Source organism: Micromys minutus (genome assembly GCF_963924665.1).
Source record: "Micromys minutus genome assembly, chromosome: 1".
In the NCBI taxonomy this organism is placed as follows: domain Eukaryota; kingdom Metazoa; phylum Chordata; class Mammalia; order Rodentia; family Muridae; genus Micromys; species Micromys minutus.
The window spans coordinates 27340448-27483235 of NC_137969.1; the positions used below are offsets into that span (position 1 = coordinate 27340448).

Here is a 142788-nt window from a genome sequence, read left to right on the forward strand (position 1 = left end):
CTGTCTGTGGATGTACCCAACCATCAAGAAGACCCTGAACACTACCGCCCTTACAGTCCTACCCATAGAGCTCCCAGGAGCAAGAAATAAGGGATATTCCACCCGTCACTGTTCCTTTACTCGGAGTAAGTGGCTGTTACTGGAGCCCTTAGATCCTTAAAGGGAAGTAAATGGGATCTTAGAGACCACTACACAGTGGAGATGGGTCATTATCCAAAGCAAGTTAACAGCAGAGGCTGGGGGTTCCTCTCTTGCCTCTTTCAAAATTTCAAAATGCACAATTGGGGGGGGGGGAGAGCTGAAAATGTCAGCTTACCCCTCCTTTTCCTGGGCCCAGTTTTCAGACCCCTTGTCACATACCCTTGTCATATTTTCACCATTGCCACATTTGTTTTCTGCCTCGATACCTCAGCCCAACATGACTGATCACCCTGACTGGCCCGCCATAGTGGGGGCTCAGCAGGAAAGGGGATGCTTCCTATCTAGAGCAGGCTGAGGCATCTCCATGTTAGGCTGGGATTTCACCTGTCAGTGCCCACCTGAGGCCCCGCAAGTGAAGCTGGTGGGTTGGAGATAACCTGAGATGGCAGATGGGCAGAGATTGCACAAATGAGGGTCTAATTGACAATCAATTGTGATTAGGAGCTAAAGGACGTCCTTATAGCCCTAGACAGTCTGGTTGAGGCTGAAAGAGGACTGTTGTTTAGAGGCCCAGGAGAGGAGGAGGGGCATCAGGCAGCCTCTGTTTTGGTTGTTCCTCTGGGGTAGGATGGGAACAGAGGACAAAGCTGTCTCAGTCTCTCAGTAAGCTAGGTCAACACAGTACTGTCCCAGACCAAAAGAAGTGTCCCCATGCAGCTCTGGAGGACGCTCAGGACCACCTTACCCCTTGGAGTTGGCTGTGAGCTTGGCTTTCATTACTCTGCCTGCTACAGCTTTTGTCAGAATACAAGGGGCAAGAAGAGATGGGCAGGAAGGGCAGGGGAAGTAATCCAGGCACCTACAAACTTCTGCACAGTCAAGGTACCTTCTCTGCATCCCACCCACCTCTGACCAGTTCCTTGCCCATTGACCAGCAGAGCATTTGTCAGTGCCAAGTGTGAGTTTGGATGGAAAAAGAAGAAGAAAGAAAGAGCCAAAAGCCAACATCAGCTGCATGTTTTTCTGTAACGTGTTACGTGATCTTACTTCCTATTCCATCACTACATTGTATTCTTTGCTGTATCCTGGCGGCGATCTATGCTCACGGTCTAGGAGGTGCCACCTGCTTGCATTCTCTCGTCCTGAGGAAAGCTGCACAGAGAGGGCCTCACAGGACATTGTGTTTCCTCACAGGCAGGTGTCTAGTGTGTGTGTGATGGCTGAGGGTGCAGCCAGGCCAGCTCCCAGTAAGGTGTGGGAGCTGTGGCTGTTGTTAAATGTTTGCCAACATTCACCTCTCTGATGACTTGTGATGGTCACAAATGTTAGTATATTTGTGTGTGTGTGTGTGTGTGTGGCGGGGTGTGTGCTTATAGGGATGTCACAGAGTCTCTACTACTCAGAGCCAGCTCCGAGGTCTGCACGTGAGGCCTGCGCTCCTTTCCTTCCCTCCCCTCCCCCAAAGAAGCTCCCTTCTGCACCCAGTGGCTCTGCTTCCCAGGCAAGACTGGGACCTGGCCGCAGGCCTATGTGCAGTCCTCACCAAAGGACTTAAAAGAGACAGGAAGTGGAAGGAGAAGCAGAAGGGGGAGGGGTGATGGGATGCAGTGCACTGCCCTTAGGGGCCACCTCCTGACTGGGTATGGGTACTCATGAATGAATTCCTGCTTGTGTGTTGGCCACTTCTGAATGAGTGTGAGTGTGTGTGTGTGAAAGAGAATGGGGTGTGTACATCTATATTCAAACTCAGCTGGCAAGAGGGAGGGAGCAAAGACCAAGGTGGGGGCAGGAAGAAGATAATTACCTTACTGTGATGAGAGATTACCCACCCTCCTTCCCCAGAGGTGATTTATAATTTAAAGATAAAGAATAATCAAGTCCTGGCAAGGAAGGACACAGTGTTGTGGGTCTGATTAGAATCTGAGGATGGACCAGCAAGCGGTGAGGGTGGGAGGGGGGAGGAAAGAAACTGAGGGGAGGAGAGCCCTACCCCCCTCCTCCTGCCTCCCGTCCCAGCCTCCCAGAGGCTCAGCATGTCCGAGCTTGGCCCAAATTACAGGCGATCGGTCCCCCATTATTTCTCCTAACTTTTAATTTCTGCTTCCGAAGGATCATTGCCCGCGGTAATTGCAAAGGACCGTCCTTGTGCAGAGCAGGCTCTCGGGACCGCAGTGGGAGGAGGAGTGCATACCCGCTGGAGCACACGTCGGCGCACACTCACTCTGGGCACGCTAGCTCCACCGCCGAGCCCCACCTGGGTCCTTCAGAGGCGGGTCAGCTCATTGGCCTGAGCGAGAGGAGGAGGGAAACTCGGAAGCAGAGCATGGGCTACCTGACCCTCACCCTCCGAAGTTCGACCTTACGAGGTCACGGAGACTGTCCTGTAAATACCCAGACTGTGGACAAGACGGTGCACAAATACTCAGGCCTCTGAATTGCTAGGGGTGGGGAGGAGGATAGTTTCCGTATTATTTCTGGAAGAAACACAGATTTTCCCATTACACGAAGGGCATTGATCTTTACGTAGACCACCTGCTATTTGTGCGATTTTTCGGTCACCCTTTTGGGGGGCGGGGACCAGGACGGGCCGTCTAGCCCTGCTCATTTCGATTCCACTTCTAATGAGCGTCACTCGCGGCCGCCAGCCCCGCCTCTTGCGGGGATTTCGTGTGGTTCCTAATTTGATCCAGCCGAGGGGGCGGGAGTCAGAGCTGGTGAGGATGGAGGGACAGAGATCCTGACCAGATTGCTCCAGACGCAGAAAAACAGCAACCGAGGGCAGCGGAAACCGAAACCCTGGGAACACGCCCCACAAGGGGCTGAAGACCCTGCAGAGACTCAGAACCTGCAAGAACCCCCACTCTCCCTTTCCTGTCCCAGCGGCGCAAGGCGCGGGAGCCCCGGGTGCCACAGTAACCCAGAACCCCGCGTTGCACGGCAGCAGCAGAGACCTGCTCTAATGGTACCCTGAGCTGGGATGTCCAGGCCAACTCGGGGCTCGCAGGTTCACACATCCTGGGGCCTCCGCAGCCCTCCACCGCCAACTGATCCCGCAATTATTTAAAAGCCCGGCTGTCTCCTCCCCCTTCGCCGAGGAGGCGGGCACGCGGTTTCCAGCCCCGCGGAGGTGCAGCGGCACGGTGCTGAGCACCACAGCTTCCAGTGGATTGGGCTCTGGTTCCGGGCAGGGCATCTGTCTGTCCGTCTCTGCGGCTCAGTCCGTGAGTCCCGCACCGGGCCCGCCTACTCCGCTTGGGACCGTTCGCAGCCAATTAGGCGTGAGCGCTAACGAGGGTAGCGGAACCCCGCGGCCGCCTGCGGGCGCACGTGTGTGCGGCGTGTGGGCGCGTGGGCGCCTCCGGCGGGGCCGCCATAAATGCTCCGGCCGGGCGCGGCGGACGCCTGAAGCGGTGGCGGACGCAACGCCAGGCAGCACTAGCCAAGCGGGACGCAGCGCCGAGAACAGCTGGACTGAGGCTGGTTTTGCGGGGTGCAGGGATGAGATCCCAGTAGGTAGCGGGGCCCGAGCCGCCTGAGCGGCCCGAGGCCGGCATGAGTACCAGCGGCCCGGCGGCACCTGGGGACGTCCCCGCGCTGCCACCGCCACTGCCCGGGCCCGGCTCGGGGCCCGCACCACCGGCTCCTGCGGCGACAGCTCGGGACGCTATGGACGGACGAGCTGAGCTGCCCATCTTTCCCCGGGCTGGAGTCCCACCGCTTGCGGCCAGCGACACTGTGCCCGCGGTGCCGGAGGGGGCTGGTGCAGCCCGGCCCGCCGCGCCCCCGCGCCCCACCTCCTTCTCCGTGCTGGACATCCTAGATCCCAACAAGTTCAACAGTAGGAGACGGCGGTGCGTGCTACTGGGCCCTGTGGTGCCCGCTACATGTGCCCCATGCGCCCCGGCTGCGTGCGTCCCGGTCCCCGCTGCCTCCGGACGTTCGCCGCGCGCAGAGCTAGAACGCCGAGCCCTTTCCGCCGCCACGGGAGTCGCAGCGGCCGCGGGAGCTGAGGCTACAAGTGAGTATAAGGGGTGGGCGCTAGGGGCGAGGACACCGGCTGCTCCGGAATGTTTATGCTCCCGGAACCCCGCGGCGAGCTGGGCCTGACCGGGCGCCGCCAGGCTCTGTGGAAAGTTCGCAGAGCGCGGGGTCCGCCTCGAGCATCCGTGGCCTCCTCCCGACCCGGACTCCAGGGCCCTCACTGCTGCACGTTTCTGGAAAGGTTCTGCTGGACCAAATTTGGGGCTTTGGGGTTGCGACAACGGTCCAAGATTCGCCTAGTCAATCTCTGGTGTTGGAGGGTAGTTGGTGCTGGAGGCAAAGGGACATGCGGCTGGCTTGGTGACTTACCCACCCCCACCGTGGCCTCCTCGGCCCTCCCCCTTTGGACAAATCAGACTAATTGTGACAAAACGCTGGTTATCTCTGGAAAAACAATTAAATCCCTTCGATTACAGTTAAAGGGAAATGTGCTTAGCGGCGGAAAGCGGCCGGTAATGGGGCGGCCCGCGCCCCTTTTGCGGTCGATATCCCATTACGGCGCATGCATATCTCTTTCAAGCACCTTGCAAACTCCCCCCGAACATCTAAATTATAGGGTCAAAATTCGGATAATTACTCGATTAAAACCTATTACACTTATTAGGGGCCGCTATTGATCGCGAATTGCATTCGACCAGCTCCTGATTGCTTTTTGTGCCCCTCCCCCGTCCTCCCTCTAACTTCCTGGCCCCTGCGCCTCTCACGGACCAAAACGCTCAGGGAGAACTGGACTGGGGCCGCCAGCTCTACCCGCACTGTTTCATTGACCTTCCGTTCCTAGAGAGAGGAGGAGCAGGCCCCGCAGGCTGCAGCTGTACCCCTCTATGTCTGCCAAGGGGTTGGTCTACCAGGAACCCGCGGCTGGCCGCTGGAGCTGCGTAGGGAGGGAGCGAGCGCTGCACAGAGGAGAGAGCAGCCAGGCAGGGCTGGGACGTGGATGACTGGCTACGGGTCGCCTGAGGGAGTAGTTGCCCTGCTAAGACCCGGGAGTTGAGGGCAGGACACCCGCAGTCTTCATGCGACCTGGGTCATTTGAGCTGGGGTATTTGTGAGTTGCGGTTGTATGCTCCAATATGTCGGTGCCAACTCGACCTAAGAGCTGAACACCGGCACTGGGTTGGAAAGAGTGGAGGCCTCCTCTGGCATTTAAAGACCACCTGTGGGTGAAGGGCATGAACGGGTCCTCGGATTCCTGCGTAGGAGAACGACAGCCTTGCAGTTTTCAGAGACAAAGATGCTGCGAGACTGGTGTTCATACTGCCTCTCAGGGTCCTGCTTAGAGGTTCACAGAGCGCTTTCCCTGGCCTCCAAACTCGACCAGCTCAGGGGAAGCTTGGAGCCCTGCGTAGGTAGTGTCGCCCGAGAGCTGGTTAATGGGCCCCAGAAGCTAGCAGGGAAGCCAGTACTTTAAGGAGCCTAGTTTTCAGGGCCTGAAGCCCGAGGCAGGGACGGCTCCAAGACGACTGATTTTGGTCTTCTGAAGTGGCCTCCCCAACAGCCGGCCGACCCCACCCCAGGCCTCTTAGCCCCTCCAGCTATTAACTGTGCGGTAATTGGCTGGCCCCGCGCCCGCTGTAATTGGAAGGTAATATACGCCAAAATAAATTAAATGGACTTTAACTAGTTTGTACATTACACAAAATGAGTTTAATTAAGTTTGTATCTGCCCCGTGAATCGATCAGAGCTCTTTCTCCGCTGTACACTCTGAGGGCCGCCCGCACACTGCAGCCCTAAAGGCAGAGGAAAGGACTGCGGATGGGGCAGCAAAAGCAGCTGGAAACAGAGAGGGTCCTTCTGAAGGAAGGCAGAGAGGAAATGCAAGCAACCAAGGAGGAACTGTGGCAGGGACGGAGGGAGGGCAAGAAACGCAACGATTAAAAGAGAATCTCTCCCGCGGGGCGCGGGCAGGGCGGCTGGGGGCGGGCCTGACCATCTCTTCTCTTCCTCTTCGCCGCCCGCAGGTACTGGGGACTCTTACAGGGCAGACGAGGCCGAGGCCAACGGCTACAGCAGCGGCAGTGGTCGCAGCCAGACCGCGGACAGCGAGGATGAAGCGCCCGAGGACGAGGACGAGATCGAAGCGCCCGAAGTGCAGGAGGCTCAGGGCACCGAGGAGCCTCGGGGAGGAAGCGGCGGTCTCGGGGCCCGCGGGTCGGGTTGCCCCGGAGCAGCCGAGGTCGAGGCTTCCCCCGTGGACGAGGCTGCAGCCCCAGGGCCCCGCGGGAACTCGCCCGGAGCCCCGGGCCCGCCTGCAACTGCAGCGGGAGCGGGGAGCGCGGGGAGCACCCCGCAGGGCGCCGCGGTGGCCACCAAGCCCAAGCGGAAGCGCACGGGCTCCGACTCGAAGTCCGGGAAGCCGCGGCGGGCGCGCACCGCCTTCACTTACGAGCAGCTCGTGGCGCTGGAGAACAAGTTTAAGGCCACTCGCTACCTGTCGGTGTGCGAGCGCCTCAACCTGGCGCTGTCGCTGAGCCTCACCGAGACGCAGGTGAAGATCTGGTTCCAGAACCGCCGAACCAAGTGGAAGAAGCAAAACCCAGGCGCTGACACCAGCGCGCCGACCGGCGGCGGCGGGGGCCCCGGCCCGGGAGCGGGGCCCGGCGCGGGGCTGCCCGGCGGCCTCAGTCCTCTCAGCCCCTCGCCGCCCATGGGCGCGCCGCTCGCCTTGCACGGCCCGGCCGGATACCCAGCGCACAGTCCCGGAGGGCTGGTGTGCGCCGCGCAGCTGCCCTTCCTGTCCAGCCCGGCGGTGCTCTCGCCCTTCGTGCTGGGCTCGCAGACGTACGGTGCGCCCGCCTTCTACGCGCCCCACCTCTGAACCTCGGTGCCAGGACCCCGGTGGGGACCGCACCACGCGGTCTGGCGGCCAAAGGACCTAAGGCGAGCGCGGCCGTCTCTTTTCTAAGGTTTCTGTCGTTGGTCCTGTATATAGCGGGTTCCTACAGAAGAGAAATTTATAAACGAGTGTGCGCAGGGGCCAAACGGGAGGCTCCCGTGGCCTGCTCCAAGCACTTTGCAGAACTCTTAATAAACCACAGGAAGCCACGCGGGGCGTTTTCCTGAAGGCTCTGGCGCCGCAGGATGCCGATCCCGCCTTCCTGTCCGCTTGGGTTCTTACCCACCTGTGTGTCTCCATGAGCAGGGACTTAAGAGCTGTTAGGTCTAGTTTCCTGTCAATGTTAGTGTCTCATGGTCACTCTAGTAGCTTGCACTCAGACACCTTTCTCTCTTGGGGATCGCCCTGGGAGCTGGTCCAGCATGGGTCCGAGTCCCCTTCCCACTTTCTCCGAAGTGAGGCCCTTTTCCCTCTTCTTGCAGCCTGGCACTGCTGAACTCCAAATGGAGCTCTCCCACGAACTGCCCCACTCCCACTCCCAAGCAGGCTACTTGTGGGTAGGAAAAACATCCCACTTCTCAGAGGAGGAACTACCACCTGCCAGATAGTCTAAAACCAGAATGGAAGGCCAATGACCTTTTTTGGTGCATCACTATTCTGCAACAATTGTGTGTGTGTGTGTGTGTGTGTGTGTGTGTGTGTGTGTGTGTGTGTGTGTGTGTATAGTCCCTATGCGATGAACATAAGGAGCCCAGGAATGGCCCGAAGCTGTGTCTACACACACTCCAAAGCAGACACGGAACCACCTATGACTAACCGGAGACACGTGGAAGCCTGTTCCAGCTTGTGGAGATTTTGCACACCCAGTAGGGGTGGAGACTGGAGAAGGAAAAGGGGTTGGCATGGCAACGGCAAGGCAACTGTTCTCAGGCCTGTTCCGGGGTTCCTGACTCCCCTTGGAAAGAACGTTGTGCTCCACTATGGGGCTTGGCTCCTCTTGTTTCTTGCGCTCAGTGAGCTCTTGGAGGGGACTTGACTCTAGGCAGCTTGGAGAGTCAGGTTGAGAATGAACTGCAGTGTCTGGCACTGGGCAGAGTGCTCAGAACTGCCCTCATCACCACAAGCCAAAGGGCAAGTAAGCTCCCAGCACATCTTCAGGTGAGGGGGATGAGGGGGGAGGAAGCCAACCTACCCTTGAAGACATCCCTGAGACCGGAACCCCTAGCCTCTCACCAGCAGAGATCTGGTGCCTGATTCCAGCCAACCCGCTTTTCACTTCCAGATTTTCTGGGCCTAGAGTTTCCTGTGCTGACCTGATATTTTCCAGCCCCTAGATGGGCGGCAGGTCCAGCCTTCTCTTTGGCTTGTGCAATGCTCCTATTCCTGTGGTCAGGGAGTAAGAGTCCTGCGGCAAGTGTGATACATTTAATTGTGAGAGGTGATGGGCTGGAGGATGTTTCTAGCCTTGCTGCCGAGGGCTGGGCCTCTAAGACATAGGTCACCAACAGGGAAACCCTGAAAGGCTCCAGAAAATTCCAGAAGACTCTTGGGATCAAATCACTAGAGGCTTGACCTGTGCAGGGGCTGCCCAGCTAGAAGTCACACCCTCCCTAAATAGGAGAGGACATTCCGTAGTCCTGCCCCATCTCACCAACCTCCGAAACGCATGGAGGTCTTCTCTCCCAGGCCAGCACAGGCAACCCTGGCCCATACAGCAAGATACTATGGAGCGTGAGTGGGGGTGGGGGGTCAGCCTCATTGCAAGCCTTCTCCATGTCTGTGCTGGAGGGACCCTGTGCATGAGAGGGGAGCAGCTGCCAGCTGACCCTGCAGAAAGACCCAAGGCTCCCTTCCCATCCTGTTTCCTTATGCTAGACTTGCTGAGCTGATACAATCCAGATTTCTCCTGGGAAGATGACAAGGAAGAGCAGGTAGCTGTGCTTCCCGGGAGCCTAGCTACTCTGGCGTGTGGCAATAGATTTTGGCTGTACAGGACTCTTCCACATCCAAATGGGGGTCAGCTCATTTGCTGAGGCTCCATCCCAAATACAGCTGCCTATACTCATGGACCCTTCGACAACCACACCAGGCTTTAGAACTGAGCAGGGAGTGTGGGTCCGGGGCTGTGAGGCTGGGAAGCAGTGAGCCCACTGCACACAGCACCTCCCTTCGATCTGACTTCACGGCCACCTGCCATGACACAGAGCAGTGGCTACTTCCCGACATTCCCTGGGTCCCTGTAGTTTTTCTTGCCGGACTCTGTGTATACAGCCCCTTGCCTGTGATAGAATTTTGTGTCACATTTCTAGAGAGATGCAATACACACATCTACTCACTGCAGATAGAAAACCCATGACAAAGTACAGGTACCACCAAAGTCCTACTGGTGAGCCAGTGAAGGAGAGGAGTGTGTGTGTGTGTGTGTGTGTGTGTGTGTGTGTGTGTAGACAATGTTTCTCTGTGTAGGCGTGGCTATCCTGAAACTCACTATATAGACCAGGTTGGCCTTGAACTCAGAGATCCAACTGCCTCTGCCTCATGAGTGCGGGGACTAAAGGCACCATCACCTGGTAAGCCCGTGAGTTTTACTGGGATAGCTTACAGGAGTGTGAGTGGAGTTATTTGCCAGAGCAGAAATGACTCAGAGGCAGCTGTACCACCCCAGCATGGGTGGCTGCTCTCAAAACCTGGGAAGCTGGAACACACAGCGCAGGCAGCTCTACAGACTGAAGACTGTCTTTTCCAGGGGCCTCAGTTGACCCAAACCTCTCTCAGGAAGCTTAGCGGGTTTAGGCTTCTTCCAGGCAGCTCAACTTATTTGTAGCTTGGCTTATCTGAGGCTGGCTCTCAGCTTTTATTGTTTACTCTAGTGGGGAGGGGCTTAGTGACTAAGGTCCCTTATAGGAACTTCCTGAAGCTCTTTTGTGTTGTTTATCTTCCTGTTTAAATAGCTTCCTGAAGAATGGAATGTTTCAGTCTCTGAGGAAACTTACACAGCACCGAACTGTGGCCGTGTCTGTGACAGAGAGACTAGGCCTAGAGAGTAAGGGTGTTCTGGCTGCAGGGTTTAAGGAGGAACCTGCTAGGCATGCTTAGTTCTGGCCTCCCAGCTGGCTTCCTCCACAGGTGACATCTGGTGAGTTTTGGGGTGTAGGTTCTACTGTTTCTGAGGAGTGCTACAACTCTGCTTTGACCAGTTCTGTGCAGGCAAACCAGGTTGTCTAGCTTTTACCTTGGGCCTTGGGTGCCCCATTAGACTGGAGGCCCCTGATCTTTGGTCTTGCTTGCCTTGAACACACCCCTTTGGCGTCAATGGTTGAGAAGCCGCCCTGACCCCAGGACACGGAGTCCTCCCACTTCTAGGACTTAGGACCAGCTCAGTCTTGGGCAGTTCTTCTACCCAGAATGTGCCTATATAATTTCTTTTTGGGTTAGACTTGGTCTTACAGTATAGCCCAGGGTGTTCTCAAACTCGAAACAATATTCCTACTTCAGCCATGAAAGTGCTAGAATATAAGTGTGCCCTGTAACACCAAGCCCCTGTCTTCAACATGAGGTAGTTTCTGGTGACAGAAGATGAGCCTGAAGGAAAAAGCCAAACAAGACGGGTACCATAGAATAGGGAGGGGTCTTCCCCCACACCTGAGCCTCTTCCCCAACCTCCTGCTGAGCCCAGATCTCTCTCTCTCTCTCTCTCTCTCTTACACACACACACACACACACACACACACACACACACACACTGCCAGGCACCATTATCCCTGCCCGTGCTCCATGTGGCCATGGATTAAGATTGTATGTTACCATGAGAAAACTCAAGTCAGAGAATTTGAAAAGAGACTGTTCCTCAGGAGAGATCTCTGGCCAGTGGCAGCCCTGAGCAGACAGAGCCCTCTGCAGCTCACACAGCCACCACAGCCTCACTGGAGTAGCAAACAGCACGTACTTAGCACTCAAGAGGCAGAAGCAGACGTATTGCTGTGAGTTCAAGTCCAGCCTAGTCGAGAGAGAGAGAGAGAGAGAGAGAGAGAGAGAGAGAGAGAGAGAGAGAGAGAGAGAGAGAGAGAGGAGCTGTCTGGAGTGGGAGGAGGGATGGAACAATGACAGGACATGCATCTCAGGTGTCCACCTGGTGCCACAACCCCAGAACCTTGTGCCCTAGACCCAGAAATGCCCAGGACCCAGCACCTCCTCCAACTATGTCACTCTGCCTAACACCCAACTGATCCTGAAAAGGACTGCCTAGTGGCATCCCCTTAGTGTCTTCCTTGGTGTCTGAGTGCCTCCTATCCCTGTCGGGTCCTTTCTTGACTACTGTGAAGAGGGACCCTCCCTGGCACCAGGAGCAAGGATAACATTTGAGATGGGGAAGCTGGGCCCAGCACACAGCATGGGGCAGAGGAGGTGACAGCGTGGAAGCAGGGCACAGAGAGGGCAGCTAGGGAGACCAACCCCATGATAGAAAGAAAGGAACAGCCAGTGAGGTGAAGTAGGACTGAGCCTGCCCTGACACCTCTGCAGGGTCACCCTGCAATGCTCTAGCCTCACATAGTCTTATAGGGTCCCCTTTCCTACAGCATCTTGTCACCATCCCTCAAGTGCAAATCTGGGATGTTTACATTTCACAGACTCCTGGGAAGTCCTGCATGACAGCCACCTATTTGTACTGATAGGCTTGTTCTCTTTCAGGAAAACTGATCACATCCTGGAATAAAACTAATTTCTGGTGCTGATGATCAAGTTCAATTGGTAGGGTGCTTGCCTAGCAAGCATGAGGTCCTGGGTTCAGTCTCCAACATTGCTTAACCTGGATATGGTAGCACATGCCTGCAACCCCAGTGCTCATGTAAAGCCCAAGGTGGAAGGTGGAGGTAAGGTGATTTCAAGTTCAGAATGGTCCTTAGATACATTGTGAGTTTGAAGCTAGCCTAGGACACATGAGATTCATCCTCAAAAACAACTAAGTTTTGCCTCTTAGAAGGGGCTGCTAGCCACACTGGCTTAAATTCTGGACACATAGGACACTAGGAGGTGATTCATGGCAAGTCTCAGGAAGCAGACAGATACTCTCTTTTTCCTTTTGTAGACAATATCACGACTGAAACCCAGATTCCTCAGGCTGTGAGGTAGCTTGGGAAGATGAAGCCTGTGTGTTTGCCTACTGTTCCAGAGTCTGGAAAGAGATAAGATCCTAATGGTGTCATGTAGCTTCCTCAAGCCCAGTATGACTTCTGACAGAAACATCTTAAATCCACTTTACAACCTACTATTTAGTTTTCAATTCATTTTGATACCCCCTTCTTTATATATATAAAACTATCTGCCTTGCTGTCCCTGTGGGTCTGCACTCTCCTATTGGCAGTCCTACAACTGTTCCTGGAACAAGGCCCAGAGCTCAGTCTTGCTCTCAAGGGCTGGATCCAGCCAACCCTACTCACAACCCTAATTGACATCATCTATGAAGCCTGCAGCTAGCTCCCTCTGCCCTTCCCAAAAGCCTGCTAGCCCCGCCTCCTCTTCTCTGTAGCCTTAGTGAGTAGAGAAGCTATTGAATCCTAAGGGCCAGCCTTTGCCTTTCCTCCAGTTCTGAGCCACCCCCACCCTCACATACACCTTGGATCCAGATACTCTGACCTGTTTCTCCTGACTCAGAGGCCATGAACTGTAGTGAGCCAGGGAGCTGGGTAGAAGCCCTGTGGATAGGGTCCAGCTGAGTGGGAATCCACAGACCCTTCCTTCCCCTTGTCCTACTCAGGACAGTCCCCTCTGCCAGCCACACTGGCAAATATTTCTTATAATAAAGTCAGGGGGATCCACTGAATAACAGAATATAGAAATCGCCAGGGCAACTAACCAGTTAGTCTTGAGTCACAGCTTACACTTTCTCCTTCTAGCCCATCCCTGCTGCTAAAACTTCGCCTTAAGGCAGAAATATACAAGAGGTCTCCGACCTACAATTGCATCGTGAAGCTGCATAAATAAAAAGGCTGCAAGTATCTCACCAGGTAGATAACTCAAGTGCTGGACCAGAACTGTGTGTGTGCAACCGGGAGTTTAACACGGTGTAAGTGCTCTTTCAACCCTGGGAAAAGGCGTGTACCAGCCAGCTACCTGAATTGCAAAAATGGCATTTCCTAGTTCATATTTTTTAGGTCAGTGATTTAAAGGTGAATATGGATGCACAAAAGTAATAGAAGAAAAAAGAAAAGGAATAGTTGCACCAACCCCTGGGCTCAGCAGCTCCTATTTCAGATTGGTGTGCACCTGTATGTAGAAATGGGTAAGGCCTTACCATCTTGTAAAGGACAGCACATCCATCCTCACCACAGTATCCTGCAGGGAATCCTTCAAGAAGAGAGAGTGAGGACCACTGTGCACAGTAGTAACCAAAAAAAAAAAAAAAAAAAAAAAAAAACAAAAAACAAAAAACAAAAAAAAACCAAAGCAAAACAAAAAACAAATAAACAAACAAAAACAAAAACAAAACAAACTTCAAGACTCTGTAAATTTAGTCATCCCCACCAGCCCACCCCAAGACCCGAAGGATGACTGACAGGTGGGGTGCAGTTCAGCGGCAGAACACATACTGAGCATGTGCAAGGCCTTGGGTTTAATTCAGTTCAGGAGAGAATTGATTAGTGGCTAGTTCCCTGACACACAGCTCAGTGTGTTTAGAGTGACTTGAAGAAATCACTAACAGAAGGGATGCATGTGCTTATAGAAAATAAACAACAAACCCCTAATCAGTTGAGAAATAATAACTGAAAAACTAGAAGATTCTTTAAAATTAAAAAAACAATTCCTGGGTGTGGGGGCCACATGCCTGGAGTCTCGGCACTTGCAATGATGGCAGCACGAGCAGGTTTAACATAGTCCAGGGAGTATACGACCCTGCCTCAAAAGCAAAAGGTTTAAAAGACAAAAACATACACGAATATAACCGTGTCTGGTAGCACACATCTATGATCCTAGCGTTCAAGAAGCAGAGGCAATAAGATCCCTCGAGTTCCAAGTCAACCTGAAGTGTATGCACCAAGACCTTTGTCTAAAGACCAAAGCCCAGAAAACAAAAGCAAACCCCCAGCCTAGTTCTGTTTGACTTCCATGAAAGCCTGGTCCTCTTTGGGTTTGATGCTACTTTCATCTTCGTTATATAACTTCAGCAGAGAGGCAGGGACAGGTGCCCCAGGCATGTTTAGTAGCTGAAAATCTCCATTATGTTACTCAGAACACAGCTGCCTAAACAAAACACACTTTGCAAGGAGCTAGTTGCCAATCATGGACTGTTTTTGATGATAAACATTAGAAACCAAATGTTGAGTGTCAATGTCAAAGAAACTCCTCCAAGACAAGTTGTAACTCTAGAACAATAGCTTGTGGTTAGAGACTGTGGTACTAAGTGTTTGGTTGGAGTTCTGAACTCCAGGATCTTGTGGAGGCAGGACCTTTGGACTCGGGAGATAAACAAATGTCTATTTTGTTTATAACCAAAAGAAAGGTCATGAGGAATTAAATACTTGTTTAACACAACACAGAAATGCAGAAAATAGTAGGTAAAAGTCCACACCTATCAGCAACACAATGAAGAAGAAAGGGTGGAAAGGATACACCATGGAAGGAAAGCCGAGTGGCTACACTGTTACCAGAGGAGGGAGACTCGGGACCAGAGACCAGGGCCATCCTTTAGGACGAAGCTAAACCAAGCAGAATGAGGGGTGCCAGACAACAGCTGAAGCCTCATCATCCCACTTCAGAGGGCTGATAGGAAAGCTGGGCTCCGGGGGGGGGGGGGGCATGCCAGGTAGGTAAAGTTTACAGACATCACAGAGAGGACAGAACTAAATACCAGCTGGTTCCCTTGACACACAGCTTGGTGTGCTTCAGATGACTTGAAGAAATCACTAACAGAAGGGATGCACATGTTTATGGAAATTAAACAACAAGCCCCTAATCAGTTGAGAAATAATAACTGAAATCCTGGGTGTGGGGGCCACATGCCTGGAGTCTCGGCACTTAGAATGACGGCAGCACGAGCAGGTTTAACATAGTCCAGGGAGCATACGACCCTGCCTCAAAAGCAAAACAAAAAGAAAAAGAAAAAGAAAAGAAAAATACAATATGAAAATAAACTTAAAAGATAAATGTAAAATAATGTTTAGACTAAAACTTGCAGGTATAAATACCTCTACTAAAAAATAAAGATGTTAAATCAATAAGCTAAGTGTTTCCAACTTAAGAAATAGAAAAAGAGAAACATCACATCCAAAGCAACCCAAAAGAAATAAAGTCTATAGCACAAAAATAGAAAAATAACATGGACTAGTTAACACAAGTAAAATATTATAGTAAGAAAAATACTAGCCAGACGGCGGTGGCGCACTTGGGAGGCAGAGGCATGTGGATCTTTAACTTTGAGGCTACCCCGGTCTACAGATCAAGTTTCAGGACAGAGAAACCTTGTCTCAAAACAAACAAGCAAACAAAACAACAACAAAACCAACAACAACCCCCCCCAAACAAACAAACTACAAGTGACCAAGAAAAATTGGACAAGAGATGAGCATATGGAAAGGGTTAGACATGAGCAAAGGCAGTCTGTCCCAGGACTGCAAGGTCAGCTTAACATGGCTGGAATATAATATATCTCTGTGAACAATCACATGACCATCTAGGTAAACAACACAGAAAAAGCATTTAGCAGTGGGGAAAAATAATTGTACAAAATTGAACCTTTTAAGACAAAATACTCGGGCTGGAGAGGCTCAGTGCTTAAGAACACTGACTGCTCTTCCAGAGGTCCTGAGTTCAAATCTCAGCAACCACATGGTGGCTCACAACCATCTGTAATGAGATCCGATGCCCTCTTCTGGTGTGTCTGATGACAGCTACAGTGTACTCATATATATTAAATAAATAAATGAATCTTTAAAATAAAAAAGACAAAACACTCAACCACACACATAAAAGTTGACTTAAAAATGTATCAAAGCCTTCACATATACAGTCTAAGACTGGACAGCTCTCGCAGGCACGGAGTCACTACTCAGTACCCATGTCACCCATTCAGTACTTGGGACACAGAGGCAGGTAAGCATCTTGGGTTTCAGACCAGCCAGGGCTACATAGTGAAACTCTGTTTCAAAACATAACCAAAAAGAAACATTGACCCCCCCCAAATATCAACTCTCATAAATAAAACAAAAAACCCAACAATAGCAACAACAACAACAAAAACCAAAGCAAATCTTTGTGGCTTGAAATTAGGCAATGATTTATTTGAAATGACACTAAAATTACAAGCAACAAAAGAAAAAACAAAAAGATTCATTAAAAGGAAAAAGAAACATGATAAAGGCCATCTTAAAAAAAAAAAATCCACAGTTGGTATCACACTGTGTCTGTGTGGGGAGATTCAACTGGACTGGAGATGCTAACCATGGCAGTCAGGTGTGTGTGTGTCATGGGTATAGAGAAACAAACCAACTCTGTATCTGGAAAGGAGAAAGGAAATATGTATTGTGCATGTAAGAATACCAGTATTGTGCACAAAAAAAATTCTAGCATAAACAAACACATAAGCTATTAACACAAGTTTCACAGGCAGAGCTGCAGAATACAAGATCAAAATGAAAATTAATTGTACTTAAGTTAGCAATAAATAATCTAAATACAGAACTCTGAGAACAGTCACATTTACAAAAGCATTAAATCACGCAGAGATATATTTTTTAAGATGTGACCTATAAAAAATTGTAAAACACCAAAAGTAAATGACAGCTCAGTTAAACAGAACGCTATCAGAAGTACCTGAACCCTAACTTGCCTTCAGGTTCCTCCTGCCCTGCTTGGCTTGAGTTCCTGTCCCGACTTCCTCCAATGATGCACAGAGATATGGAAGTGTCAGCCAAATGAGCCTTTTCCTCCCCAAGTGCTTTGGTCATGGTGTTTTAACACAGTTATGGTAAACCCTACTATGACAGTGGCCAAGGATCTCAATGGCTAACAATAAAAAAATGCAGGGACAGCGAAAAGTCCCAAATGCAAACAATGTACTGGCTCTACATCACAGCACACACACACACACACACACACAAACACACACACACACAAACACACACACACACACTTGATTCAAAATGAATCAAAGCTTTACACGGAAGAGCTAAAAATTATACAGTTCTCAGAAGAGAGCTGAGTGTAGTGACACAAGCCTTTAACCACAACACTTGGAAAGCAGAGGCAGTTCGTTGGAGGCTAGCCTGGTCTACATAGTAAGTTCCAAGGCAGTCGGGACTACATAGAGACTCTGTTTCAAAAAAATAAAATCAAAACAAAATTCTCAGAAAACCTATGAGTGAATCTCTGTGCCTTGAAATTAAGCAATCTGCGTGTATATATACATGTATATATATATAATTGGTATATATATTAGAAATGATACCAACAGCACATGAAACAAAACAAACATATAAATAAACTTTATTAAAATGAAAAACTCTGGGACTGGCGAGATGGTTCAGTGGGCAAAGGCACTTGCTGTTAAGCCTTCCCATCCGAGTTCAATCCCAGGACCTGTACAGTGGAAGGAGCGAATGGGTTCTTGAAGGCTCATCTTCTGACTTCCTTACACAAGTACATACACACACACACACACTCACTCACACACACACCCATATACACACATAGCCATTTTAAAAAATTAACAACTTAATCAAGGTGAAATTACAAGGGGAAAATATCTCCAAACCATTTAAGGATGCAATATTTAGAATATCTATAAAAACTCTTACAAGACAACCTAATTGAAAATGAGAAGTTATTTGAACACATACAAGTGGCCAATCAACACAAACACTCCCATTAGTCATTAGAAAAATGAAAATCAAAACCACAAAGTAATACTTTTCATTAAGATTGCTAATACTAAAAAAGAAAGAAAAAATAAAGAAGATGAGAGTCTAGAAAGATGGTTCGGCAGCTCTGGCTGCTCTTCCAGAGGCCTCGGGGTCAATTTCCAGAACATATAAAGCAGCTACCAACTGTAACTCCAGTTCCAGGCTATTTGACCCCCTTCTTCTGGCCAGGAAGTCCTGTAGGTACCAGAATAAACATGGTTCACATACATGTGTGCAGGCAAAACACCCATACATGTACAAAATTATTTGAAATTCTTCAAAAAAAAAAAAAAAAAAAAAAAAACCTACATCCATACATGCTTTTTCTTAAAAAGCCAAGGACAGTGATGCACACGTTCAATACCAGCAACCACAGGCAGAGGCAGAAGCAGGTGGGTCTATGTTGGGTCAAGGCTATCCTAGACTACAGTCAGAACTACAGCTGCACAGTGAGACCTTGTCTCAAAAACCAAGGGGGGGGGGGGGACAGGGAAAAGGATGTCTCAAAAAACAAACAAAAACAGGGAAAAGGATGAAAATGATGATTCTAGCCTTTAGACTTGGTAGATGAGCTCTTAGTGCTCAGAATGTGCATTTCCTTCATGCTAAAGATATGGAATACTTTTTTTAAAAAGCCATTTTAAAACCATTTTTTAAAGATAAAGTCTAGCTCTACATATCCCTTTAAAATAGGTTATTTTGGTTTATCTGTATATCCTGGGTATTGACCATCTACCAGAGGTGCAGCTGGCAAAGGTCTTGTCTCAGCCTGTGAGCTGATTTTTTTTCTTTTGCCATACAGAAGCTTTATAGTTTTATAAGGTCCTGTTCATAAATTGTGGGTCTTAATTCCTGAGCAAATGGAGCCCTACCCAGACTCCTCTAGCCTGTAGGACATGGCCTATGTTTTCTTCTAGCAGTCTCAGGGTTTCAGCCTTTGGGATCTTCGTCAGATATTAGCTGGCTATAGTTACGTGCACTCGTGTTTGAGTCTGTTTTGTTCCATGGATGCGCATCTGCTTTTGTGCACATACAAGACTATTTTCATTGCTATATCACTGTAAGATAGCTTCAAATGTGGGATTTCTTCATACTTTTCATCTAGGAAGTTAGCTGTGGGCTTATCATATATAGCTTTTATTATGATCACAATAGATCTTTTTATTATTATTAAGATTCATTACAAAGCAGGTGGGTGGTGGTGCGTGCCTTTAATCTGAGCACTTGGGAGACAGGAAAGCAGATCTCTATGAGTTTAAGATCAGCCTCGTCTACACTGTGAATTCCAGGACAGCCAGGGCTACACAGAGAATCCTGTCTCAAAATCCAAAACAACAACAACAAAAGGAAAAAATTTATTACAAAAAACTTATTTAGAAAATCACACAGTGAAATTAACCAGACCCAAAGTTTATTCATCTCAATGAACAGCTGTGGAGCTTCATGTTGGGTTTCACACTCTCACTATCAAGCATATCTTTATGCACTTAACTACCAAAAAAAAAAAAAAAGGTAGCACCTTCACGGAGGCAATGGGGGGGGGGGTAGATGTGATTGGGGGAGGGGGGATAACACCTAAAATATAAATACAGAGAATATCCAATAAAGTTATTTTGCTAATTAGTTTATGAAAACGAGGCTTAAATGATTCTTGTGTTTGTCTTATTACATAGTAAAGGATACTATACAAAAAAAAGAGGCAAAACCAGAAAAAGAATTAACTTTGTCTTCTTTAATGACTCAAGCGTTCATTACCGACCTTTAGTCCTTTCTTGAGTGAACTGATATATGTGTGCATTCAGTTTGTAGTATGTTATTGAATATTTTTTGCATCTCTCTCCATCAAAGATATTTGCCTATATCAGAGATATTGTTGCCTACGTGGTTTTTGGTATTAAAGTAATGCTGGATCCATAGGAAGAATTTGGAAACGTTCCTTCTGTTTTTCTTTAGTTTTTTAAATTTAAGTATTGGCTGAAGGTCTGTGAAAGTCTAGTGGAATTTTCCTGTGAATCCATCCGGGCCTGGGCTTTTTTTTTTAATCAGAAGATTTTTTTATTACTCTTCCAATCTCCTTATAGTGTACAGGTCTGTTTGTCATTCTCTTCTAGTTTAATTTTGGTAGCTTGGACTAATCTAGAAATTCATTCATTCCTTTTTTACATTAAAAATTATTCATATGTTTTGCTTGCATGTATGTGCGCCACATTTACGCCTTGTGCACTTCCTTTAGGCTTTCTTACTTAATGAAGAACAGATTTTAAAGTATTCCTTTGCAGTACTCTGAATTTCATTGGGGCCATGATGGTTCCCTATTCAACTCTAATTCTGTTAATTTGAATCATGTCTTTATTTTTGTTTGGTTTTGGTTAATTGGTTAGCTAGAATCTGCCAATGGCTTGTCAAAGAAGCAGCTCTTAGATTCACTGATGTTTTTTCTTTCAATTTCATTAATTTATGTTGTTCTTACTATGTATTCCTCTCTATTCAATTTGGGCTTGTTCTTGTTTTTACAAATCACTGAATTACATCATTAGGTCATTTGTGGGGTTTTTTTTTCTGGTTTTTAATAGGTAGAGTTAGTCCCTCATAGGACTCCATTCAGTGTATTCAGAGGTTTTGTTGTGTTTTCAGTTTTATTTAACTTCAGGATTAAAACATTTTTTCCTTGATTCTTTTTGACCCATTTATTATTTAGTAATGTGTTGTTTAATCTTCATGAATTTGTGTAATTATGAGGGATTTGTTTGGATTGATTTGAAGCTTTACTGCATTGTGGTTAGATCATATTAATTTTTTTCAATTTTTCTGAACTTGTTAATATGTTTTGTGTCAAATTATATGATCTATTTTGTTATTTTTATTTTTTTTATTTTTGAGAAATGGTTTCTCTGGGTATCCCTGGCTATCTTGAAACTCATTCTGTAGACCAAGTTGGCCTCAAACTCAAGATTTGCTTGCCTCTGTCTCCTGAGAGCTGGGATTAAAGGTGTGGACTACCACACTAAAAATACAAACATGGGCATAGAAAGCTGGCTTTAAGAAGCCAGGCAGTTTGAGGATAAGAAAGTTCTGGAAGCAGATGGTGTCACTAGCTACACTCTATGCATGAGGTAGGTGGACACATGATATGTGAGCTAAGGCTCAACAGAGGCAGCTCACGGGGCTTTAAGCCGGAGTTGGACACGTGTACTAAACAGCAAATGCATGAAAGAGTGGATGTCTGAAGGCATTATAAAGTACACAGCACCACCATAGACACACTCACTGCCTATGATCTGACCTGCAACCAGATGCAGAGCCTGCCCCTATGCTATTAAATATGCTATTTAGCGTATTTAACCTATGCTAGGTTAGCTATTTGTTTGTTTGCTTTCAAGACAGGGTTTCTCTATGTCGTGCTGCCTGTCCTGGAACTCACTCTGTAGACCAGGCTGGCCTCAAACTCAGAGATCCGCCTGCCTTGCCCTCTGAGTGCTGAGGTTAGAGATGTGCACCACCATGCCTGGCAACTAGGTTAGCTTTTAGCTTGTGTTGATTTTCCTGCACTGCCCCGTGAGAGTTAGGATTATAGGTGCGCACCACCTCATCTGGCTTTCTGTTCCTGTTTTTCAAGCAGTCCTGCTCTGTAACCCATACTGGCCTAGGGCTCGGTCCTGTTTGTCTTCCAAATGCTGGAATTATAGGTGTAGTACCACATGTGTGGTTAAAATAGTTGGGAGTCAAACCCTGACCTCACCACTAAGCCATAGTGCCTGACCTCCTGGAGATTATTTTAATGCATCACTCCATTTTTACATATAATAAAAAGCAAGCTCTGATTATACTCGAACTTGAGTCTATTCTATCCTAGTGAGTTTACTTACTATCCTATCCTAGTAAGCTATGAAAGGAAGGAGCTGATGGCCAAAGGGGACCACAGGATATCAGCACTTCCACACCATTTACTTCAGTGCATAATTAAATTGGTTTGCAAACTTCTCGTGTTTCTTCTGGTCCATCTGGTTCATGGCAGCAACTACTCTCTGCACGGCTGCCCTATGGAGAGAGCACAGTGAGACGTGACTAAGGAGACCTGACAGGGCTCTGGGGTCCTAGGTTGGCTTGCTGCCTCTGGACCTCATAAAGGCTTCCAGTGGGACTTCTGTACGGCACTGCCTAGACAGAGCATGGGTCACCAATCTGTTACCCGCCACAGGTCTTGGCTGTATCTCCTTGCAACTGAAGGCAGCTCCAAGAACCCAGGCCTGCTAATCGCAGGTTGCACTCTAGGGAGAAGGCACAATTGAACATGAGTTGCAGGTCCAGAGGTAAGGACTAGGAAAAAACAGGAGGCCTATGTGGACCAGCCTGAACCCCACCCCAAGGCTGACCAAGGAGCTCACTGACCAGTACTATGGTAAAGTATCTGGTCCCAGGCATGCCTGACACCATCTTCTCTGAGGTCACTCCTATAGACAGCATGGCGCAGCAAAGCCAGCACTTGGCCTCTTAGGGCCATTTTACTGAAACCAGCTCTACTTACAAAGAGGTGGCTGTGGGCTCCTAAGAGTGCTCAGGGCACACAGCTGCAGCTATGTCACTGCTCAGGGCTGGAGGTCACTTGTGACAGCTGACCTTGATTATCACCTTGATTAATACAGTCACCAGAAGCTCCTAGCAACTTGATGGCTCTCCCCCAACACATCCTAGACCAAAGCCTGAGGCCTTGGGCCAGTGAATAGCTCTTACTTGGCAAAGACCTTCTTCTCAAGGCGGGCCCGGGCAGTATTGGCACGTTCTCGCAGGTCGGTGAGATTGGGGTGCTTCTTCTTTTTCCCTTTGCCCTTCTTGCTGTACTTGGATGAACCAAGGTCCACCCCTGTGGCTGCCTCCACGTCCTTCATAAACTCTGGGTCCTGCCAATCTGAGCACAGCTTGAGGATTTCAAAATATGTCTGGCATCAGCCAGGGGTGACCCTTGTGGGTTTCTTCTGGATGTAGGGCTGGAACCTGCCTGCCGCATGCTCTGGGACCAGTCTGAGAGGGTCAGTGCTGAGTGATATGACCATCTTGGGATGAAATTCACCCTCCTCCTGTCATTAGTCCCCTAGCATCCCAAGGGTCCCCTCAAATTGAACAGGCTGGAAGGATCTGGGCAGGCCTGCCCCCAACAGACACCACTCCTAGCATTCTGATCATTCAGGTAGGACGGTACTCAAGGCCTTTGGCCATGGAGTCAGAGTGACAGTCAGGCAACTGCAGTGCTTTCAGACATCTCTAGTAGCTAACTGGCATGTGAAGCCACGGTATCCAGAGGCGAGGTGCATGGCAGGCTACATGGCAGGCTACGGATGGGTTCTCTGGTTCACAGGAAATGTGACTGTGGGCCTCTGAGTGCAGAGCAGAGTTGCCCCACCTGTACACTGGCCTCCACTGCCTGCTGTAGCCACAGGGGTCTATGGACAGTGAGGGGGACCAAACAGCACCCAGTCCACTGAGCAGCTTCATCGGATCCACGGCATGATCACTGCTCATGTGTAGGGCTGCTGAGATTGTTAGCCATGTAAATAAACACCAGGCCCTTCTGGGAGTCGGAGCCCAGGACTCCTGAGTTCCTTCCTCAGTCTCTGCTGGCTCACCTCCACAGGCTCCCTAAGCTCCATTAGGCATGACACCGGTCCAGCCTGGCTTGGGAAAGTCAGTATAGTGAATCAGATAAAAGCAAAGTCAACCTAACACTTCAGGCCTATGGGTGAGCCTAGCAGGCAGAAGGGCCTGACATTCCTAACTACAAGGGCATCCAAATGACAAAGAGGTCCCATGTGCTGGGGCAGAGTGGACAGGGAACAGTGCCTGGAAATAGGGTGGCCTCAAAGCCAGACTGTGAGAGGGGCACGTCCACTGAGGGAGAAGCAAGCACCCCAGACAGACAGATGGCATGGCCTCTCCGAGCTGATTTTTTTGAAGTGAAGGAACTCAGGACTGCACGATTCAGATACAGGGACGATTAATCCAAGATTAAGGAAAACTGTCTAAACAGTTTATCTCCCAGTAATAAGAAGGCGTCACAGTTTAGGAACCTGGTGAATGGAGCAATTGTTTAAACACAACGAAAAAATGCTGGCATCCAGTGGAGATGGAATGAGCACCTCAGGAAAATGAAGGAGCAATTTAAAAGCCTTTGAAGAAAATCAATAGATGCTGGGGCTGTGCGGCCTTCCTGGGCGCTGAAGGGCCCTGGAGCACCGTGTGCATTGTCACTGAGGTTAGCACCAGGGAAAAGAAAATTGCCCCGTGCGCGAGGGAGGCGGGATCAATACTGCAGTTAGTAAAGAGATGCTATTTCACATCTGACTGGCCAGCACCGGGCTTGGCCCGTGGCCTGATACCTGTTTGTTAACAAGCCACCGAGGGCTGGAAAACTAGATACTCTTCAGGGTTGACACAAAAATAGGCACTTAATTTGCTCCTGAGTGTGAGCCACCAGGGAAGGTGTCTCCCACAGATGAACAGGTCAGGCCCTCCCCACTGCTGTATGACCCAGACATGTCTCTGGGCACAAGATGAAACAGGTATTTGTGTCGTATAACCACAGGGCAAGAAGCTATGAAGGGACCTGCAGACATGTCCCCTTCACAAAAGGGCCCTCCATGGGCTGACTACAGCCCCCAAATAGGTTTAAACACTGGACTGAGTTTAACCACCCATGAAGGTAGTGAGGTGAGCTGGGGCTGGATGAGTCGGAGTCACAGAGGAGACCACCTAGACTCTAGGCTCAGAGCTAGAGTGGGTGACTGTATCAGGAGAGACAGCCTGCTGCAATTCCACCATCTGCCCAGGAAGCAGGAATAAGAACCGGAGCCTGCAGCTCAGTGGTCCAGTGCTTATCTACCGTATGAAAGGCTCTGGGTTCAGTCCCTTTGTGCACATGTATTGTATGGAGTCAGGAGTATCCACATTCCTGCCATGAGCCTTGAAGATAAACACCTCACTAGCCGTGTGTACCCAACCTGCTTCTTAGTTACAAACAAAATGTGCAACTTGGTGACCACAGGTTCCAGGGCTATGCCTGCAGCCTCTCACCTGCTCCCACAGACCTACCTGGATGTGCCTGTTGCTGCTGAAGTTGCTGCCGTTGTTCACGGGCTCTGTCTTCTGGGTTGAGAGGCTGCCCCTTGTCATCTCTGGGGATGATCTTCCCATGGAAGGGGCACTATACAATATAAGCACAGAGAAGCTGATGGCCAGGAGATCGCACAGTACCTCTAGGGGAGGGTGGTACAGTCAAGCCCTCTAATCATATGCCCTTCCCCACAGAGAGGGAGAGATCTGGGAAGAGACAGCATCAGCAGTCTAAGAACCCATCTATTTATCCAAAGCAATTTCTCTCTGTTCTGCTACCTTCTGCATGCATGCAATGTGCTTCTCCAGCCCCACATCAGCCTACATATGGCTCTAGCTGCAGAACAGTGGTCTGTCTATTATAGATGGTCTCTCAAAAGTTAATGTCAGGGCCCAGGACAAAGAACCCCATACGTGATTCTCTGATGGCCAGTGGGCAAGCACTTATGACACTGCTTATAAAGCTTCCTCTACAGGGCTCTTCGGGGCTCACAAATATCCCTGGTCCAGCATGGGGGCACAGAGGGCCAACACTTCCCAGGTCAATAGTTGTGGCCCAGCCTCTCCCTGAGTAGGCACGGCTTCATGTCCATGTCCTGATCTACTGGCCTTACCTTCAGCCGATCCTGGCGCTCACAGAGCCTGCCATTAGGCTTCAGGGCCCGGCACGTGTGCTTCACAGGCTCAAACTTCCCGGAAAAGGTAATGTGTCTGCTATGGAGAATCTCAGAAACGTGGGCGCTGTCCACCTCTTCCTCTACCTCGCTGGGTTTCCAGAAACGGTGTTGAGAGTCGGATCTGCAAGGTGCACCAGAAACTCTCAGAGTAGCTACTCTGGACCAGAAGAAGGGAGCTTGCCCAATCCTAATGCACTCCGATTACCCCTCAATCTTAGGGAGAGCAGTTGGCCCTGTTGGCCTTGAGGCCTTCCTAGACTAGAGAACATGATCACTATAACTGGTTCAAACCCCGACGTTCACGAACCAGCCAAAGACGGTGATATAACTACTAACCTAAGGCTAGACTCCACTTGCAAAGCAGGCAGCAGCTCCACGGCCTCAGGGCCATGGCTCTGAGGTAGTGTGAATCCATGTTAGGGGTCTCTTTGCCACTGAGTGGGTGAATTCAGGCTCTGACATGGACATGGACCAGTGCAGCAGAGGAAGCATGTATCAGTTCATACCCAGCTTCACTCAGCGTTCAGCCCCAAAAGATGGAGTTCTGCCTGTGGTCACCAAACCTTGTTCTTTCTTTTTTGTTTTGTTTTGTTTTTGTTTTTCCTGACAGTGCTAGGGATAGAACTCAGGACTTCATGTGTGTTAAGCAATATACCAGTGAGCTACAGCCTATCACCAAACCTTACAAAGGCCACTTTTCTTTCTATGCCAGAGAGTGGGGCAGGCTTTGCCACTTTGTGGCAAAGACTCAAACTTCTCATCCAACAACACATAGGTTCTTTGGGCTCTGCACATGGATGCCAGCTGCCTCAAGACCTGGCACCTCTGTGGATTGCTAGGATCCTGACTAGCCTTGGCTACAGTTGGGTGAAACAGCATTGACCAGGGAATTAAAATGGCAGCAGCACAGGCTGGCTATGACTTGAACTTGGGGAAGTTCCTCACAACCAGCCTAGCTGTACCAATATTTAACTTCGTGGAGCCCCAAGGCAAAGCCCTGAACTGGAACTCTCATGTAGAGACCTGGCTCCCTTCCTTGGGCTTCTAGAGATCCTAATTCCTGCCATGTAAGCTTAGCATCCAGGCAGCTTAGCCTGAGGTTCACACATCATTAACTTTACTGGTCTTGGATTCCCAGTGCTAGCTCTTAAGTACAGTGCCAGCAAATGCAGCCTGGGCTCACCCAACTCCCTCCTCCTTGTAGGTTAAGTTTTCACCTGTACTTCTAGATGTGTCTGTCCTTCTCTACCTTCCACTAGCTATCTGCAGCCTGGTTTGTGCTGAGGTAGTCCACTCAGAAGGCTCTTGGGGAACAAGAATGCAGCTTCTGACCCAGTTAACACTGGGCCCATCTGCCTCTAGCATCTTGAGTAGCCACACTTGTCAGGATGATCTCAGAACTGAGCTTGCTCCTTTAGCTATTCCTTCTCACGGAGTAATAGATAACCGTCATGGGTACCTCCTGAAGAAGCAATAGTAAGGCTCAAGTCCCAGCATCCTACAGGCCAGAGAATAGATATTTAAGGCCAGGTTGTACTCTAAGTCCTAGGAACCAGATCCCTTAGACTTACTTAAGAATCTTTCCAGTTGTTAGCTGCTCCTGGCCCCAGTAACACAGGTCCACTCCGAAGGGTACAATGGGTGCTTGGGCTCGCTCTGCTTGCTTCCTGGCTTCCTCTGGCCCCAGAAGTACCCTGAAAACAGATCAGCACATGTGGGTTATCCATCCCTTGTGTGGCTACTTGCCTTTCCCTTCCACATCTCAATACAATCCAGAAGCCTGGACCAGCATACTATGTTGGGCCTGAGTTATCAGGTTGGCTGCTGATGTCCAGCAAACAACCAGGCCCTGCTGAGTGCTGGCTTTGATCTGTGATGTGAGCCTGTTTGGAAGTTACCTGCCATTTCCTTCAAGAATATGTCTTGGCTACAGGGTCTCCACAGGGCTGCTACAGGCCCAGCTGAGCACCATGCCCCACATTAGCAGGTGCTACTTGGCTAGGGCTACCCACATTCCAGGATACCTCTCAAAGGAGGGTTCTTGGGCAACCTGTTCAGGCCAGCCAGTGCTTCTGACAGGTGGTGGCAGTACTAGGCTGTGGGCCTAGTAAAATGGGGCATTTAGAATCACCTGGTAGAGGAGGGTGAGGAAGATGACAAGCAGTCCTGGAGCCTCAACATCTGGGCAGCTGCAGAGGTAGGGTCTGAGGCCTCTTCTTCCCTTCTCATCCTGGTCCTCTCCTGTAAGCTACATACAGCTGTGCCTTTCTCCTGAGTCTTTAGTGGGGCCTTTGGCTCCAGCCCTGAAATGACACATGTCCACTCTAACATCACTCTGTAACCCAGGGAAGACTGGGGGAGAATGATGTGGTCAGGTGACAGCACTTACCCCTGCGATAGCACAAGAGGTGTCTGTCATCCCAATTTGTCAGATACAGGTAACACTCTTATGTAGGGCACAGGGCAAGGACTAAGGCAGCCCTAGCTTACAGGGATGTTCATCAAGAGCCTATGCAGAGTTGTTCACTGCACAGGCTAACAACACTGTCACCTTTGCCCACAGCTGCACACAGTGAGAGGGTGGATGTCTGCATATAATACCTATCATGCCAAAGAGAGGTACCTTCCCTTGACAGGGGCCCTCTCTTCACTGAGCACGGAACAAAGCAACCCAGCCTCTGTATGAAGTTGGGTGGTATTTCTCCCCTCTGCTGTCCTCAGAAGAAACACCCACCACGGCAGTTCCCAACTTCTGCCCAAAACTTCAAAAGCAACAAGGTTGGCTATAGCAGGCCTGGATCATGTGGCTTCAGTGTGTTTTCTATTGCTATGGGACAGATGCCAAACCCCTGACTACAGGATGCCACACTGAAATACCTAACCTACCTCCTACCAGCTAGAGGAGGTTATACTGTTGACATCAGGATTTCTATAGGATATGGCAGATGACATCAATTTTAGCCCAGTATTTATTCTCACATTCCAAAGGTAGAATCCTGCCATGGTTTTCCTGCCCACTCTTGGATCTGACTCTTAGCAGGTTGCATAAAGGTCATTGTTAGAACTGGGACTCCAGAGGCACTGTCCACTTATTACCCGACATCTTTCATTCAATGCAGGAGCAGCCTCAGCTGGACACTTGCTGTGCCACCTGCTCTGACACCAAAGCTCACCAAGGACAGAACAGATATGAAGACTGGGCAGACTCCACAGCTAAGATAGGGCAAGAAGGAAGAGCCTGGGAAGACAGCACAGTGGTGCTGTGTTATCTATCTGGCAGCCAGAAGGGAAAGAGGTGCTGAAGACATCTACCAAAGGTGAGGAGCAGGGAGGCTGGAAAGATGGCTCAGCACTTAAGAGCACTGGCTGTTCTTTCAGAGGATCCAGGTTCAGTTCCCAGTACTGCAGGGTAGCTTACAACTGCCTGATTCCAGTCCCAGGGGATCTACTATCTTCTGGCCGCCTCAGGCACTAGGCACACACCTGGTCACAAACTACAAGCTGGCAAAACACCCGTCCCACAAAATAAAAAAGATGAGGACCAGGAAACACTGCAGAGGAATAGTTACTTCCTGAGTGCCTGAAGGCCAGCGGGACGAGCGGAACCACACAGCACCGATGTGAAGGGCAGACACGGGTGCTGGGGTTCTTGTGTGGGATTCCAGAGAAAAGAAAATACAGTTGGAACATAGGAAACAATTGAAGAAAGTCATCTAGAAGGCACAGGGAAGGGCTGGTGTGCAGTGCTGTGGCAGAGCGTGTAATGTGCCTAGTATATGTAAGGCTGTGTGTCCCGTCCTCAGTACCACAAAAGAGAAAAAGGAAAAAAGGAAGTGCATAGGAAAATAAACCAAGCTTACAACTAAATACCCAGCTGAGCTGTGATGCCCACCACACACACAGGAGGGAGTCTGATGAACACAAGACCTTACAAGAACTACCCCTTGCAGATTCTTTAAGAGCATCCTTACCATAGGTGATCCATCAAGAAAAAACATCTAGACCACAGTGCATGAGATAACGAGTAAATGGCTTCTGCCATCAGAATACCGGCTCAGTGGGGACCAGGGTGGTCCAATGCCGTAGAGGTAGAGAGTCCTTGATCACCTGTCTTACGTACAGGACAGTACAGAAACCATAACAAATAGTGACTGAGGGGGCTAAGGGCTGGGCTGGCAGTAGGAAACAAGCTTAACATGTGTAAGCCCTTCAGTTATATCCCCAGAACCACAAAATGGAAACAGTCAATGATTAAAAAATATGTAAGTCTTATAACTGGAGATATCTATCAGAATGATACAAAGATGCAGTTTTTTTCTTTAATCAGGAGAAAAAAAACCCAAACAATAACTGTAGCAGCAAAGCAAGAAAAAGTATGGTACCCAGTTCTGAACAGACAGGACCACTTGTCAAACAAACTAGTAAGTCTATGAGCAGACAAACTGAGCAAGTCAAATATGTTTAGCTAATACACACCCATTGAGAGCTAAAATAAAAAAGTTAACTCATCATGGACTTGCTGTAGCACAGGTCAGCCTGACGTGGCACAGACATGACCAGCTGCTCTTTGGGGCCAAATCTGCTCCACTGCCTGTTTTTCTAGAACAAGTTTTACTGGTCCTAGATACAGCCATTTATCTGTGCTACCTTCAGAGTTCAACTATGAGAGACCTGATTCAGCCCAGAAAGCCAAAATGTGGCCCTTATGGAACACTTGTCTCTGCTTTAGATCATCCTGCACATAGGTAAAGGCCCCTGACTCTTGGGTTCTCACGGGTGGGGACTTGGGCAGGGCCACTCTGAGAGGAATGCAGTCACAGACAGCTACCTCCAGGCTCTGGAGCTCTGTGGCACTAAGGTTTGGGCACACTGTGTATCAGAAGATACCAAGCTTACCCTTCTCTGGTCCAACTGTAAAAACAGTGTCCCATGCTAGGCAGTGGTGGCTCATACTTTCAATCCTAATACTCGGGCAGCAGAGAAAGGTGGATCTCTAAGTTCTAGGCTAGCCTAGTCCAGAGATCTAGCCTAAGTTCTAGGACAGCCACGGATAGATACACAAAGCAACACTGTCTTGAAAAAACAAAGATGACAACAAACAAACAAACAACAATCAACAACAAAAACCAATGTCCCAGGTTTCAGTGGCAAACATGACCCCCAGTGTTTCTCAGCACAATGTTACTGGCAATGTGGAAGCCAGCAAGTTAGTGGAGCCTGCATACATGCATACACAGCAGGGAGGCAAGGCTGGTAAGTGAACAATGTGACATTTAGATAGATACAATCGCAGCCAAAAGATCAATATGAGAATTCCTAAGAGTTACAAGAATGAAATATATTTTTCATTGATTTGTTGTTTTAAACCATTAAGAAGATGGGTAAGCGTGTTAGAGCAGGGTAAACACTCAGGGCACTGAACACACCACTGTTTTCACACCGTCGTAGAAAATCAATCTCACTGACATATTTTCAAAGTTAAGACCCAAAAAGCAGAGCACACTCCTCAGGCCGGAGGGTTTGTGACCCTGAAAGAATGAGACGTTATCCTGATGACCACCATGGCCCTGCTACCTTGCAGGGCCTGACTCCAGTAGTCCCCTGACCAAAATGTATTCCCATAGTTGCTTTTAGAAAGTCATAAAAATGTCCAAAGCTCCTTTTTTTGTTTAAATTGGCCAAGTGGCACCTATTTGCCTGAAGCACTAAAGCAGACAGTGCGGGAGAGATGGATCGATAGGAGGAAATGGAGAGGCTGGGGCTCCGCACAAAGTTAGGCTGCCGCGCGCTGACATTATTGATTTTACCTAGTTCAGCTGGCCTTGTAATTAAAATGTAAATTTGAGAAAGAGATTATGTCCTGACAGAAATGGTAGGATTAAGGGGAAGATAAAAGCCCCTCAGTGAAAATTCAGAGAAAGAAATGAGAAAGAAAAAAGAGCCTGATTTCCTCAGCCTTGTGGATTTAGACTGAATCTAACACTTCAGATTCGCCTGTGTTTAATTGGAAAAACAGTGATGGACTATAAACTAGTATTATGAACTGAGCTCACTGCACACTGTCTGTCTGTCCGGACCCTCCATACTAGGCTGCTTCTCTCAAGGGAGTCTCCATTTGGAGTAATGATGGAGGATTCCCACCTCCTATCCATGCCACAGGTCCTACCCATGGGCCAGTGTCCCTCTTGCCCCAGCCCCTCCTGTGAATGCCCCAGGAACTGTGGGTGTGTGATATGTCCCTGGCATCAAGGACTCACCAACCCCTCCTTGGTACCTGTGGCCCTCAGCCCAGTGGTGGCACTGACAGCCAGATTGTATGCACTTAATGTGGGTGCTGCAGGCCTACCTGTACACCCAGCAAACCTCCCAGACTGCCAGGTTTTCCAGTTGACATCATTTTGATCATACAAAACAACAGCTGGTTCAGACCATATTGACCATCATTGCCTTTTAGGTTTAAAACAGATGCTCGGAGCCTTTCCAAGAAAGGGATAAATTATAGACAATGAAGCAGTCAGCAAAGTCTCTGCTTTCTGTTAGGTGCCTACACTTCCAGGTGCCTACAATGGAAGACTCTGAAGAAAAGATAGTTACACACAGGCTGATGGGCACTGGTTCAGGAGCTATGGACAATGTAGTTATTGCTCCGGTGTGAGAAATAACCCAATACTCAGTAGTGGAACCTGCAGTGTTATGCTGAAAACCACGGATTAGTCTGCATTAGGAACAGGTGCAGGGAGCATGACTCTGTTGTGGGGCCTGAGCCAGGCTGGGGTGATCACAAGTAGATATGAGTTGTACCTGCCACACCAGAGCCACTGTGACTTCCCTGTGTAGTCTTTCAGCAGGTTGCTCATGCTGTGTCCAAGCAAGTGTCCCAGCAAGTGCTGGTGGGAGACACTTGTATGATTCAGTCTCTTTGGCTGGACTCAAATGGCCAACAGTCAGGAGCCATCTAGATACAGGCAGACATAGGCTATCTCTGATCAGGAGGACTAAAGGATTTGCTCTAGCCCTCTCTGTTCCCACTGGTGGCTGGAAAGGGTGGCACTGTGTGTTCCAGTGAATGTCTTAATGTCTTCCAGAGGTGACATTAAATAAGCATCTGTGAACAGGGACTACTGTCCTCACTGGCACCATCACTGGCCATTCCCAAGCCATGGGGGCAAAGACATCCTCTCCTAGGATGAAAGGGATCTGTTTTGTTCTTTGAGGAGAATCCTTAGTGTTGGCTTGTCGCTGCTGGCCCTGATACATATGACCTGGAGCCACTCAAAATCTGAGTACAGTCAGACTTACCATGTCTGCTGGAAGGATATGGACTATCAGAACAGGATGCAGAGGTCCAAGTTAAAAAAAAGTTCTGGTGCAGCCATAATCCCTGAATCAGTTCTGACTCCCAGGATCCCCTGAAGACTCCAAGAGCAAGAGTCAGTCTCCAACTTAAGAACAAATGTATGGCTTCCAAGGAGGAAAGAAGGAAGAACCCAGGTACATAGGTAGGTGCTACCCACACTGTCTGGATCCTGAGAAGTATCCCTACCTCACCTGCCCTCACTGCCCATGTTCCAGATTGGTAGCCTCAGATACAGCCACAGCCACACCAGCACCTTGCTAGACGAGGACCTCATCCAGGCGAGAGTAAAGAAACAGGAGGCAAAGACCATCCTGGACACAGGAGGAGGGCCATGTCACCCCATATATACCTGAAGCACTTCCTGTTGTTCCTGGTGTTGGCCATGATGTATCTCCTACCAGGTAGAAAGGCAAGCTGGGAGACAATAAAATCCACCTCAGGCAGAGACTGGTACATGGAGGAGCATGTGAGTAGAGGTTTGGAAGGTCATGGGGTTTGTAGGCTAAAGAACCCAGGAGAGCATCATGAGGCTGAGACCTGGAGAAACTCTAATGGTATACAAAACTCAGCCAGGCGGGCTTGCCCACAGGCAGCAGGGGAGGCAAACGGGCATAAGAGGACAGCTCTACAAGGCAGGGAGATTTTCATGGAGCACCAGAATATTGAGACTTCTGCAGAATAAGCCAGACCAGGTCACTGTGCTCAGCAAAGGGGTCACCAGTAGCCTAGAGTGTAGGAGGTTTCTCCTGACAAACACGCACTCACTGGTCCCCAAGCACCCAGACTGCCCAGGAGATGGCACTAGGCCAAGAGCTGAGGGCTGAAGGTGGGTCCACCTAGGCTAATTTGGCTTGACACACGTCATCTAATCATCTAAATTCTCTTAACAAATTCAAGTTCCACCCCATAAATACCAGTTTAAAGCCACCCATGAACTCCCCACAGATGCCAGATGACTTGTTTTTACTTGCTTCCTCTTGGTATAAGTGGTACCATAACCTGAGGCTGTGACCTTGTGACCCAGGGGTCCTCAATCCCCTTTAAGACCACACTTTCTCTCTGGAGGGCACAAGCCTAGGGTATAGAGTGCGGCTCCTAAAGCTTTCTTGGAAAAGAGGAAGATCCTAGATGGAAAATGCCTGTCTGTCACAGTAGTGCTCTATGTGTGACAAGCTGCTTCTTGCTATGGGGTCCAGACATTCCTGAGTCAGAGGCCATGTCTGTGACTTCGTAGACATAAACCAGGGATGCTTTGATCATGATATCTGCCTCCCCTCTGCCCTGATGTGGGCTCTATGTGGGCAAAAGCATTCCCATCAGACTGCATCCCTGACCCACAGCCAGAGCATCAAATGGCCCAGAAGACCCTCTGTGATGTCCAGCCATGTTCTGGCCACAGGGGGACTCAGGACACAAAAGAAAAACTTCACAACTTAAATACAAGCAACAATTACTGACACAACAGCTGTACGAGGGAAGTTGACAGCTAAACTCCCCAGGTCAATGTCACAACCTAGAGGCATTGTTCAGAGTGGGAACCTGTCTCTCCAGTACCTTGATACCCAATCCTGCCCATTGTGGGCCCACAGCTCACCATATTCAGCTCGCAGATGCTCAGGGATTCGAGGCTCATAACCTTCTTTCTCCGGGACCTCCACGAAGTCCTGGTCTTCCTCCTCGCTGTCCTCCAGTGCTTCTGTCTGTGGAAACATTCCCACATACAAATAAGGTCGCCAGCTCTACCTGACAGCAGCTGTCCACGGACTGTACAGGTGTCCCTTCCTATAGAGCTGTCTCTCCAGTTTAGGACTTCAGCAACAGATGTTGATAGTCTTTAATTACAATGTCTCTAAGGCTGGTCTTATTCTTATATCACAGCTCCTTTGCTTAGCTCCCACCTGGAGCCCTTCCCTAATGACCACCACCCCTCTTGTGCCTGCTGCAGTGAGCATCACCGAGTACCCGCACAGCTGGCCCGTCCCATTAGTGGTGCCGCCATTCTTACCTATAGCTCTTCCATGCCCAAGCAAACCATCAAGTTCCTAAGCTATAACATTTGCTATGCCTCAGATCCACTGCTCCTCCAGTCTCACTGCAGAAATATCCTCTCATGAGTTTCCTCCCACCCTACTTCCCACTGCCATGTTTTTCCAGAATCTTCCACACCAAGTATATGAAGCCAGAAACCAAACCTTCCTGAGATCTACTCCACTGCCTAAGAGGAGGGAGCCAGGCTCAGCTCACCAAGGTAAGGAAGTCCATGCCTCAGGATGTAGTACCCCTTGGATTGTGGTGGTCCTTGGAATTGTAATCCCTTTGAATTTTGGTGCCTCCTGCCAAGTTTCAATGCCCTTGAAGTTTCCAAAACTGGGCATGGTGGTACACACCTTTAATCTCAGTACATGTCTGCATATAAAATAAAGGAAGTGTAGGGACTGAGATAAAGAGAATATTCTATTACAATAACAATCAATATAGCCCTGGTTGGCCAGCAGGATCAATATGTATGTATTGTATATATGTAGCAAGTTCCTGTACAATTTCATATAGAGATAATAGAGAGACCTTGTTTCAAAAAGCAGAGAGATAGATAGATAGATAGATGGATAGATGGATGGATAGATGGATGGACGGACGGACGGATGCAGCTTCAGGCCAGAATTGAGACAAGAAAGGTCCCTGTCAAGTGAATGCTATGGGATCTTCATAGGATTATAAGAAAAACTATGAAAAACTTAAAACATTAAATTTCAAAACCATTCCCAACAGCAACTTTGAATTTACAGATGTTCCCCATGGTCCTGACTTTCCTGAAGGAAAAAGGACATCTAAGGCATAGCTTCTAGTCTCCGGGCAGGAGCTACTGTGCATCGGAAGCCACACCAGGCAAATGACAGTCATCATGGAGGAGGGACTACAGTGCATCACCTACTTACGCCCCAGCTCACATGCTGCCCGCCCAGGTAGAGCCTGGCTCCTTTATGGGGCTGCTGGAACCATCAGCAGCCACATCTGGCTGTGCCTGCTGGCCCCATGCCCCAGCCTGGGAGTCTGCTGCCCGGAGAGAGCATAATCAGATGCAAATGCACTTTGTTTTGGTGCAGCCCACAGTCGTGCATCTGGGAAGCACAGGAGACATTAATCATCGGAAACTGTAATTTTTGTTATCAGTCTAACACTGATCAAAAGGGAAGCCTGTCTCCACCGCTGACCTGTGAAACGTCCCAATTATACTCTTTGGAAATGACAGGGGCACTTAACTCCCGAGCTGAGCAAATGACGACGATCAATCACGTTTGAATAACAATGAGCCACGGACCTGAAAATTATTTTTGTATAGAATCTACCCAGGAATTTATGAAAGGTGGAAAGCAGCCCAAGGTTTTAGGGCATTACGGGCTCAGCTAGTGCAGTGCGTATCAAACACTAAACAGAATTTATGTGTTTTAATTTTCTAAAAGGTAGATGTGGGCTGGGTGCTACAATGCATAACATATAGTGCCAGGTTTTAAATATGGGGGTCATTTTCATAAAATATTATTGCTTATTGCTCACACCCTTGAATTTTGCTGGGGACTTTTTATCAAAATTTCATTCCCTAAAAAATACTCAACTGCTTAGGTAACTATTATAATTTTATCTTCTTCCTCTCCAACTACAATTATTTATTTTTAGATTAAAGTTGAGGCTCCAGGTTCTTCCTCGTTCTTAAATTAGCACTGATAAAGGCCTCTGGCCGACTGCTCTTCCACCACATGCATTTGTCTCTCTCTGGGGCCCAGAGAGAGTGGCCAGCCATCCCTGTACTTTACTTAGCAACTGTTTAGACTTGGAGTACTCAAGCTGCAACAACTACCTTCTAGAGATGTCACTGCTGATACCTAAGTGGAACTGAAGTGAAGTTCTAATTCAAATTTGGTAAGTACTGATATTGTGAATCTCTGGTGCCGAAGTTACCAAGGACAGCTGACAGGTGAGCCACACCTGACGGACAGGAAATTAGTCTGCTGTGGAGAAGTTGTGAGCACCAGCTGTCGGGACACTCCTGTGACCTGCTCAGGAGCCTGACCAGGAATATTATGGTCACAAGGGGCAGTTGGAAAGGAGAAGGCCTTCATGGAATGGTCTTGAATCACAGTTGGCTAGCCTCCACTCACTTACTTTGAAATCTAAATAATTAAGAGGTCATGACCACTGTGGTAGATCCTGCCTTTAAGATCACAGGGGGTCCACATAAAGTACCTAGATGCCAAGAGTCCTGGGAAAGAACTCACACCTGGTTAAAAAAAAAAAAAAAAAAAAAAAAGCACCAGGATTAGGTATGTCTTCAAAATGAGGCCAGACTTTTGAAATGTTCTCAAGAATGGTTTACTTTTATGCTAGGTGAGGGCCAAGTTTTCTACTGTGATGAAACAACACAAAATGAACTGTGTGAAACCAGGCAGGAGGAGCAACCCTTAATGGGCGCTGCAGGGGACCACATACCAACACAGGCTGCCTTTCTCACTCAGACCTTTGCTGATGGGTGAAATCCTTGGGTGTCTATGGCAGGTGGTCAGAAGCCCTTCCAGCCAATCGGAAGACTTCTCCTAGGCTGGCACCCATGTGGGAGTTGCAGGCCCCTACAGAGGGCCAACTCATCCACCCACAAAACAGAAACAAGCTTTCGCCCACCACTGTTGTTTGGTAGGGGTACTGCTGGTTTTATACAAATTGATTCTCATCCACAGTTAAAAGGATTTAGAAAAATGAGTCGTCATGATCATAATTAAACAAGCAATAAAACGGCCAAAATATACAATGCAATCAGCTTACAGAAGCGGGGTGGTGAGTGCTAATTATTTGCGAAGGAATGGGGAGAGCATCTCAACATCCAGAAAACCCATGGCCGCCAAGCCCACAGCCTAGAGATACAGCTGGAACCATTAAATAAATTTTGTGCGATCTAATTAACTTGGTGCGCAATCTCAATTACTTTTCACCCAAGAAATCACTTTTGTTCAGTTTTATGTGTGTCTATTTCCCTTTTAAAAAAAAAATGATGTAAGGCCTCGTCAGACAAGTGAGTTCCAAACTGCATTTGTCTTTCAGCGGCTTGATGGCTATGCATTTAAAAACCCATTCTATCTTATAAACTAAAAATTAAACGTGCTCAGCTGTGATGGCCGTCATTGCATCTGCTATTTATATGCTAATGCCCTCCCTGGAAGGCCGTGCAAATTGCCCGGCCAGGCCAATATCTCATGTGCATCTCGGCTGCCAGGGACGCACCTTCAGAGGACAGAGGGCGTTGTGGTGCTGACCACGTGATAACACAGAACAGGCACCTGGTGGCCAGAAGGGCCAGCACAGAGTCAAACCTGCCTAGATGCAAGCAGGACACCAGAGCACACTCTCAAGTCCAAAAACCTATGCTGGAGCAAAACATCATTTTCCGGACTGACCATCCCTATAAAGACCACATTCACAAGAAAGGTCTCACAAACAGCACTGCAGGACACACAGGGGCAGGCATTCTTCCTCCTCGCTCTCTGAAACTTCTCCTAGAACTGTCCAGAAAAATCTGCCCTTGAGAATTCAGTTTGACCAAGAACCCCCACTGTCAGGTAACTTCCTAGAAGTGGGGCCCAAGAGCTGAGGCTAACCTACTACAAAGTATGAGGCAAGAAACCTGGTCATATATGCCTAGAAGTCCATTTCCAGAGAATTCTAGGCTGATCCAAATGAGCAGCTAGCAAGATGGCTAAGGGAGTCACATGCTGCCAATCAAATTGAGGGCTGGTTACCTAGGTGGTCTCAGGCCAGGTGCGTGCTCTGGGTTTCTAGGGCTCCTAGCATATATACTCACACCAGCCTGTTCTGGGAACCACATATACATGCTATCAATGACAAGGCTGTGTGAGTCGTCAGAGACAAGGAGAGTTATCGTGAATGAGGTTATGTGAACTCCACGCATTAACATCCAATGAAATGTGAAACCACTAATCATTCTTCCTAAGAATGTGCAGAGAAAGCCAACCACACAGGAGAGAACTGTGTCCTCACTTGCTTGGGCCTACAACTAAGAAGTTTCCTTCTAGAGTTAGAACAGGTCCCTCCCTGTGCCTTGGTTGCTGTCTCAGGTGAGAGCAGGTGGCTAGCCTCTGGAAACCACTTAAGGCCAGGCTATGCTGTGTGGCCTGTCTCAAAGATACTGGGTCATATTCACCAGGCAGCCTTTCCACTGGGCATCTGGGACTTCAGGAGGGGTCAGGACTCATACAAGTAAGTTCCTCTCGACTGCTTTCTCAACTGTAAAATGGAGGGAATAACCAGATAAGGGTACTCCTAGAGTAAAGAGGTAACATGTAAGAAGGTGTTGAGAGCTAACTCATTCTGGAGAGACAAATGATTGGGCTGAACACTGGAGACAAGGAGAAACAAGACTAGATCTACACAGTGGGGGTGGGGGTGGGGGGTGGGAGGGTTTGGGCTGGTGCAGAGGCTGCTGAGCTGTTTTCTGCCATCCTTATACGCTGACCTCATAAGAATGTGTGCTCAAACCCCTCCCAACTCTCTGCTGTTGGGTGTGTGCTTGGCCTTCAGTGTGATGGAGGGAGCACAGCCCTGAAGAGGCTGTTTACGGGCCCTGCTGCCGCACAAGGTCCCACTGGCTGATTTAGTTTCCCTGCTTTCCCCGGGTGTACCTGACGGTTCAACATTTCATTCCTGGGTTTTCTGCTTCTGTCCTTTTCACCTACAAGAAGCAAATCCTGCAGAGCCCAGGGAGCTTTCTTAACTCTTTGCAGGAGAGAGGCTGGGCCTGGATGAGCTCCCAATATAGCACCCATCAGCCTGGTAGTGAGCACCCAACAAAGAAAACAAGCAAAGCTGCACAGCATGCACCAGCCAGATTGATGTCCACTGCTGTGGGAGGGCGAGGATGAGCCCATGGCTCCATCAGGGCGGCTGTACACGGCCCATGAGACTGGCTGCGGAAAGATGCATGTATAACCACACAAACAAATAGGCCAACAGTCCAGGAAGGGAAGAACAGCTGCTGACAGGTCAGACATGCCGATGTCTGAAATCACCACATGACCACCACTTGGTGGGAATTCGTATTTTGTTAATTACACAATGCAAACTAACCAGGATCAGAGAGCTCCATAATGAAAAGGCAGGCAATTTAAAAGTTTTCAAAGGATTTTTATCAGTTTAAATAATGAGGCTGCCATGGATTATTACAGCTCTTCTGTAACAGAGAAGGTGGAAACTAACTCTACCAAATGGCCCTGCACATTGATCGGGTCAAGATTTATCCCCAGCCTGCCTCCAAACTGAGCCGAAGTGTGCACACTCTGTAAAGCAAATGCTTAGACATGTTTAAACTGGTTTCAGTATTTTTGAAGACAGACACTCTGTGTCAAAAGGAAAGCAATGCTGTACAGAAACAAATAGCAACATTCAAAGAGAACTGGGGCTGGACTCAGATGTCTGAGGGGAAAAGGACCCAAGGAGCACAGCCTGCACCCACCCAACCTTCCAAAGACAGCCTGCACCCACCCAGTCTCAGCTGCTGTTTATGACTGGTCCCGTTGTATTTGTTTGAATCTCACACATTTGTTAGAAGTTCTAAAATGTTTAAATCATGCATTATTGAATTAGTGTTCCTTGCTCAGCCTGTTCTACATGAGGAGTTAACGATGCCAATCCAGTGCTAAATGGGGAAACACTAGGAAATGATTTAAACCCTCCGTAAATTTTATTTGGAAATTAGTGAACACCTCATCATGATTTCTAATTAAAACAGCTCTAATTAACATAGACATTCATTAGCCTTCTCCATACCCTTCCCCCACAAGACACTGTGGTGCAGCAGCCTTGCAAGGAGCTGCCCACCAGCTGCAGGAAGGGCGGGCGATGTGCAGATAGGCAGTTGCTGTATCTATTCTGGGAAGCACTGCTCACCTGAGCCTGGGCGCTGCCACTCACAGTCCGGGAGCCGCCAATCACTTCATCTACAGACAGCGACTCACTCGCTCTCCAGCTGCGGCAAGCAAAATCTCCAAGGACTTCAGAGCAGTGCCTTTCGTTAAAAATCAGTTTGTAGAGACAGGTCTAGGAAATGTCCATTCAACTGACAGTAGAGCTGAGCAGTATCTGCCTTCCTACTGAAGGTAGGGTATCATCAGTCCAAGGGCTACCACCTTGTTAGGCCAGGGCAGCCCTACATATCCACGGGATGGCCTGGGCTAATGTGCTGACCTATGTGACCAGAGAACCCCAGAACACCATGAAGAGCCTGCCTTCACAGCAGGTCCTGCAGGGACAAATGGAAGTAGCCAGGCTTCAGCTGTGAGGGCTGCCATCTATTTGCTGAGATGCACAAGGGGCACATGTACTAATCTGGTTAGTAGCTACTAGGTGCAACAAGGGACAGTGGAAACGGCAGATCCTGGGTATCACATTAACCCGACTGCCCACCGTGTACCACAGAAAGACTGTTCAGTGTTATAGTGCTGGGTCTCAACTCCCATGTCTGTGTCTCCTGGGAGTTAGGAAATGGCCAGTGAAACTGCCCTCAGTCCTGGCAGCCAAAGTACTGACATAGTCATGCTGTGACCAGTGATGACCTACTATGAGCCCAATACCCCGTATGCCACGACAGAAATCTAGGACCGCAGCTGGATTAGGCAGCTAGCAAGAGTCAGGGCAAGCTCCTTAGTCTCTTTTTGGTATGATACTAGGGATTAAGCCTAGTGCCTCAAACATGCTAAGCTGCACTCTACCACTGAGCTAAATCCCCAGGCCTCTTTGTATTTCGAAACAAGGGCTCACTAAATTGCTTACGCAGCCCTTGAAATCACTCTATAACTAAGGCTGGTCTTGAAGTAATGACCCTTCTGCCTCAACCTTTCAAGTAATTGGGAAGACAAGCTTTTACCTCTAGGTACAGCTTCTATTCAGCTGCCCTGAATGCATGGCTGTTACCATACAGGTACAACCCATAACACAGAAAACTGGAACTTCTCACCTGGGCTCTGGGGATGCAAGTTGCTACCCCTAAAGCTGGCTGAACTAAATGCAGAGCCCTGACCTAGGAGGTTGCATGTCTTCACCATCGCCCATAAAGGCCTCATGAGTGTCCTGTAGGCCGGAAGACTGCCCAGGTCTCCTCCAGCAGCCAACCACTCAGCAGTCAGAAAATACGGAGATAAGAGACAAGGGTAAGGCGACAGCATTCAACAACACCCAGTGTTATCCACCTGACAAAGCTGCAAGACAAGAACGGCCAGGCTGCTAAGAGCCTTAGGGTCTGGAGTCCCGCCAGCCCCAACACTGCTGTTGGTTGCAGTAAGGAAATGCAGGCTAGCAATACCTAGGCCTGGCAATACCCTTCTGTGCTACCCAAGAGTATTCAAAGCTCTGTAGCTACTCCCTGGAGTACAGGATGTCCCTACACTGCCAAGGCCCACTAGCAAGGTGACTGTCCCACAGAATGTAGGACTGGCTTGGCTGAGTTCTTCAGAAAGGAATTGGGGTACACAGCATAAAAAATGGTTGTTAGGTCACCTTGAAAGGTAGCCCCATATAGCAGTCTTGGCCGAGCTGATCACAGATGACTATGGACACGGAGTGTAGAAATTAAACAAACTCTTCTTGACAGCTGCAGTGAGGGCCGGAGCTGTCACTTTCCTCGTGGCTATAGAAATGTTCTCCGCTATAAATATATTGCTAAAATTCATAAAGCTGACTTAGCTAGGTGACACCACAAAATGCAACTCTCGTAAGATGTTAACGACACATACCACACACTGCCAGACAGCCTCAATTACAGCACTGTATTCTCATGATTGTCATAAAGTCAAGTGTTGGCTGACTGAAAGAGAAGCAAAGTCGCCCCCTGCTGGCCCACATCACACACGCCCTCTGCAAAGCTGGGCCCATCAAGCAGCTGCAGAACAGTCCAGGAGCTCCCTCCTATGTCCTCTGGCTCCAGCACTTGAACTGTATCTTCAATGTACCTACTAGCTGCCACAGACTGGTCAATAGAGTTTCTAAGTGCTAGACATGGAGTGCTTTTGGCTTTAGTCTGGAGTAAGGGACAGCTTCAAATCTGATCTTCCCCTCAGTAAAGAAGGAGCTAAGTACATTTCAAAGCTACCTTCCAAGATAGAATTTATAAGTCAGACTGCCCAGGTCAGCTGACCCACTAGCCTCTAAGGCAATGCTTCTCAATCTTCCTAATGCTGCGACCCTTTAATACAATTCCTTGTGTTGTGTTGACCCCAACCACAAAATTATTTTGTTACTACTTCATATCTATAATTTTGCTACTGTTATGAATCATAATATAAATATCTGGTATACATCTGATATGTGATCCCTGTGAAAAGACTATTCGACCCTCAAAATGGCCATGACCCACATGTTGAAAATCTCTGCCCTAAGGCTAGGTTCAGGGACTAGGCTCATGCACAGTCCAGGTTGGGGATTGTGTTCAGAACAGTATTCCATGGGGAGGTGGCAGCTCTGATGTCTGTTTTCTCTGTAAACCAGCTGAGAGGAGCCAGTGAGGTGTCTCAGCAGGAAAAAGTACTTGCCAAGGATTTGAGTCCTGTCCCTACATGGAACAAGAGAACACACACATACACACAAACACACACACACAAATGAAAACATGTTTAAATTAAAACTAGCTGAGAGAAACATGGGAAGGTGATGACTGTCAGCTGGGAGCTGTGAAAAGAATTGGGTGACACAGAGCCTGGACTGTGACAGTTTTGTGTCTTTCACTCTAAATCCCGAGGCCTGTCTCCCCTAAGACCAGCCATCCCCTCAGCTCTGTGTCATCTATGCAAAACCCCAGTTCCATGTAGCCCAGGCACAGGCACTCCATGCCTACTCCAAGGGTAGTGCCTCCCCCAGGCACAGCAATGCACTCTGCCTTCCAGCCAGCTCCACTGCACCTACAGGACTACAACTCTGCTCACTACCAGGACTCAGAACACATGCCTACACCTCTCTGGCCTTGCCTGGACTCCCAGCTCTCTAGCCTCATCAAGGGAACCCACGTATCCCTGCTCTATCTTAACACTAGATCCTCACTCAGGGAGATACAGTACCTTGTCAGCCCCCTGAATCACCTATATAACACAGCCTGATTCTTTGAGCTCTCAGGTTTTTAGTACTTTAAAGTATCCTTGGCTATAACACAGGATGAGCAGATATCAACAGCAAGAATGTAGCCACCGTGGCATTGAGTGGTATGAGCAGCTTCATGGGAAGACTTGCTGAGGGACAGGACAAAACGCCAAGCCAAGAGCAAATGGGTCCGCTCTTGGGAGAGACTGATCTGAGACTCCAACCACAAGAACTTAGTAAGGAAAAAGCCAGAATCCTCTGACTCTGATGGTGCCTGCCGTACAAATAGCCGAGTGGAGGGTCCTGGGACCCTTTAGCCTCAGCTCCATGAACTTACCCTGATCCTTTGTCCTCTCCCAGGATCAATGTTCAGTTCTTCATATTTCTTCAGAGCAAGTTCCAGTTTCACTTTCAGGTCAATGGCCTGTTTTAAATGTCCACTGTAGGTCCCTGCACGGGTAAACCGCTGTAAAACAAAGGATGACTCACAAAGGTTCCAGACAATTCCCACCAGAGCCCATGCTCTGTAGGACATGACTAAGTTCCAGGGAGAGGGAGAATGCTCATTCCCACCCAGGTCAGTGTTCTCGCTTTCCATATCCTTTCAGTACAAGTTCACTGCTAAAGGCTAGAAGCCCTGCCTCACCTGGATCCAGGAGCACACATTTGGCAGAAACTTGTTCTGGATGAGTTTGAGCGAGTCTCGAGCAGCATGGAGCACAGCCAAGTTATCTTCAGTCTCCTGTACCTTCAGACCATCTTTAACAAGGCAAAGTAAGTGTGGTGGTTTAAATATACTTGTCCAGGGAGTAGCACTGTTAGGAGGTGTGGCCATGTTGGAAGAAATGTGTCATTGTGGGGGTAGGCTTGGAGACCCTCCTCCTAGCTGTCTGGAAGCTAGTCTTCTCCTGTCTGCCTTTGTATGAAGATGTAGAACTCTAAGCTCCTCTAGTGCCATTCCTGCCTAGATGCTGCCATGCTCCTGCCTTAATGGTAATGGACTGAACCTCTTAACCTGTAAGCCAACCCCAACTAAATGTGGTCCTTTGTAAGAGTTGCCTTGGTCATGATATCTCTTCACAGCAGTAAAACCCAAATTAAGACAGTAGATCACAGAGGGATGCTGAGGCTGGCCATGTAGCAGAGGCTATTAAACCCATTGGAAATGTGACTCTTAGCTGGTCTCAGACACTTGTCAACCCTGAGAAAAAAAACAGTCTTGGAAAAATCTAGGACAATATTGATCATTCTGGCTCCGTGCAGACACAGTGTCCACCCAGAGGGCTAGATCTCTCGGAGCCACCTTTTCTTGCCTCGTCCCTCAGGACTGTCCTCATCTCTTAGTCCCAGGGTCTCAGTGACCCATGCCATTCTGCCTCTCCTGGACAGGGTCTTCATTTCCTTCACAACCCCTGCTAGGCAGGGCCTCAGTGATACTAACTTGAAGCTGTGGATCCTGTGGAGTCCCAGGCTCTTCCAAACATGGCCCACATGGTGACCAGGTGCTCCTGTGAGGACACCTGGTCCAACAACGATGGATGGATGAACAAGAAAGCACCTCTGTACCCCAAGGCTGAGATGTCAGGGCCAAACACTATGCCATCACATCTCTGCCATTCTAAACACAGCAAGAAAACATGCTTTGATCACATTTTCCTCTTAAGAAGGTGGCCCTAGCGGATCTCTAGGTAGATGCTCATACAGCCTGCCAGGGATTCTACCCTGATCATAGCCTTTCTGGGATAGGATTATAATGGCAGAGAAACCCACATAGCTGATTCACAATTGGCAGAAACCCAGAGCAGGAAAGACTAACCAGATGGAAGTCCCTCTACCCCTCACAGTCCAATCCAAGGAGCTGCTGTCCCTAAGTCTTAACTCTACCATGGGATAACCCACTGCCAGGGACAGAGCTACACATCTGGCTAGAGCAGAGTGTGGAGGCATGACTCAGCACCAGCAGCCAGTTACCTGAGGGCAGTTCCACATCCAGCGTGTACTTGTGGGAACCCAGCCCATGACTCCGCAGGAAATCCTCTGGGTCACTGTGCTCATCCTCATCCCTGGAGGAGTCTTCCGTGTCTGTTTGGGCTGGTGCCTTCAGACCAACGGCAGATCCTGTGTAGTATGTGGAGGCAACCAGGTCCTTGCTACAGCATGGCTGCTCTTCATCCTGGGGTCCAGAGAGACCAGACTCACGGGGAGTTGCCAGGTCTGGGCTCAAGGTGCAAAGAGCATGACCCTCGGTCATGCCAGATGCCTCACCAAAGAATTTGTCCTCCGAGTATGTGCCAAAATCCAAAGGCACCAGCAGCCTAAAGCAGTTCTCCACTTCTGTCAGGCAGCATCCAATTTCATCAGACATTTCTGCAGACATTGAGATACCTACTTACTCTGTCATCTTGGACCAAAGAGCAACAGATGGCCAAGACTGCTCCCCAGGACACCAAGGGATCATGATATTTCCAAAAAATCATGATATTGCCAATGGTCTGGCACATAAATCATAATACTTCCAACTCTTTAATAAACTCTCTAGCACAGAAACTCAGTCTTTGAAGTAGATCTCTATTATGGTTGTGTGGTAGCTCATGGCAGTCTCTGTGACCACTACCAAAGGCCAACCAGAGAGGCCACAGTGCCATACCATCATCACCATACACTTCATAGTGCTCCCCTCTTAGGCCCCTTGAGGCCATCCACAGCACAGCTGACTGCTTGCAGCCTTCTCCAAGGCCTAGGCTTTTAAGACTGATAACCAAGGCAGGTGTGTGAAGGAGGCTCTGGACACAGAAAGAACCCAAGACCTGTATCTGAAAACAGAGACCATCGCGCAAGGACTATCTCCCAGGAAGGATGAGGACCTGGGGAAGGGAAGTAGCAAGAACAGATGCTGGACATGACAAGAATGGCAACATGGCCTCCGGAAGTACAGACTTCTCCATTCACACCTACAGGCAGCCTCTCTGCTCAGGGAGTCTTAAACCACATAGTTACAGGTGGACCAAATCACCAGGGGGCACAAGAGCTATGGGCAGCTTGAGAAGGCTCAACCCCACCCTGAACCATTCTTGTCTTGCAAACTTGCCTGTGTGGATCTCAGACTAAACTAGAGAAGAACTAGGAAACAAATACAAGGGCTGCAGGGCAGTTTAAAGGGCTTAGCCTTGGAATTTACCTTCCATTTCCCTCTTAGCCCGGTCAGCACTTTCTCTGTGGATCTTATCCAAGTGCTTCTGCTTCTCCTCTTCTCGCTTCCTTTCTGCCACAGTCCTGACATTTATATCCCGAAAATCCACCTGAGGAATTGAGAGGGAAGTTTAGGATTGCCTACAAGAAACACAACACAAAGTTAAAAAAAAAAAAAAAAAGACACATTGCCACCAACACAAGGCCAGGATCTCAATGGATGTCAGTCTATAGCACTTCAAACAAGGCTGCCTCATCTTTCCACACCATCCACCAGATAAAAGAGGAAAGACACACAGTACCAAGCATAGCACATTAGGAAACTATGTGTTCCTCTAATGCAGGTCAGGGGTTACCAGTTAGACCCAAAGGCTAACCATCACCCAGAAGAGAACCCCAGAGAACAGGGGACACCATACAGGGACCACACCATGCAGAAGAACAGTCCAGCCATTTGCCTGTGCTGCTGATGGGGCAGTGGCAGGAGTGCTGAAAGAAATAACAGGAGTATGGTGTCTTACTACACACAGCACCAGTTAGAGCCCACAGCAAGAACTGAGCATTGCTTACAGGCAGGAAAAGGATGCGTCCCGCCCTAAAGCAGAGGGCATCTAGGATTCGGATTCTACAGGCTCAGCTCCACCCTCAGGCAAATGCCAGGTATATTTTTCTTCCCCAAGGCTGTTCTGACCTTTAGCAGCATCTTCCATTCTACAGCATGCTGATCCAGCTGCCTTACCTACCTACCCAGACTGTGCAATCGGCTGAACATTTTAAAAAAAAGAGCTCTCTCACTCACTGTCTGGCCTGTCTGAACCACCCCAGGAAGTGGACTTTACTGTCCAAGACCCACTTACCTTTTTGGTGTGTTTTAGGAAGTGGTAGCCCAAGGCTAGCTTCTTATAGGCTTCCCCAAACTTCTCATTCCAACCTTCCACAGCTTGCATGGCTGCCTGCCTTAGCCTCTGAGCTGCCTCCCGAGGGGGTGGTAAGGGATGGTCATTATCTGTGCCCAGTGTGAGCTCTAGGAATTCCTGGAAGTCAGAAACAAGCAGCACTCTGAACTGATGAGACCGGGTGAAGAGCTCATCTATGATCTGGAAGGCTGAGAGGCGGATCTCAGCATGGTCCTGGGTCAGTTGTGTTATCAGCAGGCGGTAGGCATGGCTCAGCTGCTCCTCTGAAGACCTGGGAACACAAGCCAGACTAAATAAATGCTTACTTAGCAAAGACAAATCAGTGGAGCATTTTCTGTGGAGAAACTACATTTATAAGAATGGGGAAGGGGGCTGTGCTCAGCATCCAATCTTCATTCTTCCCTCTAAAGTTGGGTGGGCATACCAATGTATAAGCACCAAGTGTGGCCCACTCCTGGCCTGGTTCTGTACTGCCCCATGGGTCAAGAGCAATTTCTACATTTTCAAATGGCTAAAGTAGCTGTTGATGACTAGCCTGTGTGAAGTCCTCAGTTGGATCTCCAGCACTACAAAGATAAACATGGTTAAAACACACAAAATAATACAAATGTTATATTAAGAATCAAATGTTGGGGCTGGAGAGATGGCTCAGCAGTTAAGAGCACTGACTGCTCTACCAGAGGTCTTGAGTTCAATTTCCACCAACCACATGGTAGCTCACAACGATCTGTAATGGGATCTCTTCTGGTGTGTCAGAAGACAACTTCAGTGTACTCATATATATTAAATAAATAAATAAATATTTTAAAAAATCAAATGTCAGGGACTGGAGAGATGACTCAGTACTTAAAAGCCCTAGCTGCTCTTCTAGAAGGCCTAGGTTCGATTCCCAGCTGCTCACAACCATCCCCACCTCGAGTTCCAAGAGATCTGACATACTCTTCAGGCCTCCCTGAGAAGTTGGCATGAACATGATACACAAACATATATGTAGGTAAGACACTTGTACACATAAAATAAATTTAAAAAAGAAAATGCCAATGACTTCTGTTGAAACACGTCTATCCCTGGATGGTCCCCAGCTACTCTGACAGCTGACATCCATAGTATGCACAGAGCCTTCACAGGATAGCAGTAAGACAGGAGAATAGGGAAGAGTAAGGTGCCTAAGGCCTGTACAAAGCCTCATAATATTAGTATATGAAAAAGCAAGCTGGCAAAGTTCAGCTAAAACAAAGATCAACTGAAAGATGCTGATGCTACTAGCCCAAGAACAGAAGCACTCCACAATGCCTGAGAGTAACCAAGGGTTCATTAATATACTGAAATACGCAACCCTGGGTAGAAATCTAAGATATTAATGAGTCACATAACAGATGAAGTTGTATACAGAACTATATGTAACAGGACCTGCCCAGGTACACACATGCCATGGCATGCATGTGGCAGTCAGAAGACAACTTTCAGGAGTCAGTTCTCACCTTCCCAGAGCCAACTTAGGCTGTAAAGCTTGTAAGGTACCCACTGCACCTCTAACATGCCAGCCACTTGACTATGCCTATCACAAGATAATCTGGGTGGTCGTGAGCAGAGGTTAGAGGATAGCCCTTCATGAATCAAGGTGTGCTGTAAAAGTCATACATCAGGGGGTGGGTGTTTAAGAGTCTGAGGCCAGCCTGGTCTACACAGTGAGTTCCAAGCCAACCAAAGCTACATAGTGAGACTCTGAATCAAAAAAAAAATACACACACACACACACACACACACACACACACACACACACACACACACATACCCCATAACAACAAAAAACTAAACAACAACAAAAAGTCACATACCACTTTGTCCTGTGGCAACTGGCTGAAAGGACAAATTCAAAGGAGCTCATTAAGCCATACCCAATTACTTTTTTGTGTCTCCTCTTTTCACTTGCCTTGAGGCTTAGGTTCTGGCAGGATGCTCAGAGACTCAACTATGCAAGCATCTGTCCAGTGGGTTCTGGGCAGTGGCAACGATGCTCTGGTGCATGCTGCTATCTGCTGGTGCGCTCCTGCAGCACGGAAGCTCTGCTTGCTTCTCTCCAGTCTTATCCTTCATTACAGAACATCTCACTGCTCTGCACTTCTATATCGCTTCCTGTGCCACCCATATTCTACCCCCTTCTGCCTTGTCCTTCATGATAACTTCCAGTAGACAGTCCGTCTCTAAGGCAACTGATTGAGCTTCCAATCGCCCGTTTCCAATTTTAACCTGGATGACTGTCTGGAAAAACACAGAGCCATCCGTGCAGGCAAACCTCTTCTCTGATAAACCTAGCTGCCTGGGACGTTTCAAAGCCTCTCATGAGAAGCCTTTTCCCACTGAGGTACAAAAAAATGTGCCTGTAGCAGGGACTTGCTTTCCATTCCCAGCAAAGTAAAAGTAGGACAAGGTCCCTGAAGAGACAGCACTAGCTGGGAGTGAGAAACAAAGAAAAACTGGGGGTTCAAACTAGTGTTTCTAACCCTTAGGTAAGCAACACTCAGCTCACCAGAACCCCAGAGAGTGTGATAAACTGGGACACCCCAATCTGACAAGCCACCTTGAAGATTTGGCAAGCCTCCTAGAGGATTCTACACAATACAGAGGGAGGTATCTTTCTACTCCCGTTACTATGAATGCATAGCTACAGTGCATCCTCAAGAACTGAAATTGTTTGATCACACACTGTTGAAATGGCCTGGCAGGTAGATGTGCTTTCTGGGTATGTCTGGAGATTGGAGTTTGATCCCTGGAACTCACAAGAGAGAACCAACTCCACAAACTTGTCCTCTGACCTCCACAAGTGGGCAGTGATATCTGCATGTACCTGCATGCATGCAAACGTGCGCTCATGTGTACATATGTACACACATACAAATAATAAACTTTAAAATGTAAATAAAGAAATATGTTTGATCCTGAAAACCTAAAGAGGCTAATATCTTACTGTAACGTCTTCTGGTCTCAATATAGCTTGCCTGGTGGGAGGTTTGGCCAAAGGGTGAAAGGATCTCTACTTATTCCTCATTCTGTATACTCCTGACAAAGTGTAGAGGATCTCGGGAGAAAAGAGGAGGTACACGAACAGACCATTTATTAAAACTCTCACCTCTGCCCATTCTGAATGAATACCCTCCCACATCAGGAACCCATTAACTGGGATCATACACTCCAACAGAGACCACAGATGTAGGCTGGTGACAGAAAGCCTCCTTGTAGGGATGAAAACGTAGGAAACCTGTTAACTATGACAGACCAGAGAAGTTGTTCCATGTCTTAGTCACTGTTCTGGTAGTAGTAAGACACCACGACAAAGGTGACTTAGAGTCCAAGCTGGATTTAGGGAGAGTCCACAATGGTGGAGTGTTAGCTGAACACTCACATCCTAAACCACGAGCAGGAGGCAGAGAGCACTAGGGATGCCAGACATTTGGAGCTGCAAAGCCTGCCAGGTGATGTACCTTATCTAACAATAAACTTCTGCTGAGGTGCCTCAGAAAATTACTAACGTGGGTGGGAAATATCCATTATATTTCCAATACTGCTTTGTTTGCTTTCTGTCCTGATTCTTATGTTTATTTGTTCGTTTGTTTTCTGGTCAGCTTGACACAAACTAGAGTTACCTGGAAGAACCCTAGGTTGAGACAATGTCTCCATCTGATTACCTGTAGTCAAGTCTGTGGCAGTATTTTCTTAATATTGACATGAAAGAGCCCAGCCCACTGCAGGTATACCACCCCTAGGCAGGTAGTCCTGACTTGTATAAGCAAACAGGTTGAAGAAACCATGGGGAGCAAGCCAGTAAGTAGCACCCCTCCATGACTTCTGCTTCAGTTCCTTCCTCCTTCCAGTTCCTGCCCTGCTTTTCCTCAGTGGGGAATGTGACCCCAGAATTTTAAGATGAAATGAACCTTTCCCCTGCAAGTTGCTTTTGGTCATGGTGTTTTTATGACAGCAACAGAAAACTAAATCACAGCCTTAAGCAATAATCCTGGATCCCTTACTGAATAAAGGTGTGCATTACCAGGGTTAATAGGAGTGCTCAAAAACCAAAGGAGGTCCTGCTTTCAACCACCTTTGCCAATGCCCAAAATATGGTCCATTAACAAGCATACCACTGGGCATTCTCACCTAAAAGTTAGGAGTTCTTACACCCATAGATTACTTCTACAAATAGACTGTAAAACGGGTATCAGGGTACTTGCCAGCTATACCAGCCACAGCAATGAGCCTGCTAAAGATATGAATCCCTTCTGTTGTTGGCTGATAACTTCTCAGGGTAGACAGAGGCCTACTCCATCCAGACTAAAAGAACCTAAGAATTTATTCTTGATGTCTAATAACTAATGAAAGAAGTTAGTCTCTAAAATAAAACCTGTTCTGAGTCTTCACAGTCTCCTGAATACTTTAAAGAAGAACTGAAGAGATGGCTCAGTGTTAAGAGCACTTGTTACCCTCACAAAGGACCTGAATTCAATTCTCAGAACCCATGAAATGGCTTACAACCATCTGTAACCTCAATTCTAAGGAACCCAACAGGCACACACATGGTGCACATACATGCATGTGAGCAAAGTATTCATACAAAGTAAATAAACAAATCTTTAAAATGTTAAGTATGCCTTAAAGACAATTTTGTTTACATAGGCAACCTTTTTTAAATGTAAAAGTTCTCTCTGAACAAATGAAAGTGTCTTAACTTCCTAAATAAAAAGGTAAGTCCTATTTATAAGTCTACCAGTATCTGTAACCTTATGCTTTTATTAATTACTTGTGGGGATATGTGCAGGTGGGTATCTTTGTTCATGTGAGTGTAGGTGAATGTATACATGTACATATATGTGCATATATGCATGGATGTGTATACAGTGCATGTGAGGGCCGTATTGTTCCTCAGATGTGGTCTACTTTGTTTTTTGACACAGTCTTTCCCTGGGATCTGGAGTTCAATGATTAAGCAGGTTGGGTAGCCAGCGAATGCCATGGATTGTCATGTCTGTGTCTTCCCAGAACCGCCATTACAATGTATGCCGCACCACCCCCACCTTTCTGCATGCATGACAGGAATCAAACTCAGGTGCTCATATTCATTCAGCAGTACCTGACCAACTGGGACATCTCTCTTGCCCTTCATTATATTTTTCATACTGTTGGTATATGTATTCAATGATTCTAACCTCACACTATTTTCCCTTTACTCTATTCCAACGCTGGACTTCTTCTTGAAACTATTCTTTTGCATCTTGCAAAATTCTCAACATATAATTGTCAGTTTATTTTTCCCGAAAAGCCTAAGAGATATATCTCACTCATAAACTCAAAAGTTAAGATGAGGTCAGCTATCCTACAGGGCTTGATGGCTCTTGATATGCTATTGAAAGCTCAGAGGTAAAGCCTACCTAATGTTCAAAGAGAAATGCTGGTTTGGGGTCAACAGGTTAAGACAAGTTCAAAACAGTATGTAAAATATTCTGGGAACAAGCTTCACAAAGATGGCTCTCCTGGGCACATAGCCATGGTTTTCCTGATTATTGCCCTTTGGGGACCTGTGTTGTCTAGTTTGTCAACTTGACACAAGCTAAGTTAATCTGGGAAGAGAAAACTTCAATTAAGGAAATTCCTCCAGTAGACTGACCTATAGGCAGATCATGTGAGAAGTCCCAACTCACTGTGGGTTTAAGAGATAACGATTTCAGCTGGAGAATCCTAATTCTCTCCAGTCCCTCTTACATGACCTGAGCTACCAAGGAAGTATTTATAGAAGCTAGATGGGAATTTTTTCTTATTGTGGGTGTGCACTCCACAGCACACGTGTGGAGAACATACGACAACTCTTGGAGTCGGTCCTTTCTTTCCACCTTCAATGGGTTCCCAGGGTTAAACTAAGTTGCCAGGCTTGCATAGGAAGTACCTTTACCATCTTAGCAGCCACCAGACTGCCATTCTTTAGCTTCCCTAAAAGATTCCTAGAACCATGGATCTCAAGTGGAAAGTGAGGTTCAAAGGGCCTTGTTACAAAGCTTCCATAATTAGAATAAAAAGAAAAGTTGGCAAAGAGGGAGACTGGAATCCTCCCAGCTACCATCACCTAAAACTGACAGGAATCACTAACATAGGCACTCCCGAGTGTCTTGAGGGTAATCTATAGAAAGGTAGTAGATTATCTCCTGAATAACCTATAGTTCAATAGAATACTAAAAAATGTACATCCCTGGGGGGATTTAAGATGCTAATGAGGCACTGTCTTAGTTAATTTTCTATTACTGTGATAAGACACCACAATCCAGGCAACTTAGAGAAGAACGAGTTTATTGGGGCTTATGGTTTCAGTGGGTGAGTCCATGAACATCATGGTGGGATCCATGGCAGCAGACAGACAGGCACAGTGCTGGAACAATAGCCGAGAGCTCAAATCTTGAGACAACATAAAGCAGAAAGCTAACTGGGGATACAGTGAGCTTTTAAAACCTCAAAGCCCACCATGAATGACACACCTCCCCCAACAAGGCCACACCTCCTAATCCTTCCTAAACCATTAACCATTACACCATCTGGGAGCCAGGCGCTCAAATACATGAGCCATTCTCATTCAAACCACCAGACATGGAATGCATAATTAGAATAAAAAGAAAAGTTGCATATGGTAGTAATATAGAAATACAACAAATAGAGCAGCAAAAAAGCTCACAATAAGATACAATATGCCCAACTCTTATTATAGCAGAGACATTTGAAATGTTAAACTTTTTCCCTGCTTGATCCAGCTTTCTCCCTTGGAAGGATACCCACTCTTAATAAATGTTCTTGCTTTACTTGCTACTATCCACATAATCTTTGTTCTGATACATAAAAGCCTAGAACCCCTCCAGAGGTGCCCTCTGAACCTGTCAGGCAGACAGGCCTGGGTGCACAGACCAGCCTCTTCTGTAGGAAATGAAGCAAATGGTTCTCAAAGTGGCTCCTCTATCCCCATTACAATACCCTGTGTAAATCACACTTGGGGGTTTTCTGGGGTGCACAGCTAAAGCAGGTCTGGACTAGAGTTTTTATTGAAATGTAAATACTCTACCACTTCAGAAAGAATCACTTAATTTCTCTACTTTTGTAAACAAAGGATCATTAGTGGCCAAGGCAATGAAAAAATTTTGCTTCCTAACCAAATAAAACTGCCTCAAGTAGCAAGGCAGAGACCATCACGGTGCTTTCTCCGAAGGATGAGAATAGCTATCTTAAAGACCCATGCCTATGATCCTGAAGGAACGTTTGGTAAGCGGAAGCAGGAAGATCAGAAATTCACAGCCAGCCTTAGCTACATAATAAGAGGTCAACCTGGGCTACATGAGAATCTGTCTCAGAGGAAGAAAGGAAGGGAGGGAGAGCTGATAAATATAGAAGTAGCTCAGTGGTACAGTTTATCTAGCCTGCTTGAGGCTCCTGAGCTCACCCCTGGGGGTGGGGGGCAGCGCCACTAACCCAATCAAGAATTCTTTACTCCAACAGTAAAGATGACAGATTTTTACTGATATGGTGTGACTGCTTTATAACATACAGAAATGGTCAGAGGCACCAAGTTCAGAGTCTGTGCTACATTGTGGACACAGATACACTGTGATTACAGCCCCAGAACTTCTTTAGTGGTTCCTTATAGCGTTTCTGAGACCAAGCCTTCCTATGTAGCCCACCCTACCTGGAATTCATGATCCTACTGATTCTCCTCACAACAAACAAGTGCCACCATACCCTGGTGATCAGATAATTCCTTTCTAGGTGGTGAAAGCAAGAGGTGGCAGATGTACAAGAGGGCAGAGGGCCCTCAAGGGAGCTCCACAATCTCCACAGTATAGGTTGCTCGGTAGACCAGTTATTATGGCACATTTAGCCTGAATACATACTTGCAAATTTTCTTCAGTTCCTTCATTTTCTGAGCATTCAGTTGGGATTCTCCTGAAGTTGTGAGCTCCTCTATCAACTGTGAAAGTTTCTGATCCATATCTAGAAACAAGGGACGCGGAGATACCGGGTTAACAATAATACTTCATAGTCTTGGTTTCAGTAACGAAGTTTATGGGGGCCTCCAAATACTGGGGATTAATGGCAAACGCCCTAGGGTGTCTCTGTAGGATGCCTCCCAGGCGAAGGTTAGCTACCACATTCCCACTGGAGGCCATCAAGCCCTTCGATGATAATTAGCTAAGGTTTTAAAGATGAGACTAACTCCAGCAGTCGTAGGTCAGCGGTGTGTGTGACGTTGCCGCAGGTTAAGGGGAAATGTCACTCAAACTGGCCGCACAGGATACTCGCTCTCTGCAAGCGCCAGTCTCTAGACAATTGCGGGGACAACCGATCTGACCGGCTACGACCCTCACTCAGTCCGCCGCACTCGCAGCCTGACCCTCCAGGAGACATAGTACCAACGTTCCGCTCCCCAAGAGACACGGACCACCGGATGCAGAAGTTTGTTTCGCCCGCCCCTTCCGGTGTAGGCAGAGCTGTTACAGGCCTCAGAGGGCGGCGGGCACAAACTCCTAAAGACCCGCGGCGCAGGAGCGGAAGTCACCGCGATGCGCCCGCTCTGGTCCCGTCCCTTTCAGATTTAGGCCTCCAGCCGTCTCCCGCATTTGCCTGGGTGTGGCTCCACTGCGCCGGCGCGAGGACGCGGCAACGCGGTGACGCAACGCGCTTCTAGGGGGCGGGGTACTTGGAGAAGAACTAAGCGCGAGAAAAAGGAGGCGGGAGGGCCCAGCAAGTTCTTAAAGGGGAGGTGGCTTTGGGTCAGGCGTTTGAAACTGAGGTGCAGAAATAAGTTTTGGTCTGGGAATCAGTTTGTTGGCCACCAGGAGGCTCGCGGCCTATGAACAGCCCCCTGCATATCTGCTAAAAAAGCTCAGAAAGGAATCTGGGCGCAAATCCGATTGGGAGGGGTCGGTCCGCCTCCCTGACCGGTTCAGCTATCCACCCCGAGGACAGGCCTTCATGGGAGGCACGGTTGCAAGGCTACCCTGGGGTAGGGGTGATTGCAGTAATTGGGTATGTCAGTTCAGTCTGAACGAAGAATGATTGTGAAAGATATGGCGACTCACAGCTAGAGCTGCTTGCTCCCTTCCCTGCAGCGTCACAGCCGACCTCACGTTGCTTCAGCCCACCGGCCAACTCGTGGAGGCACAAACCTCAGGCACTGCCACCTTAGCTGTCTCACCTTAGCTCTGCCTTTCCGCTATCAGCTTCGCTTCGCTTAGCAAAGGAGAGGCATACACTGGTCTCCCTGTGTTCCCTCTCTCGGGCCACGGTACTCCACCCACAGAGCGGGCATTCAGCCAGTTTGTTACGTCCTACAGTACGGTCTTGATTTTTCTGTACCAGCCTGTTAAAAGCATTGTGTCTACTGCCCCACCCACTTACCCACCCTTCCCTGAATCTGGACCAGTGAACAGTCAATTTGGCTCCCCCCTCCCCCTCATTTGTGTTCAATATGTGAGGATCTAGCAGCCTGGGGGAGGGGGGTGGCTGGAGAGATGGCTCAGCACTTAAGTTCACTTGCTTTTTTTGCAGAGAATCTGGGTTCAATTCAAACCCAACACCCACATGGGAACTGTAGACAACAAATGTAACTCCAGTTCCGAGGGATTGATCCCCATTTCTGGCCTCTTTGGGCACTGTATGCATGTGGTACACATACATCTGTATACACTTATATAGGGAAACACTCATACACACATTTTTTTTTTTTTTCTAAAGAGTTCTTGGGCTGACACAACAATCTATCACTTTTATAGGCTTCAATTTACTTAGATATCCCTCAAGCAGGATTCTCCAGTGTTTGTGTGCATGGTGTATTCTAGCAGTACATCCCTTCCTGTTTCTAATTTTTAAATATTTTATGTACTTTTAACATGCAAGTTATGTGCACCATGCATGTACCTGGTGCCCTAGGTTAGAAAGCACTGAATTCCCAGAAACTTGCCATCAAAGATGGTTATAAGTCACCATATGGGTGCTGGGAACAAGACCTGGGCGGTCCGCAAGAATAAGTGCTGTCCATCACCAACCTCTGTTCCCGGTGCTTTTGGGTGTTATCATAAAGTACAGTTGGCCCCACTACCCACTAAAGCCCGAGTTCTGCTAATTAGAAGGAACCAACAAGCATGTAATAATTCAGTGTGGGATCTTGGATCACCCTGCAAAATCCTCACCTGCAGGCAACACTGACCACCACACCATGCTGCTGAGATTTCCATCTCCTACCTCCACACCTGGAAGAATGATATCCAGTTTTCCTCTAACCTTCCATGAGTACACACACACCTATACACGTACAAATCTGTGGTGGTCTGAGTGAGAATGGCTGTCATAGACTCAAGTTTTAATGCTCAAGTTTAAATGTTCAAGGACCTTGGAAAAGGTGTCTTAGCATTTTACTGATGTGAACAGACACCATGACCAAGGCAACTCCTATAAGGACATTTAATTGGGGCTGGTTTGTTCAGAGGTTCAGTCCATTATCATCCGGCAGGAACATGGCAGCATCCAGGCAGGAATGGTGAAGGTGGAGCTGAGGGTTCGACGTCTTCATCTGAAGGCTGCTAGTGGAAGACTGGCTTCCAGGTTGTTAGGACCAAGGTGTAAAAGCACATGCCAAGTAACACACCTACTCCAACAAGGCCACATCTCCAAATGATGTCATTCTCCTGGGCCAAGCATATTTAAACTATGACAGTGTGTTGCTGGGGGTGAGCCTTGTTTTAAAAGCCTGTAACATCTCTAGTTCACTCTGTCTCATGGTTACCTCAAGATGCAACCTCATAGGCGGTTATTGCTCCAGCACACCTGCCTACTGCTATACCTTCCACCCTGATAGTCAGACTCTAATGCTCTGGAACCATGAACCCTCAAACTAAATGCTTCTATTAAGTTGCCTTCATTGGAATCTTATGGCAATTAAAAAAAAAAAAAGTAACCAAGACTAAAACCCTTCAAGTCAGTATCTTAATTCTGTCGTATTACCTACTTCCTGCCAACTCAGAAGCTAGCATGAAAAGATATCACCTGCGTCTCCTTTCCCATGTGTCCTTCTTCCCTCATGTAGGTAGAAAAGCTCAGCTTCACCTTGCATGTCTTCTCCCCCAAAGCAGAAATCCTGCAACTGCCGCTTCAGCAGAGGGACATGCCAACTTATGCTAGAGAAAGCCAAGGCACCAGCAAACAAAGGATTCCACTTAAGTCCAGCTTCATGAACCAATGGGTTTGTGAACTGCTTACAGGAACATGAAGGCAGCTTCAGTACCAAGAAGTTCCCCATGTAGTTTTTTGTTTTTCAAGACAGGGTTTCTGTGTGTAGCACTTTCGGTCTTGGAACTCCAGGCTGGCCTAGAGCTCACAGGAGAACCACAGGCACAGCCTTCCCCAGTGCCGCCATTAAAAGTATGTGCCACTTCCTCGGTTACAAGCAGCTGGAACTCTCCTACTCCCTCATCGGTTTACCCTGTAGAACCTTCCCTTTCCCTCAGAGGATGTTAATACGTGTAATCACACGAATGTCATGTCAGGTAATGGCATAACAGTCAAACTCAACCCAAAGAACTGCTACACTGCAATAAAGTTTTAAAAAAAGTGCTGGGTCATTCCGCTGCCGCCTATCATTGGTACCACGGCAGAAGAGGAAGGCCCCAGACAGGCTGTGGCTCCAGAATGATAGAGGGCTCAACTGGTCCTCAGTCACAGAGAGCCCAAAATAGGGCACAAGGTGCTCCAGAGAGCACTGGGAAGCAGTGGGTACCCCCACCAATCTGAACTGGGTTGTGTGTGTTTGGCTACACTGGCAGAACTAGGTGATGTGACCAATGCAGCTCCCACAGAGGAGGAATGGGATATATAGTTAAGGAAGGGCCGTGTGGGTAAGGGGAATCGAATACTCAGAACACCTGCTTGGCACTGTATACGGCTTGAACCCCTGCCTCCAACAGTGATCCCTAAGATCCCAAGAACAGAGACTATAAGAACAGCTACTATGATCCAGTTTGGCCCTCCAAACAAGCCTGCAATGCTCCAGCTGAGGGTGGGCACTGGCTAGATCAGCAGAGGCCAACTGTTACTTTAGTACTCTAGGTATTTATGCCCTCTTTCCTCAGAAAAGTCTTTGGCAGTTAGCAGACAATGTTTTGTATACTGGGCCAAAATAGGCGTGCTGAATGCCCTTCACTGTAGTGACAGACAAGCTCGGGTCCCACAGAGGTGCTGCATGGCCTACTGGTTGGCAGGGTTTTAGCAAGAGACCTGAGGTCTTACAAACACCTCACACAAAGATGAGAAATAGAAAGCTATTTTATTAACACGCTTTACATTTACAGTTCATTAGCTAATCAACATCAACATGCAAAAATAAGCGCTAGATACAAACCTCTACAATATGGTTGTGTGAATTCCAATGGTTCATTTGTTTTGAAAACCCGTCAGTACTTATTGTAGCTGAACTACCAGTTTCTGTAATGAAAAGCATGTACACTCTAGGACTACGGAACCACCTGGCAAGGCCTCTGCAGAAACTCAGTCCAGTGGCTTTCCCGTGAATACATTCTCAAAGCAGGAGATAAGGCGGTGCTGGAAGGTGAGCTATTGAACCTGTGCACAGACACAGCCCCAGACACCCTGGCCATGCGGGCAGAGCCTCCTCAAGTGCGTGTGGTGCATGGTGCTTTGGCAGCAGCTAGACAGTGAAGTCAGGAAAGGCCTCGGCACCATGTCACAAGTCACTGCAGCCAACCTGGTATGACCAGCACCTTGCCCAGGCTGTGACCAACAGGAGTTGGCAAAGGACCAGCCTGCTCCTCAAGCTCCCGAGTCCCATCACTAGCAAAAGGAAGGAAACGGAGAAACACGGGGAAATAACCGATGAACCAATTCCTACTTCTGAGATGCTCTGGATTTCCTGGGTGTTCAGGTCACACTGTAGAGAAAGTTTCCTTAGAGAGGTGCAAGGACTTGCAGAGGCATCAGTCGACTTACGTTACAAAATCCTACCAATCAAACGCTGTTCTCAAGCACAGACTTATTAAATCTCACTTCCTCTTTCTAAGAGTATTTGTCGTTGCTCACTGATCTTTGGTCGCAAGAAACAAATGCCGAGGCAGGCTGGGTCTGGGTCAGGGGTCAGGGCAGGAGGGCATGGCTCCCACCCACCACAGCCTCTGGCCGAGGGCGCGCACATGGCAGCGCAGGGCCTACATGATGTACACTTTCTCGGCTTGGGAGAAGTGGAAGACTTCTTTGGTTCTTGGGCAAACAACTTTATCATCTTGACGAATAGAAAGCAGAGACTGGAAAACAAGACCAGAGTTATGCATTAAAATGAGAAAATCCCATGCAAATTAAGACCTGAATTAAGGTTCATTCCATAAACTAAGCTACTGCAGAATAAATCATCTAATATTTACTTATGAGTATTCTGCCTATATGTATGTACATGTGTGCCTGATGCCTGTGAAAGTCAGAAAAGGATGTCAGATCCCATGGAATCTGTTACTCCTGGAACTAGACAGTTGCAGATGGTTGTGAGCTACCATTCGGATATGTGAAACCAAACCCAGGTCCTCTGCAAGAGCAGCAATTGCTCATAACCATGAAACCATCTCTTCAGCCTCAAGCCATCTAATCTTACAAAGTCACTTCTTGAAGGCATACCTGTCAAAGAAGCCTGAGGCTGTTCACATGTGGCACCCCCAATACTCCTGGAGCCCTGACCCTCACACGGCTGCCCTGCACAGCCCACAGCCCCGAATACTTGGGTCCTCACATTGTAGCCATAGACATAGCCATTAGGCAGCATCATGGGTGGGTTGTTCTCATTCATCACGTCACCAGAGATCTTGCAGACCAGACGGGAGTTGGCACAGTGAGCCATGGGCAGGGGCTGCGCCAGTTTGTTCAGAGAGCGGCTGCACACAGGGCAGTCGGGGCTCTTGGAGCTGCCATCCTCCTTGTAGCATTGTCTGTACACAGGCTAAGGAAAGGCTGTACCAACAGGACCAGCAGCAAGGTGGGCATGCTGTGAATATTACCCTCTAGCCACAGAGCATCTTATAACCATTGACCATAGGGACACAATGCAGAAAACAAACAGGGCTAACATCCAAGTTAAAAGAATGCCATAATCACTCAATATCAATGTTCACAGAGAACTGACTCAAGACAAGCCACTGGGACTGCTACCCAGAGGTACAACAGCACACATGCTGGCACACTCACACTCAACCAAGTTTCTTAGAGAGCAGGCAAAAGTGTAAGACAGGGATGTTCTGGTGGACTGCCAGAAGGTGGCAGGAAAGCACACGCTTACTCTCTAATCCACCAGAGATCGTGAAAAGGATGGTCCTCGAGCCTCAGCTAGGAGCACAGCACAGCAGGTACCAGCTGTGATACCAGGAAGTCACTGTGGGACAGTCATACAGAATGGGTTTAGCTACATGAAGCAATCAGGCCAAGTACACAAGGGACAGGTTCAGTCAGAGGTTCAGTCATACAAGGGAGAGTCACCCTCGGTGGTGGGGTCAGACCCACAAGAGGTTAGTCTGAGTTCTGACTATAGGAACTATACAAGGGATGGGAGTCAAACATATGAACAAGGATCAACCACACGAGGGACAAGATCAGTCACATCGAAGAAGAACATCTACCATGGAGAGTGCAAGTGGGAAGGGGTTGGAAGACTGGGGAGTGTCCATCACAGGAAGGAGTAGGTCAGCCATGCAATGGGAAGTCATACAAGGGATGGGCAAGTCACCTTCAAGGCATAGTAGGCCAAATATAAACAAGGAGGCGTCAACCTTTGTCTTTCCTGCAGAGGGAGGCTGGCTCCTTTTTGGAGCCATGACCATTATGAGTCAAGCTGAGAAGACAAACTGAGGGCTCATGTCTCAAGGACTCTTGGGAAGCCAGTATCAGATACACAGCAATGTTTGAAATGGAAAAGCCACAGAGGACACACAGACAAAACAAAGACCAGGCTGTTGGGTGGGTCCCAGGCCCTTTCAACCTCCACCCCAGAGGATAAGGTAGTACAAGGAGGATACGGTGTCTTTATTGCCGAGAGCCCAGCCTGCAGCGTGAGGGTGAAGACGGAGCTGTTTCCTAGCTGGTGCAGCCGGTAGTTGTCATATCGAAACTGTTGGATCAGCATTCGCCACCGGGCTGGGTCCAGGAGGTCCTGAAAGACAATGTAGAGGTGCTGGGACCCTCCCCTGGCAGTTACTAGGAGGCCCAACCAGTAGAGATGCCCCAACAGCCATACAAGACACCTGCTGGTTTAATGTTCCAGAACACTCCCTGGTGTGTATCCTGTGGTCTTCAAACAATGGAACAGAATTTCAGAGAATTAAAGCTGAAAGGTCACTCCAGAGAAGAAATGCTAGACTGATAATAACAGAAAACCTCAGCTCAGAACTCTCCCTGGTTATGTGACTTAGACAGATACAGTATGCACCTGTACAAAAGCAAAGAGATAAAAAAGTTTCCACATCATTAGGGTAACAACACAGTTAACCTCCTCTTTTTTTATAAACACAATGTTCAGTATTACTTCTACAGAAGCAGTCAATGGAGAACTGCCCAGTTTGAGAAGCTCTAATAGAAGGGACAGCACCAGCCTTTAAGGCCCTTCTCCTGGGGCTTGACCACCACTTTCCTCTGAAGGAAGCTTCCTCTCTGCCTCACTCACTAGTACCCTGGTTCTTACCTCCTTAATTTATCAAAGGCATTCTTTCAGTTCTTTTAGCTCTCTGTACCCTAAATTTCCTGTCTGCCCCTAAGACCCCTAAGGTTTCTGGTGTCACCTTGGTTTTTCTCTTTCGGGTCACCAAAAATCTGTCACTCACAGGACATGACAGACTAAGCCTGTTACCCTGCTAGCTTTGACGCCATGAGTAGCCTTTCTCCTTGTGCTCACTGGTGGGTGGGACAGCAGGTTTAAATACCATGTACCTATCTAAGTACCATGTACCCATACCTGCGGCAATCCTCCCTGGACCAAACGGCCTTACATCTGAGAGATGGTTCATCTTCTAATTTGGATGCCTCAGGCCCAAACCAAATCTCCAATGTAGTGAAGAGAAACTTATGTCATTAATTTAAAATATTTCTGACACTCCCTGACCTGATGACATTTCAGTACACGATGTCCCACATCCCAAAGTTATATGGGTTTACTAGAGCCCAGAACAAATCTATCGGTATTAACTGGATTCTCTGTAAGAGGAACACATAGCTCGTCTCTGCTAGCTACTAGAGTTAGGCCACCATGGATAAGGCTTATAGGGCAGATACAAAGGCCTTTGACAGAGACCGGTTTCAAGGTTCAGGGAAGAAAGTATGTAACTATATGAGCAAAATGTGTAGTTAATGGTCTTGTCTTGATGAGGCTATATACTGAGCAAAGGTAAAAGCCATACACTGCTTGGGGCCAGGAAGAGATTCCCCAAACTGGGGCTGAGGTTTGTGCAAAGCTGTCTGAGCAATGGAGCATGACCATATCCTCTCCCAGAACCTCTTCTACCACAGGCCAGGGAACAGGGGGCTGAATGCAACAGACCTGCACCAAGGAAAGAGACCAGGAGCAGCCAAGGAAGAGCAACGTCACCACCATGACCCTCTAGTGCTCTCTACACCTACATGAACTTATAGAAAAAGCAAAAAGGCCAAGGCTGCTGACATGACAGATAGACTACAGGAGAGAACACCAAGGAGGGATGGCAGGATGTGGAGACCCAGAGCCTTCCACATTGAAGCCTCCTGACCTGTGCCTCAAAGTTCTCACAAGCTAGACTGGAATAAAGTGAGAGAAGCACAGGTGAGCATAGCGGTAAGGTTTGAAGAAATGGTAGCAGATGGGCCCCAGGAGCTGGCCAGCACTCTCTAGCCTGCCCACAGTACTCCTGACTCCAAGGACCAGCAGAAGCAGATGAAGAGGAACATTACCTTGTATGGGGAGATGTGTGTGTCTGGTGGGAAGGCCAACATGCCCATGACCTGGCGCACCTCATCCAGCTGGCTCCCTTCAGCCTGACTGAAGTGCTTTCTCGCATGTCTAAAAAACAACATTTTGGCACATTGAGGTTTATAGTCCCAATTTTTAAATAATTAATTCAGGTCAGAAGACAACTTGTGAAGAATTTTAAGTTTCATTCTACCTTGTAGGTCCGAGAGGTTAAACTCAGGTCATCAGGCTTGGAGGCAAGTACTTTTTTACCTGTTGCTGAACCAAGTCTCTAATGTCCAAATCTCCAATTGTAAGGATCTGGACTAACAGGTCCTTCAGAGTCTGACACAAAGGAATCCCATCCCAGAAGAGGATGGGGATGAAGGCGTGGGGGGGGGGGGGGGTGTCAAGATATCAGGAGATGGGTTCACTTAGGGCTAGAATTACTGTTTGAGCTCTTGAGTGATCCCTTCATGCCCAGGGACTTTTCTAGTCCAGCATTTTCAATTGAAAGTTGTTCAAGGTAACTCGGGCCCACAAATAGAATACAAGCTTGTCTGACTCACTCATTATGGATAAGCAAACACACACACACTGTGGTCTTTCACGTTGTGATACATATTGCTGGCTCCTGACTAGCTTGGAAGGACTGGGCAGCCAGGAGGAAGAACACTGAATTCTCCTCTGCTGGCCATTAGCCATGAGGGCCTTAGGTTTTGTATCTTTCCACAAGGCTTCATCCACTATCATATCCTCTAGACCCTGAGTCCCTGCTGTAGAACCAGACCATCTAACCAGTGGCCAGTGACACAGCAGAATCCATGGAACCAAGTCCCCATGGAGATCAGTTTTTTTTCCTGTTTAAGTCAGGAAAAAAAGAGCTAGAAGGTCCTAGGAACCTGTGGCAGCCTTGGGGTGAGTAATGTCTACGCATTCTTAAATAGAAATTAAAGCTGGTAGAAGATGTCACCAAACAGTCCCCAGGGAGCAGCAAGATGGCCACAAAGCCAGAGAAGTGGGAGGCATGTGCAGGGTTCGGACACAGCCAGCTGGTTCATGTAGCTTTCCATTCAGCAGACAGGTCTAAGGAATCTGACATCCAAATCCCAAGGGCTACAGGTTGTCAGCCTATGGCACCATCTGAGGCACCAGGAGGTTCAGGAAGCAGAGCCTACTGGAATGAGTTCGGTCACTGGGTGTGTTCCTAAAGGAATGGTGGTTCCCTGACCGCTGTGAACGGGGTGCTTCATGATCCACTTCTGCCGTCATGTTCTGCTTATCACAGTGACCATGGACAGAAAACACAAGCCAAAATGAGCCTGTTTGTTTGACAGTGTTTGCCTGAGGTATTCATCACAGTGGTAAAACTGACAACTGGCATACAGTGATGTCAACTGTCTCTTTGAATACCAGAGTGTGAGACATCCAGAGACTAATATACCTGAACCAGCCAGCCAGCCCTTAAAGTCCTGAGGAGAGTGATAGTCCCTGTAACACTGTGGAGATACAGGTCAAGGCTTGGGCATCAGGCACAGTGCCCCTTCCAAATCTTAGCTGTTCGGGAGACTGAGGAAGGGACTGCTTAAGCTCAAGAGTATGAACTCACTGTGACCCTATTTTTTTGTCTTTCTTCCTTCCCTTCTTCCTTTTTTAATGGGAGGAACTTGCAATGTAGATCAGGCTATCCCCAACCTCACAGGGATCCACTTGCCTCTGCCTTCTATGTGCTAGGATTAGAAACATATACCACTACTCCTGGTATGACCAAAGTCTTAAAAAAATGAGAGGGAAATCAACTCAGTGATAGAGCACTTGTCCATCATGCTCCAGGCCTAGAAAGAAAGGGGAATCAAAGGAGGGCATTCACACATGTAGGTAGTTCATGCTCTCCTACTCACATAGGCATGAGGCAAGGTGAAGTGAGGTCTGCAGCCAGCTCTAGCATACCCTGCCCTCACCCTCCGATGCTCCTAAGGAATAGCAGTCCTGGGTTTACTTAAAAGCTAAGCATGGGCTAGGCCTGCAGGACTCTGCTTCGCACGGAGGCTTCTCTGGTGAGATATGTCACTGCTGAGTCTCAGCCATCACAGACACCATCTGAAGACTCCTTCAGTGCCTACAGTGGGAAATGTTACCAGCTCAGCACATATCCAGAGTCATGTTTTTACTGGTCTACCACATGAAGTCCCCTGCTCATCAGACAGTTTCATGTGGCAGTTTAAACACTAATAGCCATCAAGTGGGCTAGACTGGCATCCAACCACCCATGTAAACCTGTGGGATCAGGGATCTGCATCCCATTCTTCCCACTTGGGAAACAGTTTCAACTTTAAGTAAGAAGCATACTCCAAGGGAAACTGAACTGGTCAGTTCAAAGTTTCTTGGTCTGATGTTTTCTTCATGACCATCTGTTCACACTCCAGGACTAAGTGGACAAGAGCCTCTGCAAAACTGGAATTGAAGAACCCCAACTACAGAAGTTACTGCTCCAGCTTTGACATACATTGACTAGACACCTGGTGGACACCAGGAAAACTTTACAAAGCTGACTAAAGGCAAGTGGGTTAGGAGAAGAAGTGGAAACTGGTACATGGTATTCCCTGTGACATTCCAATCAAATAAGGGTAAGCAGGAATATCTGCTGGCCTTTCCACTGCAAGAGACCCAGTACAGACCTGACAGGTAGAGGCCATATGGGCAGACAGCCACTTTTCTCTGTACCCTAGGGCAGAAATAGACTTCAGAAGCTCAGATATACTTGCAGAAAGCCCACAGGTATTCTAATGCGAGCATGCTCTCAAATGCCCATGTAAAAAACATAGGGTTTACATGGGTGGTTGGATGCCAGCCTAGCCCACTTGACAGCTATTAGGGTCTAGGGTGTCACATGAAATTGTCTCATGAGCAGGGGATCTCGACCTAATCTCTGGTTTGGGAACACAGAAATTTAGTGGGCATGCAAAATTGAGGCAATCAGACTGGAAGTACTCAACGTATGTTTCCCTCTTCAGCACTCCAGCCATGAGTGTGGGAAAAGGCAATGGCACTGAGTGTCCCGTCTTACCATAAAAACCTTGTATATGGCATATCTTACCTCACAGCATCCAGACGCTTGTTCTGCCGGACAAGTTCAATGAACTCCTGAATCCTGAGGCTGAACTCTAAGCAGCTCTGAGGGTAAAGACAGATAAAGAGAAGGTGCCACCTGTCAGCATGGCTTAGGCACCTGGACACCAGGATCCACAGGCCTCACAAACTCTACCATTGAGCTCAGTGTGCTTGAAGGAAGCATTACTACCAGAGCCTCTATTCTGACAGAAGAGGCAGAGGTCCTCTTCTGGGAGGGCCAATGCATTATGCAGATGGCAAGCCCAGTCCCCTAAGGCAGCCATGCTGTACCCAAATGGGCAGCAGACAGGGACTGTCATCTGCTCCCAGAGTTCATGGGGTAAGAGAAGTGACTGTATAAGGAAACCCTGCCTAGAGGGCAGAGGTCTTCCAGGTCCCATAGGCTACAAATGCTACAAAGCACTATTTCTCTAAACATACTTCCTCTAGCTGGCATAGAGGTACACATCTTTAATCATAGCACTCAGGAGGCAGAGCCTTGTGATCGCAAGGCCAGCCTGGTCTACAGAGTGAGTAGTTAGTTCCAGGGAAGCCATGGCTATGTAAAGAGGACTTGTTTAAAAAAAAAAAGTTTCCTCCCTACCATGACCACCAGGCTTCCACTCAGCACATGCCATGACTGTCCTGTAACTGCCTGAGCTGCTGACTGCTCAGGGTCCTGCGAATGGCAGAAGCTCAGAGATTTGCAGTTGTAAGATCTAAGGTCAGCACTGAAGTAACTCTTGAGGATAATACAAGGTGCACTGGTAGACGCAGTTTATACAGAAGCCCAGAGTTGAGCTAACTCTGAAACCAGTGCTACAATCCACTGCAGGCACAAGTTTCTTAAGGAAGCTAGCAGGCAGAAAGAGAAACTACTACTACCTCACACAGAAAGCCTGTCTGTGCAACTAATAATCAGGTATGAGGCAGCAGAGCACTTGCCCAGCACATACAAAACCACCAATAAATCTAGCCCCTAGAAGGCCAGAGGCAAGGCCTCAGTAAATTTGAAGCTAGCCTGGCCAATGCCTCCTGTAAGCCACTCAAAACCTTCAGCACATAAAATACTTACTGCCAGAAACAGGAATGTGGACACAGAAGCTGGTCTAAGACATTATCATGTCACTGACTGCACATAAGATGAAAATTCAATTCTCCAGTGCCACATCCTTTTCCACCTTTCCCTGCCTTTATGTAGCCAACGCCCATGTTCCATTTCAATGTAACCCCAGCAGAACACACTCCACACAACTACACAAGACAGATGCTTTGACACTGTGTTCCACCACCATGTAACCATACCTACTTTGCCCTGTATGGGGACAAGCAGATGAAGGAGAATGCCCACTCCCTTGATCCCTGCACTGAGGAAGAAAGCAAAGCAGGCTGGAAGCACAGCGCATTCCAAACCAGAGCTGGAACTGTAATGACTGAGTGGTGGGTGGCAGGCTTGAAATGATCAGGAAAAGACAGGCTATCCCAAGGCTCCCCAGGGCCAGTCTAGCCCCACTGGCGTGGGGAGAGGTGCTGTTCACTTTAAAGCCAGAGCAGCAGGAGCCCTGTAAGTTGCAGAGTAATGCTGCTCCTTCTATAGCTGGTGGGCACCAGTGGGATGTTTAAAAAACAGTTAATTTTCAAATACCTCACCAATACAGAGAGAGGCCTATTAGTCATGCAAAGCAGCTCTCCAAACCTGAATCTAGAACACCAAGTAATATAGTGGGATGGCTAGCCACCCTGTTCACTCTACAGCAGCCAAGCCTCCAAATTTACCACTCTGTGTGACTCCCAGACACAAGGCCTCTTTAGTGCTCTGCCAAGTCTAGAGTTCCAAGCTAAATTACAGATCATCTCTTCGTGCCCTGTTACATGGTCCTCCCAATTCAGTGAAACTGAGTCTGAGCTGCTTCTCTTCCCATCCAATCAGTGTCTGATCTGTGGGACCTTAGTGCAGTGTGGCTCTCCACTACCCTGATGGAGAGGAGAGCATTCGTGCATGTGCACATTCCAATTACAGAGACAGTTGTGATGGGCAAACCTGTCACTAGGTACCGTCGGTGTTTCTGTTCAGCTACTAACATTCCCTTCTATCTGACTTCTTAGACACCAAAGCAATGCTCACCCTCTCTCTTAGCATTCATTCAGCACCTCATTCTCAGGCTTTGCTTACCCAAATGTCTATCCCTGACCCACACGAAACCCCTACAGTAAATTCAGCAAGCTTGTAGACATGCTCCCTAAAGAGGTCAAAGCTTAGAAAGCACTCATGGGAGAGTTCCTTCTCTGGAACTGAGGAGGCCAGACTTACGTATCAATTCTGCCTTTCCCTTTAGGAGTTCCATACCAGGATCCTTTCTCTAAGGGAGCCCTGAGTGGCAGAGTGGCATTCTTGGCTGGTGACTATACGCACCCCAACAAGCTCAACCAGATGGGTTAAAGTAACACAAGAAACAGTTCCTCTGTTAAAGGCAGGGCTATTAATTAAAGCTAACACACTTCTGCTACAAAGCAGAGAGCAGGTTTAAGTTCTGTGGTTCTGTATTTTACAAAGTGTATATACAGTAGACAATATGGCCCAGAGTTCAGAGCGCTTACCTGAGTGGGGAATCCACAGGCTGCCTCAACTTTAAGTGCAGTGGGAGTGAACATGCTATTCATGTAACAGGGGCTCCATACTTCACTACTGGCTACTCCTAAGGAAGCACCATCGTCCAAACATCCTGAACCCCACCCCAAACTCAACTCTGCCTCACAAACTAAAACCAACCCAGAATTCCACAAGCAGGTGAAGCCACGGTGGTCCTGGGTAGGGGACACAGCTTCCACCAAATCTTGGCCTCTCCTCCAATAGAGACCCATCCATTCCCACCAGGAACCCAGCCCAGAAAGCTCACACACCTTCATCTTCCGGAGTCGGGACTTGTTATCATGGCACCAGGCAAGGCAGGTGGCTGTCTCACGCCTCTCCAAGGACTCCTCCACTTCTTTGGCTGTCAGGAACATCTCGATATTCACAAGGTCCTTAGAGGAAGGGGCAGCTCAGGTCACAACATGCCTGTGGCCTACAAGCAGGGGCAACTGGTTTCTACCCTCTTCACCCCAGCCTCCCACCCTGGGTTTAGGCTCAGCCGTAGCGCACCGCTACATCTTGTTCAACCTGTCTAGGGCACTGCTCATAGACAAGTACCCAGGCAATAAAAGTGGTCCGTGAGGACTGGGAAGCTTACATATGGCAGATGTCCACTGGTTAGGGGACCATAACCATCTGTAGTAAAGGCCAACAAGGAACATAAGCACTACACACACTTGGACTAGCTCCCAGCAGGGGTTCAGACTCTCTATGGTTAATCTCATCCACCACTGATGAGATTTAGAATCACCATGAAAATTAATCTCTGCACTTATCTATAAGGAATTATGTAGACTAGCTAAACTGAGGTGGGCAAATTCATCTTAAAATGTAGTTTGTACCATTCTAAAGGCTGCAAGTCTCAAGACTAAAAAGAGAGAAAGCAAGCTGAGTCCTATTAATCACCTTTATTTCCTGACTGTGTATACACATAACGAGCTGCCTCCTGCTTCTGCTGCCACACCGCCTCTGGCAGGATGGACTATCTCCTGGACAGTTAACCATTCCTTCACCAACCTGCTTTTGTCAGGTATTTTGTTGTAGCAACAAAATTAGCTAACACCCTTACAAGGCCCCCATCATAGGGTACAACCTCCTCCAAGTCCTAGCAAGGTGTACAAGGCCTGCACAGTCTATATGCTAATGCTTTGCTTTGTCTATTCTGAACACATTTGAAAGTCTCTGTGTGTGTGAGAGAGAGAGAGAAGGGGGGAAGGGGGGGGAGAGAGAGACAAAGACAGATCATCTGCTGGGCTGAGCTCTGGAGAATTCACCAGGGCCCCTCTACATCAAAGGATCCACAAAGATTAGCAGGAATGAGGGTCTGGGCCAATGAGATGTTGACACATATGCACATTACAGGAAAAGCAGGAAAGCTTCCCGAAGAAAATGGAAATGTCTTCAAATTAAAAAAAAAAACAAAAAACCACACTGATTTATATATTAATGGGTAGACAAATGGAGGACAACTTGCAAGAGTCAGTTCTCTCTTTTCACCATGTAGTTAGTTCACAGAGATCAAAATCAGTTAGGTTTTGGCAACAAGTGTCTTAACCTGCTGGACCATCTCGCCAGCCTGAAAACATAATTTCAATAGCAAAATTTCTTTCTGAGATGTACTCTTTAACAAAAACACATTCATAAATGACAGTTTCTCGACTAACAAAGAGAATACCAGCACAAAACAACTGGTCATTTCTAGCTGAGCCATGTGCAGTATGCTCTGGTCAGGACCTACAGAGACCTGATGTTCCTCCTGCAACACTCCTTGGCAGGGGTCTTCGTTACCATCATATCCCAACCACTGGACACACACATGCATGACAATGACCAGGAAGGGAAGGGAGCTGAAATTATAGGAAGCTCCTTCCAGAGCACGGCTAGGCAGGACATGCAGATCCAGCTGCTGAACATGGTGTAGACACAGCCTTTAAGTAAAAGAAATAATAAAAACCTCTTACTTTTTCCATTTCAAGATAAGCAATTTTAATAGGCAGACTTGAGCAATGCTGTGAGATGGCTCAATTGAGTAAGACACTTGCCACCAAGCATGACAACCTGAGCTCAAGCTCCACAACGTCCATGGTAAAAGGAAAAAATTGACTCAGAAAAGATATGCATGACTGCCCAAAGAAATTCATCATGACACAATAAATTTAATAAAAATTAAAACAATAATGGATTACAAGAAAAAGCAGGGCATCTCATGAGCTCACTCTGGTGGCTAAGCACAGGCTGGCCACCTGTGCTTAGCCACCTATCACTCAGTGTCTAGCAGCAGTGGCCCTAACAGTGGTCACTGGTCAGGGGCAGAAAGGTAGCAATACCTTTCCCTGGTTATACGTTCATGTCACCGACTCCAGGGAGCTCCTGTCAAGAACACCAACCTCCTGGTCTCCTCAGGTATCACTAGGCTAACAAGTTCATGTTGTCCCAAAGCAAGTTACTTGCGATTGTCACTGACTGTTGGGCACCAACAACAGGTGGGAACAGAGAGAATGCAACACTCACACCCAGGCAGGGGACCAAGATCTTGAAGAGCCCACCTCAATGCCACTCTGGCGAGCCAGCTTCACAGCTGTGTTGTAGTAGCCACAGCGTAGCAGATGCTCCACCATCATTCGGTCCATGCGCTTCCGCTTCCACATGCTGGCTGCTGCAGGCTGGTCACTGCTGTGCTCCTTGAGGTGCTCGATCCTACGTTTGCAGAGCTTGGCGCTCTCATCCTCGGCCTGGATGGACTCTACTGCCTAAGTCACAGCAGACACAGCTGAGATGGTTTGTCCCATGAACCACACTACCAGCCATGAAAAGGTATGTATGCACTTTTCCTCTGAATGCTCACAAAAGATAAGCCAGGAACAGTAAAGGCTGGGGATGTTGTTAAACTAGACACAGAAATAAAAGAAGTCGGGTTCTGCATCTGTTTGGGGTGAATTTGTAAGCGACAGTGATTACCTAGAGAAGCCTCACACACCACCAACCACTTCGTGTGATTGCCAAGCACATGTGAGGCCTTATTTCCCTCAAAAAGGTTTACCATCCATCTGTCTCTTGTTTTGGTTTAAGTTGTACTGTCAGATGCTTAAAATCTGAAATTTGTTATACGTCCTCTCTTATTATTTACTATAAAGTGACTCTTCATTCATTCATTTTGCAATAGGATCCAACTATGTATCCCTTAGCCACCTGGAACTTGTTATGTAAACCAGGCTGTTATCAAACTCACAAAAATCTTTCAGGTTCTGTCTCTAAATACTAGAATTAAAAGCTTGTGTGACCATGCCGAGCCTGGTTTTTAAATCCTTTATATATTTCTTTTAAAAGTCAACTTGGTTCTAAGTTAAATCCCAGGTAAAAATGTTATCAATGTGCACTGCCCAGCAAGGCAGCCACAACCCTGTGTGTCATTGAATTTCTGGAAGATTAGTGCCACCAAGAACCAGGTCTTAAGTCATTGAAGGTAACACTTTATAGCCATATAGCTAACAACTAAATGCAAGACACCACTGGCAGGTCCCTACTGGCTTTCTGTCCTTAAACTCCAGCATCACTTTCTGTCCCTTTCCTTGGCTACTGCTAAGGTTGCTCTCAGTCTGAGCTCTTCCATTTCACTGTGTAACACATGAGGTAAGTTTATCTTCACCTGCTGTGCTGGTCTATGAGCCAATGACTTCAGCAGCCCTATCATTCACCCTGTCCTGTCTCTGCCCTTCTCTGGGCAAACATGTCAGAAGTCCATGATCTCTAATATATTTGCCTTTCTATTTACACTATATTTTATACAATCTCTTTGCAACCACTTTCCAAGTCTTGGTATTGAGCTAACACCACTAGCCTGGCTATTATTTGTTGTGACAGAGTCTCCTGTTGTGGCCGTAGCCAGCCTGAAGCTTAGTATGTAGACCAGCCAGCCTTAACCACAAACAGATGGTCTCTTCTTCCCAGACACTGGGATTAACGGTGTGTGCTGCAGTGTTCAGCCTGCTTACTGTTTTCAATCTGGCATTTTCACTCATTCTTTTAAAACTCTTACACTTTCTCTCATACTTTCTGTTCCCTACAGGTTTTCACGTTGTTTTCTGGCGCACTATCCTGGGCCCCAAAGTCATCTGTGAGGTCACTTCTTGTGTTCAGATAATGCTCCAAGGCAGCTGCAATCCTCTGCCCTTTCTTATATCTGACTCCTATCTGTGACTGAGACTGTTATTCTCTTCTGCTGCCTGAGTTCTCCAACCCCTTTGGGAAGATGTTTTAAAGAACTATTCATGTCTTCAAAGGGTTCTCCTCAGAGCTAGGTCATTTTAACAGTTCCAGGAAGTTCTAGGTAACACCAGTCTCTGCAAACCCTAGTTTCCTCATAGGCTGGGCTTAGGACACTTTCAGTTCTCTTTCTAGAAGCATGAGGCCAGGACATCCTGCTCACAGTTTGCCTGTCACAAACCTCCTAGCTAAGGCCCACTCCCAGAGGACAAACCTTCCTCTTGAGGACACTCAGCTTCTCCACCACACCATCCAGTAGGCTGACCACAGAGTCCACAGCTGGGCAACTACTCAAGGTCTTCTCAAGCTCAGCTACCACCATGGTGACGTGGCTTGTCTCCCGATCGATATTTTTCTGAGCAGCTCGGAAACGTTTATTCAGTGTCTCGTAGGGCACCTAGACAAGAAAAGGCAAAAAGAACCTCAGTCCTGACCTTCAATATATGGAGATAGCCCATGCACATGGGCCTCCTTATCTGGCATAGGCAGCCTACGACTCTCGCTCTCAAAAAACATCTCACAACACCCTGGACCAGGACCCACAAAAGTATGATGACTAGAGGTAGTCCAGAGCCTGACTGACACTAACAGGCACATGGTGCCCTAGTCCTTCAACAGTGCTGTGCCACAGTCTTTACACAGACAGACAGACACAGATACACACACACACACACACACACACACACACACACACCAGAGACACACGACTCTGACTCACTCTCTGTCTCTCTCTCTCTGTCTCTCTCTCTCTGTCTCTCTCTCTCTCTCTCTCTCTCTCTCCTTTAGGAACAAAATAACTCCAAAGTTCATCTAAAGGAGATAAGGGAAGGGAAGGGGGCTTCTTTCCATTTGGCTAGTGGGGAACTAAGGTGAGAACAGTCAGGACTAGTCCAAAAAGCTTCACATCATTCAGGTTTAATATGAATTCATTATGTCATGTGGAATTATAAATAAGCATTAACATTTCTCCTCCATAAAAATGGTGTTTTTTTTAATCCCAAGTGCAAGAAACAAACAAACAAAATCAACCCATTTCCTACATGAAGATGAGAATGTGAGGAATATGTAAACAGTCAAGTCATGGTAATTTTCTGCCTTTCCAGAGAATCCCTGCCATTTCCTGGCCCCTGACTATGAGCACAACAAAAGTAAGCTGTGTCTGAACATCATGCCCCATCTGTGGCAGGCTAAGCTAGAGCCTCAGCTCATACCTCTACTGCCAAGTACTGCTAGCATTAACTGTGCTGTACACCCAGTCTGGTCTACACAAAAAGTTCCAGATCCTGACCCTGTTTCAAAGCAGCCACAACAAAATCATACCAAGAATACAAAATGTATCCACAAAGTGCCTTGCTGTGAGGATGGGATGTTGCTGCTACTATGAACCATCAGAGGATTACTATGAACAGAGGATTACTATGAACAGAGGATTACTATGCATCCAGTAGCAGGCCTACTCTGGGGTATGCATCTAGGAACAGAATCTCTACAAGATGTTTGCTTACATTTTCACTGTGACATCCCCAACAGCAGCCATCTGAGTCTTCACCAACAAACAAATCAAAAAAATGCAGCATATACATATGATCCAGCTTTACAATTGAAACCCTGCCATGTATCAGAATATGGATGAAATCTATGGGTATTATGTTAAAGAAGATGAGCTGACCACAAAATGACAAACTGTTTCAATCTACTGAACAAGATTCTTAAAAAGATCAAGCTCTTAAGAGACAAAAATAGGATACATGGTGAAACTCTAATGGCAGAACTTCAGTTCTACAAGACAGAATGTTCCAGAGATCAGAACAGTACACACAAGTAACAGCATATTTGTACACATAACAATCCTAAGGTGTGCTCTCACTACAGATAGGTAGACAGACAATAGATAGACAAGACAGACTGACAGTGCTTGCCCAGCACATTTGAGGCCCTGACTTTGATCCCCATTCATTACAAAAACTGGTTGTGCATAGTGGTGGTGTACCACTGTAAGCCCAGCACTCCGGAGGGTGAAGGCGGGGGGGGGGGGCTCAGAAGTTCAAAATCAGATCTTCTTCGATTACATGATGAGTCTGAGGCAAAAGAAACCAACTAACACTTGGATAGAATACAACCTGGGACCTAATATCAAGACAATATTACACACAAGCATGGTGGCATAGTCTGTGATCCCAGCACTCAGGAATCCAAGGCAGGAGGATACTGTGTTTGAGCTTGAGCTGCATAAAAATATTCCATCTCAACACCATCACACCACACCAAACTAAGCCACAACAAAAATAAATAACTATTAACCTTTGTGATTACTCTTAGCCAAGTGCTGGTCTGAGATTAGAAATGGATCAAGTGAAGGTAGAGAACCCACAAACAGAGCCCCACACCCACCCATATATGTCCAACCACAAGGCCAAGGGCAATGATAGTTTTTGCAACAATATCAGGACTAGGAACTCCCTGAAAGCAGTGAAAACCAGACCACCCTGAAACAGATCACACGGGTCTAAACATATATGCTGAAACTCCCAGTAAACCTTCTGAGAAAGAAACAACACTCTGCCATGACCTTGAAGAGGACACAAGCTTTGTAAATGACACTAAACACAAACAACAAAAGAAAACTCATCATTAATGCTCTTTACCAAACCCAAACTTCTAACCCACAGATAACAACCTAAGGACAGAGAACAGAATCAGACACTGAAAGGAAGCCATTCAAAATGTACACATCTAGCACGACCCCTTTCCAGGAAAATATGGAATGCCCACAAAGAAATTAAAATTAGGATAGCAAAAAGCCCATTCTCAAAACAAGTCAGAGAGCTCAAAACAAATGTCTTCCAAAATAACATGTGGAATATCTACAAAGCTGCTTGTTACCAGAAATATGAAAGAAAATGCACAGTGGCTATTCTTAGGTATTACCTTGATGAGGTTACAGGTGCCCAAACTTTTGGCCACAGACTTTGTTTGGGTGTCTGTGTGTATGTTTCCTGGATGAGACAGTGAGCCAGTCTTCAGTAAAGCTGATGGCTCTTTGGTATGGGCTTTGTTCAATCAGTTGAAGAGCTAAACAGAGAGTACAAGTCAAGACCCCCATTTGCATCCTGCTTGGCTGCTGTGGCTATCAGTCTTCTGGCTTATCATCATACGTAGGCCTTAGATCTTAGGATCAGAAGTCTACAATGGACCTTCATTTTTCTGAGAATGCACCATACCCTGGTTTGCCTGTTATCTTAGAATTTCCCTGCCTCCAGACTCCCACAAGGCAATTCCCTATTTTTAATATTTCTATAAACACATCCTATTGATTCTGGCTCAAAGAAGAATTCAATCAAGCTGAGAAACAGTTGACCCCTGTTGGCGCTTAAATAATTCTCTGCAAAGTTGGGCAGTTCCTCGTGGAAAGACTCTCCCACCAGATGATGTAGTAACCCTGTCCTTGAGAAAGAAGAGACTGTCCACTTCAGTCTCATCAGTAGGGATGAGTGTAAGAAGCCACGGTGCCCCATCACAGGAACTAAATTGTCAGTCAAAGGGATAAACTACAGTTGTATAAAAGGGTAGAGACTAGGCTCACACCTGTGTTCCCAGAAGCAAGCTCCCTGGGAAACTCTTCTCACACAGACCAACTAACAGCAGGATTCCTCTGGGCACTGCACACCCAACTGCATCTGGCAATGTGTGAGACATTCATTTGTCTCAACTGGGTGTGACTATGAAATATGCTTTTTGTAAGGGAAAAAAAAAACAAAAAACAAATGAACAACCCTGTCAATGTACCAAAAGGGAAGAAATGAAGGAAAAAAAAAAAAGACACAGGTAATGGGACAAATAAGACAGTATGGCTAAGTCCATGACATCACCATTATTATAAACCCAGACTGGAAAGGAAAAACTTCAGAACAAGTACCTACTTGCTCTTTTTTTGAGACAGGATTTCATGTAGCCCAAGATGCCCTTAAATTCATAATCCTTGTGCCCTGGCACTTTAAGTGCTGGACTATAGGTATACACTACCATGGCTAGCAGTTCTTTTTATAAACAACACTGAAAAACAGGAGGGGGCTAAAGCCCACTTGCTACCATTAACTAAGCTCCAGGTTTGACCCCTCCCCCCAGTATCATAAAGCAAACCTCGTCCAAACATCAAAACACCACGAGACCTGCAGCACTGGTTATCATAGAAGTTAAATGAAGCCAGGCACAGTAGTGTATGACTGTCATCCCAGCTACTCTCAGCACTCACACAGGGAGGTCATAAACTTGAGGCTACCCTGGGCCACACAGCAAGGCTGTGCAGGGCAGGGAAGTGAATTCCACTCCCCCACCCCCTTCCATACAGTTTTCTCTGTGTAGCCCTGGAACTTGCTCTGTAGATCAGGCTGGCCTTGAACTCATAAATATCAACCTGTCTCTGCTGGTATTAAAGTTGTGCACCAACACCCCATGGTGGGTAAGTGAAATTTGTTCTTAATACATTTTAATTCACTGCAATTCAGATATTCTAATTTAGATACAATCAAACTATGCTTCTCCCCTCTTTGTACTATGTCTTTAAAAGTAGAGTCCTCTTAACCCAGCATAGAACATTCCCAGTGTTCATAACTTCCCTGACTGAGAGTAGTACACCTATGTGCTGGTAACACCTCACCATCTGGGACTCACATCACTGATGTTGCAAGGGCCACACATGGAGCAGGTATGATGTGAGCCACAAACCATGTCTGGCTTCTTGACCCTGTCACTCCACAGACTTATTCTGAAAACATCTGCTAGTTATGCAGAGCTGTGTACCCCAGCCAAACAGATATCTGGCCATGCTGTACCTTTTTCAGTAAAACCACAAAAAAAATGTTATTTTTATTTATATAATTCACAAATTCTAACTCCCCCTACAGGTACCATGTAAAAAGTGTTAGTGTAATTGCAAGGTTGTGACATCATTACTATTATCTACTTGGAGAATGTTTTCATAATCATGTCATGGCCATCTCTCAAGACACAAGCACCCAGACATGTCTCTGCTCTTGAAATTTCACACAATTGAAACCTTAGGTTATAGGGACTTTCCCGACCTTTGGCTTAATGTTGCTTCTGAAACCAATCCACGATGTAACCATGATGAACCAGTGTTCTGGTCTCCTTCTGTATGCATAATCCTGTGTTAAGAACTCAGTTTATGCACACAAATTGAGACCACATGTACTTTGGGGCCATTATGAGTTAGGTTAACAAAGTACCTTGTATGGACAGCAACTACCTAATAAATGCCCAGGATGTTTCGAAAAGTACCATGACTGTTTTTCACTCCCATCAACAGCGTCTAAGGGTTTAAAATTTCTCACATCTTTCTCCAATGGTCATTCTAGCAGAAGGAAGAAGTATGTCTCAGTGGCTTTTGTTTGCATTTCTTTGATGACTAGAGATGCAGAGCACCTGCCTGTGTGCTCTTACAGGCTGTTTATATTTTCTGGAGAAAGCCTTAGAATTGTTTTAGATTTTGGAACCCATGTAGGTGCACATGCACCAGCACGTACAAGTCAGAGGCTGATGTTAATGGTGACTTCTTAATCACTCTCTACTTTATTTATCAAGGCAGGGTCTCTTGCCCAATCCAGAGTTCGTCAATTTGGCTAGTCGACATAGCAGGTGCCTTGGATACCTGTCTTGGCCTCTAGGACTATAGGTAGGTTACAAGTAAGCTACCACATTATGGCTCTATGTGGGTGCTGGGGATCTGAATTCACGTCCTTAAAGCTTACATGGTTGACATCCTTACTTTATCTACTATGGTTTGCTCATTTAAAAAAAAATTATTATTACTCAACAGTAAGACTTCTTCGTAGACTCTAAATACTAGCTCTTATCAAATAGGTGATTTGCAAATGTTTCTTCCTAATTTGTAAGCAGCTGTTTTGGTCATCTCAGGAAGCTTACAGAAAATAATCTTTACTACATGCAGTTTAAAAAGTTGCAAGTCTCAGAGCAAGGTACTGGCCAAGCGGAGTCTGGCAAAGAATAAACTTAAGAATTACAAATGAAGGACTGGAGATGGCTCCACAGTTACAAGCACCTGCACCAATGTGTGGAGGCTCACAACTGTCCCTATTCAGTTGTAAAGGATCCCCTACTCTCTTCTGGCCTCCACAGACACTGGGCACAGATGTGGGATACTTACATATGCACAGGCAAGACATTCATACACATATACATAACATTTTACAAAAACTGGCCTAGCAGTGGTGGTGCACGCCATTAATGTGGGTACTCAGGAGGCCAAGGCAGGCAAATCTGCTGAGTTCAAGGCCAGCCTTACCTACAAAACTAACTTCCAGGACAGCCAAGGCCACACAAAGAAACCCAATCTCAAACAAACAAATAAAAAACGAAACAAACAAATAAATGGCAAATGGAATAGGGGATAAAATAAAACTCAAAATAAATGTTCGAAGTAAAAAATGCAAAACTTAAAAAATTTCATCATCCTTGAATGTAAAGCACATTCTGAACTGCAGAAGACTGTCTCAAAAATACAAAATCCTAAAAGCATCATTGGGGCTCTGTCCCAAATTCAACCATCTCTCAAAGGCCACAGAGCTCAGGGCCTGGGCCTTTCAGCACGTACTATCTCGCTCGCTCTCTCGGGATGGAGACAGGCCTCTCTCTGAACCCAGTCTTCTCGTGTTCACAGCTTCCCACAGAGCAAGCAGCCTTTGACCCTGGCCTCTGTGCTCAGGGGTTGAGAGCCCACAGACCAATCCAAGGTCAGAGTTAACTTTTATGTTGTTCTAGCTTTCTAGAAACGTTTTAATTTTACATCTTCCATCTACTCTCCCACTTACTTTTAGTTCCTGTCTATGGTATGATGTAGGGATCCAACTTTACTTTGTGAAAACACAGCTGTCTCAGCACAAGTAAAAACACTACTTTTGATCTATCGTCTTCAAACACCTACTAAAAGTTAATTACTATTAATGTATGGGTTAAAAGTTGGGTGTGTAAAGCAGTAACAGCACAGTGCTTGGCCTGTGGTGTGAGGTGTTGGGTTCAAGTCTCAGCAATGCAAAATAAATAAATGCCTACACTCAATTTGGGTAATTTGTCTATTCTTTTGCTAATATCGATGAGTCACACCTCCACAAAGAGTTTTGAAATCCAAACCTCCAAGTTCTATAACCACTGTTTCTGAGGTTATCTTGGCTAGTTTGGGTTCCTAACTCACACAAGCAGCTTGCCAATTTCTGCAGGGTGGGGGAGGTGAGGAGGGGTGCCAGCTCACACTAACCCTGCACATTAGTTCAGGAAGTAATGCTAACAATACTGCTGTTGTGTTATTTTTGTATTTCTTTTAGGCTGGTCACTTGTAGGATGCAAAACTGACCAACTATTATCAAGTCTAATTGTGTGCTGATGTGCATAAGGTGCCCATGATTATATCACCTACAAACAATTTCACTTCTTTCTGATCTGGAAGCCTTAGCCTCCTTGTCTGTCTGCACCAGATACAACCTGCAGGCCAAGGGTAACTGCAAGTGGTAAGGAGTGGTATCTGTGTTGTTGCGACCTTAGGGAAGCTTTCATCTCTGACCATTAGGTATGATGTTAATATGCTTTTTTTAGAAGCCCTTTAGAAGGTTGAGGAAGTTGGTATTTTTATCTTTAATAGGTGTTACTTTGTCAAGTGCTTTTTCTGTATTTATTTTGTTGGTCATGTGGTCTCTGCACTTCATTCCAATAATATGTGAATTATACTGATCGCCACAAGTAGAACTAACTTGCATTCCTGGGTAATTTTCATTTGGTGTTTTGAGGAGTGTCAGTCCAGACTAAGTACAGACTTCCTGATCTGACTTTCTGCTTTCTATTTCCCAGGTGTTTGGATTACCAGCCTAGCTTAGATTTAGATATTGCCAAGGGCTTTAGCATGTGTTATTCATAAAGAACACTGGTCTACAGATGTCACGTGTTACTGTCTGACTTGCTATGGAGAATACTGGGCTCACAAAAATGAGCCAAGAAGTGACCCCTCTTCCCCATTCCTTAGGAAAGTTTGTGTAGGGTTGAAGTATCCCCTTTAAAATGTCTGACAGAATTCACCAGGAAAGCTACCCAGTACTGGGCTTTTCCAGGCAATTGGAAGTTTTAAGCAACTGTCTTTGCATGTTACAGGGTCATTACAGTTACTGTTTTTTAATGTATAAAAAAATACATTTTGTGTAGTTCAATGCAGTACATTTTCCCCCCGACACACTACCCCCATCAGCTCTCTACAGAAAAAGAAAAGGTCCTATTCTTTCTTATGCATTTGAATCAATCCTTAGTTTGTATTTGGAAGATTATTTAGAAGACTTTATTTGAGCTTCAATTTAGTCTTATTTTATCTGCTTGTGCTAAATATTTAAATTTTACACTTAATAGACATACTTGATATCAAGGTGTCTGGGTAGCAGCAGGAGTCAGTGACAGTGACAATTTTTTTTTTTTAAGATTTACTTATTCTAAGCGTTTGGGAGGCAGAGGCAGGAGGATCTGAGTTGGAGGTCTACAGAGCAAGTTCCAGGACAGCCAGGGCTACAGAGAAACCCTATCTCAAAAACCAAAACCAACGACCAAAGATTTATTTATGTGTAACTGTTTTGCCTACACACACCACAGGCATGCCCAATAATGGTTGTGAGCCGCCATGTGGGTGCTAGAAACTGACCTCAGGTGTTCTGTAGAAACAGCTGTTAACCTCTGAGCCATCCCTCCAGCGCCCATGGGATCGCTCTTAGTTAAAGTCAGGCTCTCTCCAGCTGGCCGGTGTTGGAGTCAAACACCCTTGTTTCCATCAGTGAAACCCAGTCAGGCGCACATGATTTGCTAAGACCTGAGAGAAGCAGCTGCACTCCCACCTGACAAGCAGCGCTCTGATGGTGTCATCTACTTCAGGGCCCCTTTTCCTCAAACTGTCTCCCACACTTGTTTTGAGTGTTCTGACACTATCTGCTGAACACTCCCCACCCCTGCTGCCATAGCCAAAAAAGGGTGCTTTAGCTTGTCATTGTGTTTCTAGCCATTTCCACCCGTATAGGAAGAAAAGGGTTTTTTGTTTTTGATGACATAAGGCATTTACTGTTCACAATTAAGAAGCCCCAAAGGGACTGGAGCGATAGCTCAAAGGTTTAAAAAAAAAAACCACTTAACTACTCTTCCAGAGGACCTGAGTTCAGTGCCTCTCACTCATTTGGTGGTTCACAGCCATCTTTAACTCTAGTTCCACGGGATCCCATACCCTTTTCTGATCTCCACAGGAATATACATGCATGCAGGCAAACACTCATTCACATAAAATAATCTTTTTTTTTTAAGCTTCAGAGTTAACATCCTGAGCATTTGCTAAGAAGCCAACCAAACCTTCTGAGGAGAGGACTGTGCCCTAGGGAGGCATGCAACAGCATATCTAGCAAATCACAGAAGCTCTGTGCTACCCAAAGCTTCTGCCTCAGGTAAGGTCATACCATGAAGACAGATAGCAACAGTCTAAAATAGTCCCACTTCAAGCGGACTTCTTTAAAAAAACAACTACATATTTCTAATCTAATTCTAGAAAGCCCTAATACAACAGCTGATGAAGACAAAGATGGAAGGAGAGACATCAACACCATTGCTCCTTTTTCCTAGGCTCACCTTCATGTCCATCTTTAACTCACTGGTCACACAAAGACCTGTTTAATGCCAGTGGTTCATTTGAGCAAAACCCAAGCAGAGCAACACACAGACAAAGCACAATGCAGCATAGCACACTCTGCTAAAGCTGGCATGCCATGACACCAAAAGGCATCACAGCCAGTCTCATGTGGTCAGAAGTCTGCATCCTTGACACAACTCTGACCCAACCTAAGCCAAGTCTTAAATGCACCAGTGACACCTCACATGAGTGAGGCTTACTTTCAGGCTGTGGGTTATACAGAGCCCACCAGCAGCCCCAAGTGCCTCTGCTTTTCTTGATGCTTCTCTTGTTTTAAGTAAAAAGCACTGTCCAACGCACAACATGTACCAGGCATTAGTACCACCTCCACACAGAGCAAGACGCTCACTGCTAATGCCTGTCTTCCACTAGCTGTGCCCTTTCTCAGGCTCCTTCAGTGTCACCACTGCCAGCCAAGGTTCACCATGGCCTCTTCTTCCAACCAGCATGTTGTCATGGACAGACATCTCCTAAGGATATGAAAAAACTGGCCACTGATGGTACAGAGGGCAGTGGCTGAGCTCAGTGTCTACTGCATGGTCAGCTGACCACTAAACTTTATTTTAAAGGTTTTGCTGGTATTGTTGCTGTTTTAAATGTCTATGGGTGTTCTGCCTGCCAGTATGTGTGTGCTTGCCCTTGAAGGTCACAAGAGGGCATCAGATTGCCTAGAACCGGAGGTACGGATGGTTTTAAGCTGCCATGTGGGTACCTCTACAAAAGCAAGTTCCCCTGTTAAGCCATCTCTCCAGCTCCTCACTAAACTTTCCTAACAGTTGCACATAATTTCTACTTTGTATTTTTTTTGCCTTTGTTTTGTTTTTCTAGCAACTTTACTGAGTATTACTAATCCTTCAAAGTTTACTCATCTAGCGACTATGATTCTTTAGCTCTTCCTGTTTACAGAAAACTGCATTTATTATCACAATCTTTTTAAAATATACTTTAAATCTCATAAATATAGTTGTAACTCTATTAGTTACAACTTCTAGTCTGGGCAACCACTAATGTACTTTGTCTTTTAACTACTGGTTTCTCCTTTGCAACCAAGGTAAAGCTTGGCGTCCTAGCAGGACTCTGAGAATCATACCATCATAGGCCCTGGCCCTGGCAATGAGACTTGATCCCACGTCTGTGGCACACTGGCCATAACTTGCCACAGAGTGCTGCCCAGCTATGATGAGTCAGAGAAATCTATCTTCTACCTGGAGAGGGAGAGAAGACAGGGAATATTAACCAACATTTGCATGTCTAGAGTTCTGGCTTCCACTGGCTTTCACAGTGGCCTCCCTAGCTTTGTGTTGCTCTTCTCCAGATGCTTTCTGTCCCACTCACACTGAGCACACTCAGACATCACATACACTCATGCTTCAGCATATGACCCTACTGTCTGGGTCTACTTATAGAATGTCTTACATAAAATATAATCATACTCAACTTCCACTTCACTTACCCCAATTCTCCCTAACACACTCATCCCAATTTCATTATTTTTCTCCTTCTTTCATCCCTCATAACATCCAATGTGCTACCCATATGTGTATGGATATGAGGCCAGCCAATGGAGAGTAGGGAATCTACCAATGACCATACCTATAAAAAAGAATGCTATTCCTTCTACAGGAGCTATTGACTGCCAATGGCTCCTGAGTAAGGAGTTGGGACTTCAAGCATTTCTCCCCATCCATGCTGGAAGTTTGATTCTTTAATCTTCTGCAGGTCCTATGCAGGAAATTATACTGTTGTGTGTTAATGAGTGCCTTTTGGTTCTCTGAGACTTGTGCCACTGCACTGGTAGAATGGCCAGAATAATAATTACAATTTCCTTTACCCGTCTGCAGAGCTCCCATGAACAACACAGCGCAGTGGATGAAGGAGGAGAAGGCAGAAAGAAGCAGAGTTGCCATTTCAGTAGGTGACACGAATGAGAATCCAGGAGATAGGACAGGGGCTGAGGACATCTGCAAGAAGAGAGGCTGTTGTGGTAGTAGAGGAAAGGCATCATGAAGAATAGGGCTGACACCTCTTAAAACTCTTGACTTTACTTAAGGAACCACCAGGCAAACCATATGACCTATGAACTATTAGCTATCTGCAAAAGAATATGATGGGCAGAGGTAGAAGCAACCACCTGGGAGGCCACATCCACTTGACAGAGATGAAACCACACCCATCCACTCACAGCAGCAGTAAGTGACAGGGTAGGAGGCTCCCACTCAGCTGTACCTAAAATACATGGAAGAACAGGTATAGGGACAGGGTTAGGATCAAAGCTTCCTCCAAATTTCTGGCTGAAGGCAATTAGGCTGAAGCTTAAACTGAGATAGCAGAACTCAATAAAACCCCAGCATTCAGGCATCCAAGGCAGTAAGATTGAAGAGATTTAGAAGTTCTGCTTTAGGGGCTGGAGAGATGACTCCGTGGTTAAGAGCACTGGCTGCTCTTCCAGAAGACCCAGGTTCCATTCCTAGAACCCACATGGCAGCTCACAACTGTCTGTAACTACAGTTCTGGTCATCCAACATCCTCACAAAGACACACATGCAGGCAAAATATCAATGCACATAAAAATAAAAATTAAAACAAAAATCATTAAAAAGAGTTCCACTTTAACCATGCTAAACCAAGCACCTTACAGAGTTAAAGGTAATGCTTTTCAGGCTCTTGGAGCAGGGTTCTAGGGTATATCAGCTGTGTGGATAGAGAATCCTTTACATTCACAAGACTCATGTGACCACCAAGAACCCAACTACCAGAGTCAAGCTTGGGTGCTGTTTCAGTGTTCTTCAGATAGTTCAATAATGAAGAATGAGAGTTGGCTGTCAGCCTGGGAAAGCCAGGCAATTAACTACTGTGGAAGCCAAACAGGAATGTACCTCAAGACTACAGAAAAGTCACCAGCTTCATAAGGTCAAGATGGACACTAGGATACCTGTTAGCAGGCTACTATGAATGGACATATGGTCAAAGGGTCTGAGCAGCCCTACAAGGTTGTCCAGTAGCCCTAGCAACAGCATGGTCATGGGCAATGTGAGCAAAAACAAAGGTAAGTCTACGACACTTTGCTCACTGGACAACTAGAAGGCAGCCATTATTTGTGAGGGATTAAGATGAGCAAGGTAGGGAGCACAGGATTTATTTCCAGTCACCGAAACAAGGCAATGTGTATAGGCAAACAGGTCACAAATGAAAACCAAGCCATGAGTACAGCCCATGTGGTATGGCACAAGCCTAGGAGTTTTAAGGTAAAAAGAGTAATACATAAAACAACACTTGGAAGCAAGGAACCCTCCAAGTGAGCCACCAGGGCCCTAAGAAATGGGAGCAACTGCTAAGCCAATGCAAAATCCACAGAGATGGCAGACTCTAGGCTGGAATTCATCAGGAAGAATGCTGGACCTGTATGGACAAGGAGGCTGATGTTGCAATCAGTCACAAGTGGGTTAGAAGACTGATTTCAAGGAAACAAAGAAGGGATGTGCCTGCCTAGAAAAGCACGCTGGAATTCAAGAAGTGAACAAAAGTGACACTAAGTTTTAAGGAATTTTCCAGCCAGACAGTGGAGAAATTCATTTGGCCAATAGCTGTTTATCATGACTCTGTGCCAGGTACTTGGATGTTCTAGGATACAGCAGTGACCAAAACATATTCTAAAGGAGATGTCTAACAAAAAGAGAAGAGGAAAAAAGGTCACAAACATAGCTAATTCTGTTGAATTGTTAATACTATAAAGAAACCAAAACAGGGAAAGGGGTGGGAGGCTAGAGAGATGATTCAAGGATTAAGAGCACTTGTTGCCCCAGATGACCTGAGGTTTGGTTCCCAGCACCAACCCCAGGCAGCTGAAAGTGCAACTCTAGCTCCAGAGATGACACCTCTCTCCTCAAGTAATTTGCACTTATAAGCACATACCCACATGCAGACACACACACCTAACTAAAAGTAAACCTTTAAGTTAGTAAATAAGGAGGATGCAGAGGTGTGTGCCCTTAATCCCAGCACTCAGGAAGCAGAAGTAGGCAAATCTCTGAGTTTGAGGCCAGCCTGGTCTCATGATGACTTTCACAATGGCCAGAGACTATCTCAAAACAAACAAATGGAAATTTAAAAACAGAAAACAAAAACAATAAGCTACAAATGGGCTATTATATCCAGGTTCTATAAGTCTAGATGTGGCCTGTCTGTTTGTAAACTCCAGCGGAATTCTGGAAAGATGTCCTGCAGGAAGCTGGTCCACATGGCACAGCAGTGTTCTCAACCTTCCCAGCTGGACATGAAGCCTATCTCCCAGCAGGTACTATTAACTAAGGATTTTAAAGATCAAAAGGCCAGAAAACTTGGAGGTGTGACTCCATGTGTGCTTAGAGGGTAGGGAGACAAAACCTAGGGGTTGTAGCCTGCCATGGAACAAGTCCAGAAGACACTGTCTTCAACTAGGATAGTAAGGAATGGTCTGAGGCTTCAAGGCCAGATTCTATTATTTTGCAAGTGGCACTCCTGACCTACCTCCCAGATAACCAAAGAAATATATACTGGGTGGCTGGCCACTGCATAAGTGAGAAGCCCAGCTGGAGGCAGAGCCTGTGATCAAGCACTAAGGCCACCTCTCAAGGTTAACTGGTAACACCAAAGAGACTACTCAGGAAGGAATAAAGAAAGCCTTGAGAAAGGTGTGGCAGAGCAGTGTGAAAGAGAAAGGAGGTGGAGAGAACAGCAATAGCTGCTGTCTACATACTGACAAACCACCCCAGGAAGGTGGGAGCTGGACAAGTGTAATAGGAAAGCCTGAAGGAACAAGTAGATGACCTAAAGAGTTAATGTGGGGCATGTGGAACCCATACCTGTCATGACAGACATGGACAACTGAGCTGGTAATGGTCTAGGAAAAGGCTGGGGAGCCAGAAGTAAGTAGATCTCTGAGTTCAAAGCCAGCCTGGCCTACATAGCAAGTTACAGGACTACAGAGACATAGCCTCAAAACAAACACACAGGATAGGAGGGAAGGTATCCTGGGATAGAGGCAGGTACTGGATAGCACCAAAGGTTCACAGAAAAGTAAAGCCAGGCCCATTGTTTCCTCCATTCATTCACATTCTGTCAGATAGTTACCAGTTATTACAACAGTGAATACTTCTGTTCAAATTTTCAAAGGAATGGTTCCTATGTCTAAAGATTCTGTAGCGATACACACCACCACTGGCAGAGCCTGAACTCTGTGACACTGAGCCCCATGAGACTAGTGGTAGTCATGGGATTCCACAGATGGATACACACACTGGATATAGATGCTGGTCAGTCTCCTTTCTTCTAGGCCTACAGGCCTCACACTGACTAGGTCATTTCCAGCCATTATCATCCTGCTGGCCTGTGTGCCTTCTGAGGCAGTGTCAGCTAAGACTTTACACAGTGCACACTGCTTCACAGCACCAGCTATTATTTCCAGGGTCACACTAGCTGAGGTTGTCAGTCAAAGGAACCCAGTCCCCTTCCACTACTCAACTTCACTTTGGCTTCATTAGTATCTTTTTAAAAAGTTTTAAATGTCTGTATTTGTGTGGGTGGATGAGTACCACAGAGTGTATGCAGAGGTCATGTAAGCAGAGGTCACATTACAACTTTTAGGAATTGGCTTTCTTCTTCTACTACAAGGCTTCCAAGGATCAAAATCAGGTCACAGGTTTGTCAGCAGGTATCTTTACCTGCTGAGCCATATTGCCCATCCTGGTTATCTTTAACAGATCTATATATTAAACACTCACTGGTTAAATGCTTTCCTCAGGCAAGGTATGAATTCCAAGAGGACATACACAAGTAGCTTTCATAACACCTGAGGGTCCTCATGAGGCCTAATAGGAAATTCATCAACAACTGCTATCACAGCAAAGGCCTAGTCTCTAAGACCTGGGCTTTACAATGGTAATACAGTCTCCTGGACATGCCCTGCTCAAGTCCCTTGCCACTCAAGGTCTCAACTTAGCAGTGCCTCTAAACATGGTCCACCCGTCACAGAGAACTGTTTTGTTTCCTAACTAAAAATCTGTTTAAGACAATAACTCAGAAAAAACAAAACCCAGCAGCTATCAAGGTTCAAGATTACACTTTCTAATCTCAGTAGGTATCTGCCTTTCAGAAAGACAGAGGTACACCAACAGGACACACATCACTCAAACATCCAATAAACCAAAGACAAGGTGATTGAAGGGGGAGGACATAAGCACAGGTTCTAAAGAACAGAACAAACTCAGGTCGACCCACGGGCAAATGACAGGGTCTAAAAGAAAAAGTGTTGAAACGTGGTAGGGTTTGGTAAATGAATAAAATTACTACTTACTAAGTACCTAAGAGGGCAAAGGAGTAGACCAAGCATCCTTAGTATCATACAGCCTGCCCACTGAGAACAGCCAGCTCAAATTGGATTCCCTATAGACACCACTTAGCAGGGTGTGCATGTCCCAAGTCAAACTTTTATGGTTATTAGCATCTTTTATACTTGATGATCCTCACAATCCAGCCAAGATCAGGTTTTTCAAAACTGTTCTAGAAGTTTAATACAGGTCATGTACAGGGCACTCACACTTTCTCTGTGATAATTCAGGCTGTGAATTTCCAAAGCAGTATTTGGTCAACCAGTCTGTTATCAAATGCAAGGCAGGAAAGGGCAAGAAGTATTTCTGTAGGAAAAAACTTCAAGGACACGAAAGATTATGCCAGAGAATATAATACCCAGGCTTCTGTAAAGCACAGAGCAGCATTAGCAGCTCTGTGTATGTATGTGTGTATATGTGTGTGTGTGTGTGTGTGTGTGTGTGTGTGTGTGTACGCACTCAAGTGTCCTTGTATATAAGAGAACTGTGAAAGCTGGGAACCTGACTGGACTCCAGAGAGGATCAAGGTACACCAGGGTGAGATCAGGAAGAAGATGGGGTCCAGGGCCAGCTACCCCAATGTCTTCAGGTCCTGACACTGGACAGTTGCCCCCTGATTTAGGTGGCAAGCAAAGAAGGTGGCACAACACTTTAGGCTACAGCTATCTGAAGGGGAAAGAGTAGAACTATTAATGGAATGACCTCTTCAGTAGACAAAAGAGAAAAATCTCCCTTTATAACAACAAAAAGGTATCCAAGTTTATGATGCTGGGCCAACGAATCCTAGTCTCCTCTTGTTTCAAAGGGCTGCCACTTTCAATCTGGCACCAGACTGACTTCAACAGAAAAAAAGGATGCAGTCAGAATACAAGAGGATGCCTCATGAACCACATTCCCAGAGCTCTGAAAAACACAGAAACAAGTCCCTCAAAGCAACATGCAATCCAGAGGTCCTCATGCTGGTGACTTTGTATCCAAGACAACCTAGCAATGTTTGGAAGTATTCTGAAATACTCTTACACCTGGTGAGCAGAGGCTAAGGACACTACTGGGATAATGAAGCTCAAAGGTTCCAAGGCTTATAAAGAAGTCTGTGCCAAGCCACCCCTATGGAGGAAACGGAGGAACAGAAAAGAGCCATTCCCAGGGTCAGGGGATGCCAGCAACATCCCCTCAGAGGAAAAGGAGACAGCTGCCAGGCGCCTGAGACTGCAAACACAGACGTCTTGGTGCACTGCTTAGGCCCACCTGCAGTTCCCAAGCCTGCGCATCTGAAGAGGCCTTGCTTGGCAGGTGAGGAATCTGTCAATAATAAACATATAAATTATGAAAATTTCAAAGAATAAATCTTAAAAACTTAAAAAGTCTGCTCCAACTGCTTTTTGGGAACCCCTCATGCATCAGTCTTCATTCTGGGAGGGACCCCAACCCACATGCCGTCCATGCATCTGGACCCTCCTACGGGCTGTCCACAACACATCTCTCTTGGTATTTTAATTGATTCTCTGTCAACAAACACTTCTGAATCAAAGCATAAAGTACCCATCTTTACTCTTGAAAAAGTACAGGAAATGGAGCTAAGTATGTAGCTCAGTTGGTAGAATGCTTGCCAATCATGCAGAATTCCTGGATTTGATATCTATCACTGCACAAAGTGGGTGTGGTAATACATGCCCTAAGTCCCAGCATACAGCAGATAGTCAGGAGGATCAGAAATTCAAGGTCATCCTTAGCTATCCAGTGAGTTTTAGGTCAGCCAAAGGTCACATGAGACCCTGTCTCAAAAAACAAAAGAACAAAACCAACCAAACAACAATAACTTAAAGGAAAAACATTAACAAAGCAAAGACACAGTATCAGCAAAGCAGAGAAGTTATAAGGTGAGGATCTGAAGGACCTGAAGGGTCCACAAAAAACTACTCACAAAAACTTTGCTTACTATCATTCTTTAAAAGGAAGGAAGGAGGAAGAAAAAGAGATGTGTTTGAATGACACCACCACCCCTCTCTACCTGGATCCACATTATCGTTTCCATCAGAAGCTGTGTAATAGCTTTGGAATGCAAAGTGCATTCTTGGTCACCATTAGACAGACTGGAGGAACCCTGGCCATCCAGTTCACTGCCTAATGCATTCAGTAAGCCAGAGAGGGAGGGAGCTCTGAAACCCTTCCTGTCTGTGGGTCCCAAATTCACCAGCCAGAAGATAGCCATGTTCTCCCACAGCGCCTTCCTTGCAACAGGCCTCGAGGTTCTGGCTAGGCCCAAAAGTCAGTGGTTAACAGTGATAGAAGTCCTCAAGCATAGACCATTGTAAGCTTTAGGGATTCCATCTGTCAATCATCAGAAATCCAACAGAACCAGGAAACTACAGGATTGGTAAGAGTCACCTGTAATCCCAGCACTAGGGAGGAAATAGAAAGAGAATTGAGAGTTCATGGCCTAAAGAAACCTGTCTCATAAAATAAGGCCTGAGGACGTAGCTCAGTAGCAGAGCATTAGCTTACCATGTACAAGACCTAGGTTTGTCACAAGTACCTCCCCAGCCCCCCAATAACATCAGGCAAAAAGATTGGTGATGTTTGCTCCCTTCCTTGGTCAAATAAAGCCTAGGATACAAAATATCGATCAAATATGGCTGCTCACCTACTGATGAAGAGCAGCTGGGCCTTGCTTTTACCCTCCTGTAAAGACAAACTACTCCAGAGCAGTCAGATGTCACGGGGACAATGACAAGAGATGCCTTCCAGGGAACGTCAAAACTTCCAAGTGCAATAGATGATCACTCACTCCACCCAGGGGGGGTGGGGGTGGGGGGAAACAGTGCTCCCTGGGGCTTATATCTGACAAGGAAACACCGGCAGTCAGGTGCCTCCCACAAGCAATCTGGGTCTCTCTAAGCACAGAAGGCAGTCTGGCCTAAAACCAGCAGTCTACAACATTAGATAAACAACCCCACCCACCACCAAACGACCACTCAGTCACCACAGAGATGGATGAGGTGCCAAGTGCTCCAAAAGAAAAGCTGTCCAGACCTCAGGAAAGGAATGTAGAACACGAAGGCTAGGCTGGCCTTCCTTGGAACGACAGAATTTTTTTCTCTGAAGGATTTCTTCCCAGGTGCTTCACCTCAGTCTATCCAGTACCATCAAACCCTCTAGTAACTGAAGAGCCACAACCAGTCCTCCGTCGGAGATGAACGTTTGCCCTAAAGAAACGCAGTGGCGCAGCGACCACCCAAGGTCACGCCCCGGAAACCAAGGGCAGGAGCTGCGCTGGAGTTCTGGGGACGCCCAGCGAGGCAGGGTGCCACCGGGTCACCAGTGCTCCCCATTGGCCCCCTAATTAGCACCAAAGGCATGACTGCCACGCCCCAGGCCGGGCTTCGGGAAGGACGCCGGGGGGCCGCCGCGACCCACCTCCGTGACCAGGGCCCCTAGTTATCCAGTGCCCGCCGCTTGGGCCGTGGCCTGGCAGCCCGCACTCAGACGACCCGCAGCCTCTAGGCTTGGAAGGCTGGGCGGAAGGCAGGGCTCAGGCCCCTCCACCCGGACCTCCGAAGCCCTCTAACCCTGCGGCCCCGCGCCATCTAGGTCACAGTACACCGAGAAGTCCCCCTTGGCCCATCGGGAGGCCCCGGCTCAAGCGCATAGCCCTGGAGAGCCGCAGCCCCACCGCCCCCGGCCCCGCCCCCAGCCGTGCAGTCCCTCCAGAAGCGACTCCGGCACCAACCCAGCCCTTGCGCCCCCGCGACCCCTCCGAAGATGCGGTGGCGACCCTAGCCGCGCCTAGAACGCACCTTGAGAGTCGGGTACTCCTGCACCTTCAGGGTCATGGACAGCTGGGCCGCCGACTCCTGCACCGCCATCTTGGGCCGGCCGAGCGGAGGAGGCGGGTACGGGGCACGCCGGATAGTGACGTGCTACGCGCGGGCCCAGGCGGAGTCGCTGTGCCTCTGCTCCAATCGTGTCATCGGACCGCCCGAGCGGAAGAAGTCCAAGGCCAATCAGCTCTCACGGGCTCGACCAATCGCCGACAGCTCTAGAGAGCGGCTTCCTCATTGAATTGTCCGCTGGTGTAGGCCTCGGATGCGGATTTAATAGAGCCGAGATCCCGACGCCATGTACATTCCGAGGGTTGGGGCTGGGATGGCTTATGTTGGTATCGCACCACCAAAACACACACCTCCGAAGTCGCCTCCCCTAGTGGTCACAGGCCCTGCCTCAGCGCTCAGTGGATGTCATCTCTGGCTGGTCACTTAGGGGTGCGGTTATTGCCATCCGGGAACTACTTTCCTTCATCTCCATTTTCGCAGATTAACAGCCCCGGACGGAGTCCAGGAACCGGCTTCCCAATAAAAGATAAAGAATGTTTACAATAGAACAGGACAAGGAGGGGCCGTTGAGCATCTGGACTTTCCTGCCAGTAATAGCATAAGGAACTCGCAGGAGCGCTTTTTGCTAAAAAGCGATGACTCATTGATTTGGGTCCAAAAGGAACCCGGAGGTGTCCAGTCCCCGACCTACACTTTCTAATAAAAAACAAAGCAACGTTGATCTTCCAGGGCTCCCAAATGAGAGCAATTATCTGTGATGTAGGCTGCACCCTACAGCTCTAGTTGAGAGGACCTGAGGATCAGCATGTCCCCTCAGGCAATGAGGACTTCTTTAACTATCAACCATTCTACACCTTGACTGGTGGGATTGTCTAGTTATCATACCTCTGACCTCTATTCTATCTAGTTCTTCCTCTATTTTGAACTCAAGTTGGCAGTTGGTACCCAGACAATAGATTTGGAGGTCACTGAAACCCTTTATCTGAACTGAATGGCCATTGTTGAGACAAGCACATGGGTGCCGCATACTAAACATGAGTCCTCTATACAAGACCATAATGTGCTCCACCCATGAGCCATCTCTCTAGTCCCCCTCAACCTGCTTTCAAAATTAAAAATGTAATAACATTTCATGTCTTAGGAAATGACTTCTGCATTAAGCTGTCTTGTATTTTACAGAACTCCTTTTTTGTTTTGTTTTTCCTTGAGACTCTATCTTGGAACTCTCTTTCACAGATGCTCCTTCCCTGATGGTTCCATGCCTCCCTCCCCCATAGCTAGTCTTTAGTCTTAGAGTCAGATGATGAAGAAATCAGTGACCTTGAGCCTCCAGTCTATATTTGCACAGTAGTATTACACACTCCCCTCTGTAGTCATCCTGTCTGACTCTCTTATTTTGGTCACATTTATATTCAGGACTATTATTGGGATTCTGTAAACCCTACCCCACAGATACCTGGCAACAGCCAGGTATACCCTACCCCCACAGTTACCTGGCAATAGCCAGGTATACCCCACCCCACAGTTACCTGGCAACAGCCAGGTATACCCCACCCCACAGTTACCTGGCAACAGCAGGTATGCTCTGCCCCAGTTACTTGACACTATAAAGGGGGCTGCTTGTTGTTCTTTTGCTCTCTTGCTTTCCCCCTTTCTCCTCCTCTCCCCAGCCCCCCCCCCATGTGCTCATGGCTGGCCTTTACCTCTCTACTCTTTTCTCTTCTCTCTCTCTGCCCCTACTACCCTCTTAACTCCCTTCCCCATGTCCTGAATAAATTCTACTCTGTACCATACCATAGTGTGGCTTATCCCTCATGGGGAAGGGATCCCCAACCTGGGCTCCCCAAAGGCATTCCCCTTGCCCCCATGCCTCACCAAACCTCCATGGAGTGTATACCCCCTACGCTCTTCATCTTTTTCCCAACACTGGTGCTGAAACCTGGGACATCATCTTTTTCCTAACAGCTATAATATATGATGTACCATTGGCCCCTTAGAGGTCAATTTTGTAGCTTTCTGAATTCAAAACTAACCCAAAGAGAAACATATTTCTTCTCTGATGCTGTCGGGGTGGTATGTCTAGGGTTGTAGGAATGGATTCTTATTCTGTTGGTTTGAAGACCAGCAAGGCCTTAACACTCAACCAAGTTTTGTTGGAAGGAGAAGCACATCCACAAAGGCATGATGCTCTCACACCGAAAGATGCTCTCTTCAGTAGGGCGGGAACCAAAAGATGGCGCCAGAGTCTGCTCAGATGGCAGGGAGATTTTATACTGGGAGATGGGCTGGGTCCCCTCACTCTGGTTGGTTTGGGCTCCGGCAGGGGATTGTATGATCCAAACGTAGGGAAGCTGATTGGCTCCTGTCCCAGGAGCCCTCTAGTGGAGGGATTGAAAGTCTCACCCAACTGTTCCCTCTGGAACTGTGGAAATCAGGGAAAGCCCATCAAGTCTTTGTCTTAAAGAAGAACCAGGAAGTCAGCCATCTTAAATCTTAGCGTGAAACCATCATAAGTAAAAAGCATACTGATCTAATCAGAGCCTCTTTCCCGTTTTTCTTCTAACCAGGGATCTGTTTGGTTCCTAGTTGCACATCTCTATACCAAACAATCATAGTTTAGAGCCATTGAACTTAATCAGGAATATTCAGCAACAGTAAAGAAAGCTGTAGACCTTATGTAATCTGATTGGATCCTTCACTCTAGAGCAGTGCTTCTCAACCTTCCTAACGCTGTGACCTTTTAATGCAGTTTCTCATGTTGTGGTGCCGCCCAACCATAAAATGGCGTTGTTGCTAACTGTAACTGTAACTTACTCTGATGGTAACGAATAGCTGTCATTTTGCTACTGTTATTAATTGCAATGTTATATCTGATGTGCAGGATATCTGATAGACAACCCCCAAAGAGGTTGCAACTCTGGGGTTGAGAATCACTTTAGAGTTTCTTGTATTTGAAGATAAAACTGCATTGGAACTATTTTTCTCTGGGTGACAATGTTTGTGGAGAAAACAAAACAAAAACAAAAACCTTAAGAGGAAGGAAAGATTTAGTTTGGCCCATGGTTTGCAAAAGTTTCAATCTATGGCCACGGTCACCTGGCTCCTCTGCTTCTGGGATTCTGTGTGGTAAGACAGAACATCGTTTCAGGGAATACGTGGTGAAGTAAAGTGTCTCCTTGTGGTTGTCTAGAGGCTCATAGGTTGAGAAACAAGAACTCTCAATTGTAATACACTCAAGAGACTAGAGAAAAACTAACAGTTTTTATTTATTTATTTTTGATTTTGCAGAAATGGTGGACATCAGTTTAGAAAAAAGGAAAAGATAGCTAGTGCCCTAGTTTGACATGAGATAGTGGGGTTTTTTAGAGCCTCTGATCATGAAAATTTCCTGCCTCCTGTACCCTATAAGCTGGTACACCAGAGAGTTAAAATCTTCCCACTTGTCTACCATAGCTCCTCTCCAAATCAGTATCCTATTGATTCAGGACACAAGGGCTTCCCTAATGAGTATACTGGAGCTTGGAATGATTATGATCCTGGGATCTGTCGTGTAAGAGGCTGCTTGTGATTTTTCAACCCTAGGATGGACTGAGAGCACATAGGCAAGCAGAACCAGCTGCAGCTAGGGAAGGCCTAATGCCTGCAGGGCTCCTACCAGCAGGTGCCACCCACATCAGTAAAGATGAATATAAATTGTGGCAGGAGGACATTAAAACCAATTATAATAAGTCTCATTCCAAAATAGAGGAATAAAGGGGATAGAAAGGAGGCATGAGACCAGAACAAGACATGCAGCTCCGTGTTCCATGTTCCACACCCAGAACATGTGAATGTACATCGGGGAGTCAGTCCTATCCTATGAATTGTTTGGTTGTAGCCCACATGGCCTCTGTCTTCAGCTGGCTTGTCTCATTGTCAGTGACTTCCTTCAGCAGACATTCAATACACCTGCCACCTCCAACATCTGGATCCAGTGCCTGGATCTGGTACTCGTTTTGTCCCAAGCTGACCTTGAACTCAGAGATCTCCTTACCTTAGTGTCCTGAGCTTCATAGCCACTATGCCTCAAGATTTCCATGCCAAGATCCAGGTCATAAACTTATATCTCCCAGCCTCAAGATCAGGATCACAGGTAAGCCTTCCAATTTTGGATTGTAGTTTATTTCAGGTATAGTTAAATTGACAACCAGGAATAGCCATTACAAAGGGTGTCAGATCCTGGAGTTACAGACAGTTGTGAGCTGCCATGTGGGTACTGAACTGGGGTTCTCTAGAAGAGCAGGCAGTGCTCTTAACCCTGAGCCATCTCTCCAGCCCCCACTTCTTGATACCAACTTTCATTTTAGTTACTTTCTATTGTCCTGACAAAACACCTGAAAATAAAACATAAGAGCAGTAGGATTCATTTCAACTTAAGATTTCAATTTGGTCATTTGGCTCCATTGTTTCTGGGTGTGATGGTTTGCATGTGCTTGGCCCAGGGAGTGACACTATTAGAAGGTGTGGCCTTGTTGGAGGAAGTGTGTCAGTCTGGGGCTGGGCTTGGAGACACTCCTCCTAGCTGCTTGAGGATGCTCAGTCTGTTCCTGGCTTCCTTTGGATGAAGATACAGAACTCTCAGCTCCTCCTGCACCATGCCTGCCTGGATGCTGCCATGCTCTCGCCTTGATGATAATGGACTGAACCTCTGAACCTGTAAGCCAGCCCCAACAAAATGTTGTCCTTTATAAGAGTTGCCTTGGTCATGGTGTCTGTTCACAGTAGTAAACCCTAAGACACTGGGCCTTTTGATTGAAGAGCAGGGAGCATGTGGTGGAGCAAAGTAGTTTCTCATAGCGGGTGGGAGGCAAAAACAGTAAGAGAAAGCTCAGAAGGCAAGATAGATACATTCTTCTTAGGCATGCCCCCAAGTGGTCTACTTCCTTCAACTAAACCTCACACCAAACAAGTCAATTTAATGCCTAATGACCTAATTGCCTGCCAGTTGTTCCATGAGATAGAATTAAGCTTTCAATTGTGAACCTTATTTGGGAGCACAGTTCTTCATATACCAGCCTTAGTGGGTACTTTCCCTGAGTAACCTTTTTTAATGCAAAGGTGTTGGTTAACTTGGGGGGTCTTTTATTCTAAAGTTGGATCCTGTGCCAGTCCTACCCCTGATACTCACTGAATTTGCACAGAAGAATGTCATGCTGGGAATTTGGGTGTGTAGGCAGTTCAGTTGTCTAGCCTCTGTGACTTGGAACCTCTTGGCCTTGACTATTGGGTTCTGCAGGAATCGTTACTCTTGAGCTCAGAGGAATCTTGTGGCCCTGCAGCTACTTAAATCTTTGAGGAAACCAAGTTGATGTATATTTATGCATCTTGGTGTGTATATTAATTATGCTGTTTAGTTTTGACATTTTATATACTATGTAGTATAATTTTGATCATATTAATTTCTCATTACTCTTTCCTACCTCCTCCTACTGATTTCCTCTTTTCCATCAGTCCCCCCTTCTTTTTTTTTTTTAGTTTAATTAAGATTGCTTATAGGTACATGGGTGAGGGGTTATTTACAGGACCGTGGGCAACTTATTAGTGGTGATACCACCCCAGCAGTGCCCATGATGTCTGCTCCCTTAGTGTTTCTATTGCAGCAATAAAACACCACAATCAGAAGCAACCTGGGAAGGAAAAGGTTCATTTCATCTTACATCTTAGAGTCTGTCATCTAGGGTAGAAAGCTGGAGGCAGGAGCTGAGTAGAGGCCTTGGAGGAATACTGCTTACTCGTTTACTCCTTTTGACGTGTGCAGCCTGCTTCATAGCACCCAGGACCACAGCCCAAGAGGAAACCTCACACACAATGGGCTGGGGGCTGGGCCCTCCCTCATCAATCACTAATTAAGAAAATTCCCCACATGGAGATGGAGACATGGCTCAGTGATTAAGAGCACTGGCTGCTCATAGAGGCCAGGCTTCAGTTTTCAGCAGCTCACAATCATCTGAAGTCCAGCACCAAGTAATTTGACACTTTCCCACAAACATCCATGCAGGAATAAATTAATTAAAAAGAAAAAGAAGAAAATGCCCCACAGGTTTGTATACAGTCTGAGCTTATGCAGTTATTTTCTCAGTTGAAGTACCCTCCTCTCCGATGACTTCAGCTCGTGTCAAGTTGACATAAAATCATCCAGCATAACTGACCTCTTGTCACCTTGATGCACAAACATGTCACTGTTAAGCTGTTGTAAGACCCCAAGGAGTCTTAGTTCAGGAGCACAACCTACAGAGCACAATTAGACAATAGACCTGTAATAACGAGGTTTTTATTCCATACACATGGGTTGCTCATCCTCGCAGGGAGAGTCAACCACAAACTCAAAAAGCACACATCTTTTATACTTTTTTTGTGAGGGGAGTGAACTACTATTTTACAATTGGTCAGCAGTGTAATTTTCAGAAAGGGGAGAGGAAGGGGAGAGAAAAGGGGGAGAAACTTTGGCAGTAAGGTTGTTGACAATTTGCAGTTCTCCTTGAAGTTCAGTACAGGGAGGAGTAGGGGAGCTGTTTCTAAAGCAGTCATTTATGTTTTGTCTTAACTCAGCTTGTTCAGTATAGCCTGACTTGTCCACTAAAACTTTGTTTTTACATTTTTCAGAACTTTGTTTATATATATTTCAAAACTTTGAGGAGTTTAGGTTGATGATGTATATTCGAACTTTTCTATGAGACCTTGTGGCTGTCAGCCAGTAAATTCTGTCCTTGTTTACTTTTTCAAAAATGGGTGTTTTGGAAAAGTCTCAGAGCCCCTAAAAACTTTATTTTTTATATCTCAAAGCCACACCTTTTCTTTCTTGTTCATCCCCAAGATCACACATTGTTATGGACAGCACAATATGAAACATTTTACAAACATAAAAGGTCTCAGAGTCCTACAAATTCAAACACTTTTAAAAGGTCCCTTAAGAAAAAACCCAAAGTTTCTTTTAGAATCAAAAGTTTCTCAACTGTGAGCTCCTATAAAATAAAACATACTTTATTTCAAGAAAGAAGTGCAATCATATCAAAGTAAAAACAAACTCCAACAGTACAAATAACTCTAAATCTAGTGTCTGGGATTTACTCATGATCTTCTGGGCTCCTCCAGAGAACCTGGGTCACTTCTCCAGCTCTATGCTCTATATAACACACTCAAAACATCTTCTTGGCTCAGGCTGGCACTACTCCACAGCTGCTGCTGTTCTTAGTGGTCATTCCATGGTACTGCATCTTTAAAATCTTGGGGTCTTTTGCTGCAGGGCTGCACTTTCACCAATAGCTTCTCCTGCGCTCTCTTAATAGAACCAAATCTCAGCTTCTTTCAATTACTCCTTCAATCTTCCTGGAGCTTCAACTACTACTGAATCTCTCCTGGTCCCTCTTGCTGCCAAGACTCAACTGCTTTTCATGACCCTTTCTTCATGTCTTCAAAACCAGTACCATCTAGGTGACTATTACGCTTTATCAAGTTCGGCTGAAAGTGGAAGGCACAACCTATGAAAGACAGTTTCTGTGCGATAACTCTGAGGAAATGCTTCCCAGAAATTTTATTTCTGTGATGCTGCTCTCTTCTTAATCACTGCTAATTTCTTACAATCAGCTAACCATTGTCCGAGCAAAGCAAAGGTTTTACTTTAATGTTTTTTTTGGTTTTGTTTTGTTTTGCTTTGGTTTGTCTCTTGTTAACCACAGCCAGTTCTTCAGCTCCAGCTGCCCAGAATCATAGATTCCAGACTTGAATGCCCTGATAGTCTTTGGTTTCCTCAGAGACTTCACAAGATAGGCCTCTACTATCTGCACTGTGTCTTAGTCAGGGTTTTACTGCTGTGAACAGACACCATGACCAAGGCAACTCTTCTAAGGACAACATTTATTTGGGGCTGCCTCACAGGTTCAGAGGTCCAGACCAGTATCATCAAGGTGGGAACATGGCAGCATCCTGGCAGGCATAGTACAGGAGAGACTGAGAATTCTATATCTTCTTCTGAAGGCTGCTAGCAGAATACTGACTCCCAGGCAGCTAGGACTAGGGTAATAAAGCCCGCACCCACAGTGACACACCTCCAAATAGTACCACTCCCTGGGCCAAGCATATACAAACCATCACACACTGCTCTCAACAGTCTTATCTTCCAAACTCCTACAGACTAACCCACTGAGCTCTCAGCACTCAATAGCTTTTCTAGCCCAGAGTTCCAAAGTACTTACATAATCCACCCCCTTACTCCGTACACACAGACATCAAACAAAATAGTAAGGTCTGTCACAGCAATACCCCACTCCTGGTACCAACTTGTTTTAGGATTACTATTGCTGTGATGAAACATGTGTCCAAATGCAAATGCAACTTTAGGAGGAAAGAGCTTATTTCACAAATTGTTCCATACAACAGTTCATCATCAAAAGTAGTGATGGCAGAAACTCACACAGAGCAGAAACCTGGAGGTGGGAGCTGATGCAGAGGCCATGGAGGGTGCTGCTTACTGGTTTACTACTCATATCTTGCTCAGCCTATTCCATTAGCCCAAGAATAGCATCGCTCATGATGGGCTGGGTCTTCCTTCATTAACACTAATTTTAAAAATGTCCTGACAATGAGATGTTCAAGAGAAATCCTGGGAAGGATCCAGTATTGGTAGTGTGGCAGAAGTCAGAGGCCTCAAACCAGACCAATAACTCATTGCAATGAACTAAAGATGTGTAGACAAATGAGTATACTGTGTGACACACAATGAAACACCATAGATTCCACAGTAAGGTTTTGTTTTTTGTTTTTAATTTTATTTTTTGTCTTTTTTTGTGAGGAAGGTTGCAAGGGCAGAGGATAGATCAGAGCACTGAGAGATGAATGGGGTTCGAGTGCAAGACGTAAAATTCACAAAGAATCATTACATTTTATTTTAATTTTAAAAAATGGAAATGCCCTGGGACTAGTAAGGTGGCTCATTGATTAAGAGCCCACCCAGGCTGCTCTTCCAGAAGACCCAAGTTCAATTCTCAGTACCCACATGGCATCTCACAATCATCTGTAACTCTAGTTCCAGGGATCAGATACCCTCACACAGACACACATACAAGAAAAACACCAATGCACATAAAAACAAATCATATATATACACATATATACATACATAAGAAAATGTCCTAGAGGCTTGCCTATATCCTGATCTCATGGAGGCATTTTCTTTCTTTCTTTCTTTCTTTCTTTCTTTCTTTCTTTCTTTCTTTCTTTCTTTTTTTCTTTCCTTCTTTCTTTCTTTCTTTTTTTCTTTCCTTCTTCCTATCACCCCCCACACCCTCTGAGACTGGGTAGTGTAGACTGTGTACCCCTGGCCATCCTGGAACCCTGCAGACCAGGCTATGCACAAACTCCCGGCCCAGCTCTGGAGGCATTTTCTTAATTACAATTTCTCCTCTCACATGACTTTAGCTTGTGCCAAGCTGATGGAAAACCATCCTGTACATTCAACAGGCACCTCTCTCACCTCTCTCGTGCTGTACCATTTTTCAGCTTCAGGGCCTCCACCAACCCTGCAAATCGCTCTGCGTCTCTCCCCATCCAATAATTTTCACATTTCAGTTTCCTGTCCTGACCCTTGTTGAGGCCCAGAGTGGGGTGGAGGAAGAATTCCCTCCCACTAACCAAGGGTCTTTCCAACAGTCAGTTGGTTTCTCCTGGAATCTACCTGGAGCCACCTTGAGCCCCATTTAGCTCAAACTCAGGAGGAGTGGAAAGGTCACAGCTGTCACTTCTGAAATTCCTATCTCCCCAAGGGCTTCAGGAGCTGCTGTGTGGGGATGGGATGGGGGTAGGACAATCTCAGAGTCACACAAAGGAATACAGTGATGAAAACTTACCATGGCAGTTTCTCTGTTGTTAAAAAAAAAAGTCATGCCAGAACCCAAATGGGGCTATGTGCTTTCATGGCCAGCTTGGCCTCTGTCCTTTATCCCTAATGAAGGTGGTAACTGTGTCTCACCTTATTGGTGGGACCTAAGCTTCACAATCTGACTAGTTGGCATGAAGGAGCGAGAGGGGGTTAAGAAATATGGGCTCTTATCAGGCTAGGCTAACTACCTTCGATAGAAAACAAACAAGCAAATAAACAAAAAGCGAGGAAAGAAACAAAACAAAAAAATATTGTCACACTGGAGACAATTTATAAATACATCAAATGTATTTATTTTAATTTTTATTATTTTATTTTATTTGTATTTTTGTTCAACCGAGCCCTGACATGGCACTATATCTATGGTTCTTGGTTTAAACTTCTAAAATCTTAGGCTTTAAGCTCTGAATGACTCAGCACGAGTAGCTGTCTATTCTTACTAATGGCTCTGTCACGGGGTGGGCTCTGGAAGCCCCTTTGGAGGAGACCAGACCGGAGCCAGAGAAGCAGGACAGGGGACCTGGTGTCATATGGTGCCTGGAATTTGCACACTAAGCAGGCTCTTGTTCAATTCAGAGTCCCTGGGACAAGCTCACTGCCAGCGCACAAAGAAGCAAATACGACGACATTAGGTGTCGCAAAAACAAAAGGCAGGCACTGCTGTGTATTTTTTGTTTCATTCTTGAAGCAGTGTCTTGCTTCAAACTCATCATCCTCTTGGGAAAGACTTATATTGCAAGTTGGTGGGCCTAGAAGTGTGAACTGGCCTCTGTGCATCTCTTTTCTTGGTTTCAAACCATCCCTGAGTGGATTCTGCAAAACCAACTTAAGCGGTTTTGTTATTCAGGGGATCTGTGTCCAGGGGAGCCCAGGTTCCTGCTGATTTAATCAGATGCAGCTGTCAGTCAGCTGCTTCCTCTCACCCTCCCACCCCTGAAAGTGATGACAACTGGTTTACATCTTGGTGAGTGCAGAGCCAAAGTAAGCACAGCAAAGACAGAAAAGAGTGGAGAAGGATCACCTGCAGCAGACAAGGAGAGTATGGGGGATTTCCAAAGCAGTGTTCTCCCTCAGCACAGGAAGCATGGGACTATGTTTAGGGAGTTTATTAGTAAGGGGGTTGAGCCCACACACGCAGTTAAGGAGCACATTCTTGAGGGTCTGGGGGCAGTTGGAGGAGGAGGGGAATGAGGAATGGAATAAAGGGCTGGAGAGATGGCTCAGCAGTTAAGAGCACTGGCTGCTCTTCCAGAGGACAGAGTTTGATTCCCAGCAACCACATGATGGCTCACAACCATCTGCATGAGGTTATGATCTCAACCTCTGATGCCTTTTTCTGGTCTCCTTGGGCACTGCATGTCCATGATGTACAGAAGTATTCTGGCGAAACACAAACATAAAAGTCTCAAAATGTATGTTTAACAACAACATTAACACTGATGACAACAACACAACAACAGCCAAACAAATATATATATGTATATATATATATATATTCCCGTGCATTCTCTGTTTAAGATGATTTAAGAAAAGATAGACCTGCTTAGCTCAAGGTCATGGAACAATCACTGGGCAAAAATGATCAGTTTTGTGCATGTCTTTAATTCCAGCACTTGGGGGACAGATGTAGGCAGACCTCTGTGAGGTTGAGGCTAGCTTGGTTTACAGAGCAAGTTCCAGGATATCTAGGCCTATACAAAGAAACCCTGAATTAAAAAGCAGAGAGAGAGAGGAACTGGTTGGAGAGATAGCTTAGTGATTAAGAGGACTAGCAGCTCCTTCAGGAAACCGGGGTTCAAGTCCTAGCACTACATGGCAGTTCACAACTGTCCATAACTCTAGTTCCAGAGGATCCAAAACCCTCACACAGATATATATTCAGGCAAAACCCCAATGCACATAAAATAAAAGATGAATTCAGGGTGGGGGGGGCAGAAGGGGTGGTCTATAAAACAAAGCTGGCTGTTGGTACACACTTTTAGTCCCATCACTTGGACAGAGTCAGGCAGCTCTGAGTTGGAGGCCAGCCTGATCTACAGAATAAGTTCCAGGACAGCCAGGGCTACATAGGTGAAACCCTGCTTCAAAAACAAAACAAGCAAACAGAAACCCCAAGAGATCTATAAAACAAAAATGCCTCTAACCTATAAGCTCCACTTGTCCAAGTACAGATAACTTCCTAGAATGCTGGGAGCTGTTCTTATAATTCTGCATGTTTATGGTGTATAAGACTGTTTGTTGTTCATGCAACATAGCAAATTGCTTGCTTTTACTTCTGTAAACAAGCTTGCTTGCCCTGAGTGCACATAGAGAAGATGTGTCTTGATTACACATAGGCAAAACAAATATCAGGATGAATGCTTGCATGAAGGCAGGAAGTATGTAGCCTTTAGAGTTTTCCTTATAAACTCCTGACTAATATAATTTGCTGTTATACCTTGGGAATCTTGAAACTCAGGTGTAGACCTGCTACCAATGCCTAAATGAAGCTCTTTAACAGGTATCATGAGCAGACTGGTGGATCTCTGAATAACCCCAGACCTATAATAAGTTCAAGGCTATATAGTGATACATTGTGTGTGTATGTGTGTGTGTGTGTGTATGCCTCTGGATGCTCATACCATGTGTTTTAGCTCAAAGTACAGACATTGATTGTGAAGGTGCAGTAGTAGAGGCATCTGCCTTGTTTATCAGCTAACAGGCTTTTTTTTTCCTTTTACTATTATGTGGAGAATATGTTGTGTGGGGGTGCGGGGTGAGGGAGCACAGCATGCATGTGGAAGTCAGAGGATAACCTTTTGGATCTAATTTTCTCCTTCCACCTTTGTATGGGGTCTAGGGATCTAATTCAAGTTGTCAGACTCTTTTGTTGAGAACCTTTACCCAGGGAGTCATTTTGTCAGTTTCAGACTGGCTTTCTAAACTGAAATTGCCCTTGTGGTTATTTTGGACCATGTTTCTTATCACAGGCAGTGAACGCCTACCAATTCTGTCTTAAAATTTAACTCGAGGTCCTTAAAAACTAAACAAACAAAAACCAACCAAACAAACAACAACAATAAAAAAAAACCTTAATTCTTGGATTGGAGAGATGGCTCAGCGGTTAAGAACACAGACTGCTCTTTCAGAGGTCCTGAGTTCAATTCCCAGCAACCACACGGTGGCTCACAACCATCTGTAATGGGATCAGAGGCCCTCTTCTGGTGTGTCTGAAGACAGCAATAGTGTACTCACATTTAATAAATAAATAAATCTTAAAAAACAAAAAACAAGAAAACGTAATTCTTGAATAAACCACACACTTCACATCAAATGGTAAGACTACAGAGCTGAGTGGTTTATTGGCAAGAAAATAACATGACTCGATCTTCCCTGGAAATTATTCAGTAATACAACCTATAATCAGCTCCTATGACTAGCTAGAGATTGAAACTGCCCAAACCACATAATTGTTATTTTCACATCTGCTTGTAAATGTGTCCTAGGAAATGGCTTCTGGTTACCTCCGGACAGGCAGTCCAGAGGCCCTTTCTTGGACAGCCTGAGCTGAGCAGGGAGGGGCTCAGTAGATTCCACTAGGGGTGGATGCTTAGATAGGAACTTGATTCCATCTAAGTGATGGTAGGCATCCTAAAATTACAAGGCTAAGTAAAGACAAAGCTGTGTCTTGGATCCAGAAAGTCTGTCTTAAGTTCGGCATCCCTAGCAGAGATCAGCCCAACTAGCTCTGATGACCAAGAAGAGCTACTGTGAGTGAGATGCATCCCATGATGCCTGGCTACATGCTAGAAGAACTAATGCACTTACTCTCACTCTGAGCAGTTGAGCCAAGCAGATCATTAGAGAGACTATCCCCCAGTCACTAAAACCACTCCTCTATGAGATCACAGTGAAAATGTAAGGTACGTTTGGGTATCCTTGGTTGCAATGTCTTAGAGAAAATATTAAGAGATATTGCCCTTTAGCCATCCTGGTAGAAATGAAGATATTCTAAAGACAGACACTAACACTGGGTCCTTCCCTTTGACTAGCACACTGATGAAACAATGGTCCCCCCAGAAAATGAAATTTTCCCCAGAAATCCGAAGCTGGAGGAAGAGAGAGCTGAAAACATTTACACTAGCCAGGAGAGGAACTTGTCCTCCAGAAAGATGTTTCAGAGAGTTCTGACAATTGATCTAATCACTTTATAGGACAAATTAATGATAGATCAGAGATGGGCAGGTCCACACTGGACCAGGCCTGCTTAGTCAGGCATAGCTTTTGTCCTCTATTTAAACTACACTTTGCACTAGGACACTGAAGACAGCCTCGGAGATCACTGACCTTTAGTCACCTCTCTTCCCACTGAGGCTGTACTAAGTAGAGCCACTTTCTCCTCTTTTCACAACTGCTTGTCTGTTCAATTGGCTTTGTGAAAACAGGTAGTTGGGTCTAGAGTAATTGGGTCCTGGATTCCAGGATTTGATCCTAAAACCTCCAGTAAAACTCCCACGAGAAACAGCATGTCCTCCCCAGAACCATGGAAGAGGCAGGCATTGATGGCAGTTGTTAGAAGCAACCAGGGAATTGCACTTCTTGGACCTCAGGGAAAGCCTCAGCTTTTAAGACCTGTGCCAGTTACGAAGCAAGAAATCAAAATATAGAGTGAATGTGTCTTAGTTAGAATTTCTGTTGCTGTGAAGAGACACCAAGACCAAGGCAACTCTTACAAGGTACAACATTTAATGGGGGTTGGTTTGTAGGTTCAGATGTTCAGTCTGTTATCATCATGGCAGCATCCAGGCAGGCATGGCACTGGAGGAGGAGCCACGAGTTCTACATCTTGATCCAAAGGCAGTCAGGAGAAGACTGTCTCTTCCAGGAAGCTAGGAGAAGGATCTTAAAACCCATGTCCACAATGACACACTTCCTCCAACAAGGCAACATCTAATAATGCCACTTCCTGGTCCGATCATATTCAGACCACCACAGTGTGATACTAAGAAATGTGGCCTGGAATGTGACGATGTGTTAGAGTACTAGCTTAGCACAGGCAAGATCCTGGGTTCACTCCTCAGCACCATTTTTAAAAAGTAGAGCCTGGAGCAATGTCACAGTAGTTAAGGGTACTTATTCTTTCCAAGGACCTAAGATCTGATCCTAGCACCCACATCAGGTGAATTGTAACTGCCTATGTGGGTTGATGTTAAGATGAGACATGATTGGAATGTGGAGAGGTAGGCGAGGAAAACGGAAGAGGAGGAGAGGAGGAGGAGATTCCGGGAGGAACAGAGATAGAGGCAGATATTTATGTTTCCCTCGGCACATCTCTAGCTTGATGAGGTTGTAATTATTATTTCCAAGGGTTTCTATGGGTCTTCTTTTTTTTAATCTTATATAGAAGGGCAGTTTGCCTATTGATTGTAAGCTTATTATGTAGAGGGTTTGTGGATTGAGAATTTAATATATAAACCTGCTTGATAAGCTACCGGCTTATGTTTGTGCTGAGTGGTGGAGGAAAGGAACACGCCAGGGCAACTGTATCCACCCGTGACAGAAGCAACAGGGTGGGCGGAGTGAATTGCCTAGGAAGGTAACGGTGTGGAGAGTGCAGCTTGCAGACCGTGTGACATAGTTTGTGTGCTTGGCTCAACACTGGAGCAGCTCCCACTGAGTAAGACCTCCAATAGCAACAGAATTAATTTTTTAATATTTGCTGCAACAGCTTATACCTTCAGCTCCATGGAATCCGACACCCTCATTTGACTTCTATGGGCATCAGGATACACACATACACACACACACACACACACACACACACAAATAAATGAATATAAATATAAATAAATCTTTAAGAAAAAAAGCAAGCAGTAATAAGATCAGAAACAACATTAGAAATGAGGTTAGACATTTTAAAGACGGTAAAATCGTATAGAAAATGTGGGCTATGATTGTTTAAGAATTAAATGACAGTCCCACTGCCTGACTCAATTGAAAATAACAACAACAAGATGTCAGAAAATGTAAAATAACAAAGGGGACCTGCCAGGAGCACGAAAGGAACCCAAGAGATCAAGTGCTCTCTGTTTTAATCCCAACCTGAAGTAAGGCCCTGGGATTCATGCCCTGCATGGCTTCCTACTAGGATAACTATAGTGGGTAGTGAGGTCTGCAGGCTGCAACTCATGGGCAGGCTTTTCTAGAAGGTACACAAGAGATAGTGTGGCATTGATCTGTGGCTTGCCCCGTGACAGCACCATCTGCTTCCTTTCTCTATGTAAAACACTACATTGAGTTGGCCATAGTGTTGCACACACCTGTGTCCCCAATACAGTGCAAGCTGAGGCAGGAGGATCACTTGAATCTACTAGGATGAACCACTTGTAGTTAGGGGCCCAAGGGAGACAACAGAGTTTTGAGGCAATTCACCAGAGAACACACACAGATGCTTTGGAAGCAGAATACGTGATACGAATTACCCGCCAGCAGCTGCAGAGGGAACCCAAATCATGCAGCCCTAAGTCTCAGCATTCCTTGCCTTTTATGCACAAAAACCACACTGTGGTTGACACACTTCAGTTAGTAAGAATAGTTAGTGAGAAGCAAAGCTATAGAAGCTGAAAAAGCAAGGTAAGTCCATTTAAGGACTTTCCTGGATCCTGGGACTATGGAAGCTGTGTCTCAACTGCAAAGCCTTTTTACCTAAGAGACTTAGGTGGTTTAAACTTTTGAAAAAGGATTTTAAGGTCAGGCTGGAGAGATGGCTCAGTGGTTAAGAGCACTGACTGCTCTTCCAGAGGTCCCGAGTTCAAGTCCCAGCAACCACATGGTGGTTCACAACCATCTGTAGTGGGATCTGATGCCCTCTTCTGTCTGAAGACAGTGTACTCAAGTACATAAAATAAGAAATAAACCTTTAAACAAAAAGATGCTGGTCCTCTTTAAAAAAGAAAAAAAAAAGGTTTTTAAGTTTGTATCATCAGCAATTAGCACATCCATCGCTGATACCCAAAGTCAGTGTAAAGCCAGATGTTTTAAGGTGACAGCTGTGAATGGGCTGACCTGGCAGCTGTAGCCTAGGAGGATCAGCTAGCAGAGGTTGGCCTGCTGCTGCCACACGTCTGATGCTCACTGTCAATGCTACCAGGGAACCAAGAAGGAGAAATTTGAGCAGAAAGTGACCTTCTGTATCAATTAAAATGACAGCCTCCCGACCTTAGCACAACTGGCCAAATTAGAGGCACCACTCTGGCCCTAGAACCCAGTAAGTGGGCCCCAACAAGCACCAAACAAACAACAAAAAACAAAAACAAAACAAACAAACAAAGAAACAAACCAAAACCAAAAAAACCCTTAATCCATGTGGCTGACTTAAGGTTTCTATTGCTATGTAGAGACATCGTGACCATAGCAACTTGATGAAGGAAAACATTTAATTGGGGCTGGCTTACAGTTTCAGAGCTTTAGTCCATTATCATCATGATGGGGAGCATCACAGGCAGCAGGAAGAAACAGTCACACCAGGTAGGTCTGGCTTGAGCATCTGAGACCTCAAACCCCACCTCCAGTGACACACTTCCTCCAACAAGGCCACACCTACTCCAACCAGGCTACGTCTTCCAATAGTCCCACTCCTTATAAGCTTATGGGGCCATTATCATTCAGACTGCCACACTATAGTTCCAGGATCCAGGAAAGTCCTTAAATGGACTAACCTTGCTTTCTGGCTTCTATAGTTTTGCTTCTCACTAACTGTTCTTTCTAATTGAAGTTTGTCAACCAAGATGTGTTTTTGTGCATGAAAGGCAAGAAATGGTAGAGCTTGGGCTTAGGTCTGCATGATATGGGCAAACTCCCTATGCATCTGCTGGTCAGCGGTAAAATCTTTTTATTTGTCTTTAAGAGAGTCCATGTATGCTCTCTGGCATACTTACCTTGCAATGTTCTGAAGGTGCCCATGAGACTCCCAGAGACTGGAATGCTGGGACTAAAGGAAACAGGGTGGGACTCAGATGCCCCTTGGACTGCCAGCATGGGGGAATGGACAGTTCCTAGGGGGTACATACTCTGAGATGTTTCAGAGCCTCAGGAACTTCTCCAGTCTCTGCACCTGTTAACCCACAGTCTCCTGATGCCTCCACCCTAAATGGGAAAGGTGTCTGGATCTGTCTCCTCCAGAGGTGAGTTTGTTTATGGCCCCTTCTGCACAGGACCATAGGAAAGGGTGGAAACAGCTCTAATTATGTGTCAGGGATCCATGTGAGACATCACCAAGTCACCTGGTTTTAGTTTTGTGGCATCCTGGTTGTCTTTAGTGTACGCCGTTGTGTGTTTCTGTTAGTTCACCCTGGACCAGACAGTGTGGACCTGAACCCTCAGCTGAGGACCTGACTTCAGCACAAAGTGCTGAGCTTGTGATGTTAGTCTAGGTACCTCACTGGAGGAAGGGCAAAGCCATTATTATGTATACAGTCTGTAATGCATTTGCTATTTGACATAACCACGGGCCCTCTGTAGAGAGAGGGATATTCTCATCTCAGCTGAAAAGAAAATCAAAACAAATAAGAAATCCTGGCCCTACAACAGGCTATATTGCTGGCAAAAGAAGTACCCCTTGTTCACTGCAAAGGGCATCAGAAAGAGGATTCCCTGGAGACCCAAGAAACAGAGCAGCAGATTTGACCACTGCCTTAAGGCTATTAATGCTGAGGTGAAACACTATGACCAAAAGAAACCTGGGGAGAAAAGGGCTTATTTGGCTTTTGCTTCCACATCATAGTTTATCACTGAAGAAAACTAGGACAGCAGGCTTTACCACTGTGAACAGGAACCTGGGCAAGAGCTGATGCAAAGGTCACAGAGGGACACTGCTTTCTGTCTTGCTCCTCATGACTTGCTCAGCCTGCTTTCTCACAGAACCCAGGACCACCAGCCCAGGAATGGCCCCACCCACAATGGGCTGTGCCCTCCTCCATCAATCACTAATTAAGAAAATGTCCTACAGGCTTACCTATAGCCTGATCTTATAGAGGCATTTTTTTAAATTAAGGTTTTCTTCTCTGAAGTGTTTTTGACTTGTGTGTCAGATTGATATGAAACTATCCAGTACAACCACTCAGAGGGAAGCCTGAAAACCAGAGAGCTTTTCCAGAGCTTGGTCACCTTGCCTGTGGTGGATTGAATATGTTTGGAGGTGTGCCTTGTTGGAGTAGGTGTGGCCTTGTTGAAGTAGGTGGGGCCTTGTTGAAGTAGGTGGGGCCTTGTTGGAGTAGGTGTGGCCTTGTTGAAGTAGGTGTGGCCTTGTTGAAGTAGGTGTGGCCTTGTTGGAGTAGGTGTGACCTTGTTGAAGTAGTTATGGCATTGTTGGACCCTTGTCTTAGCTGCCTGGAAACCATTCTCCTGTTTGCCTTTGGAACAAGATGTTGGACTCTCAGCTCCTCCTACACCATTCCTGCCTGGGTGCTACCATGTTATCACTTTGATGATAACGGACTGACCCTCTGAACCTGTTTAAATTAAATACTATCCTTAAAAGAATTGCCTTGGTCACGGTGTCTGTTCACAGCAGTAAAGTCTAAGAAAACTCAAATTGTAACAAAGGAAAACCAAGTGGGCTAAAGGGAAAGTACCAAACAGGAGACAAATGTATGGTGGTTCTTCATGGACCGAAGACCCAATTCACTTCTGCTAGACAATTTTACTAATGACAGTGTGTCCAGGTGTACCACTTATGCACAAGTGAACCCTAAAGGAGGAAGAAAAGTCTGGAAAGAAATTCTTACCCAAGGAAGCACCCCAGGGAACATTAGGAAGTGGGCTTTATGGAAGTGAATCCACAGTTCTTGGCTATAAGCATTTGATAGTTTTCACCTGTCTTATTTACTGTTCTTTTTCTGTGAAAAGATACCATGACCAAGTCAACTCTTATAAAGGAATTTAACTGAAGGCTGGCTTATAGTTTCATATACTTGGTCCATTATCATCATGGCAGGGAGCATGATGGCACAGAATACATGGTGTTAGAGCAAGCAGTAGCTGAGAGCTACATCCTGGTCCATAGGCAAAGAGAGAAACTGGGCCTAGCATTGGCTTTTGAAACCTCAAAGCCAACTCCCAGTGACACACTTCCACCAACAAGGCTACACCTACTCCAACAAGGCCACACCTCCTGTCTTAGTCAGGGTTTCTATTCCTGTACAAAATATCATGACCAAGAAGCAAGTTGGAGAGGAAAGAGTTTGTTCAGCTTACACTTCCATATTGCGGTTCATCATCAAAGGAAGTCAGAACAGAAACTCACACAGGGTAAGTAAGAACTTGGAGACAGCAGTAGATGTAGAAGCCATGGAGGAATGCTGCTTACTAGTGTGCTTCCCTTGACTCAGCCTGCTTTCTTATAGAACCCAGGACTACCAGCCCAGGGATGGTACCACCCACAAGGGGTCCTCCCACCCTTGATAACTAATTGAGAAAATGCCTTAGAGCTGGATCTCATGGAGGCATTTCCTTTCTCTGTGATAACTCCAACTTGGGTCAAGTTGACACACAAAATCCAACTTGTGTCAAGTTGACACACAAAATCCTGCTTGTGTCAGGTTGACACACAAAACCAGCCATTGCACCTCCTAATCCTTCTAAAATAGTACTACTCTATGATGAAGCCCAAACATATGAACCTATGGAGGCCATTTAGTTCTTGGTGACCCTCAATAGTCACCAAGAAACTCCTCCAAGAGTTCATTCCTAGATTTGTATTTCTCCTCACCCTGGAGTCGAACAATGGCCTAGCCTTCACAACCAGTGTTTCCCTAAATCTGGCGGAGGTACATGCCTAGAGGTCACAGATCCTAGGGCAGGTAGAATGAACAGGACCCTAAAGTAAACTTTAATAAAATGTGTCCTTGTGACTCATGAAAATTGGGCCAACCTCCTTCTCTTTGCCCTCTTAAGAGCTAGGTGCACCCTACATCAAGAATGTTTTGCCCCATATGAAAAATTATTTCCCTCACACCTCCCTAAGCTCAAAGATGTTCACAAAACAGAAATTACTAACCACGCCCTCCTCAAGTCCTTACAGGCCCTAAAATAGACACAGAGGACAGTTTAACAGATGGTTCGAGAGGCTGTGCTATGGGCCTGTATGTGAACTTTATCCACAAGTTCTGCTCTGGTGACTTTGTGTGAAGAAAGAGAAACCCAACCCTGGAGCCAATGTGGAAAAGTTCATACCCTGTGGTACTCACCAAACTCACAGCAGTGAAAATTGCCAGTTTTACCCTATGAATCCACTACACCCAGTTGAAGGAGGCTACAGAAGATGTAGTCACTAGGTCATTTGACCCCTAAACATGGGGTAATTATGTAATTATTGTTTTTTATGTAATTATGATTCTTATTTTTTAAAATCTTCTTTGTATCTCCATGGGTAAGGAAACTAAGAGAGAATGCTAGCCATGCCAGACTTCAATTCCCCCAACCCAGAATATGCTAAGATAGAGGTTGATCAAACAATAAGTTCTTCTTCCAGTCCTGATAAATGTAAATGGGACCAGCCTAAACTCACCCTGGTGGACCCCTAAGGAAAGGGTGCCCACTTATTATCACCAAGATATTCCTATATACTTAACCCATGCAGATTTCCATAGCCATATATAACAGGTTAACTCCAGAAATGACAGTTGAGTGTGTTAAGGTAAATATTTTAAAAGGTGTGACCATTTTCAGCTCATTACCACTCTGCACTGTCTCCCCCTCCCCCTCCCCCGCTTGCTTTGATCTGGGCGGTCGCTCCCACAATAGTTCCGGCACTGTAGAGCCATATGGAACTAACACTAATTTATCTCAGAAGCTCCATGCTGGCCCCCAAGTACTCTCTGACCCAGGCAGTCTGGGAGTCATTCCAGCTTGGCACCTCACCACGCTGCTTCCATTCACAATTTACTTGGTGGGTTGTTACCACACCAGGACCACACATCCCAATTCCATGGCAGACTTGGTGCGTCCTGCCACCGCACCTTCTCTTGAACTCAATTAAGTCACCACATGAAAGAAAACATCACACAATAGACTCTGATCCAATTGATGTGATATAATTTGCCCATCTAGACAGCACAAATCATTCTGCAAACATTCATTTCTTATAAAATATTCATAACAACCTGTATCTATGCAGAGATGCACAGAGAAAAATATCCACATCTGCCTCCATGTTCTTCCAGCTCCTCTCCTCGCTCTGGCTCCTTCCTCTCTTTCTAAAACTTTGTTTCTGCCCATCCTTCCTTCTCGTCCAATGACAGGCCTTGTTTTATCTTGCACCTGTCTTCCTGCACAAAGACATCGTCTTACATGAGTGTATTTCCAGGACCCAGACTACCTGGTTTACTTGCACAAATGGCTTAACCAAGTTTGCATCTTCTGAAATGTGTGCAGTGAGGGAGACCCCATTCTTTCACATCCTCCTGCATATTATATATAGCACAGGTGTTTGTCAATAATGGAGAAGAAAGTAAGACTCACTTAAATCTAGATTCTGGGCTTTCTTGTGAATGGTAAGCTGTTACCATCCTCATGTTCCTGTTGGTGGTGCAAGCACAGCAGGCTTTACTATAGTTGGAATCTCAGCCCTAGTTATGGGAAATAAAACCTACTCAAGGAGACATAGACCTGGGACATCTGGAATATTCTATTTCCCACCTGGAAGCCCAGGTAGACTTCTAAGTGCCCTCACTTCTAATAGCCTTCCATTTTTTCAGAAACACAGTTAAGTTGGCCTCCTCTTTATGAAACAGAGACATCTCTGTACGACACTAGGAGAAACTTGATGCTTCAGTGCTAACAAGTCAGGAGTAGTAACTAGAGAAAGTTTAGCCATGGTCAAAAATAAGCTTAAAAGAGACAGTGAACAACTGTTAATCAAAACTCATCCCCCTGGTCCCTGTGGTTAACTATTCATGGCCATGGCTGGGGACCATTGACCCTCTTACTCCTAGCCCTCATTATAGGGTCCTGCTTGCCCAACCTTCTACTTAACCATGTAGAATAGAGAGTAAATTCTGTTAAACTTCTCATGCTAAGAGGACACTGTAAATACCCACTTCAAGATGAGTCCTCAGTTTACTCACGTGCACAGATCCGTTAGGAAATATAACAACCACCAGACCTTAGCACACTGATGTCACTTTAAAACTCAGCAAATAAATTCCAACACATGTCAAAGCAGAAACAAAGACTTTATTAAAGACCAGTTCCATAGTTCCAGGATCCAGGAAAGTTTCCAAATGTACTAACCTTGCTTGTTGGCTTCTGTAATTTTACTTCTTACTGTTCTTGCTAACTGAAGTGTGTCAACCAGGATGTGGTTTTGTGCATAAGGGACAAAGAATGCTGAGGCTCAGAGCTGCATAATTTGGACAGTCAGCTTGGGCTTTTCCATGCTGATCTCAGTGACTTTGTTGGTTGGTGGCAGAGGTTGTCAGTCTTCAGCCACCACACATTATAGCATTAATTCTTTGGCTGTCATACAGAGACACAACAGTCTTGGGCCTCAAGACAGAGAAGATCTAAGATTTTCTTGAAGAGAAATCTGGGGGACTGGCCTATTTTGGCAAGGCAGAGTGGAGTAGGATATCCAACAGTACCCACCATTTTGAAAGTGTAGAATGACCCACACACCCATAAGCTCATATATTTAAATGTTTAGTCACCAGGTAGTGTGCCATTTGAAAAGATTAGAAGGATTAGAAGGTGAGGCTTTGTTGAAAGAAGTGTGTCATTGGAGGTGAGATTTGAGGTTTCTAAAATCTATGCCAAGCCCAGTATGTCTGTATATCTATGCATCCCTTTTTGCCTGCAGATCAGATCAGCTCTTAGCTACTGTGTCAGCACCGCGAGTGCTGCCATGCTCCCTAACATATAACACTGCAAACAAGCCTTCAACTAAATGCTTTCATTCATAAGAATTGTCTTGGTCATGGTGACTCTTCACAGCAATAGATCAATGACTGAGCTAGTAGGGCCTGTCAGTGAGTGAGTGAGGCATGAGGAAGTTCTTTGCCCAGTGGTCAGCATTACCACATTCGAAAGCAGGGCCAAGTGGAATTGTCTTTAAGACAGCCACAGGTCTGCCAGAAGCTGGTATTTCTGTCATCAGGGGAAGCCTTTTTCATAAAATATCTTAAATGCCATATTCAAAAGATATATGAGAGGTATTTTTAAATTTATTTATTTACTGTATGTAAGTACATTGTAGCTGTCTTCAGACATACCAGAAGAGGACATCAGATCCCATTACAGATAGTAGTGAGCCACCATGTGGTTGCTGGGATTTGAACTCAGGACCTCTAGAAGAGCAATCAGTGCTCTTAACTGCTGAGCCATCTTTCCAGACCCTATCTGGGAGGTTTGAAGGCCATTATCTGACCTATTAAGTAACCTGATTTTAACCACAATTTACTTGTTTTTACTTACTTCATGCTTAACTTTGGTAAGATATACGGAAAGCAAAAACTTGTCCCTATAAATAAATTACATTTGTACCTAGGATGACTATAAACATAGTTCTAGCTCATTAAAGAATTTGACCATATATAAGATGACTAACCATTAATTGCATATCTTAATTGTCTTTAATAGTTTATGATTTTTATAAGATCAGAATTTATACTTTTATCTCTGTTAAGTTTGAATCTTAAATTTTGAATTAAAAATTTAATTAAATACCCTTTAGCATAAAAATAAAACTTTAAATCATTAATACAATCCACAGAGTGACTGGGAACCTCATTTTTCTGACCCTTTCATGATGTATCTTTGCAGAATGTCAAATTTCTTGTATGACTCAGTTTATCTAAATAACAAAAGTTTAATAAAGGTGGCAAAGATAGTCTAGATATACACTTTCAACTCTGTTCTGCTAGCCTGAATGAACCTTAGAAATTCATAAACCTTATTCATCAAACATATATTGTTGGGTTGGAGAGATGGCTCAGCAGTTAAGAGCACTGGCTACTCTTCCAGAGGTCCTGAGTTCAATTCCCAGCAACCACATGGTGGCTCACAACCATCTGTAATGGGATCTGATGTCCTCTTCTGGTGTGTCTGAAGACAGAGATAGTGTACCAACATACATAAAATAAATAAATAAATCTTAGAAGAAAGAAAGAAAACCATATATTTTTTTCTTATCTTCCAAAAGAATTTAGAACACAGTAAAGATGTAAGTTGTTAGGCATACATGTCTAAGTCAGCTTCTGTTAACCTGAGTAAACTGTTATAACTTTAGAAACTTATAAACTATAATCATCAAACATATGTACTTTTTAGTCCTATTTTTCATAAATATTGTTCATGGTTTTGTCCTCATCTTTTATTTTACACTCTCAAGACAAAATCTTACAAAAGCCATTCTAATCCAAAATATCTAGGAGGTCTGCAGCTGCCTCCTTAGTCTGCAAAAGGGAGACAATGATAAACAGAGGGCTCAGTAGGACTAGCTGCTTTATGGGTACCACAATAGTCAGCTTATAGTGGTACTTATAGTCAGGTTTGTTCACTTTAACCAAGATGGTGGTAAAGTAACATGGTATACTTTCTCATTAACCTTAGTAAAGATGTCTGTTAGCCACAAGGTTGCAATTTTTTTAAATGATTTATTTATTTATGATTACAGTGTAACTTTCTTCAACACACCAGAAGAGGGCATCCAATCCCATTGCAGATGGTTGTGAGCTGCCATGTGGTTGCTGGGAATTGAATTCAGGATCTCTGGAAGAGCAGTCAGTTTTCTTAACCGCTTAGCCATCTCTCTATTCCCCCCCCCCCCCCAACAAGGTTGCTATTTACTTTGAGGTAAGACCATTGGGCACACACCCTTTAAAGGCAGTCCATTCTCCTAAGAGTTGAATCAGAAGTCCATGAAAGCACGCTGGTCAACCCTTTTTGTTACAAGTTTTAAACTAACTTTTTGTTACAGAATTTATGGACCTTTTAAACTACACCTAATGAACTTACAAATTCTAAAATACAGAAAATTTGTAGGAAGGGCTTATAAGTCCTGAAATAAAAGAAACTTTACACTTTAGCCAAAGTTTTTTTAGAAATTTAAAAGGGAGTTATTTAGAGAGTTAACATCTGTGATTACACTGTCATTTTTAAGAATATTAAACAAAATAACAAGAGAAGCCAGATAAACATCAATGATTCCTCCTGGTAAGAGATTACTTTGTAGCTGCTCCTGGGCTGTTTTGTATTGCGCTCCTTTCTGTCAGAGTCAGGCTTCCCATCTGACCCAGGACTGAGAGTTTGGAGAATTTTTTTTGTTTTTTTTTTTGTTTTTTTTTGTTTTTTGAGACAGGATTCCTCTGGCTGCCCTTTGTAGACCAGGCTGGCCCATAACTCGCAGAGATTTGTCTACCTCTGCCTCCTGAGTGCAGAGATTAAATGTGTTGTGTTTTATTAAAAAAGAAAGAAAGAAAGAAAGAAAGAAAGAAAGAAAGAAAGAAAGAAAGAAAGAAAAAATCAAGATATATTGGCAGAGGTGCCTCTGCCGGCCCATGCTCAGGCATCCCTTCCCCCTGAAGTGCCAGCAATGCAAACATAGACTAGAGTTTATTTAGGGCATGACAAGGGGAGTTGAGGGATCTGAAGCAGAGAAAGGGGGTTGGGGGAATAAAGGGAGGAGGGGAAGGGAAAGAGTTGGGGGAGGGGAATGGGGAGAGAAGGGACAGAAAGCGTAAGAGTAAGAGGGTAAGAGAGTAAGGAGAGGGGCAAACAGTCCCTTTAATAGTGAGTGAGCCATACCTGGCTATTGCCAGGTAACTGTGGGGGATAGCCCAGAAAGAATGCTAACAAAATTAGTGTACTGACCCCCTTTGTAGAAAATTTTTATATAAGCATGCTTGGAGCTAGGAAAGGAAGGCCAAATCCCAGCCCAGAGACAGACTTACTTTGTTTTGTTTTGTTTGAGACAAGGTTTCTTTGTATAGCCTTGACTGTTCTAGAACTTGTTCTGTAGACTAGGCTGGCCTTGAACTCACAGAGATCTGCCTACCTCTGCCTCCAAAGTGGGCTGGATTAAAGGTGTGTGCCGATACTACCTGGCCAGAGTCAGCCCTTTTAATAGAGTAGAACAGCACATGGCAATAGTTAATATTAGCCAAACCCAAAAGTACTTGAGTCTGTAAAACTGGATGTAGTCATCAGAGGAAGGAGCTGAAGAAAGCCAAGAGTAAGAGAAATGAGATTTTCAAGAGGAGAATAGAGAAATCTTGGAGATAAGGGGATGCTTGGACCATCTTCTTGTGCAATGGCTGAAGTTGTCACAATCTGAGAGTTTGGAAATCAGTTTGCCATTTTCTGGCCATCGAGACATCTAGTTTGTACTGAGGCTAAGCTGTTTGCAGTAAGACAGTGTGCCTTAATGGAATCTCTTGAGTCTGAGGAGGGAAAGAGATTGAAGAAGGCAGGTGAGTCACAAGTCTAATTCTGAATGAGAAGTGCCCATGTTACAGACAAATCAAACCCCAAGAGCAAGTGATAGAGGAGGCAGGAAGGGGGGTGTAGGGAATTTCCAGAAGAACAAGGAGGAGATGGGAGAGACTTAGGAAAGGGGTCTTGTGTATTGTGAACTAAGGAGGATTCCAGTAGTGCCCAGATGGAGACACAGGAAAGATAAGTGTCATGGTGACAGGGTCTCAATCTGAGGGTGTCCCCAAAGGGAAAGAGACTTGTCAGAGTGATGCCCTGGATCAGTAGGGGGACATTCCTCCTCCACATGATGGGGTACACAAGCAGGTGTAGGGAAGCTGCCTGTGGAGCCCCCTTTTTTTCAATTGTATTTGATATTCTCTGTATTTACATTTAAAATGTTATCCCCTTCCACCCCCTTCTCCCCCTCTACTTGCTTCCATGAAGGTGCTCCCTCTCCCAATCACCATCTCCACCTCAGTGCCTTGGCTGGTTGATGATGTTGTTCTTCCCATGAGGTTGCAAATCTTTCAGCTCTTTCAGTCCTTTCTCTAGCTCTTTCACTGGGGTCTCCATGTTCAGCCTGATGTTTAGCTGTAAGCATCCTCATCTGTATCTACATAACTCTGGGAGAGACATCAGATAGTGTGTAAAGACAGAGTGTTTATTCTGCAGGAACAACCAACATTCAGAGGTCAACCATTCTTTGAAATAGTGACCCCAAATAAAGACACACATGCCCTCTTATAGGGAACTCTAGAAGGATTAGGTAATCTAAAATTTCACTGGGCTGAAGAGATGGCTCAGTGGTTAAGAACACTGACTGTTCTCCCAGAGGTCCTGAGTTCAAATCCCAGCAACCACATGGTGGCTCACAACCATTTATAATGAGATTTGATGCCTTCTTCTGGTGCATCTGAAGACAGCTACTTATATATAATAAATAAATCTTTTTAAAAAGTTTTAAAATTTTATTGATGGGTGCTAGGGGCTTATGGGTGATCAGTAGTCTACATTCTTGTGTCATGAACATTCAATCATGTGATGAAAAAGGGATGTCCAGCGCAGATGGCCCATTCTGAGATAAGATATTTCCCCTTATTGTTTTGTGGTTGTTCTTTGGGAGAGGGTTTCATGGATCTTGTTCTGGATTTTATGGTCTGTTTCTAGAGCTGGTGTCTCATGTCCTAGTTCCTGGGACGTGTGGTCCATTTCTGAAGCTGGTGCCTTAGGCCTTTTTTGAAATCAGACCTGGTCCTCAAAATAGAGACAAATGGGGCCCTTCAATGGGGACAAATGAGGTTTATATTGTCCTTTCAAAACTACTTGACAGACTGCTCTGTGGGTAGAAAGGTTTACTGAGGATCAAACTACCCAGGTCAACTCTGGGGCAGAGGCTGCAAAATAGTGGAAAAGCAAGCACAACTTCTATGTCAGTTATGGTGTGTGTGTGTGTGTGTGTGTGTGTGTGTGTGTCTAAATTGATACAGGGAGTCTGAGTTGATACAGGCTTCCAGGATTGACTGGCAACTAGGTTTTTTTGCCTGAAGGTAGTTGACTTTTGAGGAAGGTTAAATGATGTTTCTTTGAGGACTAAGGTTGGTTCCCGTAAACAGAAACCTGCTTTAGAAGATGTGCTTTCTGGTACAAGAAACCAGTTCTTAGGCTTATTTACCCAATAACAATTCTGTTTACCCAGTCAAAGCTCTTTTGTTTAGGGCAGTGTCACCAGTATAGGTTTGTATTGGCCAGGGCGGTGAGGTTCTTTGGATCTAATTAGGCCTCTTTTCTGCTCTAGATACCTTGTCTGAAGATCACAGAGTTAGAGGACATTAAAAAAAAAAAAAAAAGATGACTTTTGAGTGTTGGGATTCTGTAAACCGTACCCCTCAATTACCCAGCAGTAGCCAGGTATGCTCCGCCCCAGTGACCTGACACTATAAAAGGGGCTGCTTGCCCCCTCCTCTCTCTCTTGCCTCTCTAGGCCTCTTGGCCTCTTGCAGCCTTGCTCTCCCACCCCTACCCCTCCTCTTCCCCCTCCCTTTCCCCCTCTCCTTCCACATGCTCATGGCTGGCCTCTACTCCTCTACTCCTCTCCCTCTCCCCCCTTTCTCCCCCCTCCCCCCTTCCCCTCTCTCCCTCTCTGCCTCTACCACCCTCTTAACTCTCCCATGACCTGAATAAACTCTATTCTGTACTATACCGTCATGTGGCTGGTCCCTCAGGGGGAAGGGATTCCTAACATGGACCCCCAGAGGCATCTCCCTTGCCCCGAGGCCTCGCCGCACCTCCATGGGCCATATGCCACCCACTCTCTTCATCCTTCTTCTAACACTGGCGCTGAAACCCGGGACATCATCTTTTCACAACATTGGTGCCCGGTGACTTTTCCTTTCAGTGACTTTCCTTTCATTGGTGCCCCGCCATCTTTTCCTTTCATTGAGTCTAATATTTATCATTAATTCCTAGGCCACAAGTTTTGCCTCATCCCCCAACTAGCTCATAACTCATTTGACCTATTCAAACCATTCTATGCCTACCACATGGTGAACCACCTTTCTATCAGTGCCAGCCTACTTCTTCCTTCTCATCTTCCTTGGTGCCTCCTGGAGCAACTCTCTGGAATCTCTCTTTATTCTTTCACTATTTCCTGTTAGTGTCCCACCTCCTCTTTCCTGCCTCAGCTCAATGGCCATTGGCCCTTTTTTTTGTTTTTTTTGTTTTTTTTTTTTTTTTTTGATAGGTAATGCTTAGAAGAAAGTCTCTCTTCACATTTTAAAATTCAACTTTGAATAATGGGTCATAAATTCAACCCATGCTTGGGAGAGGAAAATTGGGGACATCCTCTTTTTAAAAAAACAAATCAAATTATATTTAATTATGTGCATGTGTGTTTCTGCATATATGTTTGTATACATAAAAACATGTGCCTGAGGAGACAAAGTGGACCTCTGGGAGCTGTGAGCCATCTCATAGCTGGTGCTAGAAATGGCCCTGGAGGAGCAGCAAGTGTTCTTAACCACTGAGCCATCTTTCCAGCCCCTGATATCCCCTTCTGGAAATGAGGAATATGAACAATTTTTGAGTTTTTTTTTTTTTTGTTCATTTTGTTTTTAAGAACCTTCTTTTGTTTAGATAGCTCCTGTAAGCAAAGTCTACCCTTTTGAACTCAGAGGCATTAGAATTTATTACTTAAAAAATTTTAATTATTTTGTTATTTTTATGTGTATGGGCATTTTGCCCACATGTATATATGTCTGTGTGTCACGTGTATCCTTTGTGCCCAAGGAAGGCAGAATAGGGGGTTGGATCCTCTGGAACTCGAGTCACAGACAATTGTAAACAGCCATCTGGGTGCTGGGAATTGAACCCGTGTCCTCTGGAAGAACAGCCAGTGCTCTTAACCACTGAGCCATCACCTCAGCCCATAATTTATCTTTTTTTTAAAGACTTATTTATTATGTATACAGCATTCTGCCTGCATGTATGCCTGTAGGCCAGAAGAGGGCAGCAGGTCTCATTAGAAATGGTTGTGAGCCACCATGTGGTTGCTGGGAATTGAACTCAGGACCTCTGGAAGAGTAGTCAGTGCTCTTAACTTCTGAGCCACCTCTCCAGCCCCATTTTCTTATTTTTATTCATCTATTTTTACTTTATATGTATCAATGTTTTGCTTGCATGCATGTGTATATCAAATACATTGCAGTGCCCCTGGAGACCAGAAGAGGGCATTGGATCACCTGGGATTGGACTCCGTATGTGTGCTGGTAATGGAACTCAGGTCTTCTGCAAGAGCATCAAGTATTCTTTAGTTCTCCAGCTCTCCAGCCCCAGGCATTAGAATTTATATTTCTCAGTGCTTCTTCCAGCCTCAGAAATGACCCTCTGACACCCCCACCTCAGAAGGACATCCGGTTGCTAAGACACTCTGCTTTCTGTGAATGACTTGGGACCTGACACCACCAGCTGTTGTCTTCATTAGCTCTGGTCTTGAGTGTTATGGAAAGCAGTCACTGTTGGCCCAGCTCTCCTCTGCTACTGGGGTAGCTGGCCATCCCTTTTCAAAGGAGAGCCAGGCTGCCATGGAGGTAGCAGGAGAGAGGGCAGGGAGGTGAGAGCTTAGTCCTCAGTGTGCTCAGAGACTCTCCCTTCTTGGTGGCCTTTTGGTTCCTAGGGGGAGGAACTCCTAGCAGGATGGAGATTGACACATGCCTTGTGGGGTGATGCCCCAGGCTTCCTTTCCTACCTGTTTTTAACATAACCCATGGTTAGTAGAGAAATTCAGTCATTCCCAAAGCCCTGTATGTGGGTTTAGATTTGGTTCAAAACTTACTTTATTTAGGGTTTTTAAATGCTTCAACCTCCCTTCTAACCCACTGACCAGAGGTAGGGGAGAAGAAATGCTAATAAGGAAAGGGTGTTGTGGGCCTGTAGAGAAGTTTTGTTCCTTGGGGTGATTCCACTCTTCATGGTTAGGATACCAACAGTCCAGTTCAGTAGCAAGCATCAAACACCATGATTCAGCAGAAATAGCACAGCTTGGCCAAATTGGCACAAGTCAGTGGGAGCGGCCAGAATCAGCTGAATTACCATGAGAAGTTCTTTGGTGCATTTCTCTCAATGAAGTGAACACCAACGGAGACCAGCGTTTGCCTTGCACAGCCCCGCAATGTAAGATTGTTTTCTCACTGCTTAAGGGGTTCCATATATACTCTTTCCAAGCATCATATGACTGTGATCTCTCAAGGGTCTGTTTTCAGCCAAGCATCACGCGCCCTCTCACAAGACATCTTCCAGAAAAACATCACGTTACATAACTGAATTGTTAAAGAAGCAGATATTTCTACCTCATCTGTAACCCAGCCCAATGGCACCCTTCACTCTGCAGGGCTCCTGGTCCCTTCTTTCTGTGTTCTTACATCAGAGCCTTGAACATATTATGACCTGCAGCTATAGATTTTCTTACAGGCTGGGGCTCTAGAGGCCTTGAGAATTCCAGTTAGTAGGATACCCATTATATAGACCACTAAAGGAGTGGCTTGAAGGGGCTCTGTCTCACAGCTTTTGGGTGACCTCAGAGCCAAGCTGAGGCAACATGAGGCACATTCTGAGTGATATTCTAAGTAATTATTCTTCTCTGTTTTTGGTTGCTTTTTAAAAAAATATTCATTTTAATTTTATGTACATTGGTGATTTGACTGCATGTATGTCTGTGTGAGGGTGTTGGATCCCTGGAACACGAGTTAAGATAGTCGTGAGCTGCTATGTGGGTGTTGGGAATTGAACCCAGGTCCTCTGGAAGAGCAGCTCTTAACCACTGAACCATCTCTTCAGCTCCCTGTTTGTTTTGCTTGAGACAAGGTCTTACTGTGTAACATTGGCTGTCCCGGAACTTGCCATATAAAACAGACTGTCTTCAAACTCACAGAGATCCACCTGCCTCTGCCTCCAAAGTACTGGGATTAAAGGTGTGCCCCACCATGTCTTGCTCTTCTGTAAACAACCTGGACTTTCTAGAAGTTTGTCTGTTCTTTAAATGCCAGCTCTCCCAGTTCTGCTCAGCTGGTCTTGTCTCATAGTCTCAGAGATTTGAGTTCAGACAATCCTCCCACCTCAGCCTTCTGAGCAGCCAAGAGTAGTTTTATCTATGGTGACTATTATCTTCCTTAATTTACATCCTGTACTGGATATTTTTACGTCCACTTGACACAAGCCAAGTCATCTGAGAGGAAGAAACCTCAACTGAGAAAATGTCTCCATAATATCAGGTTGTAGGCAAGCCTGTAGGGGATTGTCTTAATTAGTGATTGATGGGAGAGGGCCCAGCCCATTGTGAGTGGAGCCACCCCTGGGCTGGTGGTCCTAGATTCTATAGTAAAACAGGCTGAGCAAGCCACGGAGAGCAAGCCAGTAAGCAGCATTCCTTCATAGCCTCAGCATCAGCTCTTGCCTCCAGGTTCTTGCCTGTTTGAGTTCCTGTCCTGACTTCCTTTGATAGTGAACAGTGATATGGGAGCATAAGCCCAGTAAAGCCTTCCCTCCTGTGTTGCTTCGGTCATGGCGTTTCATCTCAGCAATAGGAGCCCCAGCTAAGACACATCTCTGGTCTCAGTGGACCTGCTCTGTGATGATCATGTAAAGAAATGAAGTCAGGTGCATTGGTTGCATTGTTGTCCATCAGGCATGGACAGAAGGTGGCCCAGTAAGGAGCAGCGTATGGTAAATTATATGCTACCACCTGCATTCAGGGAAGGTCTTTCCACCTCAGTTTACCCATTTGCTGTTTCACAGATATGCCCAAAAGTTGGGTGACCCCACATCCTGTCAAGTTAACAGTATTAACCATAACACTAGGAAAAACACAATCTCAGTTTTTAAAAAAGATTTATTTTAATTATATGAGTACACTGTTGCTATCTATCTTCAGACACACCAGAAGAGGACATCGGATCCCATTACAGATGATTGTGAGCCACCATGTGGTTGCTGGAAATTAAACCCAGAACCTCTGGAAGAGCAGTCAGTGCTCTTAACTGCTGAACCATCTCTCCAGCCCAATCTCTTCTTTAAAACAACAAAAACTACAAAAACAATAAAGCCTGTTGAGATGAAGGTTTATGGGGGGAGAGATAGCTCAAACAAGTATGTAAAGGACCTGGGAGGAACGATGCCTCTGTTTTAGGTCATCTTTCTGGATGGAGGTGTAGGGGTTTGGTGAAGGGAAAGCAGATTAATCCTGTTTAATCCAGGCTTTACCAAGGGTTGTGGACACAGCCAGCCAGTTTCCCTAGTGGGAGAATGGAGCTGTCTGTGGCCCACACCATGACCAGGCTGTATCCTCTCAGAGCTGTGACCGCAGGGAACTGAGGAAGGCTAAGGCCTTGAGGAAGACCCTGTGGTCCAGAAGAGAGGCTTCCTGTGTCAGCAGCAGTGCTAGTTAGGCAGACTGCCCCAGGATGTGTTCAGTTCATGCTACCCTGGGTCCCCGAACAAACTCCTTCCCTGGCCCAACTGCTTAAAGAGGTGCACACAGCAGGAAACAGCAGCTGTGTGCACAAGGACTGAGAAGTTTGTCCCTCAAACAATAATACCCAAGCTGTGAGCACCCTGTGGGCCCCTGGGAGATGGAGGGGACAGATGGAGCAGAGCAAGTTAGAGGCAGATCTACAGTACCACAGAGAACAGCTAACACTCACATTCTTTTACAAAGGCTGCAAGTCCTGCACATTCTGAACCAGCTCTTTTTAGAAGGCAAGTGACTACCGTGTGCAAGCGGCAGCCACGGTCGGCTAGAGGAAATAGTTTAATACCACAAAGAACGAAGGTGGTTAACCCTGTGTAATCTTGATTTCAGAAAGTCAAAATGGGAATGTAATCTCTAGTGTAGTAACTCTGCTTGATAGAGACAATAATAAAACGATGTAGCTTTAACATTAAGGACGAGAGTGTTAGTGAAAATGATTTCTTGCCGAAGACTGTATAAGACAAGTCATTACTCTGGGCAGAGCCGTGGATCCCAGCAGCTGCTCCGCTGCTTTGTTTTGTTGGCTGCTTCATAAACCATGTTTACAGACACCGTCCACTTCCGTCTCCAGCTGCTGGAGGAAGTCTGACTTTGCAGTTTATCACAAAATGCCAGATTTTCCCCAGCATGTAATTTAATCTCTTGCCTGGAGGCCTCTGCATTACGTGGTTATCACAAAATTATTCTTTAATAAAAATGCATGCTTTACGGTTCCTATTTTATTAATTTGGCATGTCATTTCATCCATCACCATACACGCCGGGAATTCCATTTGTCACAGTTATTGGCCCTCTAGCAGGGGGTGCCCATGCTGCGTCAGAGATCCCCACTCCCAGGCTTTGTCAAAATAAGTGTTGGGACGGCCGCAGTTACCAGTCCTAGCGCGGCTGTAATTTCAGTGTCAAAATCATCATAATGGGATTTTTTTTTCTTTACAGAAACATCTTCTGACCTTCCTTGAAAGAGGCAGCCTTATATCAGCTGTACCCGTGGAAGCCAGGACAGTGGCAATTCCTATGAGGAAAAAAAAAAGCTGTCTTCCAGCAGGAGTTCTGGCCCCTCTGGTGACATCAGAGCCACCAGGAGGGCAGGCTGGAGGCTGAAGGGGCCACTGGCAGTTTGCAGAGTCGCCCTTAATGGTTATCAGTCAAAATAAAAGGTGGATTCGACCGTGCAACTCTGAGTTAGCAAGCCTCACCTTATCTGGAGACCTAGTATCTGACCTCACAGGCCTTGGTGCCTGACCCAGCAGTAGGATTCTCAGCTAGCCACATGAATTGGAGTGGCTGCCTCTCCCATCTTTCCTGAAACAAGGTTCCACTCCTGTTGAATACGGAGAACCTAAGTTCTAGACCCTAGCATCCTGGAAGGTCTGTGATGAGTGGGCTTACGGTGGGAGGCAGAGCTGGGGATGGGGAACCTAATTCCTTATGCTCTCTTTTCTACCCAGGAGCAGGGCCCGGCCACTTCCCCTCCCTCCTCTACACTTCTTCCGTTGGAGTAGGGGTCTGGACACAGAATGACATCCAAAAGGTGGTAGGCAGTAAGAAGGGGCTGAGCTGCTGCCTTCACTGTGCCCCTCAAATGGGCCTGCTGCCCTAACAGGGGACCTCATAACTGTCTTCCACTAAGCCCAAAGTGAGCCTTAGCAAAATCGGGCAAGACAGCAAAACAAAACCTTTATTAGAGAGATTTAATAAGACCTAAATAAGGGGAGACCGAGGCCTGGTTGGGTGCTTGTGTTTGGATATCCAGTGGAACACTCTATACTGATTTTGAAGTGTGGCTGTAGAAATTGCTGTGTGCACCTTTAACACGTCCCAGTGAGTCACTCATGTGTAGCATCTATAAAACAGGAACCTAGTCAGCACAATTTTACTTAACATCCTTCCTCCTTGGTGCTCCTGTGTCTGGTGCCTTTGCTTCTGTCCTTCTATAACCACAACAGAATGGGGATGGCTGTAGGGAGCCGTTTGTGCTGCACCCAAACATGGTGCCGGCTTCCCGCCGAGAACTCAGCAAACAGAGCTGTTGCCCAGCCAAGAGACTTAATGCGCATGCACCACATAAGTCACAGCCCACCCCCGGGGCACGTGATTGAGCTACAGGAGGATGCACCAATCAGGTAGCAACACAAGTCTCTGAGGCATATATAGCAATGCATTTTCTCCCCCACGAGAGAAGAAGAGGAAGACCCCCACGAGAGAGAGAGGAACCACGTGGAGGGATGGCGGAGAGATATCACGTGGAGAGAAGGCTGATAGGAGAGGTTGCGGGAGATCCCACGTGGAGAGAGACTCGGTGATAGTGATTGCGGGAGGTCCCGCGTGGACAGAGACTGGACAGAGAGATCGTTCTTGGGGGACCGCGCGTGAGAGGCCGTCTAGACAGTAGAACTCGGTAGGGAGTCCCCGACTCAGAGACAAGTTTCCTGCTCATGAAGCCCCTGCTCAAAGTGCTGTTCAATAAAGGTTATCCGCAGAAGAGTTTGTTTTGTTGCACGCCTGTTCCTAGCGGCGGGAACGTGGGCGCGTGACAGATGGCTTTGCAGCCAACAGTTTAGAGAAGTGGTTCTCAACCCGTGGATCACAACCCCCTTGGCAAACCTCTATCTCCAAAAACATTCACATGATGGTTCACAATGGTAGCAGATTTGCAGTTATGAAGTAATGTAAACAGTTGTATGGTTGGTGGTTCACCACAGCACGAAGAACTGTATTAAAGGGTCTCAACATTAGGAAGGCTGAGAACCACTGGTTTAGATAAATCATCTTTTTCCAAATAGTAAACAAAGACCCTCTTCATTTCCTTTCTCTCTTCCCTATGTGTGTGCACATCGTGAGTAGACAAAGTGTTGCACATTCGCTTATTCATTTAGTCTTTTGCTTTTCTCATTTCCTCATGCCGACTCAGTTGCTCCTTCCTTTCATCCTCCAAAGCTCTGCTATGTACTCGAGCCTTCTGGAAGCGAGCTTCCCTAGCTTTGCCCACTTTTAGTCCTCTTCTGTCAGACCACGTCCTGCCCTAGACATTCCATATTGTTTGGAACAGTAGCTTTCATGCTGTCTTGCCCAAGGTAACTCCATGTTACCAGCAGCACTTGGTATAGAGATATTAAAACCATATTAGAGGAGTTGGAGAGATGGCCCAGAAGTACAGTGCTTGCTGCGCTTGCAGAGGACCCAAGTTCATTTCCGGCACCCACATTAGGTGCCTCACAACGGGCGGTAACTCCAGCTCTAGGGATCTGATGCCTTTGGTTTATGCGGCAGCTGCACACACATGCACATATTTATGCAGAGACACACTCATGTGCACATGCTTACATAGAGACACAATCACATGAAGACAGATATTAAGTAAAACAAATGTTGAAATGACATACCATATGACCAGGCCAGACCTTCTGGAGTACATTATAAGAAGGAAAGATGCCATGCTGTCGCCTGGAACCCATGAAGAGGAGAACATGTAACACTGAAATGTCTGTGACAGCCCCACTGACCTGTTATCCAGACACCCTGTGTGGGTAATGGAACCAACAGGCAGAAAATCCCTGACTCACCCAGGATTCCAACTCAATTGGTTCCCAGAACTTTACATGATCCAGTTGAATTTCAATTGTCTACAAGTCCGTCCATCCATCCATCCATCCATCCATCCATCCATCCATCCCACCCACCTATCTTTTTAGACGTGTCCAAACCTTACATTGATTGATGGTCCTGTACTTTTATGTCTCTACCAGACCCTGCTGCTTGGTTTGCCTCCAGCAGCCGAGCCAAGCTCAGTTACTGTCTTATCTCTTATCTGCAGCCATGTTTCTGCAAAAGGCACGCCTCGGGAGCTGTCCAATGGCCACACCTATCAAAATAATGGTGCTTGTCACAATAGTGTCATTTCCTGCCTCAGCCTGCTGGCACAGGAGCTGTCCACGGTAGCAATAACTCCTTTACTGCCTCAGCCTTAGTGAGGTAGGGCTTCAAGAGCTGTCCGCGGTTGCAGCACTTCCTCTCCTCCAGTCTCACCAAGTAGCTCAGCAGTGATGGTGCTGTAGCCAAAGCCACTTCCAGCCAGGAAGGTCTTCCCATCCCAACCCATGGGACCAATGCAGGGAAATAAGGGTGGAAAAAACCCACTAATCCCTGAGCAGAAAAATCCACCAGTCCCCGAGCTTCCCACAAAACCCCATCACTCCCTGAACAAGAAAATCCACCAATCCTTAAGCTCCCTAAGCTTAGGACTTGAAATCTGACCAAATCCTTACTCTGGAAATATCTGTCTTGAAAAGCTCCACCCCCTAAGAAATCCTACATAAGCCCTGCCCTGTGTCCAGTTCCCTGCTGTCTGCTCCCTGGAGCAGAGGCAGCCATCCCTGGATTTGTCCCTCCATACTCTGGGTCCCATGTCTCAGGATGCCCTTCCACTGGGATTCTTTTTCTCTCAGAGCTGTGTGGCTCCTGAGCTTTCAAGTCCTAGGTTACCCTTCCATCTGAGCAGGAATACTCACAGGTATGACCTGAGATTTAATATTAGCAATAAAGACTGGAATAAAAGAAGTTGTTTGCCAATAGCAAGCTGTCAAGCAACCAGAAATACTTGGTAAGTTGCAGCCACCAGACAAAGATGCTTATGACCTGATTATTGTTCAGTGTGTTCTGATATCATGGAATAGATGTGAACATCCAGTCTGTGTTCCTGACCGCCTTCTCGTCTCACCCTGCCAGCCAAACTCACTCTCAACCACCTCCTAACAGTCTAACCGTAACTTATGGAAGTTCTCTCTCTCTCTCTCTCTCTCTCTCTCGTGTTTTCGTGTGTGTGTGTGTGTGTGTGTGTGTGTGTGTGTGTGTGTGTGTGTCTAAGTCAGAGTATAAGTTATGGGAGTCAGCCTCTTCCTCTACCATGTGTATTTTGTTTTATCTTGATATTGTTTTCTTTCTAGGCTTCAGTTTCCTATTATTCCTTTTCTAAAGATTTATTTATTTATTATATAAGTTCACTGTAGTTGTCTTTAGACACACCAGAAGAGGGCATCAGATCCCATTACAGATGGTTGTGAGCCATCATGTGATTGCTGGGATTTGAACTCAGGACCTCTGGAAGAGAAGTCAGTGCTCTTTACCACTGAGCCATCTCTCCAACCCTCTATTACTCTTCATTTGTGTGTATTGGTGTATGGGTAAGTGTGTGCAGAATAACACAGAAATATTATAGGAATGTGTTTCGTTTTTAATTCCAGGCGTGGGGATCTGGGCTGCTTCACAGCAGTTGATTATGATTAGCCCAGTGCTCTAGCAGGGGTGTGGTTTTGACAACAGTAGACAGTTTCTGCAATTGTTGGTCTTTAGGGGCTGGGAGAAGTGGGAGGGGAGGGGAAAGGGAAGGAGAGGTTAGTTTCATTTTGTTAGTAGTCATGCTTAAAGAAGAAAAAAAAATTAGGTTCAAGGATCTCCCTCCCTCCCTCTATCCTTTTTTTCTATCCTTTCTAGTAATAAAGAGTGGGAAAAAAGAAGAACCCACAAAGTAGCAAAGACCAGCTACATACTGTGTAGGCCAAGATGCCCTTGAACACATAGTTTTCCTGCATCCTCAGTATAACTTCATACATGGATCAGATATCTTCTTAAAAATTGACTTATTTCCATATGAGTAGGTTCTCTCCTTCCATCATGTGAGTTCTGGGGCTGCAGCTCAGGCCAACAGACTTGGAGAAGTCCTTTTACCTGATGAGCCCTAATGAACATTTTCTTATCAAGTTCGCAGATTTCTTCCCCCGAGTAATTAATTTCCAATGCCATATTTTTACTTTCAGAATTTCCTTTTGGTGCTTCTTACGGCTCTCACTGACCTGCTGAAGTTTCCTGTTTGTCTATGCACGTTGCCCCTTCTCTGATGTACGCTCATGGCTGAAGTCCCCTCCGACCACTGAACCAGTGCACTCTCTACCAATACGTCTTCCTCGTGTGTCTGGTAATTGCTTTTCCCAGGATAGGTTTGTTCTGAGTGACCCTTGATAACCTGGACTCAATGTGTAGACCAGGCTGTCCTTGAACTCACAGAGATCTGCCTGCTCCAGGATCCTAAGATTAAAGGTGTGTGCCACCATGCCTGGCTTTATTTTATTTTATTTTTTTAATAGGTGTTTTACCTGCATGTAAGTCTGTGTACCACTTGCATGCCTGGCATGCATGCAGGCTTAGAGAGGATGCCATAGACAGAGGAACTAGACTTGGAGAGGGTTGTCAGTTGCCAGGTGGGTGCTGGGAATCAAACCTGGGCCTTCTGGAAGAACAGCCAGTGCTTGTAACCACTGAGGCATCTCTAGGGTACCAAGGTAATTTTTAACTTTATGCTGTTCATTGTGAATAAGGACTTGTTGGGACACAAGGAAATAGTATCTATCTAGGAAGAACAGTTTTCCTCTTTGGTCAGAACACTCATGTGACAGGATGAACCAATTTATCTAAAGTTGAGCAGCTGAGTCCAGGATGTTCTGTGACTTTAATGAGGTTCAGTCATTGTAAATATACCGCAACCAAGAGAAGTTCCCTGCAGCAGAACTGGGTCTGAATGTGGATGAGATTGAAGCTCAGGTCTCTTAAAGCTTCCCAGCTGAACCATGAATGCCCACAAATGTGTCTAGCTGCTGCCCAGCTTGGTTTTCTGTGACTCTGGGCACCTCTGGCTGCCTCTGTCCTGTCCTCAGACTTCAGAACGCTGTGGTGTGTACTCAGATGAGGCCTTCCATCCAAGGACTCCTTCAAAGACCCCACTCCCCAGTTACATACCTGAGACCCATATGCTCTGTGAGACCCACAGGAAGGCTAGGGATGAAATGCAGGCCCCATGCTGGCCTGGGAGAGCTTGTCCACACCTCTCTCACTGCACATTCTGTAAGCTTGCTGCCTTTCCTTTCTCTACAGAAGTGAAAGCAGCCACTGTCCCAGTGTCTGGGGAGGCTTTGACTTGTCCAGACTTCCTGGCATCTTTGGCCATTTTGATGAAGTTAGGAAAACAAACAATGCTGGTGTGGCTTGTCCGGCTGTCCCCCATGGTCCAGTGAGCAGGACCACATTCTTGTGGGCAGACTGTGCTCTGTCAGCCTCCACAGCCTGCGGGGAGGCAGAAGTCCTGGAAGGCTGATTTTTGCAAACCTGGAGAGACTGGAGCAAAGTACTTCATGGTGGTGATTTCTATCTGCCCTCAGTCACGATGGCTTCACCGGTCATGAGACTCAGCTCAACCCTCAGACTGTTTGGTGTGAATGAATTTTTTTCACTATAATGAAAATAGATTTGTTATCCTCTGAAACAGAGTGTCCCTCTCCTCTCCAAGGGTAATTACTCATTCTAAAATCCCAGTGTCTCATAATATCGCTCCCCGAATTTTAGTCACTTTTTATGCCAAGCCACCGATGCTCTCAGCCTTTTCGTGTATTTTTGTTGTTTAAGTTATTGCCATAATCTTAATTAGAAAAAAATTGAACCAGGTATGGTGGTGAATGCCTGTAATCCAAGCCCAGAGGCTGAGGTAGGAGGCTTGAGTTATACAGCAGAACACTAATAAACAATTTAAAATTCCTTTGTTAGTATAATGAAACAGAAAAATGAATGTAAGTCTTGGAACTGTCTTCTGTGGAGGATTAAGCATGGCAGTGTGTAGAGTTCACTGCTTTAATGTGTGATACCCACCATCATGAGTTTTACTTTTGCCGTGGGAGAGTTTAGATTATGTGACACTATTTGCTAGTGGCCTGCACCTGCCTTAGACTTCCCTGGGATGCAGGACTTGCCCAAACGGTTTGACATGCCATAGGGTCCGTAGGACAGAGTGGACAAGCTCCTGGAACTGCAGAGTGCCCTGTGGTTAGAGCCTGGGGGGGCTACCTTCCCTCACAGAGAGTACGAGCATGCAGACAGTCCAGAGGCAGCTGTGAGCCGGGTACCTGTGAGGCTATGGACGTGTGTGTTCACAGCATGCTTGTTCTAAGAACAGGAAGGAACTGAGGGGGTAGAGAGACGGCTAAGCAGTTCAAAGTGCTTCCTGCTCTTATAGAAGAACTAGGTTTGGTTTCTAGCACTCACTGTAACCCTAGCTCCAGGGGATCTGATGCCCTCTTCTGGCCTCTGCAGTCACATTGCAAGCATATGGTACACACAAAGTCATGTACACACACACACACACACACACACACACACACACACACACACACACACAAATACAATAAAGGAATATCTAGGTATGGTGACCCTTTAATCCCAGCTCTCATCAGACAGAGGCAGGCAGATCTCTGTGATTTCAAGACCAGCTTGGTGTACATGGCAGGAGTGAATTTCAGACCAGCCAGGGCTACCATAGTGAGACTGTCTTAAGAATAAATAAATACAGCTGGACAGTGGTGGCTCATGTCTATAATCCCAATATTTGGGAGGCAGAGGCAAGCAGAACTCTGAGTTTGAGGCCAGCCAGGGTTACACAGAGAAACCCTGTCTCAAACAAACAAACAAACAAAACAAAACTTCAAATAATAAAACAAAACAAAAGTAATAAATAAACAAACAAATCTCTAAAAGTCGACATTGGTGGGGATTTAGCTCAGTTTGTTCTCTAGCAAACACAAGGTTCTGGGTTTGGCCCTCAGCTTCAGTTGAAAGGAGCTCAGGATACTGAGGTGATCTTCCCTCCCCCACTATCTTACTTAAGTTCAACAGAAGACGGGTTAATAATCATTTTAGAGGGTGTTATCTTTAGCCTGGACATGTGTACATGGTAGAAAAAGAGGCTGTGACTCCTGGGACACCTGGCTTCCTCTGGAGCTATCCCCATCTCCATTTCAAAACAGGGGCATTCCTGTCCCTCTGTGAAAAGAGTAGAGTAGTGGTGTCCCAACAGTAAAACAGAAGAGGAAGTGAAATAAATGATCTGACAGGAACCTCAGCACAGTCACAGGCAGGGGCTGGGCCTTGAAAGAATTCCATGCAGCACACTGAAGCCACGAGAGACAGGTTGGCTATGGAAATCAGTTCACAAATGACATGTTAGGAGACTGTGAGCACAGGACAGCAGCACTCAATGTGTTGGGTCTCCCAAGTGTCATTAAGCACACTGCCACCTCTAGATAGAAAGGGACATGAGCTGGAAGAAAGTTGGAGTGCTCTGGGGTGAGAGCTTGAATTCTGTAATACCTTCACTTCTACACACACACACAAAAACACACACACACACACACATACACAAAAACACAAACACTCACACACACACTCACACACACACTCACACACATCCACTCACACACTCACACACACTCACACACACACTCACACACACACTCACACACACACTCACACACACACTCACACACACTCACATACACACACTCACACACACACACTCACACACATACTCACACACACTCACACACACTCACATACACACACACACTCACACACACACACACTCTCACACACACACTCACACACACACACACACACACACACACACACACACACACACACGGCAGGAGGTAGAATAGGAACCAGCAACACTGTGTGTTTCTCTAGGACTTTGCTATTCAATAAGAAACTTCATGGGACAACAATGAGAGCCGAAGCCATTCCACCCAACCAACGTAGGCTATATCCTGCCATGCCTGGGCTCTGAGGTTGGCTTGCTATTGGGTCCTAGCTTTGCTGCTCTCAGTGTATGAAAATGGAAAGGTTGCCTAGCTGCCTGTGACTCAGTTTCCCCACCGGTTAAATGGAGAACAGCAGTGCTTAGCTGCTCGAGAGCTCACTAAATGTGTGTGTTTAGGCCAGGCCTGGTGGCACACATCTTAATCTCAGCATGTGAGAGGCAGAGGCAGATGTATCTCTGTGAGTTTGAGGCCAACCTGGTTTACATAATGAATTCCTATAAAGAGAGACCCTGTCACCAAAAAAAAAAAAAAAAAAAAAAAAAAAAAGCAAAAAGCAAAAAAGCAATTATGTAATTTTTAGGAGCTGAAAGGATTTGCAACCCCATGGGAAGAACAACATTGTTAACCAACCAAACACTCCAGAATTCTCAGGGACTAAAACACCAACCAGTGAACACACATGGAGAGACCCATGGCTCCAGTTGCATATGTAGCAGAGGATGGCATTGTCTGGCATCAGTGGGAGGAAAGAGGCCTTTGGTCCAGTGAAGGCTCGTTTTTCCAGTGTAGGGGAATACCAAGGTGATGAGGTGGGAGATTGGGAGTGGGGACATCTTCATGGAAGCAAGGGGAGATGGGAGTGGGGGAAAAGGGAAACATTTGAAATGCAAATACAGAGAATAACCAATAAAAATGGTAAAAAGTGTGTGTGATTAAATAATGCATCTCTCTGAAGAGAGGCAGACAGGAGCCTTCTGGTTTCTATCACCTTCTCCTTAAAGTCCCTGTTAAGAATTCACCATTGCTAGTTCACATTTTACTACAAGTCCTATTCACAGTATAGAGGGGGAAAGAAAAAGACAAAAAGGGCTGGGGAGATGGCTCAGTGGTTAAGAGCACTGACTGCTCTCCCAGAGGTCCTGAGTTCAAATCCCAGCAACCACATGGTGGCTCACGACCATCTGTAATGGGATCTGATGCCCTCTTCTGGTGTGTCTGAAGACAGCTACAGTGTACTTACATACATCTGTTTTTGCCTCCCAGGTGCTGGGATTAAAGTAACGTACCATTGCGCCTGGCTAAAATTAAATATGCTGAAGGGGTCTGGCTACCAACAATGCTATTTGATATATAAATGAATGACTTATTTGTTCTGGGAAAATAAATAGAAGCTCACTTATACACACTGTCATCACAGTGATCACAGAGCAGGAAGAAACACACATCTAGAGGTTGTGTTGAGGCAGCTTCTGCAGGCAGCTCTGCCCTCCCTCCAGCCACAGTGCATCGAGGACCCCATAGGAAAATTTTTAAGACATTGTGAGCTTCCATATTCTTTGTTATTTTACAAAATAATTGTATTACAAAAGTTAGAATCTCTACCTCATTTACCTTATGTGAACGTTCACCTCATTGCGACAGAATGCCTCACATAAACAACCTAATGTGTTATTTTGCTCATGGTTTCAGAGGTCTCATGGTGAGGAGGGCACAGGGGACAACATCATTTCAGCAAACCATACTAACTGTCTCCTTTCATTTCTTCCCTGGGCCTCCAGCCTGTGATGGATACCACCACATTCTGAATGAATCTTCTTCCTTAGTCTTCCTGAAAATGTCTTTGAAGACAAGCCCAACATGTGCAGAATTAATCTCATTGGTCTTAATCTAATCAAGCTGTTGATCAAGATTAACCATGTGGTGTTGTGAATATTTTATACCAATGTTTCAATTTCTTAGTATTTGTTGACAAACTATAGCTGTAGATATGGGAAATCTTGAGGCTAGCAGATACAATGGCTAGTGAATGGTGCATGGGTTTCCACAAAGCATTGAGAATATGGGTGGGAAAGTGAGAACTCAGCTGCAGAATCCACAGATGCTTGTGGCCCCTATGGTGCAGACCTGCAGCTTTGCAGTGCCTTGGTGTGGGTTCACTACAGATGCCTACCTTATTCCCACTGGAGCCCTCTGGTGGAGCTATGACTCCATGCTCAGTGAAGTTGAGCTGTGTGAATCGTCACACAGGCCCAGTCTTACAGTTTCTGGCTACATCAAACCTCTCTTCTGGTAGTGTTTATCTCTCTTTCAAGCTTATGCTAGGAGCTCTGAAGCTCTGGAGCTCTGGGAGAATCCCGATTACTGCCTCAGGTTGGAGATTGTTAAAGAACAAAATTCAGCAGGTACAATGTGTCAAGGAGCTTTGAGAAACACAGGACCAGATGAAAAGTTGCTGAATGTAAATGTCTTGACTCTGGTCACTGCACTGGATAGTAGATCAGAGTTCTGTGGGTGGCTGTAAGTAGCACTGGCAACAGAGGGGATACAATTGCCAGTTCAAAATATTTGGATACATGCTTCCCAGACGGTGGCAGTGTTTTGGGAGGCTGTAAAACCTTTCGACTTATGGATTCCTTAGCAGAAATAGGTCACTGTGTACATACAGGGGTTGGGTAGGGAGTGGTGTGTTGGAGGTGATATCTGCTCTTTGCTTCTTTATTTACTAAGATATGAGGAGCTCTGCTGCATGCACCCACCACTATGCGATGAGCCTCTCCTCAGCTGTGAGCTACAATACACCCTCACCCTGTTTATTTTATTTTTTTTCAGGTCTTTTGTCATGGTGGTAAGAAAAGTAACCAATACACAGAGGAACTAGGGCAAAACACTGACTAGGCCTGTAGGGAGGCTGTGGAGCTTGAAACTGACCAGCTGCTGATCTGTGGCTCACTTTTATTATTTGTTTTTCTATTGCTGTAAAGAGATGTCATGACCAAGACAACTTATACAAGAAAGAATTTGTTCTCTTCTCTTCAATCACCACACCTGCTTAATTTTAAGATGTGCCACAGAAGCTGAGGGAAGGGTTGCCTAAAGCTACATTTCAAAACAAAATAGATCCAAAAGGTCTGAGCATGGTCGCTTCCCAGGACCCTGTTTCCTGGACACAGTCCAGTGTGAAGTTTTTGCACAGGTTATTTTCTGCAAGCTCTGTCATTCAAAGCCCAAGGCAGAGGCTTGGATTTCTTTCTCTAAATTTTGTTTACCCCACCTTGGTGTATTTTAGCCTGATTCCAAATAGAGCGGATGTCGTGGAGTATAAGGACCCCTGTCCCTACCAGCTTTTCTGCTTAGTAGCCATACTTTGGGCTCTGCCTCCTGTCCCCAATACTAACCTCTCTCTAGATGTCACTAGGTATCTTTTTGAGTCACCCATCCACATCTAGTTGATAAGCCCCGTGGGGTCTCTGCCATTTTTTTTTTTTTAAGAACTAAATGTCTCTTTAATGTTTTTTTCAAAAAAAACTTCTAATTTATAGAAAGACAATAAATGATTAATTAGAAACTTTTTAAAAAATGAAACAATTACTTGTTTAACAATTTCTCGAAAATTAAAAATGATGCTGATGAGGAGGTGCGGTAAATTTGGTACAATCTATTGAAAATGTAATTTGGCATATCTTTAAAGGACCTATGAAATTATCATGTAAACCATGTATTCCATTTTCATGATTTCCATTTGTATCCAACAACCATGACCTCCCCTCCCCAAACCTGCAAGC

The 142788-nt window shown here is 46.2% G+C and overlaps 3 protein-coding genes across 5 annotated transcripts; 1 reads left to right on the plus strand and 2 right to left on the minus strand.

The window, feature by feature from the left end:
• Positions 1 to 3693: 3693 nt before the first annotated feature.
• On the plus strand, positions 3694 to 7001 carry NKX1-1 (NK1 homeobox 1; the record flags this gene model as incomplete). Its single annotated transcript, XM_080918381.1, has 2 exons — positions 3694 to 4159; positions 6145 to 7001. 2 exons carry the CDS (start codon positions 3694 to 3696, stop codon positions 6999 to 7001), a joined length of 1323 nt encoding a protein of 440 aa, XP_080774507.1.
• A 9606-nt stretch (positions 7002 to 16607) lies between these two features.
• On the minus strand, positions 16608 to 56916 carry UVSSA (UV stimulated scaffold protein A). 3 transcript variants are annotated; one of them, XM_080916497.1, is made up of 14 exons: positions 56747 to 56916; positions 56199 to 56298; positions 48226 to 48556; positions 47358 to 47478; positions 46151 to 46546; positions 44826 to 44938; positions 44517 to 44645; positions 34647 to 34752; positions 27827 to 27998; positions 27267 to 27389; positions 25633 to 25816; positions 24998 to 25109; positions 22646 to 22820; positions 16608 to 21952 (listed from the first exon to the last, which is right to left on the minus strand). In XM_080916497.1, the coding sequence occupies exons 2-14, from the start codon at positions 56294 to 56296 to the stop codon at positions 21859 to 21861; spliced, it is 2154 nt and encodes a 717-aa protein (XP_080772623.1). In that variant the 5' UTR covers positions 56297 to 56298; positions 56747 to 56916; the 3' UTR covers positions 16608 to 21858. The 3 variants fall into 3 exon arrangements, with proteins under 3 accessions (XP_080772623.1, XP_080772621.1, XP_080772622.1); XM_080916495.1 differs by having other exon boundaries at positions 56673 to 56916; XM_080916496.1 differs by having other exon boundaries at positions 56522 to 56916.
• A 3690-nt stretch (positions 56917 to 60606) lies between these two features.
• On the minus strand, positions 60607 to 95253 carry MAEA (macrophage erythroblast attacher, E3 ubiquitin ligase). Its single transcript, XM_080933367.1, has 9 exons — positions 95171 to 95253; positions 75487 to 75669; positions 73556 to 73759; positions 71279 to 71401; positions 68364 to 68440; positions 65269 to 65377; positions 63369 to 63502; positions 62093 to 62288; positions 60607 to 61616 (listed from the first exon to the last, which is right to left on the minus strand). The coding sequence occupies exons 1-9, from the start codon at positions 95237 to 95239 to the stop codon at positions 61521 to 61523; spliced, it is 1191 nt and encodes a 396-aa protein (XP_080789493.1). The 5' UTR covers positions 95240 to 95253; the 3' UTR covers positions 60607 to 61520.
• Positions 95254 to 142788: the final 47535 nt, after the last annotated feature.

Coding starts and splice junctions, on each gene's coding strand:
- UVSSA (XM_080916495.1), bottom strand. CDS start 56,712: ATGTCTCCTGGAGGGTCAGGCTGCGAGTGCGGCGGACTGA. Junction 47,479..48,225: donor TCCTAAAACACACCAAAAAG/GTAAGTGGGTCT, acceptor TCAATTCCTCAG/GTGGATTTTCGGGATATAAA. Junction 44,939..46,150: donor GGATGTGGAACTGCCCTCAG/GTAACTGGCTGC, acceptor GCCTTGTTAAAG/ATGGTCTGAAGGTACAGGAG.
- MAEA (XM_080933367.1), bottom strand. CDS start 95,239: ATGGCGGTGCAGGAGTCGGCGGCCCAGCTGTCCATGACCCTGAAGGTG. Junction 71,402..73,555: donor CTCGCCAGAGTGGCATTGAG/GTGGGCTCTTCA, acceptor CCTTCCTCTAAG/GACCTTGTGAATATCGAGAT. Junction 63,503..65,268: donor CACACATCTCCCCATACAAG/GTAATGTTCCTC, acceptor ATTGTCTTTCAG/GACCTCCTGGACCCAGCCCG.